The following is a 144,179-nucleotide window of genomic DNA, read 5'->3' as shown; positions in this document are numbered from 1 at the left end:
CAGTAAGTCCTAGTCTCCTGTGAGCCATGGCAGCACAAGGCGAATTACAGGAAAGGTAGACTGAGAAGAAGCTGATCTTTGGGTCTGATCAGTGCTCCTCTGGGCAGCAAAGAGGAAAGCCCCCAGTTTACCACACCTTTTATTCAGTACTCAGTACATCGGGAGAAACAAATGTAACAAATGACTTGCAGAGAGTTCAGTACATCATCTGTAAATAAGATGTAACAATCCAAGAACAAGGAGGGACTGAGTAGATGTTTGTTCCTTCCAGGATGTTCTCAGCTCCCAGGATGTTTCTTGTCCTGGAGAATAACAGACAGCATCACCGGATCATTGAGGTCTCAGTTGTGATCGGAGGCCAAAATGCAATGATGTCTCAGAATTCCATAGCTGGGTTTTAGGCAGGAGACCTAGGCTAACCAAATGATTTTACCCTAAAATTATGTAGCATTCCCCCCAACACAACCTGATGCTGAAACTCAAGCTTCCAGAAAAAGAAGAGCAGGGAAAACACAAAGCCCATAGAAGGGAGGAAATTATAAAGATCAGGGCAGAAATCAATGCAATGGAAACTAAGAGAATAATACAAAAACTCAATGAAGCCAAGATTTGGTTCTTTGAAAGAATAAACAAAATTGGCAAAACCTTAGCCAATCTTATCAGAAAATGGAAAGAAAAGCCCCAAATCCATAAAAGTAGGAATGAAAAGGGTGAAATCACAATGGACCCATCAGAAATCCAGAGGATCATCAATACTTACTTGGTGAATCTACACGTTAATAAGTTGGAAAATACAGAAGAAATGGACAGATTCCTAGATACGTGTGAATTCCCGAAGTTGAATGAAGATGACCTAAAAATTCTAAATGACTTAATATCAATCAATGAAATTGAAAATGTAATCAAAAACTTACCAACTAAGAAAAGCCTGGGTCCTGATGTCTTCACTGCTGAATTCTACAAGACATTTAGAAAAGAACTACTGTGAATACTATTTAAAGTCTTCAATGAAATTGAAAGGGAAGAAATATTCCCGAATTCATTCCTGGAAGCAAGAATCACCTTGATCCCCAAAGGAGAGAAAGACTCAAGTGAAAAAGAGAACTATAGCCAATATCACTAGTGAACATAAATGCAAAAATCCTTAATAAGATAATGGCAAATACAATGCAGAAGATCATCAAGAAGATCATACGCCCTGACAAATTGGGATTTATCCCAGGGATGCAAGGATGGATCAACATATGCAAATCAATAAATGTAATACACTTTATCAATAGAGCCAAGAACACATACCATATGATCATCTCAATAGATGCAGAAAAAGCATTCAACAAAATTCAACACACATTTATGATAAAAAAAATACCCTACAATAATTAGAATAGATGGTCTCTACCTCAAACTGATAGAAGCCATCTAGGAAAAACCAACAGTCAATATCATACTAAATGGTCAAAAAATGAAATCCTTCACACTAAAATTGGGAACAATACAAAGATGTTCACTATCACCACTCTTGTTCAATATAGTTTTGAAAACATTAGCCATGGTAATCAGAGAAGAGAAAGAAACAAAATGAATAAAGATGGGAAATGAAGAAGTCAAATTGTCGTTGTTTGCAGATGATATGATATTCTATACAGAAGATCCCAAGAACTCCACCAAAAGCCTTCCAGGCTCAATAACCAAATTCAATAATGTACCTGGGTCAACACACAAAAATCAATAGCTTTTCACTACATGAACAACAGACTCACTGAGACAGAAATAGGGAAAACAATTACTTTCACAATTGCATCCAAAAACATGAAATACCTAGAAATCAACCTAACAAAAGATAGCAAAGATCTTTTCTCTGAAAACTATAGCACTCTGAAAAGAGAGATTGAAGATGATATCAGAAAACGGAAAGACATCCCTTTCCTCTAGGTAGGAAGAATCAAAATAGTGAAAATGGCCATACTTCCAAAATTGCTATGTAGATTTAATGCAATCCCAATTGAAATCCCACCAGCATACTACATGGACCTTGAGAAAAAAAATCCAAAAATTCATTTGGAACAAGAAGAGACCCAGAATAGCAATAGCAATTTTAGGTAACAGAGACATGGCAGGGGGTATTACATTCCCCAACTTGAAACTGTACTACAAAGCTACTGTGATAAAAACAGCATGGTCATGGGAAAAAACTAACCTGGGGACCAGTGGAACAGATTAGAAGAGGCAGAAACAACTCCAGACACACTCAGCCACCTCATCTTTGTAAAAGGAGCCAAAAATCCTGAGGAAAGATAGCCACTTTAATAATTGGTGCTGGAAAAATTGGGTTTCAACTTGCCTAAGATTAAAACTGAAGTAGATGCCAAATCAGCCCACTTCAGACAAGCAGGTCTGTCCACTCCCTACCGAGGTCCTGAGTGGCATAGAACATGTGGACTAAGCCTGCTGCAGACAAGCAGGTCTGTGCACACACTACGAAGGTCCGGAGTCACATGGAAGATGATGAATAACCCCACTGCAGACAGGCAGGTCTGCCCACGCACTACTGAGGTCCTGAGTCACATGAAACACACCAAATCAACCTGCTGCAGACAGGCAGGTCTGCCCATGCCCTAACGAGGCCCCAAGCCACACAGAAGATGCTGAATCACCCCACTGCAAACAGGCAGCCACCTGGTTCCACACTACAAAGACACAGAGGACACCAGACAAACAGAAAAAGGTACTGAGTCCAACTGCTCCCAATCCAGAGGTAGGGGCTTCTAAGCTGCCATCGCACTGCTCCTGGTCCAGAGGAAGGGGCTTCCTGGCCACGATCTCTCCCGCTGCTCCCGGCCCACAAGAAAGGGCTTTTGGGTCATCATCCCTACCGCTGCTCCCAGGCACGGTCCTACCTCTCCCAGCTCAGAGGAGGTAATCTGTGCAGGTGCTAACAACACCTCGCCCCAGTCGAAATGAGAAAACATGTAAACAAGTCTCAAAACCAGACTTCTAGATCACCTAAAACAACCCCAAAGGGAAATGAGATGGAACACTCTGATACTCAACCACCTGGACCCACTGAACTGGCAACAAAAGGGGATCTGGAAAAAATGAAATCAGAAATAATTTCTCAGATAACAGGAGAAATTGTGCCCCTACTGCAAGACATGATTAATAAATCTAGAGAGGAGCTCAGGAACATGATGGAATCCCAACATAAGAGACAAATGGAATCCATAAAACAGATGGAAATAGATTTCCAGGACATGAAAAACTCCATTGAAAGTCTACACAGCAGAATGAGCCAATGTGAGGACAGAATTTCAGACATAGAAGATAAGATTGCAATTAGTGACCAGGAAAAGAAAAATGGCTTCAAAATTAGAAGAAAATATGAGAAATCAATCCAGCAGCTGCTAGATGATGCAAAGAAGAACAACATAAGTCTGAATGGGCTCAATGAAGAAACAGGAGAGAGTGGAGATGACATAAAAAATCTCTTCACAGAAATAATGGCAGAAAACTTTCCAAGCAGGAGAAAAGAGCTTGACATACAGATAAGTGAGGCATATAGGACTCCAAATAGCCTTGGTCAAAAAAAATCTACACATGGGCATATAATTGTTACGATTCCAGAAACACAACAGAAGAACAAATTTCCCCAAGCAGTGAGAGAAAAGAAACAAATCACATACAAAGGAAAGCCCATCAGAATCACAGCAGACTTCTCAACACAAACCATCAAGCAAGAAGACCTTGGACTGACATATTCCAAGCCCTAAAAGAAAACAGCCTCCAACCCAGATTGATGTACTCTGCAAAACTATCTTTCAAAATTGGATGGAGAAATCAGATACTTTCATGACAAAGAGCACTTTAGGAACTTCGTGAATACCAAACCAGCACTCCAAAGAATTTTACCCAATATCCTAGGAACAGACATTGAGGATCACAACCCCAGGAAGCAAAGCAGAATGAAGCCATCTGGCATGACAAGAAAATAATGTAAAGAGGGAGAACCGAACAAAAAGAAAAAAGTCATAGCAATGACAAGTCAATATGTTTCAGTTATAACTATCAATGTTAATGGTCTCAATTCACCAATCAAAGGAAATAGACTGGCAGAATGGGTCAAGAAGCAAAATCCAACACTGTGCTGCATACAAGAAACACACCTAATTCAAAAGGAAACTCACTGACTGAAAGTTAAAGGGTGGAAAACAATACTCCATGTGACAGGAAGCTGAATAAAAGCAGGAGTAGCTATCTTCTTGGCAGATCAAGTAGATTTCAAACCAACACTGATGAAGAGAGATGAAGAAGGACACTACATCCTTGTAAAGGGAAGAATCCAAGAGGAAGAGATGACAATCATAAATATCTATGCACCAAACACTAGTGCACCCAACTACATAAAACGAATACTAACGGACATGAAAAGTCATATATGCACTAATACAATTGTAGTGGGGGACCTCAACACCCCACTGTCACAAATAGATCAACTAGACTAAAAATAAGTACTGAAATACTAGAACTCAATCAAACTCTTGAACAAATGAACTTAACAGATGTTTACAGAGTCTTCTACCCCACAAAATCAGGATACACATTCTTCTCAGCTGCACATGGGTCATTCTCCAAAATAGACCACATACTCACACATACAACATGTTTAAGTAAGTGCAAAGGAATTGAAGTTATCCCCTGTATATTATCAGACCATAGTGCATTGAAATTGGAGATCCATAGCAAAAGAAACTCAAAAAATTTCATAAACACGTGGAAATTGAACAACACACTTCTGAATAACCAATGGGTCACAGAGAAAATTAAAGAAGAAATCAGACAGTTCCTTCAATGAAATGACAATGACAATACAACATATCAGAATGTATGGGACACAATGAAAGCAGTCTTATGAGGGAAATTCATAGCAGTGAATACGCATATTAGGAAAACAGAATGAGCCCAATTAAACAACCTGATGCTGAACCTCAAGCTTCTAGAAAAAGAAGAGCAGGACAACCCCAAAGCTCATACAAGGGAGGAAATTATAAAGATCAGAGGAGAAATCAATGCAATGGAGACTAAGAGAATGATAGAAAAAATTAATGAAGCCAAGAGTTGGTCCTTTGAAAGAATCAACAAAATTGACAAAACTTTAGCCAACCTTGTCGGAAAAAGGAAAGAAAAGGCCTAAATCCATGCAATGAGGAATGAAAAGGATGTAATTACAACAGACCCAGCAGAAATCCAGAGAATCATCAATACCTACTTCCAGAACCTATACACCAATAAGATGGACAACACAGAAGAAATGGACAGATTCCTAGATACATATGAATTACCAAAGTTGAACGAAGAAGACCTAAAAATTCTGAACAACCCAATATCAAACAATGAAATTGAAAATGTAATTAAAAACTTATCAACTAAGAAAAGGCCGGGTCCTTATGGCTTCACTGCTGAATTCTACAAGGCATTTAGAGAGGAACTGCTGCCACTACTGTTTAAACTCTTCAATGAAATTGAAAGGGAAGTAATACTCCCAAATTCATTCCTGGAAGCAAGCATCACCTTGATCCCCAAAGCAGAGAAGACGCAACTGAAAAAGAGAACTATAGTCCAATCTCCATAATGAACATAGATGCAAAAATCCTGAATAAGATACTGGCAAACAGAATGCAGAAGATCATCAAGAAGATCATACTCTCTGAACAAGTGGGTTTCATCCCAGGGATGCAGGGATGGTTCAATATACGAAAATCAATCAATGTAAAACACTATATCAATAGAGCCAAGGACATATCCATATGATTATCTCCATAGATGCAGAAAAAGCATTTGACAAAACCCAACATGCGTTTATGATAAAAACCCTACAAAAAATTAGAATAGATGATCTCTACCTCAAACTGATAGAAGCCATCTAGGAAAAACCAACAGCCAATATCATACTAAATGGTCAAAAACAGAATTCCTTCACACTCAAATCAGGAACAAGACAAGGATGTCCACTATCACCACTCTTGTTCAATATAGTTTTGGAAACATTAGCCACAGCAATTAGACAAGAGAAAGAAAAAAAAGGAATAAATATAGGTAATGAAGAAGTCAAATTGTCCTTATTTGCAGATGACATGATACTCTATATAGAAGACACCAAGAGCTCCACCAAAAGTCTTCTAGACTTAATAACCAAATTCAGTCACGTAGCTGATTAGAAGGTAAACACACCAAAATCAATAGCTTTCCTTTACACCAATGACAGACTCACTGAGAGAGAAATAGGACAAATAATTCCTTTCACAATAAAAGTTTTCACAAAAAACTGAAATACCTAGGAATCATCCTAATGAAAGAAATCACAGAACTCTTCTCTGACAACTATGGCACTCTGAAAAGAGAGATTGAAGATGATATCAGAAAATGGACAGACATGCCCTGCTCCTGGGTAGGAAGCATTAATATAGTGAAAATGGCCATACTTCCAAAACTGCTATATAGAGTTAATGCAATTCTAATTGAGATCCCAGCAGCATACTTCATGGACCTTGAGAAAACAATCCAAAAATTCATTTGGAACAAGAAGAGACCCAGAATACCTAAAGCAATTCTAGGTAACAGAGACATGGCAGGGGGTATCACAATCCCCAACCTGCAACTCTACTACAAAGCTACTGTGATAAAAACAGCATGGTACTGGCAAAGAAACAGACCTGAGGACCATTGGAGCAGATGAGAAGATGCAGAAACAACTCCAGACACACTCAGCCATCTCATCTTTGATAAAGGAGCTAAACACCCTCACTGGAGGAAAGATACCCTCTTTAATATATGGTGCTGGAAAAATTGGGCTTCAACTTGCCAAAGATTAAAACTAGACCTATATCTCTCACCATGCACTAAACTAAAATCAAAATGGATTAAAGATCTAAATATTAAAATAGAAACTCTGAACCAGTTGGAACAGAGGTTAGGTAGAACCCTTCAAGACATCGGTGTAGGAAAAGATTTTATGAACAAAACCTCAGTTGCCCGTGAACTAGCACAAACAATCAATAAGTGGGATCTTTTCTTGTTAAAAGACTTCTGCACAGCAAGAGAAACCACCAGCAGTGTGAAGAGACAACACACAATGTGAGAAAAAATCTTCACTTGCTATTCCTCAGACAAAGGTCTACTATCTCGAATCTATAAAGAACTTCAAATGATCCGACCTCCCAAATTTAAAGACCCCATCCGAAAATGGACATCTGAAATGAACAGATATTTCTCAGACAAAGAAGTTGAAATAACAAATAAATACATGCAAAAATGTTCAACATTACTGGTCATTCGAGCGATGCAAATGAAAACAATGCTGAGATTCCACTTCACTCCAGAAAGAATAACTGCTATCATGAAATCAACCAATAACAAATGCTGGAGGGGCTGTGGGAAAAGAGGAACCCTGTTCCACTGCTGGTGGGAATGTAGACCGGTGCAACCATTGTGGAAATCAGTATTGAGATACCTCAAAAAACTAGGACTGGAAGTGCCATTTGACCCCACTATTCCACTGCTGGGGATCTTCCCCAAAGAATTAAAAGAATCATATTGCAATGATATATGTGCACCCATGTTCATAGCAGCACAGTTTGTAATAGCTAAAACTTGGAAACAGCCCAAATGCCCATCAACTGAAGGCTGGATAAAGAAAATGTGGTCTTTTTATAAAATGGAACACTACTCAGCCATAAAAAATGAGAAATTAGAGACATTTATAGCTTAGTGGATGCACATTTTGGTGATACTCTTAAGTGAAATAAATAGGACACACATGTATACATACTGAATAGTTTCTCTGGTGTGAGAAATTAAAAGTATAAATAAGGACTAAATGTATAATAGGTACTGTGAAATAGGAAGAGAAAGAATAGATGGGTAAGGATAGAAGGGAATAGGATTAATATGAGAAAATGGAAAAATAGGAACAAAATCTTTGTAAATAGGGAGGAAAGGAGGTGTTGAAGGGAGGGCTGGGCAAGGGTGAAAAATAAGAACCAAGAGAGACTATGTAAAGGTGCAAATTTCCAATGATGAATGTCATTATATTGTATACCTAAAATGTACAAAGATTAAAATGAAAAATCAATAATGTAAAATAGGAAGAAATGGTCCAAGGGATACAGGTAGTGGGAGGGGGAGTGGAAAGGAAAGAAGGGAAAGGAAAAATGATGAGAAATGGATAAATGGAAATAAAGCCTTTGTAAATAGGGAAAGGTGGAGGGTGTGAAGGGAGGGCTAGAAGTGGGGAAAAATAAGAACCAAGATGCATTATGTAAAGGTACAATTCCCAATGAGAAATGTAACTGTGCTGTATACCTACTATGTACCAATAAAAAAATTAGTACAAAAAAAGAAATAGTCTAACTCATAATTATAGATTCATTGTCAATGCACAAGCAGATATATCAATATGGAATCAGATAAAAAGATAAAATGAGGAACTAGGTTGAAATAATTTAAAAATTATCCCTGAAAATTAGAAATCAAGCTACCTGTTCATTCAAATATGTGGATGAAAGTATGTGGAGAAAGTCTGTTTGTCAATTTTGACAGATACAGAGATAGAGCAAAAGAAATCCATTCAAAAGATTTCAGAAATGTTAGCATCCTACCTTTGTAAATTTTATCTGAATCTAAATTACTGTGTATTTTTACCTTAAAAACTGCTACAAAAATGACTTGGATAGAGATTTTTTTTTAAAATATGGATATGTTAGTTGCCTTGATTGGAGCAAATATTTCACAAGTTACAGAGATCAAATCAAGTTTTGTGTCTTAAATTCACACAAATTTTAACTTTCAAGGGATGTACCTCCCCAGTGATGAAATATTGAAAGTTGAAATATCTCAGGCATCAGAGAAGGGTAAGTCACATCCAGACATTCACCAGGACATGATCTCTGGATGACAGGATGTCCATGGGGGCCAAACACCACTTGCTTCTGTGAGGAGCAATAAATAGGGAAACTCAGGGAGCCTGATGCACCTGATATTTCAGGACTGGACTGTAGCTAAATGGTCACTAGAGCCTCCATGCTGAGGTTTTCCCAGACAGTGCAGCTTGATGAAACAAACAGATGGAGAATTTGGCATTAAGTTCTCAGATACAATATTTCCAATATGTATATTAGCCACCAGTTTGCAGAGTTAGCTGTTGAAAGTCAGAGAAACAAAACTTTGTTGATTTTGAGTGAATCCAATTTTGTGTGCTATTGGATGAAAAAGGTGCACTACCCAGTTAACCATTGTCCACAGTTCTACAGAGAAATAATAGGAGATGTTAACAATCCATCTCTCTCCATGCTACACTCTCATTTATTTTCCTCAATTCTAACCAAGTTTGAATGGATCAAGGATGGGCTGCATATTTTCATCAGGATTATAGGCAGGAAAAAAAACCACACTTCCAAATTACAGTTTTTTGGAGGGTCATTTATCTGTGTGTCTTTATTTTGCATTGAGTGAGCAAAAAGTTTTTAGGAGATGCAGCAGAAGGGGTGAGGGAAGGTCTCAGTTTCCAAAGCCCCACTTTGTACTTAGTTCTTAGTTGTCCCCTTTTAATCACCATGTGACCCATCATAGCCTGCGTGGAACAGCAAGTACAAAGAGCACAGTGCAAACAGCAGAGTCTTCTCACAGGACCACTCAGTGCACTTCTCCAGGTTGGTCACATCCAGCACCTGAGTTTCTTTCAATAGCATAGGTATCTGTTAAGTTGGAGTACATAACTCATGCCCTGTGCCTTATGATGCCTGTCTTGTTTCTAGGTCAATATCATCCAAATATTTTCAAAATATTCATGCAATGTAAACCAAACTTTCAGTTTTGGGAACCAGGCATAAAATATACAACATATACAATAAGCCTAGCAGGAAAATGAAGATGTAGATTTGTACTTCAAAACAGGTCCACACAAAAAGACAATGCATAAGCCACTGGAAATAGATGATGCACAAGTGTTCATTCCAACATAATGTATATTGAATATAAATTAAACTTTTTTCATTTGAGGTATTGATATTTAAGGTTTAGTTTTATAAATCTTTGACTGGAACTCAGATAATCTGTTGAATATTCTTTGAAGGGCAGCATTGTTCTCCCTGTTGTGTAGACAGTAGATGATCAGGTTTACAAATAGAGGCATCATGCCATAAAACATGGCAGTCAGAAGATTCTCAAGGGATAGTTTGTTTGGAATAGGATAAAAGGCAGCCACTGACCCAGAAATGAGAAACAAAAAGAGAATGGCCAGCTCTGGGATACAGGTGGATATGGCTTTCTTACAGGCTTCCCCTGAATGAATCTTAAAAATTTGATAATATATTAACCTATGAAAAAACATAAAGGCAAAACATACCAAGACAAAGCAAACTCATACAGCAAGGAGAAGAAATTCAGAAAACTGGACATCTGAAGATAAAATACTCAGAATTTGAGGAACATCACAGAAATATTTCTGGATTACATTGGTCTTGGTGAAGGGAAGCCTAAACAGAGCATCTGTGTGGATAGCAGAGAAGACCAGACCAGAGGTCCAAGAGCCAGCTGTGGCCTGGGAGCACAGACTCTGGGTGAAGATGATCCTGTAGTGTAGAGGATGGCAAATGCCCACATAGTGGTCATAGGACAAGACCACCAGGGGGGCAATCTCTGCTGCATCTAACATTGCATATAGGAAAATCTATGCAGCACCCTCTATCAGGGATATAGACTTATTTCCTGTCATGGAATTCACTACAGCTTTGGGAACAATAACTGAGAGGCTCGCATGGTCTAGGAGGGCCACATTGCTTATGAAAAAGTACATGCGAGAGTGCAGATGTGTGTCTGCCAAATTAAAGTGACAGTCACAAGATTCCCTGATAGTGTTCCCATATAAATCACTAAGAACAGCACACCTTGCAGAACCTGGAGCTCCAGGGAGTTTGCGACACCCTTGAGGAGGAATTCTGTGAAGACAGTGAGGTTGTCGATGTCTTCCCACCTGCCATAGTCTCTACAGAGTCAGAGGTTAAAGTGAGCAGAGGATGCTATGAGCAGAATATAGAGAACCTGGTAAAACTACAGAGTGGCTTCTAATCGGTTACTTAGGATAGAATAAATGGATAAAATCAACTATGTTGAACATACTTATTTCTATTTTCCTTTCTTTCCCTACACTGCTGATATCCTTTTACTTTTTACTTCATAGGATGACTGAATTAAGGCATACAGTATTTAAAGTGAAATCAGTTCCTGCAATCTTCCATTTATTGTCTACCTTTAAAAATGCCTTTTCTAGTTCTACTTGGACACCTAAGTGTTTTCCTTATTTGCTTCAATTTTCTTATTTTTGATTTTGTTTTCTATGTTGATGCTTGTGAATTTCTTATGATTGATAGCTTTATTACTATTAGGAAGCCTTCTCTAGGAAATGTCTATTTCTCAGAGAGATCATTTGGGCACTTGTGATTCTTGGGCTTTGTGTCTGTCCCAAGCTCCTACCTTCCCAATTTATTAAGGATCAGAAGTTGGTATTTATTTGGCTCAGTACTCAGTCCTTATATACTGGACTATGGTGGTGGTTATGGCTCCAGACATTCACAGTGTTGTCATACAGGGGAGCACAACTGATTACAACAGATAGGACACCCTGCTGAAAGTAGTACAATTAGCAGCATCAATAGCCTTAAGCACAGCCTAGAAACTGACAAATTGTGGTAAATATTAATTTGGTACCTTTAAGCATGGGATCATGATCTACAGTTATATAACACAATGTAGCATAAACCACAGGCATGTATGCAATAAGTTTCCTCTTAGTGGGGTGAGTTTATTCCCTATGGGGGAAATTTAAGAGGGATATGGGGCAAAAGAGAGATACATGAAGTGAGATGTAGCAGAGGCAAGACTGGAGGACAGCAGATTATCAGCCAAGGTTCGGGAAACTGGAGAAGAGCGCAAGAGAGAAAGTGTGAAGGATAAAGCAAAAGAATATCAGCATGAACTAGAAAGACAGAAAAGGATTTCCACTCATGAAAATACCATAACCTCAAAATAGATAATAGAGAAAATAAAGAGGATGAGTAGGAAAGCTCAACATAATGGTAGAAACTGAAACTAAAAGACAGAAAGAGGAAACAAAACCAAAAAGAAAGGAAATTAAATAAAATTACAAACTTTTCTTCCTCTTTCACATTATTATACCTTTTAGGACTTATTTACACTTTCAGTTTCTCACACTAGAGAATCAATTCTGTATTTACATGTGTCCTATTTATTTCACTTAAGATTATTGCCTCAATGTCCATCAATTTAGCTATAAATATCTCTAAGTTTTCATTTTTATGGCTGAGTAGTACTCTATTTAATTAATAAAATATTTTCTTGATCCATTCTCCAGCTGATGGGCCATTGGGGTGTTTCTAAGTTTTAGCTATTACTGTGCTGCTATGAACATGGGTGCACATATATCATTGCAATATGATTCTTTTAATTCTTTGGGGAAGATCCCCAGCAGTGGAATAGTGGGGTCAAATGGCACTTCCAGTCTTAGTTCTTTGAGGTATCTCCATACTGATTTCCACAATGGTTGCACCGGTCTACATTCCCACCAGCAGTGGAACAGGGTTCCTCTTTTCCCACAGCCCCTCCAGCATTTGTTATTGGTTGATTTCATGATAGCAGTTATTCTTTCTGGAGTGAAGTGGAATCTCAGCATTGTTTTCATTTGCATCGCTCGAATGACCAGTAATGTTGAACATTTTTGCATGTATTTATTTGTTATTTCAACTTCTTTGAGAAATATCTGTTCATTTCAGATGTCCATTTTCGGATGGGGTCTTTAAATTTGGGAGGTCGGATCATTTGAAGTTCTTTATAGATTCGAGATAGTAGACCTTTGTCTGAGGAATAGCAAGTGAAGATTTTTTTCTCACATTGTGTGTTGTCTCTTCACACTGCTGGTGGTTTCTCTTGCTGTGCAGAAGTCTTTTAACAAGAAAAGATCCCACTTATTGATTGTTTGTGCTAGTTCACGGGCAACTGAGGTTTTGTTCATAAAATCTTTTCCTACACCGATGTCTTGAAGGGTTCTACCTAACCTCTGTCCCTACTGGTTCAGAGTTTCTATTTTAATATTTAGATCTTTAATCCATTTTGATTTTAGTTTAGTGCATGGTGAGAGATATAGGTCTAGTTTTAATCTTTGGCAAGTTGAAGCCCAATTTTTCCAGCACCATATATTAAAGAGGGTATCTTTCCTCCAGTGAGGGTGTTTAGCTCCTTTATCAAAGATGAGATGGCTGAGTGTGTCTGGAGTTGTTTCTGCATCTTCTCATCTGCTCCAATGGTCCTCAGGTCTGTTTCTTTGCCAGTACCATGCTGTTTTTATCACAGTAGCTTTGTAGTAGAGTTGCAGGTTGGGGATTGTGATACCCCCTGCCATGTCTCTGTTACCTAGAATTGCTTTAGGTATTCTGGGTCTCTTCTTGTTCCAAATGAATTTTTGGATTGTTTTCTCAAGGTCCATGAAGTATGCTGCTGGGATCTCAATTAGAATTGCATTAACTCTATATAGCAGTTTTGGAAGTATGGCCATTTTCACTATATTAATGCTTCCTACCCAGGAGCAGGGCATGTCTGTCCATTTTCTGATATCATCTTCAATCTCTCTTTTCAGAGTGCCATAGTTGTCAGAGAAGAGTTCTGTGATTTCTTTCATTAGGATGATTCCTAGGTATTTCAGTTTTTTGTGAAAACTTTTATTGTGAAAGGAATTATTTGTCCTATTTCTCTCTCAGTGAGTCTGTCATTGGTGTAAAGGAAAGCTATTGATTTTGGTGTGTTTACCTTCTAATCAGCTACGTGACTGAATTTGGTTATTAAGTCTAGAAGACTTTTGGTGGAGCTCTTGGTGTCTTCTATATAGAGTATCATGTCATCTGCAAATAAGGACAATTTGACTTCTTCATTACCTATATTTATTCCTTTTTTTTCTTTCTCTTGTCTAATTGCTGTGGCTAATGTTTCCAAAACTATATTGAACAAGAGTGGTGATAGTGGACATCCTTGTCTTGTTCCTGATTTGAGTGTGAAGGAATTCTGTTTTTGACCATTTAGTATGATATTGGCTGTTGGTTTTTCCTAGATGGCTTCTATCAGTTTGAGGTAGAGATCATCTATTCTAATTTTTTGTAGGGTTTTTATCATAAACGCATGTTGGGTTTTGTCAAATGCTTTTTCTGCATCTATGGAGATAATCATATGGATATGTCCTTGGCTCTATTGATATAGTGTTTTACATTGATTGATTTTCGTATATTGAACCATCCCTGCATCCCTGGGATGAAACCCACTTGTTCAGAGAGTATGATCTTCTTGATGATCTTCTGCATTCTGTTTGCCAGTATCTTATTCAGGATTTTTGCATCTATGTTCATTATGGAGATTGGACTATAGTTCTCTTTTTCAGTTGCGTCTTCTCTGCTTTGGGGATCAAGGTGATGCTTGCTTCCAGGAATGAATTTGGGAGTATTACTTCCCTTTCAATTTCATTGAAGAGTTTAAACAGTAGTGGCAGCAGTTCCTCTCTAAATGCCTTGTAGAATTCAGCAGTGAAGCCATAAGGACCCGGCCTTTTCTTAGTTGATAAGTTTTTAATTACATTTTCAATTTCATTGTTTGATATTGGGTTGTTCAGAATTTTTAGGTCTTCTTCGTTCAACTTTGGTAATTCATATGTATCTAGGAATCTGTCCATTTCTTCTGTGTTGTCCATCTTATTGGTGTATAGGTTCTGGAAGTAGGTATTGATGATTCTCTGGATTTCTGCTGGGTCTGTTGTAATTACATCCTTTTCATTCCTCATTGCATGGATTTAGGCCTTTTCTTTCCTTTTTCCGACAAGGTTGGCTAAAGTTTTGTCAATTTTGTTGATTCTTTCAAAGGACCAACTCTTGGCTTCATTAATTTTTTCTATCATTCTCTTAGTCTCCATTGCATTGATTTCTCCTCTGATCTTTATAATTTCCTCCCTTGTATGAGCTTTGGGGTTGTCCTGCTCTTCTTTTTCTAGAAGCTTGAGGTTCAGCATCAGGTTGTTTAATTGGGCTCATTCTGTTTTCCTAATATGCGTATTCACTGCTATGAATTTCCCTCATAAGACTGCTTTCATTGTGTCCCATACATTCTGATATGTTGTATTGTCATTGTCATTTCATTGAAGGAACTGTCTGATTTCTTCTTTAATTTTCTCTGTGACCCATTGGTTATTCAGAAGTGTGTTGTTCAATTTCCACGTGTTTATGAAATTTTTTGAGTTTCTTTTGCTATGGATCTCCAATTTCAATGCACTATGGTCTGATAATATACAGGGGATAACTTCAATTCCTTTGCACTTACTTAAACATGTTGTATGTGTGAGTATGTGGTCTATTTTGGAGAATGACCCATGTGCAGCTGAGAAGAATGTGTATCCTGATTTTGTGGGGTAGAAGACTCTGTAAACATCTGTTAAGTTCATTTGTTCAAGAGTTTGATTGAGTTCTAGTATTTCAGTACTTATTTTTAGTCTAGTTGATCTATTTGTGACAGTGGGGTGTTGAGGTCCCCCACTACAATTGTATTAGTGCATATATGACTTTTCATGTCCGTTAGTATTCGTTTTATGTAGTTGGGTGCACTAGTGTTTGGTGCATAGATATTTATGATTGTCATCTCTTCCTCTTGGATTCTTCCCTTTACAAGGATGTAGTGTCCTTCTTCATCTCTCTTCATCAGTGTTGGTTTGAAATCTACTTGATCTGCCAAGAAGATAGCTACTCCTGCTTTTATTCAGCTTCCTGTCACATGGAGTATTGTTTTCCACCCTTTAACTTTCAGTCAGTGAGTTTCCTTTTGAATTAGGTGTGTTTCTTGTATGCAGCACAGTGTTGGATTTTGCTTCTTGACCCATTCTGCCAGTCTATTTCCTTTGATTGGTGAATTGAGACCATTAACATTGATAGTTATAACTGAAACATATTGACTTGTCATTGCTATGACTTTTTTCTTTTTGTTCGGTTCTCCCTCTTTACATTATTTTCTTGTCATGCCAGATGGCTTCATTCTGCTTTGCTTCCTGGGGTTGTGATCCTCAATGTCTGTTCCTAGGATATTGGGTAAAATTCTTTGGAGTGCTGGTTTGGTATTCACGAAGTTCCTAAAGTGCTCTTTGTCATGAAAGTATCTGATTTCTCCATCCAATTTTGAAAGATAGTTTTGCAGAGTACATCAATCTGGGTTGGAGGCTGTTTTCTTTTAGGGCTTGGAATATGTCAGTCCAAGGTCTTCTTGCTTGATGGTTTGTGTTGAGAAGTCTGCTGTGATTCTGATGGGCTTTCCTTTGTATGTGATTTGTTTCTTTTCTCTCACTGCTTGGGGAAATTTGTTCTTCTGTTGTGTTTCTGGAATCGTAACAATTATATGCCCATGTGTAGATTTTTTTTGACCAAGGCTATTTGGAGTCCTATATGCCTCACTTATCTGTATGTCAAGCTCTTTTCTCCTGCTTGGAAAGTTTTCTGCCATTATTTCTGTGAAGAGATTTTTTATGTCATCTCCACTCTCTCCTGTTTCTTCATTGAGCCCATTCAGACTTATGTTGTTCTTCTTTGCATCATCTAGCAGCTGCTGGATTGATTTCTCATATTTTCTTCTAATTTTGAAGCCATTTTTCTTTTCCTGGTCACTAATTGCAATCTTATCTTCTATGTCTGAAATTCTGTCCTCACATTGGCTCATTCTGCTGTGTAGACTTTCAATGGAGTTTTTCATGTCCTGGAAATCTATTTCCATCTGTTTTATGGATTCCATTTGTCTCTTATGTTGGGATTCCATCATGTTCCTGAGCTCCTCTCTAGATTTATTAATCATGTCTTGCAGTAGGGGCACAATTTCTCCTGTTATCTGAGAAATTATTTCTGATTTCATTTTTTCCAGATCCCCTTTTGTTGCCAGTTCAGTGGGTCCAGGTGGTTGAGTATCAGAGTGTTCCATCTCATTTCCCTTTGGGGTTGTTTTAGGTGATCTAGAAGTCTGGTTTTGAGACTTGTTTACATGTTTTCTCATTTCGACTGGGGCGAGGTGTTGTTAGCACCTGCACAGATTACCTCCTCTGAGCTGGGAGAGATGGGATGGGGCCAGGATCAGCGGTATGTATGGTGGCCCAAATTCCCTTTCCTGTGCGCTGGGATCAGCAGGAGGGATGGTGACTGGGAAGCCCCTTCCCCTGGACCAGAAGCAGGGGGATGGTGGCTCAGAAACCCCTACCCCTGGGCCGGGAGCAGTGGGAGGGCTGGTGACTCAGATGCCCCTTCCTCTGGGCCAGGAGTAGCTGGACAGAATGTTGCCCAAAAGCCCTTTCCTGTGGGCTGGGAGCAGCGGGAGCGATGGTGACTGGGAAGCCCCTTCCTCTGGACCAGAAGCAGTGGAACGGCGGCTCAGTAGCCCCTAGCTCTGGGCTGGGAGCAGCAGGACTCAGTACCTTGGTCTGGTGGTCTGGTGTCCTCTGCATCTTTGTATTATGGAACCAAGTGACTGCCTATCTGTAGTGGTGTCATTCGGCATCTTCCACAGGACTCGGCACCTCAGTAGGGCCTGCACAGACCTGCCTGTCTGCAGTGGGCTGATTCAGTGTGTTCCACATGACTGAGGACCTCGGTAGGGCATGGGTAGACCTGCCTGTCTGCAGCAGGGTGATTCAGCATCTTCTGAGTTAGACTTTTTCAATAATGAAGTCAGGGATTCTCCCCTTGGAAATTTTTTACTTTTACAGTTTTTCCTTTGGAAATTATATTTTTTCATTCACTGAAAACTAATCATTGCAAATATCTGTGGGACAAAGCATGATATGTATACAAAATGTAATTTTTCAATGAAGCTAATTAACTAATCTGTCCCCAGTACATTTACCACTTCTGGGTGTGAAACATTGAAAATATTCTTTTATCAGCTATTGAAAAATATTCCATGGAACACTATTATAGTAACTATTCAGCTCAACTGATCTGTAAACCTTGACCTTTCTGTTTAATTAAAATTTTGTGCATTTTGATCAATATTTGCACAGCACCCATCAAACATCTTCTGCCAGGATCTGGTAACATTCACTTTGCTCTATAGATCTGAATTCAACTTTGATGGGTTCCACATGTAAGTTAGATCATGGGTATCTGTCTTTCTGTGCCTCATTTACAGCAAAATGTTGTCCAGATGCAGCTATTCTGGTGCAAATGAAACTACTTTCCCAATTTTTCAGACTGTATAATATTCCACTGTGTCCATATGCCACAGTTTCTCTCTCTTCTTATCTGATGAGGGAACCTAGGTTGCTGCTGTATGTTGGCTATGTGAACAATATTTCAATAAAGGGGAGAGAGCAGACATTCCTTCAGTATATTGATTTCAGGTCCTTGTGTTCATACCCAGGGATGGGATTCCTCTATTATATGCTATCACTGATTTTTGGAGACACCACCATGCTGTTTTCCATGATGGCTGTGCTCATGTGCAAACCCACCAAAGGGCACCAAATGGAGATTTTACTCTACATTCTCTCACAAGCACTCACTAGTCATCTTTTTTTTTGCAATGGCATTAGAGCAATTGTGAGGTAATGTCTCTTTTTAGTGTGCATTTCCATTCCTGATGACTGACGATGATTAGTTTTTCATGCATCTATTGATTACTTTTTGTCTTCTTTTGAGAAATGTCAATGTAGGTATTTGGCCTATGCATTTATTCAGTTATTTCTTTACTTCATATTGAGTAATTTCAGTTCTTTATATAGTTTAGGTATTAGTCACATAGTACATGGCTTGCAAATATTTTCTTCCAGTGTATAAGTTGTCTCATTCTCTATTAAATTTTTTTCTTTTCTATGAAAGACTTTTAGATTAATGCAATGTCATATGAAATGGCTTTTGTTTGTTTTATTTGCTTTTGTTGCCTGTACTTTCACAGTCATACCTAGCAGATTTCTGGCCATTTCAACATTGGGAAAAAGTTCCCCTATCATTTCTTCTACGACTTACACAGCACAAAATCTTTTCTTTGTGCTTTAATAATTTATTCTCACTGGATGTGGTGGTGTACACATGTAAACCCAGCACTCGGGAGGCTGAAGCAGGTTTGCTGGGAGTTCAAGGCCAGCCTGAACTACACTCCAAGACCTTATCTAAAGCACAAAAACAAATTATATTCTCTTTACCAACAATTGTTTCAAGAATTGGGACCCAATTTAGGACTTGAGACACAAAGACAAACTAGTTGAAGACTCTAGGAAAGGGCTTCCCAAAAAGGTAAGTTCTAGTCTTCTTTATTGTCCTCTGGGTGCTGATGTAGCTTGAGAATGTGGCAGACACTGACTTACAAGGGGAGCCAGCTGCATGAAGATTCCCTCAAAATCCAATATGCTCTGGCTGGAGTAAACCTTGCTGGAAATCCCATACATACAGCCATTCTCCTGTTTCCCTGCAAAGATGGGGAAGGGACTAGGTCATGGCCTCTATCATTAATGTGCCTGTGACAAGGTCTGTATTCTGAAAAATGACTAGCATCTGAGCATGAGGGGCTTATCTCCTAGGTCTGAGGGCAGTGCTAAGCCAAAGCTCCAGAACTCATATCTCTAGAACAACAGAATGAACACTGGACAAAAGCTGAGTATGTGGCTAATCCAACCTGCTCATCCTTCACAACCTACTAAAAGCTCTGGTTCATCTCATTTGAAGACAGAATCAAACTTAGTTTTCCTACAAATCTGTTCACTTTTCTGATTTTCTCAGGGACTACTCCATCATCCTTGTAGTCCATACTCAATCTTTTGACTTCTTTCAGAAAACATATCTATCAGTTCATCAGTTAGCAAGTTTTAATTGCTCCTCCATATCTATGTGCCTATACCTACCCTCTATCTATCATCTCAGTAACCTACAACATCAAGATTAGTGCCAACTGGCTTCACAGCACAAAATCTTAAATGAAGTTCTTAACTTGATTTTTGTATGTGGGATGAGATAAGGTTCCTGTCTCATTCTTCTAATTGTGAACATCAACTTCCCCCATATCATTTCTTGAAAAAATTTTCCTTGCCGTTTGTCACTTTGTCAAAGGTCAACCCATTTTAAGTGAGGTTCATCAAAAAATGATGGTGTGTCCTCACCCACCTTATTCACAGAATCTGGCATGGAGTGAGCTTTGGGCCTCCCCCAAAGAAAAAACACTGTAAAAGAGAAAGTTTTTTTGTGTGGATTCTAGCTTTCCAGGCTGACACAACAGAGCAACTAGACACCCGCAAAAGTCTACTTTCAGAAGCCCTGTAAAAAGTTCCAAGAACAATGGGATAAGTGTGTATATATGGAGGGAAACACTTTGAAAAGCATTTATGGCAATTTGTCTTTTATTGCATCTTTGTGTAATTTCAATACTCACTGTACTTTTGATCACACCTCCTAGTGTTTCACAATATGTGGAGAAGTGTGTACTCAGTTGGGGAGAATGTCAGAAAATATAAGTAATATATGAAAGAAGTGAACTTTCTAAAAAATTAATACCCAATTCTTTAAGGATTTTGCAATCTTGCTGCTGGATATATATAATTAAAGGGAGGAAAGGAGGATCTTGAAATAGTATCTGCACCCCTAAGGTTACTACAGTGCCATTCCTAACATTAGATACAGGTGAATTATTTCAGTGTCCAGTGGCACAGAAATGGATTGATAAAATGTGGTTCACACACACAGGACTCTTATTTGTTCTAAAAAAGGAAGAAATCCTTCTACATATAAGAAGATGAATGAACACTTGTCACCTTATGTTCAGTAGAAGAAGAGGATTCAGAGAGGCAATTACATACTGCATGACCCCACTCATCTGAGAGACCTGAAGTCTTGGAGTCCTGCAGAGAAGGAGCCCAGTGGTCATGCAGCACAGCCACAGGGAAGAGGAGGTGGAGATGCACTTTTCCATTCTGCAAGATGAATATATTCTGGTGACCTAATGTGCAACTCAATGAGTATAATAGCCTTTTTATTTGTGCTTGAGGCCTGCAAAGAAAGCAGAGTGAAAATGTTCTCACTACCAAAATAAATAAATCAATAGAGTGATAGGTATCTGTGATGATCAATAAAGAATGAAGCAAAAATGCCCAATTCAAGACATCATGATTTCTGTTACAAATCTGCTAAAGAAAGAAAATGACTTGAAATTAATAAACAATATGATAAAGAACACACAATAGAATATCAAAATCTAAAAATGTATCATATTTCTATATATCAGCAAAGAAAATCTTGAAAGAAAAATCAGTAACTGGTAAACCTTCAATAATACCAACAAAAACAATGTAATAATTAAATATACTCTTAAATGCAATATATACTTTATTTGTTTCACATGTACCATAAAAATCTGATAAAAGATATTAAATATGTAAGTGGGAACACATACCATACTAAGAGACTGCAAGTGATAACCCAATAAAATTTCTCTTTCTTAGACTACTGATGCTGTATATTCAGCATAATTTTATGCAGACCACCAGTGCCATTCTGTACATCTATACAAACTGTCCAGGAAACTCAAATGCACAATATAATGTGCTGAATAACAAACCAATAATGTTTTAGAAGCTTCACTTTGGATGAATCATTCTTTTTGTAAAATTTTAATTAGATTAAATAGATTCAATATTAATGAAAGTTCCAGTGCATAATATTGCTTAGCATTAGTATTTTTAAATCTTGTGACATAAATCCATTCTTTTGGTTATCTAGGGATTGTGGTGAGAAATAAATGTAGCACACTTACAGAATAAGGAAGCAATGCTAGCTTACTGAGAAAGATGTGTCCCATCTCCTAGTCCTGGGCTTGTGACTCAGTGGTCCACTGCAGAAGTTTCTCTTTCCCAGATCTTCAGACTTTACTCCTACATCACTCTGCACTTTTCCATTATTGCCATTGAACATGCAGGTGATGGCACAAGCAAACTGAAATGTCTGATTCACTCCAGCTACTATGAAAAGGAAGGCACAAAACAACCTCTTTCATTTTTATGAAGACACACCAGAGTAATAACATCAAAACTGCTGTTATCTCATTAATCTGACTGCACTATCTGGTCCTGCCAGATACTGCCAGGCTGGTGATAGTAGCAACAGACTGAAAGGCATGTTTGAAGATGACACTTAGGTGATGAGCATTTTCTGAAGGCTACTAATCCTATCAAAGAATAAATAAGAAAAAAGATAATAAATGTTATTGATAAATAAAAATCACAAAAAAATGAGTAAAAATAGAGATACAAAAGAGTGGAATGTGTTCTATATGACCAATGGTTTTCAAATAGTTTAGTCTGATATTCAACACACACAGTTTAAAAATTCATCTTATGTACATGGATCAAATCCCTGAGATGAATGCTACTATGTATGGCGAATCTGTACTAATAAAAATAAGAATTAAAATATTTTAATGAGTTATATATGTGGATATTCTATATAGAGAGAATAACAACATATGTGCAGTATCTAATAGTAATCCCTGTTTTTTTGAAAGCCATTTTATATAAAATGCATTATATCCAGAATCACACCCTTGCATCTGATGAGCATCTGGTAACATAGTCACATACACAGTAACTGGGCAGGGGGGGTAGATTTAGTTTTTATTACTGCATGTCTGCAATACATAACAGTCACATTTATTAGGGGGATTTGCACATGCACAAAACACATCTAATTCCTTTTTCTTTTCTTTCTCTCTCTCCTCTTCCCTCTCCTCCACTTTCCCTGTCCATGTTCAGCAGTTCTGCTGGAACTGCCCTGATAAGCCTTCTCCAGGGCCTCCCCATGCTGACCGCTCCTGCTCCTTGTGATGTGGTGCTGGTGCAGCTGGAGGATGACTGTGCTGAGCAGAGCTCACATGGGTGTGTCCCAGAGGGCAGGTGTGGGCAGTGTGGTCACCAGGATGGACAGAGGGGCTGTGGAGCCTGAGGAGACTTTCAGCTCCCCTTTCCTGGGCTGTCCTAAGCAGACCCTGCTAGCCAGGCCTGCTGCCCAATGCTCATGATGTCTCCTGCAGGCCTCCTTGCCCAGGTCCACCATGGTATCTGGACCTCCAAGACTGCAGAGAGCCAGGCTGAACTGCTTTAGACCCAGCCTCCCAGAGAAAGGGTCTGAGCAGCCCTGTCCTGTGTGAAGTGTCCCCTGGCCTATGCACAGTTATAGGAATGGGAGCCAGGTGGGCATACCGCAGATCTCTGATGCCCTGGGTGAGGAGGACCTGGGAGCCAGGGCACTCTCTCTGCTGTTTCTAGACTTGAGAGCAAGAGGACCAAGCATGAGTGGGTGCTGGGCTGGTCAGGTCTGTGGGTTCAGATGGGAAAGAGACAAGACCCTGAATGTGGAGAGCACCAGTGCTGAGAGAAGATTTTGAAGTAAAGGTATTGGGATCTTCAAAACACAATATTTAACTGAATTCCAAGAAAAAGAGGAGGATTTGAGAGGAAATACATAATGAATACTTAATATTTTAATAGAGTACCAATATCCTTTCTCCAAAGGCCCAAACAGTTAAAATCATACATCAAGGATAAAGTCAATTTTGTAAAGTACAAAGAGTAAAATATGAAACATACAGTGAGATTATGAAATTCAGATTCATCAAGCAAGGACAGTTTTCCTGTTGTGCTGCTCAATTTGAACTTGGGTCCTCGTGGTGCTGAGCAGTAATGCACATCTGAGCCCAGGGCTCTTTATCAGGCTAACATGAACACACACAGCTCACATAGCCACAGACTCATCACAAAGTCAGAATAAAATACACCCAATTAGAAGTGCTGAGAAGCTGAGATGCTGTTGCTCTTTCTACAGCAGCAGAAAGATGAGTGAGTCTGTGCATTTGAGGGAGAGGTGTGAGATACATTCATCTCTGTGTCATTTTATGTTCCTGCTTGAACTTGTCCATTTTGTGCTGAAACATTGTGGGCCTGTACACACAAAGGAACAGCATTGTGACAGCAAGAGTCACAGGTATGTGGCTGCACCAACAGCAAAGAGCCAAGCAATGACTTTAAAAGGATGAAAGTAATTTTATTATAAAATATGGCAGATATGAGCACAGTGGAATAACCTTACCACAGGATGAAGCAGGGGACAGCACCAAAGATGAAAGGGAAACCCTCTAGGGAGGACCTCTTGTAAGGTGGAGCCTTCACCTTTGGTAGGGAGAGAGAATGTGCTGTACCAGACCCAGTTTCTCAGTTCCTTAAGTACAGAGCTCAGACAAAGGTGACTTGGTGTCAAGCCCTGTGTGGCTGGAGGGAGCAGTTCTTGGGCATGGCTGGGATTTGGGAGTGATGAGTCCCTCCCCTGTGTGAATGGTTGTTGGGTATACTCTGGAAGGCCTCCCTGCAGAGAGTCACAAAGCTAAGGCCACTTCAGGGAGCATCTACATTCCAGACAACTCTTCTAACTTAATCCTTTTTGGGACAGCTAGTCTGCTGAAAGAAGGATAAATTTGAATCATTTGTAGGAAAATGAATGTACCTTAAAAGCCTGTTAAATGAAATAATTCAGATGCACAAGTTAAAATACTGTATGGTTTTTCCCATGTGGTAATACAAAGTATAAATAAAGAGTAAAATAAGAGATAAGTAAGAGGAAAAAGGAAGACAGACCCTTTGCTAATAGGAAGAAGACCAAGAAATAGAGTGAAAGTGGAAGGGTGGGAGGTGGAGGGGATGTGAAAAAGACCTAGGATGTGCCAGGCACATGTATCAAGCCCACACAAGGAAAGCAGGCATATCTATTACAAACCTGTACTAGTAGATTAAAAAATGTAAACAGGATAGCACTGACATATATTACCTCACCTCGATGCTATGACTACAAGTATGTAGCTAGCTATCAACAAAGATTATTTTATCATTTAATCCATTTATCAATAGAAGCTCAGTTATAGGTGACAGATTCAATGGGTTCACTTTTCCACCCACTCTTAGTCTAAACTGTTCTCAGTTTGGTTCTTCATGTGGATGGCACATAGCTACACAAACTAAAAGTATGTAATCAGGAATGACACTGCATTAAGATTTGTTAATCTGCCGTGGAAATGAAAGTTTATAAAAGTTTGATATAGCTGTATGTTGAAAGACTGATTACTGTGATTACAGAAAATTTAGCATATATAAATTTATCCTTTACCTTTTCTGGTCATGCAATTACTACAAAAATCTTTCTTTTCACTTCCAGTAGGCCATTACAGGAAACAAAAATGCCACTCCTGTGATTTAACACTATATTTGAATTTACATTACATTTATATTTATATTCATATTTATTCCCATTAATATGTTGGAAGTAATTTGGGTTTTTGAACAAGAGGAATATTCCCTCTAGATGCTTCACTATAATGTTTCCTTAGGGAAAGCAGGTCTGATATAAATGATAGACTCGCCCCTAACATGGGTTCTAAATTTAAGTGATGAGTTTACTTTTGTTGACTGCTCCCATTGGTTGGCCTGATCATCCTGTGTTCTTGCTGAATAATTTTCTTGGTAAAATAATCTCTCTTATTCATAGTAATATGTTGTTGATATTGAAATAGTAAATGTAACAAAACTTTAATTTTGTTCAAGTTTAAGGACCATGTGTGATATTTTTGCTTCTTTGGATGGTGTTATTTTCTTTATATAGCAAAAACTTGAAGTAACTATTTACTGAAAAGAAAAAAAATCCTGTATGATACATTTAGAACTGACTACGCAAAAATGAGTAAATTATAAATAGTACAAAAGTTTGATTTCTGGACAATTTCCAGTGGAAAGATAATGTTAGATGCACATCCCTTATGCTGGTTTTCATTATATTTGAGTGCTTATAATTCCACATTTATACCAAATAGTCACAAAAATCATGTTCAGGGATTACATTTGATAGGACCTTCTCTGAATCCCTAGTAAATGAACTACTGCTCCTTTAGAGTAATGAGAAATGCTGTAAAACTTTTCCTTATAAACATGATTGACTAAACTTCACTTTTATTTTTCTAATTAAATTGGAATATATATGATATAGTATTTTGTAATTGGAGTAGTTTGTTGATATAAGTTCCCTCACCATATGAACAGATTCTTCATTTTAAGGATAAAGATAATAAATACTATGGGACAAATATGAACAATCAAGTGCAAAATTTAGGAGAAATATGATACAATATTTGATTGATTATTAATATTTGATTGTTGATTATCCAAATTATGAAAAAACTATCCTTATTATAATGTTATTAGATATAATGTCTGATATAAAACATCAAGTTTATAAGAATGAGCAGAGAAAAATAATTATTTGTAAATTAATATTAAGACAAGACATTACTTGTAATATTTACATATATTTACTATTGTATTTTCTAACTAGTAATATGCATAGATGCAGACAAAAAATAGCTCTGTTTAATCATGAGCATTTAAAAACCTAACAACTGACATTACAACTGCTATTTGGTTGAATCATTTTCAGACTGAATATCCTGCATCAACTGCAGGACATAGAAGCATTTTGAAATTACTATAATTTGCTTTCTAGTATTTCATGATTTGAAGAAATTGCCAATAAAAGATTATTTTCTGTACAGTATGGCACAAAGCAAGTGCTGCTGTGGGAAATAAATGTAACATATCCTCAGGACTGTGGCAATTCTCATTTATATCCTAAAAAATAGTAGCAGAAAGCAACATCATATCCTCTGTATTAATAAATCATTATGTATCATTTGTATTAACTTTTGATTAAAAAAAGAAAACACTGAAAGTTTTCTCCAGGAAGAATGTACTAGAAAGCATGCATGGAAATTAAATTTTCACTTTATTTTCTAACTTTTATCTATGAATTTACTATGACATACATTGGATATTAAAGGGAAATTGTTTTTAAAGTGATGGAAAAATTCCTCAGGGTACTTGTGCACAGACTTTCAATTTAGCTTATTAAACACTGTGGTTGTGTGGACAGCTATGGTATATGCTAATGTTTTCACTTAGTAATATGATTTTGAGCTCCCAAAGGATTTCCTTGCTGTGTCTTCCCAGTAGAGGTATTTTGAAAAGATAAGCACCATGTATGCAACCCTTCAGCCAGTACTTACTTAGGTTTTCCTATTTGTCTAGTTCCTAGCTTTTAAAAACATTTTTATAAAAACATACACACATAATCTATAATAAAAATCAGTAAAATATACAAATATATGATATATAACAAATGTGTAAAACATACAACACAATTCAATAGACTCTACTTCAAATATTTTAGAAATGGGATGGAATATAAAACTTCACACATTGAGATAAGATAAGAAATGATTGGTTCTGATGTCTGTTTCACAAGCACAAGGTCCCAAGTTCTATCTCTGGTACCAAAAAAAAAAAAAGATAAGAAATGATGCAGCAAGATCACATATCATATTTTACTGAATTATAAAATGAAAATGTGGAAGATTCAAAGTGAAGACAAAGGAGAGGAACTATCAGGAGTCTAAAGAGTACTCACAGGGCTTCCTCCTGATGAAGATGCAAGGATAAGTATGTCAAGAAATATCATGAATATAGTACTTCAAAAAACTGAAATATCTTACTAAATTAGAACTGACATAGTTCATCACTAACCACACATCAACTGTTTTCTAAGAATTTCTCAGCACTAAGCTCTTTGGTTGTCAACTTCATCTGTGTTTGTTGATTTCTCCCCTCCAGAGAGACACACTTGGAGAGGAGATGGACATTTACAATGTCACTAGTGTGACTCAGTTCATCCTTATTGGTCTCTCTGACCTCCCCAAGGTGCGCTACCCTCTCTTTGTGGCCTTTGCCATCATCTACCAGGTCACCTTGGTGGGGAATGGGGCCATCCTCTTGGCCATTGGGACTGAGAAAAAGCTGCACACTCCCATGTACTTCTTCCTGGGAAACTTGTCCCTCTTAGACATATTCTGCCCATCAACAACTGTCCCCAAGATGCTGTACAACCTTTTGACTGAGGACCACAGCATTTCCTTTGTTGGGTGTGCTCTGCAGCTGTATTTCCTGGTGGCCCTAGCTGGAACTGAAGTCTTCCTGCTGGCTGTCATGGCTTATGACCGGTATGTGGCCATCTGCTTCCCTCTTCACTACCCAGTCATCATAACCAAGGCTCGCTGTGCTCAGCTGGTCTCTGGGACCTGGGCAGCTGGATTCCTCAATTCCACCATCCACACAATGTCCACCTTCAGCCTGTCCTTCTGCAAGTCCAATCTGGTCAACCAGTATTATTGTGATATCCCACCAGTGGTAGCCCTGTCTTGCTCATCCACTTATGTGGCTGAAATGCTTGTTTTAGTAGTAGCGGGTATCAGTGGGTTCATTTCCTTCCTGACCACATTGATCTCCTATGTTTACATCATCTCTACCATCCTGAAGATCCAGTCTGCAGAAGGGAAGCACAAAGCCTTCTCCACTTGTGCCTCCCACCTCGTGGTGGTCTGTCTGTTCTATGGCACAGCCATCTTCACCTACATCCGGCCCTCCTCCAGCAGACACTCCCCTGCCAGGGACAGACTCATCTCTATGCTCTATGGGGTCATCACCCCGATGCTCAACCCTGTGATCTACAGCCTGAGGAACATGGAGGTGAAAAAGGCACTCAGGAGGGCTATGTGTGGTGGAATTTGCTCACTGTAAGTGCAATATTAAAATGGAATTGCTTAATACTCTGTTTGGAATAAATTCTTAGGGAAAAAAAAACCTTTTTCTTGACACACAATAAGTACCTGGTCATGTCAGAAATGTGTAGACACAAGGAGATATTATGTTTGACCTAAGTATGTGTCTCTAACTCTATCCTTTGGAACCTTTAATTTTGTTATACAAAATAATTATCTCTCTGATTTATCAAATGTAATAGCTTGTCTTAACCAAGCTTGTGTTTTAGTATCTTACCAATATCCATGTCTATATCATACCTGTTCCTATACTTCATAGAAAAATACATATATATGTGTGTCATCTATATTTATGTACTTTTACAACTATTTCTCACTGTACATTTAACCATCTATCTATAAATTACTTTATACTGAATTTTTATTTTAGGTGTAACTTAACAAATTATAGATGTAAATAATTCTAGGGTACAATACGATATCATGGTTTATAAATATAATGTGTAATCATTAAATCGATATGATTATCATACCCCCTCCTCCACCACCTATCATTTTGGGTATGCATTGGAAACAACTGAGGTTTATTGGTTTTACAAGTTTGAAATGTAAATTATGTTATGTAATACGTTCATTGTTCTGTGCAATTCATCTTGTAGGAAGGGAAAAAAACTCACTTGTCCCAGTTCAAGCTTTGGACTTTGATCATCATCTCCCCATTGCCTCCACCCACCTGGCTCTGGTACCAACAGTCAGTTCTGTCTCTCAGCTCAATTCCTTCACCATGCTAATACAAATGAGGAAAGGCAGCCACTCATCTTTCTGTGCTCAGCTTGTTTCACTTAGCATAATGGTTCTCAATTCCATACATTTTGTTAGAAATGACAAAATTTCATTTTCACAGCTAAATATATTCAGTTCTGTATTCATAGCAAATTACTTCACTCATTCATTTGTTGAAGACTATGTAGTTTGATTCCATTAATTTACTTTTATGTACAGTGCACAAATGAGTATGGGGGAGCAGATAATTTTAACATGTTGACTTCAGATACTTTAATTAATACCTAGAAGTGGGATTCAGGATCACATTATATTTCAATTTTTAGAAGTGGAAGAAACTCCATACATATTTGGATAAAGGTTATTCCAGTCTCACCAATAATGTACAAATATTTATTTTTCTTCATTTCCTTGACCAGAGTTGCTTTTTAATTTTTATTTATGCATACTTATTTCTAGTTGACAAATAATTGTTGTATACTTATATTCTCCTTTGGATAACTGCTAGTATAGAATGTGAGGGGATTCCTCATTGTGGTTTTAATTTCATTTCCCTAATGGTTAGTCATGTTGAGCATTTTTCAAATCTGTTTGCTAGAACTATGGGGTCTTTAGAATATTTAAGAAGTATGTTTACAAAATAGTTTTATTCTAATCTGCAGATTGTCTCTTGACACTTTGGTAGGAATCATTTAGAATCTGTAGTCTGTTCTGGTATCATGAATAATTTATTTTAATTTTTCCAAAACATGAACACAGGATACCTTCCCATTCATTTGTGTGTTTTTCACATTTGTTCATTGCCTTTTGTAACTTGCCACATACAAATATTTTTGTTTCATGATGTAGTACATTCCTTTTTTTGTAGTTACTGTACATGAGATTGCTGTCTTATTTCCTTTACAATTTTTTGGCTGCTAAAAATCATATCTTGTATCTTTTGTAATTACAATAAAATGAAATTAGAAGTGCACAGCGAGAGCAATGTTAGAAATTACATAAATAGATATACATTGATCAATAGACTTGAATAAACAGTGGGATATTTAGGAATTCATAGAAAAATTACAAAGTTATTGAAGTAAATGAAAATAGAAACACGACATACTAAAACTTGTGAGTTATAGCAAAAGCAGTACTAAAAAAGAAAATTATAGCAATGGTTGTCTACAGAAAAAAAATTGAGAGGTTTAAAATAAACAACCTAATGATGTATTTCAAGGTCTTGGAAAAGCAAAAACCAACTATACTCAAATTGAGGAGAAAGTAAAAAAAAAATGAAAAAAAATAGGAAAAATAATTTAAATAGATTATAGAATAAAAATATAAAGAATCTATAGAAAAGATTGGCTTCTTTGAAAAGTTGAAATTGGTGAAACTTTAGTTTGAGGTGAAATGCAGAGAGAGAGAGAGAGGAGATAGAGAAGAGACAGAGAACCTAAATAAGTAAAAGTAGAAGTGCAAAAGGAAATATAAATGATAATAGAGAATTTAAAGTATAATTAGTAATAATGAGAAAAGCATAAATTTATCAAACCATAAAATAGTAAATAAATTGATAATTTCCTGGACATATATCACAACAAAATTAAGCCAAGAGGATATGGAAAATCTAAATAGACCAATAAGAATTAATGAGATTGAATCAATAATAAAATGTCACCAATGATTCAATTCTATATTTTACCAAATAGTTAAAGAATTAACCCCAATGTTTCATAAACTGTTCTATAGAATGAAAAATGTAGGGAACACTTCCAAACTCTTTTTATGGGGTCAGCATTACCGTGCTGCCAAATGTGAAAAGGAAACAACAAAAATAAATCTATATAGACCAACTGCCCTGATGAATGTTGATGAAAAATCCTCAAAAAATTACTTACAAATCCAGGTCACCAAGACATTAAAAAGATCATGCAACATGATCAAACAGTTTAATTGCAGGGATGCAGGGATTTTCTCACTATAAGAAAAGCAATAAATTCTATCATATGCATTAAATACACCTAAATATATTACTTTATAGATTTTAAGAAACTAAGAATACTTGAAATTATACTTAGCATATGTTGTAAAAATTTTAATTTAATTAGAAACAATCTAGATATTTTACTTTTATCACATAATCTATTTATAACTATCTCATTCTTATGCATGCAATTTATTTCTAATAATTATCCACAAATTCTGAGACACCAGTTTAATACAAGTCAATGTCTGAATGCAATTCTTTTGCAAAGAGAAAAAAATCTAAAAATTGCTACAATTGAGCTATGAATAGAATCTCAAACATCTAACATATAATCTTGATTGACTAGCAACTAATGCAAATGTGTGAGAGTTTGGATGATATGTTTAGTTTACTTTATAAACAAATGTAAAGTAAATTATTTGTTGAGGATTTGCCTTGTTATTATGCAGGTAGTTAGCCATTAGTGGGCCTGAGGCATAATAAGATACCATAACAGTGGTCCTGTCCAATACAATACTCAGTTCAGAATAAACCAGAGACTCAGCCAATATTAAAGGAGGGAAAAGCCATAACAGATCATCAGCATCCACCACAAGTAGGGTGTGTGGCTGTGAGGTAGGCAATTGGGGCTGGGCAAAGTCATCAAAAACAATGGGGTGGAATGTGTCAAAGTCATAACAACCCAGAAAACATGTGCAGAACATAAGATCCAAGTGAGTCTATTGCTCCTGAGCACAGTACACAAAGCCAATCTGAAAAGTGCTACTTTCAAATCTTCATTTACACCTGGAAGGAACCCTAGTGAGCCTTTCCACAGGGCAGTTTAAAGCTGGTTCCAGGGCAAGTGAGCTTTGGATAGAACAGCTGTTCTTATCTGCAAAGGAGAAAGCAGTCCAGGAATTTCACACACCAATGACCCCTTTCTTTTATCCTAGGGGATGCTGTGAGTCCAGCATCAGCCTGCTATCACTCTTCTGCCTCCAGTAAATGTGCACCTTTGCTACCTTTTCTTTGTGTCTTCCTGATTTGCACTCAGCACCAAGGATCTGGAAAGGATCCCCCAGGGCCCACCATATAGTAACATTTCCTGTGACAGAGTAGCCTGCACTGGAACGCGGCACTGATCTGGGCCCTTCCTGGGCAAAGGTGGAGTCTTCAAGTAGCAGAAAAAAATATGTATTATTTAACCATGCAGAACTACAAACTGAATTCCCACACAGGGGAGAGGATGAGTTCAAAAAGGCAAAAATAAAGCAGCTGTGGATATCACCACAACGATATTTACTCCAAACAGTCTCACACACAGTTGCATTAATTCAGTGTGCATTTTCAGTTACATGGCTCAAATCATACCATAATAAAACACTTCTCCTAACTTAAAGAAGCACAAACTTCCTTAAGGTACACTGAAATGCTTCAGATTCCCAAACAAAGCACAACAAAGATTTCTATACCCGATGTGTTTTCCTTTACTGTCTCTTCTGAAGAAACTGACCTCAAACAAAAATCTCAGCCTTCTAGCCAAACAGTTCAAGAAACTTGGACTGCAAACTGGCTCATGAAAAGCCCTAAATTTGTCTCAAGAGATCCAAGTTGGTTCACAAGAAGCACTGAAGACAAGGAGAAGGACAAAACTAAGTGATCATGGTCGGTGAGCATGTACCAGGGCTCTTCAAATATTGGGACCACAGGTTTCTAAAATGTTGTCTTTCCATTTTACTAAAACTGCCGCAGGGCAGTTGATTCTGGCTTGATGTTTTATTCCTTTCCTCCAGGGCATAGTAGACAGGCAAAGCCACTGCAAGCATCATGTCCAAGTGACTCCATCAGGGTACACTCTTCCCCTTGGGGCTCCATTTTGTTACCACTAGGGCCAGGCAGAAACTTGAATATGGGCCTAGATCATTGGGATTCATTTACCAGCACATCATCCAGAGTAGCAGAAAAGCCTGTATAAGTGGAAAAATAATTTATTCACAATTTGGTCAAATTGGGAAGGCGGCTCAGCTGTTCCACCCTCAAAGGCACCGAAGCGCTGCAGTGTGGAGAAGCAGAAGGACAGCAGGCCAGATCAGGTGCAGAAGTGGGTTTAGCCAGGGTTTGGCCACTAAGGGGTGCAGAAAGAAATGTTGAATATCAGTTTTACTCGGTGTCAGGGCTGGCAATGGATGTTTCCCTCTTAATATGAGGAAGATCGAGAAATGACTTCAGCATTCCTAATTTTCGAAGGTCCATTTTAACCTCTCAGTATTAAAACAGTATGGGAGCAAAAAGGAAAATAAAAACTCAGAAAAGGCTTTAAGTCATGAAATAAGATTACAGAAACAATTCCAAATATTTTATAAAATCATTCTGAATGAATAGAAGACTCTGAGAATCCAATTTGAACCACAAATTTAAAAGAAAAACATCAAAAGAGAACATGCCAAGTTTGGAGGTAGATGAGAAAGGACCGATCAAATGTAGCCACCAGGTTCCCTCCACAGAACTGGGTCCTAGAGAGCACAGAAAGTAGAAATTATGGGATTCAGTTCTGTGGCAGATATTTAATATCCATCTTTCAATGATAAATCAGGAAGTGATTTCTGACAGACAGATTTTCCAATATGTGCTTCTCAGTCAGTGCTATGGCAACCTTCCATGTCCCCACCTTACTTCTGGTTCAATAAGACTAGAGTTAGGTTAAGAGTTTTCCTGTAAGAGTAGCAGAAAATGAAAGGGAGATAAAAAAGGAAGCACCTTGTCTTCCAGTTTTCTTGAAACTAGAAACATATTGATATGGCAATAAAATTCCCAGAAATGTCCACAACTCATTCATTTTTGAGAACCACATATCTAAGAATAACCAGCCCACATTTCCTGGACCTGAATGTCTCACCCTAGAAACTTTCCTTAAGGTATAATATTTAGCATTCTCCCTGGAGATAACTGCATTTTTAAAATTATCTGTTCATTTTATTAAATTAAATTTTTACAGTAATAAGTGTCATTTAGGAATTATTTTAACATAACAACATTCACTTTTATTCATTCATGTTAAGTCTTAGAAAGTAATATCCATTGCATTTAAGTGCATGTTAATATAAATGACTAAATGAATCCATTTCAGTGCATACTGAATATTCTGGAGTGTTTAAGCATGTCAACACAGCCTCCTGATAATTTTAATAGAATACTTTGTAAATTTTGACCCATTACTATTCCAGTGTCATGCTTTTACTTTTAGCTGTCAACTGTGAAAGATGAAGAGGAATTTTAGACAGGGACTGAAATGGGAAGAGAAATATAATAGATATACACTGCAAATCTACTGAGTTCTGAGTTGGCCATGACCTCCAAGGCTATCATCATGTGTGGGATATTAAACTGCATTATAACAATAAATAGCTCATTAATTCTGCATCAGTTGGGTCATGCAGTGTGTCAGCCTGTAAGAGACTTTACACTTTAACTGAACTTGGCAAAATAATATGGATAGTACAGTTGGGGCCACAGGGTTGTTCCTCTCCACTTGCTGCTGGATCACTCTCCTCTACTCCTCTCAGACAGGGCAATGCCCCAGGAAAACCACCCAGCCTTTGTCCTAAGGCTAACTACCAGGAGGCAGAGATTAGTAAAACAAGGAGCCCTGAGCCTGCCGTAGAAAATTCCAAAATCTCAAACCAGGATGCAGGTGTACCAAATCCTCCTGCATAACATGCGGTAACCTTTCTTCAATTGAAGCTCATTGAAGGTTCATGAGTATGGGCTGAATGTCACACACACAGCTGATGTAACTCAGCACCCTTTCAATCACATTGTCAATCATGGTGTGGAAGACACAATAGGAGAGGCCCTAGATGTGGTGCAACCTTTAAATTCCTAAACCCAGGGTCCTTGGTACTCATGCCATTTTCCTTTTCCTGACATGAGCTGGCTCACACTGAGCATACTGTCACCTAATTAAACTTTGCTGTTTTCCTTACTATCACATGCAACATCCAGGTCTTTGTTGTGCACAATAAACTAGGAACAGACCTGGGACACCATTACCCTTGGTAACATCTTGGTGAGCCAGGAAGTGAGATCCCTTTTGGGGAGATTTTGTATTTATTCTCTTCTCTTTCCTACTTTTAGGCTCTGCTACAGGCAAAATGCCTTGCATATATCACTCAGGTTTATGTTTCTGCAACCACTTTTCTGCTACAAACCCCTGAAGCTTGGGGATTTCTTTTCCTTAGCTATAGTCTCCTAAGCTGCTAGAACAAGTGAGTGCCTGAGCAACGTTTCTGACACAACCAGCATGGGAAACCCTGGACCTGGAACACAGTGGAGAGAAGCCAGTCTCCAGATCACACCAGAGAAAGCAATCTCCAACTTCCACATACACCTGTGGATCCTAAACACTTTAGCCTGAGGGGCGTCCTCTACTCTGCTCTTTTGATCTCTCTCCTCTCTCTCTCTCTCCCTCCCTCCCTCCTTCCCTTTCTCCATCTCTCAAAACTGAAAGACATAAACTAGGAATGGTGGCACACACCTATAATCCCAGCACTTGGGAGGTTGAGGCAGGAGGATCACTGCAAGCTTGAGGCTAGCTTGGGCTACATAGTGAGTCCAGTGCCAGTCTGAGCTACAAAGGGAGACCCTGACAAAAAAAAATACCTGAAGGGCACAAGCTCAGTTTTCCTGATGCCATATTTGCCCTTTTTGGGTGGGTGGATGTCTTAGCCTTTGCAGACTCAGTGGTCATTCAGGTGATAACTGACCTTATCCATGGGACCTGTTGAAATCTATGGCCTCAAACTGAGAAGAAGTCCTTGGATTTACTTTTCTCCTTCCTCTCTCCCCTAAGAAAGGCCTAATCCCTTTCTTTTCCATTCTCTCTTAGTCTTCCATCACTCAGAAACCTCAAATCCTTTATTTTTTTTTAATTTTAGCTATCAGGGAGATGCATGGAGCTGGAAGGTGGGAGCTGAGGACTCAGGGAGTTTTCTTAGGGACTCAGGGAGTTTTCTTATGAACCCATGAATTTTTCCTCGTGTGTCCCACCATGTGGGAGGGAGGATGAAAAGCACATGGCCTCTGTTTTCAGCTGGTAGGAGAGACCTGCAGGCTTATGGGAGGAGAAGTTCTTTTCACCTGTCTGCCATGACTTTCTTTGGTCCTATGGTCACCTGTCAAACCCTGAAGATATTGTTTTTCTAGAGTCTATTGTGGTTGCTTCTCTAATGCTAGCTGTATTATTTCCTCCATCTTATTTGGTTCTAGTGTTCTTATGATAATTTTGGCATCAAGTGTATCTCCATATGTAAACTGGAATATTGTGAACCCCTGCAGAGAATCCCAATCTTCTGTACAGTGCTATGATGTGTGCCAATAAGAAAGAAACAGAATTAAAGAGAGAGAGGGGAGACTGGGAAGGCCAGTGCTTGAGCAAGCAAATGCCCTGAAAAAACATAACTGCTGTAATTTATTGGTGACACAATCATTGTTAGGTTGGGGTAAAGGGACTACACATAGTTACTATGGATAAATTGCTGATGCAGGCAAAGTTTATAAGAGAAGAGACAAAGCATTATTGTGTTCAGAACAGGTAAGATATAGGTGGCAGTTAAAAATTAATCTTGTCCTTTCAGTTAAGAAGGTTTTAATTTTAGGAATTGAATTTTGGTGCAAGTCACCCTGACCTCAGCTACCATTTGAAGTCAAAGCTTCATGGGGCATTTCTCTGGCCTCTGCTGTGGCCCTTGATGGTGTAAGGGGTTGGTACTTATGCTTGCACTATCCACAATGCTCCTATTAGTCACATAAGCTTTGGGCAGACTCACTTTTTAAAACAAGGCATTGTGGGGTTAACTCTTTACAGCTTGAACTGTTCTCACCATGCTTTGGGCATAATCAATAGAGTGGCCTCCTACACTGGAGTGGAATCTGTAGCTGCTAATTGAGACCTCACTGTGAAGTTTCATCTGCCAGAAAACTCCTACCCTTTTGTGATGTGGGTTAGCAGGGATGCAGGGTAGTTGAGGATGGAGAAAGGAGCTATGGCAGGAAGAGTCTGAACAGGAGCTCAAGTGCTAAAGCTGTGTCTTGTCTTGGCTACTGATGGTAACAGGATCCAGAGACCCACCTCCCCCAGGCTAATATCAGATCAGGTGGCCTCCCCAGTTTCTTTGGCTTATGTTTATTTCTTTTCCTAATTCCAGTTTTTAGATTGCCACCAACTGTTCCCCTCTTCCATTAGACTGTCTTCACCTCTTTGCAAGCAAGGAAACTCCACCTGCCCTGTTTTCAATGGTTAGTGGAAAAGCCTTATCAGCACCCAATTAGTGGGACATGATTGAAGACCACTTGTCAAATTACTCATATCTGTCACCCAAAGTCCCAGGAGGCACCTATTAAGAAAAATTTATTTGGGTTTATTGATGTCTCACAGGGGCAAGCTCCTACTCCTCCTTAGACAGGTACCCTGTGATGTTACATGAGTCTATCATTGGCTAGAAGTGTCATTCAGTTCAAGAGTCATAACCTATACCCTCAAAGAAGCTGAGATGGGGATAAAACATGTCATTGATTCGATTTGTGCTACAAGGTTGCTGGTCCCATAGAAGTCCCCATGCAACATGCTCATTTTCAAAAGAATATCATGTAGTTCAAGATGTGAAATCATTAGCAAGGCTGTGGTGCCTATTTGTCTCCTAGTAGCAAATTCATGCAACCTCCTTGCACAGATGCTGGGAGATACTAATTCACTCTCTGTCTTTGCTCTCTGGGAACCCTGTTTTCTAATCCTATGGACCCTAGCTCTCAATTCTTGTTTGCCTCTGAATATGAGGATCCCCAAACTGGGTTCCACCAAAAGTGTACTTGCACTTTCATGCCTCAGGGGTGTAGAGATAGTCCACACCTGTTTGCATGGGATTGCCCTCAAGACATTAGAGACCTGAAATTTAAGAAGACAGACCACAAACATCATACACCTGTGAACCAATGGATGGCTCCAAGTTTCTTTAAAAAAAAAAAAAGAAAACACTAACCAAGCTTCTGAGTCAGATAAGTAAAACGTTTCTTCTAAATAAAAGGGAAGATAATTCCTACTTTGAAAATAGGGTCTACTCCTTGCCTGTCTGGTGTGCCTAGTTTTGCTCCATGAATCACTCTTGAAATCCTCATCCCAAATTAAAAAAATTACCTCAGATATGGCTTGAGTCTAGATGTTCCCCCAAGGCCCCATGTGGTTATAGGTGGACTTTTCAGAGCTGTCTGGATCTAAAGTATGGAATGCTGGGATTGAGTGTGTGATGCTGGAGTCAAGAGTGTGTGATTGCTAAATTAATCCATGGATTGGTTTGGCATAGTTCTGGGTGTTCATAATGAGAAGGCCGAACCTGGCTGTGAGTGCTCCCCACCCTAAGTGTGGGTAGCCTGGATAGAATATAAGGGACAGAAAGAGGACTGCTGTTGTTGCTTGCTGCTTCATTGCTTTTATGCCTTCTGGCTGCCATGGATTGTTTCTTGTCTGTGATGCAACTCTGCCATGCTGCCTTGCCCTGGAGCCAGCCAACTATGAACTGAAACTGTGAGCCAAATAAACCTTTTCTTCTTTAACCTTGAGTGTTCGGTATTTTGTGTCAGCAATGAGAAAAGTAACTGAGACAATCTCCTTTGGCTTATTTGTCTTGTGATATTCTTGTGGTGCAAACATTGCCTCCAAGTGTGATAATGAGCAGTGATATTTACACAGAACAGCAAATCTAATCCATTTAGTACTAAATTCTACTAACACCAAGATAGCCAGGGACCATTGGCTATGTTTTTTCCCCATTCTCCAGAAAATACACTGCAGTGGCCATCCCAGCTTGACTCTGGACTACCAGAAAAATGACATACTGCCCTCAAAATCAAGGGGGCCATCCCTTTCAGTCAATGTTATAAAATAGTCTATATGATATTCAGGCCAATGAAATTTCCAATAAGTTCAACAGGGATAACTTCTTCCCTCATCAGATCCTGTCAAAGTTTTATTCAGGTTTGTTCCACAAAACCACCCATTTGGGGCCTAGTCTCCATTCCCATGTTGCTTATCTTCCAGGCTCTCTGTATAAAGAAGACTCAAGACTAGGGCTGGAAGCAATACATGGGCCATTAAAATACTCCCTTTACAAACATATCCTAAAGATAAAGCCCTCAGTGGACCATGCTAGTGTCTAGATAAATCAAGCTGTGTCCTTTACAGACCTGATACAGTTCTCATGGAAGCTGTCACTGGACACACAAGGGCAAGGAAACAGAATGTCAGTATATTGCCAAGAGAGACTTTCTAATTGTGATTCTATATTCCCATGGGAAGGTTGCTGTCAGCCCACAGCCAGTAACTGTTTGCTGGTTTCGACAGTTATGGAAACTCAATTAAATGAATGTAAGAAAATAGCAAAAGAAATTTTATACATTGGTTAAATACTCCCAGAACAGATGCAGATACTTTTTTTTTGTTTTTCATTAATTTTATTGGTACATATTAGGTATACAATATGCTAACATTCATGACTGGGAATTTGTTCCTTTACATAATCTCTCTTGGTTCTTATTTTTCTCCAATCCCATTACCTCCCTTCAACATCTCCACCCCTCCATATTTACAAAGACTTTATTTCCTTTTTTTTCTTTTTTTCATATTTATTGCTTTCCCTTCTTTAACTTCTCCTACCTGCCCCACTTACCCTTGCCCTCTGGACCTGTTTTTCCTATTTCACATTATCTATTATACCTTTTAGTCATTATTTACACTTTCAGTTTCTCAGACTAGAGAAACTATTCTCTATTTACACATGTGTGTCTATATATTTCACTTGAGTATCACCTCAATGTGCATCCATTTGGTAAAAAATGTCTCTAGTTTCTCATTTGCTATGGTTGAATAGTACTCCATTTTATAAAATAAACCCCACATTTTCTTTGTCCAGTCTCCAGATAATGGGCAATTGGGCTGTTTCCAAGATTTAGCTATTACAAAATATGCAGCTATAAACATGGGTGCACATATATCACTGTGATATGATTCTTTTAATTCTTTAGGGAAGATACCTAGTAGGGGAACTGTTGGGTCAAATGGCATCTCTAATCCTAGATATTTTCAGTATCTCCATACTGATTTCCAAAGTAGTTTCACCAGTCTGCACTCCTGCCAGAGGTGGAGCAGGGTTCCACTACCCACAGCCCCACCAGCATTTGTTATTGGTTGATTTCATGACAGCGGTCATTCTTCTTGGGGTGAGGTGAAATCTCAGTGCTGTTATCATTTGCATCTCTCAAATGACGAGTGATGTTGAACATTTTGTCATATGTATATTTGATACTTCTACTTTTTGTCTGAGAAGTGTCTATTCATTTCAGATGCCTATTTTTGAATTGGTTCTTTAAATTTGGGAGGTCTGATTTTTTTAGGTTATTTATATATAATAGATAGTAGAACCTTGTCTGAGGAACAGCTGGTAAATTTTTTCCCCACTTTGTGAGTTGTCTCTTCATGTTATTTGTGGTTTCTCTTGCTCTGCAGATTTTTTATAAGAAGAGATCCCACTTGTTCATTGTTTGTGGTACTTGAAGTGCAAATGAGTTTTTCTTCATACAATTTTTTCCTATGCCTATGTCTTCAAGAGTTATACCTAACCATTCTTCCAGGTAATTTAGTATTTCTGTTTTAGTATTTAGAACTTTAATCCATGTTAATTTTAGTTTGGTGAGAGATATAGGTCTGGTTTTAATCTTTGGCAAGTTGAAACCCAGTTTTTCCAGCACCATTTATTAAAGAGGCTATCTTTTTTCCAGTGAGAATGTTTGGCACCTTTGTCAAGGATATGGTATCAGAGTGTGTCTTGAGTTTTTCTGCATCTTCTAATCTGTTTCACTGGTCCTCACATCCATTTCTTTGCCTGTGCCATGCTGTTTTTAATCATAGTAGCTTTGTAGTATCATTTCAAGTTGAGGATTGTGGTACCTCCTACCTTATCTTTATTGCTTGGAATTGCTTTTGCTATTCTAGGTCTCTTCTGGTTCCAAATTAATTGTTGGATTGTTTTCTCAAGGTCTGTGAAGTATGCTGCTGGGATTTCAATTGGGGTTGCATTGAAACTATAGAGCACTTTTGGAAGTATGTCCATTTTCACGATATTGTTTCTTCCTATCCAGGAGCAAGGGAAATCTTTCCATTTTCTTATATCCTCTTCAATCTCTTTTTTCAGAGTGCTGTAGTTTTCAGAGTAGAGGACTTTAATTTCTTTCATTAGGTTGCTTCCTATTTCATTTTTTTGGATGCTATTTTGAAGGGACTTGTTTCTCCAGTTCCTCTTTCAGTGAGTCGGCTGTAATTAAAAGCTGTTGATTTTTGTGTTTTGACCTTGTATACAGCTACTCTATTGAATTTGGTTATTAAGTCTAGAAGACTTTTGGTGGAGTTCTTGCAGTCTTCTATATACAGTATCATATGGGTTCTTTCAGCCTCTGACTGGAGCTAAATTTGGAAGTAACTTTTTTCTGGGAAGTGAAAACAATCTATTCACTCATATGTGTACTATTGGAAATAATTTCTGTCTTGTGACTTGGACTTTTTCCTATGTGGCACTAATTCCTACTTGTGTCTTCCAGCAAACTAGGCTGGAACATGCATCCTGGTTTAACTCATCTTGGAGACCACTATAGCACATAATAACTAATCCCTTCCAGTTCCTTTCACCACTAGGATTTCCCTTCATTAATGCTTCTCATAATTTTACTATTAGGACCTGCATACTTAATCTCAGTCAAGTTAGTTAATTCTCATTTAAGTCATAAAACTACACATGCTGGCTGGAGCCAAGAAATAAAGCCTTCCTTCACATCTAAAACTCATCAGTAAATCCTCAGAAGAGGAATGTATCTCCTGTGACTCGCAAGATCAGGCATGGTGGGAGCTCCATGGCCTCCACATAGGTGAGGTAAGGTTAATGACTCTGCTCAGCAGGAATCAGCTACAGAAGAGAGATGTTCCAGTTTCAGTATGTCCTGCAGACTTTTGGCCACCAGGTCTCTCAAGAAGGAATAATGTCAACAGTGCATAAGGCCCCAAGTTTCACTTAAAGCACTGAAAAAAGGATAGGATGCACCTCGGTGGGAGACCAGGTGCTCAGCACCCACAGTGCCTTGGGCTCAACCCCCAGGGGCACAGAAGAGCAAGTGTTAGGCACAATTACAGCACATAATGTAGTGTACAAGATTAATTAGTACATAATTAACATACAACATGGAAACACTGCTCTCTAGAGGCTTTCAAATATGAGACATTCTCACATTTGATCATATGCAATATTATTTCTTATCCTAAAATATAGAATAGTTTCACTTTTGATTACATGTGTCTATCTGCACCATGAAAACATAGACATTAAATCACATCACATGCTCAAAACAGCCATGTGAGGCCCCACAGAGATGGGAGCTATTTAGGAAGTGAGGATGAGAACCCCTGGGCAAAGGCTGCAGGAAGCAGTGCCTGACCCTGGCCGGGCTCCATGGGTCCTTCCTTCCTGTCCTCTGGGCCCTGTGGGACAAGCTGTGTCCCTGACCTGAGATGTCAGAGTCTATGTTCACTAAATGTCACTGTCTGATCGGCCAGGATGAGGGAGCAGGTCAGAGGGACTGGCTTGGGTCTCTGGTTTAGGTTACTAAATCAGAACTGTGTGCTGGAGATGATGGGCTGGACATAAGCTAGCATCTTCCCCTGAGGTTGTCTACCCACAGAGGACTCTGCTGGGCTCTGTCTGTGAGTTAGTAACTTTGGCAACAGTATTTCCCAGTAATTGGGATACAAAGAATGCTGCTATGTTCTGGCACACACCCTTCTCAGGACATTTCCCAAGGACTTGTTTTCTCCACATGCTGTGACTCGCCAAGCACCTGGCATCCCAGTGAGACTTTTTATTAATACCACAGCATGGGCAAAGGGTCTGTCACAAAGGTAGAAGATATGACAACAGCTGTATGTTCTTTATGAAGCAGCTTCCTGGAAGCCAGATACCTGTGGGTTAAGCCTTCACTCTGGATGCCCTAGAGACTTGTTAGTGATAATGACATTACAATTAAAAGCTTGTCATTAGATAAAGTCAATTACAATAACTCCTCTTCAGCTGGGCCCTCAGGAGGAGGAGAACTTGTGAAATCCCTGGTGCTTCTAACTCATTTCTCCTGGGGAACGTGGACTGTCATGAAAGCCCAGGTGCTTCAATGGCAAATTGGCAACAGTGAGATAAAGGAGAAACTTTGGCAAAATGTTTCAGTTTTCTCCTGAGACCACAGGCAACTCTCCCACACAATGCTGGAATTCTGTGCTTATTATTGAGCAGTTTTTGTCTGTGTCTGGGGAGCTGGGAGACAATGCTCATTATTCTGAAGTAGAAAAGCATAATGAGCCCTTGTGGATGTGAATGAGTTCCTTTAACGCTCACCTTTCAGCTCAGTTGCACAGGTGCACTGACTGCTAGGGTAGGTGTCGATCATCTCAGAGTGGTTTATTCCCCTGATGTGAATGCTGGCTCTGGTGCCTGAAAGACATAGCTCCTGAAGCACAATCTACTCCCCAGTATTTTCATTATATTACAGCACTTATAGCAAAATTATCACTGCACTAAAAAATAATTGAGTATTTTATTGGGTATGAAAACACATGCAATTCAATTTAATTCACAAGAATTTATGTAATTACTTAAAATTTGTAATAAGCTATGTTTGTTTATAAAGCCTGAGAACTAAAATCAGAATATCCTATTCACAAAAATCAATACACATCAACAATTTGGTAAAACACTAAGTAGATTCCATGAAAAACACGGAAATCTCTGCATTGATGCAAGTGATTCCTTTCAGTTAAAGCATTCATATGACAGCTCTCATGTAAGGAAAATATTGATAGAATTTCTAGCATAAGACAAGTTTTATCAGCCATCTTTCTTTCCTGATGCTTCAACAAATGTACTCTGGACCTGAATATTTTACTAGTTTTTATTTAATACCCCACATTTCCAACTGCTTGAACATATTTTTTGTTATTTTTACACTGATATGTAAAATTGTTTCAAACAACAGAGGATAAAGAGGAAAGAGTCCCTGAAGATTAAGTTAATTTGAGAGTAGGGAAGCTCTGAAATGGGAATATGTGTGCAAGAAGGCTGAAGTTTGTATGCAAGGAGGTTGAAACAGGGGACTGTTGTTACCCCAAAGGGGAGAATCTTCACTGAAGCCCCTGGGCACCAGGCTCACTGTGTTGAAGCCCCAGGCAGGGCTGCCCTCAGCTGCCTGGTGAGGTTCCCTCAGTGGCTCAAGGCACCTCAGCTCAATTGTCCCTGCCTTAAGCAATGTCACAGATGGACTTTGTGGTGGATATGGCACAACTGTACGGGGAAGGCAAACCACAGGGTGCAAGAACAAGAAGAAACTCCCTGTGGGTCTCATGCCCTGCAAAGTTAGTTTTTGAGAAGTACCAGCTTCAGTGCCAGGGCATAAATTACTCTCCTTGATTTGTCATGGTCCTGAGAATAAAATCAAAAGCCTTTCTCAGAACTCCATGCCCAGCACTTTTTCATTCTTTAAAATTTTGAGACAAGGTCTCACTAAGCTGCTCAGTTGTTCAGATTGGACTCAAGCTTGAAATTTTCTGTCTCAGCCTCCCAGTTAGAAGTGTGCACTACCATATCTGCCTGATTTCCCCCTTCTTAACCTCCCAGCTATAATTTTTTCTGGGATGAAAAAGAAAGATTTTTATTTCAACATTGGCCTCTTTCACAACTGTATTACTTTATTATGTATGACAAAATATTTTAAGCATAAATCTATTGTATACATCTTCAACCAATGAAAATCTCTTAAATTATTTTACACAGAAAATAATGGACATTGCATGTATAATTTTTAAAGGTAAATATAGATTGGCCAAATAACCTGTCAACAACTTTAAAGACAGCTTACTTTTATCTTAACAACAAACTGAAATTAATTCACTGTTAAGCAATGTGAATTAAAAAAAAATATTGGGGCTAATAACATGAGTGTCCATTTATCTATAAACCAACTGAAATAGAACTTTTAGAGGAAAACATATACCTAAAAGTTAACACACAGAATCAAACATAATAATGTAAATTATACACACATTTGTGCTACCAAACTATAAGGTTTATTTTACAAGTTTTATGTAAGCACTGAGCCTGGTGATTTTTACCATCCAGTGCTTCAAGTTTGGTTACCTTTGAGTATTTGTACAACTGCTTTTTAAACTGAAAGCCCACATAGAACCAGAAGTCTATAAGAACAAAAACAAAAAAATTAAAAATGAAATTGATGTGAGCTAATTTTCAAAAATTAAGGAGCTATAGGTACTTGAACCCATTGTGAAAATAGACCAACAGTCAGAAAGACAAGAAAATATAAAGAATCCATAAAACAATTACATTAAATCAGAGTGCAATTTTAGATGAATTGGGGATGTTGAATCACAATCCTTATTTTTAGGTTTATAACTATAGACTGCTCCCTTAGAATTTTCCCTAGAGGTATCAATTAGCCCTCTTTTTCCATAAGTCATAACAGTATTTCCTCTAATACTTTAAGGTACTCTGAGTATTTTGTTGGTGGTGGTGGTGGTTAACACTATGGACAATCAATCAGTATCAGAAGAGGGAAAGAGCAAAGGACTGTAGAATACTAGATGGGGCATTTCTTCACTATCCTCCCTTAATATGAAAAGAAGTCTGAGGCCATGTCCCTTTACTCTATACATTATACTTGAAGAAAAATCAACCTTTTAAAATCCTCCATTTAAATTGTCCCAAGTGCATAAATTATAACCTGAAGGTGATGTTTTAGGGACATTGAGTTATTCATAATCATTTAGGATGTACTGCATGTCATTAAGATCTCTCTTGTGTACTTTTGGAAAAAACAAGGAAAGAAGAAAATGAAAAACAGACACCAAAGATGAGATTCTATTTAGATTCCAAAGGCCGGCTGCCTGAGCTGCCCACCTGGTCCTGGGGTTTCACCTCATGTGCAGCCTGCTCTGCTTCCCTGAGCCAGAACTGCCTGGGTTTAGGGAGCAGCTCTTCCCTGTCACCCCAGGGTCCAAGCCACCTGCACTGGATAGCTCTGCCCTGATTTCTGTCAGGGCACCTTTCTAGTCATGCAGAAATCTGTTGCTCATGTTCAGGGTGAGTGTCCATGTTGATCAACAGACAAGAAAAGCAGGAGAAGGGGCTGCACAAACAGCTGGGCTTTACTCAAAAAGGTACCCCACAAATCTTTATATCCCGGGACCTGGAATATACATGAGGAACTAACTCATAGAGAGTTTAGAAAGTCTGGAGATATCACTTAGAAACTACAAATCACATGCCATCTTAGAGAGGTGTGGTTCTCGCTTACCAAGAGGAAAATAACAAGCCTTGCTTCCCCTACCCTCTCCCTGATGAATAATGTCAGGAAACATTAAAGAGTTTGAGTTTTCTGACAAATACCAGCCTCAAACTGGGTGAGAAGGGACAAGAAAGGGATCGGGGCTTTTCTAGAGGAGAGAGTAGGAATAACAAATAGTGGATTCCTTGGTTTGAGTCCATAGGTTTACTATGTCTTGAGGATGTCAGTTATCAACTGATAACTCAAATATTCACTACTTTGGAAAAGATTCAAGCCACCAAAAAGGGAGTGATGGCACCAGACAGACTGAGGTCATGCCCTCTGACTTGGACAGAGAGACAGAGAGACAGAGAGAGAGAGAGAGAGGAACAGAGACAGAGACAGAGACAGACAGAAGCAGGGCATTTCTAGTCTATTAAAAATATGTTTATTTATGTGGCTTAATATTAATTAATATTAATAGTTTTAACAGAAGATAAGACTTGCTTGGTGACACTAGGTAAATGACTTCTGTTTTCATACGCACATTTTGCTTAACTAGATACTTGATATATAGTTTTTCTAAATAATTTGGTCTTTATATAACAAGCACAGAAAAATCAGGGACTTTTCCCATACAAAATTGTTTTTGAGATAAAGATACAGTGTTGTCATCTATACATGGCCTTTATAATTATCTGGGACAGAAATACTGGTGTCAGTTTGTTAAGAAACCTTTAAAATATAAATGAGACCACATTCTAAATACAGACAGACTAAACTCCAGAGGTTTGTTATTGAATGTTACTTAAAACATGTTGGCATAATATTTCTGTTCAAAAACTTTAATTTTAGTTATATTTGGTTTTTTATCTCCACCCTAAAGTAGATTTTTAGAAATTAGCAGCATTTTTTAAAGTAATGGTAACCTATGTGTGGATTTAAACTTATGAGATGTCATCATTTTATAATGATGCAAGACCTACTCTTTTTTCAAATTAACCATATATCATATATTTTTGAAAAAAAATTTAAATATATTCAAGGTGTACTACAAAGAGGGCTTGGGATTTAGCTCAGTGGTTCCCAGCCTGTCTCACAAGGGCAAGATCCTGAGTTTGATCCTGGTACGGAGAAAAAAAGATGTAATACAAAGAGATAAAGTAAAAATCTCTAGTTCTGTATGTTTAAAACGTTTCCTTAAAGCATTGCTTTTCTTTTGGTAAAATTTACAAAAACCACCACAAAGAATAAAGATTTTTACTTCCATCAAAGTGTAGTTTCTTGTGTGCTCTACTGTCTTTTGTTAGTATTTGTTTGCCTAAGAAAATCAAGTGTTATGAGTGAAAATTTACTTAGCTATTGAAAGTCTTTTTAAAGGTAAACTTTGGTTTATACTTCTGGTTGACTAAACTAATGTTTAAAATGACATGTAATGTGTTTTACTTCATTTCAAAGTCTTATTATCCTGAGTCCATCTCTATTGTTGCCTTAATGTGCTGTAAATGTAAGTCCTGTTGCTGAGTTATCACCTTGTATATTGTTTATAGCCAGTTGACAAGAGCTATGTTCCTTTCACCACTGAGGGGAAAACTTGCTTTATTTATTCTCATCTCAGAAGGTATTTACAGTTCAAGACTTCAATAAAAGATGTGTTAAAGATGGACTATATTGAAATCTTTTCTCAGCCATACTATATAGACACTTAAAAACTAAGTCAAATACAAAGTACATTTAAAATGTGATAAAAAGGGGACAGGGATTTAGCTCAGTGATTCCACCACCTGCCTCACAAGTGAAAGGTCCCGAGTTTGATTCGCTCATACAAATAAACAAACAAATAAATAAATAAATAAATTCCAATAAAATGTGTTCTTAGTTGGAGAAATTTATCTGGTTTCCCAATTTAGCCAAATTGTGAATGAATTCCTTTTCCATTTTCATGGGCTCTTCTTCGATTCTTGCTGAGAGGTGGATGCATGTATCCATGTAATCAGGACCCACATCTGGGTTTTTGGTGGTTAGTAATAATGACCATTTTTCATGTACTAATTGGTCATTTATTCAGATGTTTTGCTTTGACAAATGCCTATTCACATCTTTGGCTTATATATTTTTTTTCAATTTTAAGTATACTTTATATACAATGGGGCAAAAAACACATGCATAGTCCAAGCACAATGTTGAAAACAGCATTTTCATAATGAAAAAAACCCTGAACACTAAATGTTAATACCACGTACATGAATTCAAGAAGGACCACCCTTTTTCTCTGTTCTACACAGTTTAACAATATGATATAAGAAGTAAATTGGTATTTTACCATTCTATACAGTGGTTGAATCTTCTTGAATTTTCTTTTTTATAGTAATTGTAGTGCTTGCGTGATTTACACTAGAACTGCTTTTCCTCATTTCAAGTTTTACTTGTTGGGCTTCACACTCAATCTGCCAGGGTGCTTCCACTGCTTTCAGTGGAGACTGGGCAGGGGATGGAGAGGCCTGCACCTGGTTGGTGGGCTTTCCAGTGTACACTGTCATGGGGGGCTGACTCCTGGTCACACTGGGAAGCTAGCTAATGACATGCTCATGGGTGAGGGCTGGGGCTGGGCAGGGGGCTGTGGTGTCTATGGTGTGCTGGGCTGATGTGTGGGTGTCCAGGGCAGTACTGAGGTAGGCAAAGGCAAACTCTGCTAAGGCGCATTGCGGGTGTTCATGGGAGCCATATGCTGGCACATGAGATGGGCCTGCTGCAGGTGGTGCTGTATCTGCTGCTGGTGGAGCTTATGTTTGATGTTGAGGCAGAAGGGCACTGGGCATTTGTTTTCTTGGCAGTGTTTGGCATGATAGCAGCAAAGAGCAATAAGCTGCTTGCACACTGGGCAGCCTCCATTGGTTTTGCATTTGCAGCCCTTGGTGTGCTGCACAACTCCGTTTCATCTTCTGGCAGGATGGCAGTGAACAATTGGCATTGCCACACTGGCAAGCATGTACCAAGGACTGGATGCACCAATGGATGCTTAAATGTCCGGGCCTCCTGGGGTCTCTTGGGCTATGGCTCATCCTGGCTACTCCCCGTATCATCCAGCCCCAGGCCCCATTTCATCATTTTATGGGTGTGGCTCTTTGTGTTGTAGCAGTTGATGCAAAGGTCCTGTTCCTCACACACAGTGCAGTGCCAGCATGTCTCCACATGTTACTTGCATTGATTACAGCTATAGACAATGTGATCCTGGCCCTGGATATGCAGTTCCACCAGCATGCACAGTGCAGACAACCTGGAGTGGCACAAGAAAGAAAACTCCCAGTGCTTATCTCTGGCCGGGGTGAGAAAAGCACCACACCTGTACATGAAGTCACAGCTCAACAGTGGGTCAGCATTCACAATTGGGGACAGAGTGTTGATAACAGGCCCAGCATGCAAGTGATTCATGAAAAAGGCCTCTTTGTGTTTCTCCATGGTGGCATAAATCTTCTGGGACAGGTTGTTGGACACACTGGGTGTGGCACTGTGTGATTCAAAAATTAATTACTCCCCTAGGTTCTGTTGTAAATTTGATGGTTGGAGTGTGTTTACCTTGAGACAATGGACAATCAGTAATAGGACTAGATTACTCAACCATCTGTTTGCCCTAAATCCAAATGTCCCGGGGCCCAGTATCTATAGGACAATCTGTAAACAGGGTGGTCGTAACTATTAGTCAGGATGTCTGCTGACCATCAGCATGTGACAGTGAGCCACTAACCTTTGCTCTTTTTTTCTGTGAATCCACATGTTAAACCCCCCTCAACCCCCTATAAAACAGCCTCAGACTGTGAACCAGTTGCCTCTCTGAGCTATTTTGCTTCGGGAGTGCCATCTGGCCAGACTAATAAAGGTCTGTTTTCCCAACATGGCCGGTGTGTTCCTTCCCGGGTGGTCCTCGCTGTAGTAAGCTCCTTGGAGCGTTTGGTAAGGCCCTTGGTCTTACATGGGCATGCTGAGCTTCTTCTTATTGGTGCGGCTAATGCTGCTGTTATTCTTGTTGCTCTTTTTTGTTGTTGTTAAATTCTTTTATTGGTACATTTTAGGTATACAACACAATAACATTTCTCATTGGGAATTGTACCTTTACATAATGCATCTTGGTTCTTATTTTTCCCCATTCCTAGCCCTCCCTTCACCCCCTCCACCCTTCCCTATTTACAAAGACTTTATTTCCATTTTTTCCATTTCTCAGCATTTTTCCTTTCCCTTCTTTCCTTTCCCCTGTCCCTCCCACTACCCCTACCCCTTTGGACCTTTTCTTCCTATTTTGCATTATCGATTATACATTCTAACCATTGGTACATTTTAGGTATACAATATAATGACATTCATCAAGTTAAGGAATATGCAAAATGACTACAGGCAATAGCACCATCCCTAGATAAGGAAATGCCTGCAGCATTTCTTAACCTCAACCCCCCACTTGAATAGGGCCAGGTGTCCAAACAATAAAACAATTACCATGCCTTGCTAGCAAAAGTACACATAGACCTGAAGCTTCCAGCAAATCACATTGATAGAAAAAGTTTTAAGTAGCTTAGTAGATTGACTATGAAGGTAATTGTAGAAGCAAAATAAGTAGTGTATTCTTTTAAGATTTGCTTTTTTCTGTTGCTCTTGATGTTTAAGGTGTTAACCAGTAATTTAATTATAGATAACATTTTAACCTAACAAAGTTGCAAATGCCTAAGTGAATTTACAATGTATATGTGCCTATCTTGTGTCTCTGGTTTGTAGGTAGGAACCAGAATTGTATTTATACATCAAACAACACAAGCAAGGAGATATTGACTAACAACAGTATTAAAGAGAAGAGACTAACAAAAGAGGGAGCTGACTTTGACCAGACCAGTTTCTGGTGATCTCACCAGCTTGCAAGTAAATCTTATTTGTTTTCCCTGACGTGTGTGTCATTGAGCATTTCTTTTCAAGATTCCTGTAACAATCATTGGAAATTTGCAACTTTACATAATCTCTCTTGGATCTTATTTTTCACCCTTGCCCAGCCCTCCCTTCAATCCCTCAATTCCTCCCTATTTACAAAGATTTTGTTCCTATTTTTCCATTTTCTCATATTAATCCCATTCCCTTCTATCCTTTTCTCTAGCCCTCCCACTTCCTTCCCCTTTGCCCCTTTTCTTCCAATTTCACATTACCTATTATATATTTAGTCCTTATTTACACTTTCAATTTCTCATACCAGAGAAACTATTTGGTATTTATACATGTGTGTCCTATTTATTTCACTTAAGAGTATCACCTCAATGTGCATCCACTTTGCTATAAATGTCTCTAATTTCTCATTTTTATGGCTGAGTAGTACTCCATTTTATTAAAAAAACCACACATTTTCTTGATCCCGTCCCAATTGATGGGCATTTGGGCTGTTTGCAAATTTTAGCTATCACACACTGTGCTGCTATGAGCATGGGCACACATATATCACTGTGGTGTGATTCTCTTAATTCTTTGGGGAAGATCCCCAGCAGTGGAATAGTGGGGTCAAATGGGACTTCCAGTCCTAGTTCTTTGAGGTATCTCCATACTGATTTCCACAGTGCTGGTACCAGTCTACACTCCCACAAGCAGTGGAGGAGGGTTCCTCTTACCCTGCAGCCCAGCCAGCACTTGTTATTGGTTAATTTCATGATAGCAGCCATTCTTTCTGGAGTGAGGTGGAATCTCATCTTTGTTTTCATTTGCATCTCTCGAAGGACATGTGATGTTGAATTTTTTTTCATGCATTTATTTTCTACTTCTACTTCTTTGTCTGAGAAATGCCTGTTCATTTCAGATGCCCATTTTCAGATGTGGTCTTTAAATTTGGGAGGTCTGATGTTTTTAAGTTCTTTATAGATAAGAGATAGCAGACCTTTGTCTGAGGAAGAGCAGGTGAAGATTTTTTTCCCACATTGTGGGTTGTCTTTCACACTGCTGGTGGTTTCTCTTGCTGTGCAGAAGCTTTTTAATAAGAAGAGATCTCACTTGTTGATTGTTTGTGCTAGTTCACAGGCAACTGAGGTTTTGTTCATAAAATCTTTTCCTACACAGATGTCTTCAAGGGTTCTACCTAACCTCTGTTCCAACTGGTTCAGAGTTTCTATTTTAATATTTAGATTTTTAATCCATTTTGATTTTAGTTTAGTGCATGGTGAGTGATATAGGTCTAGTTTTAATCTTTGGCAAGTTGAAACCCAATTTTTCCAGCACCATTTATTAAATAGGCTATCTTTCCTCCAGTGAGGGTGTTTGGCTCCTTTATTCGAGATGAGATGGCCGAGTGTGTCTGGCATTTCTGTATCTTCCAATCTGTTGCACTGGTCCTCAGGTCTGTTTCTTTGCCAGTACTATGCTGTTTTTATCACAGTAGCTTTGTAGTAGAGTTGCAGGTTGGGGATTGTGATACCCCCTGCCATGTCTGTTACCTAGAATTGCTTTTGCTATTCTGGGTCTCTCCTTGTTCCAAATGAATTTTTGCATTGTTTTCTCAAGGTCCATGAAGTATGCTGCTGGGATCTCAATTGAATTGCATTAAATCTATATAGCAGTTTTGGAAGTATGGCCATTTTCACTATATTAATCCTTCCTACCCAGGAGCAGGGGATGTCTGTCCATTTTCTGATATCATCTTCAATCTCTCTTTTCAGAGTGCCATAGTTTTCAGAGAAGAGGTCTTTGATTTCTTTCATCAGGTTGATTCCTAGTTATTTCAGTTTTCTCTATGCTATTTTGAAAGGAATTATTTGCCCTATTTCTCTCTCAGTGAGTCTGTCATTCGTGTAGAGGAAAGCTATTGATTTTTGTGTGTTGACTTTCTTTGAAAGAATCAACAAAATTGACAAACCCTTAGCCAACCTTATCAGAAAAGTAAAGAAAAGGCCCAAATCCATGCAATTAGGAATGAAAAGGGTGAAATTACAACACACACAGCAGAAATCCAGAGGATCATCAATACCTACTTCCAGAACCTATTTGCCAATTAGATGGACAACACAGAAGAAATGGACAGATTCCTAGATACATATGAATTACCAAAGTTGAATGAAGAAGACCTAAAAATTCTGAACAACCCAATATCAACCAATGAAATTGAAAATGTAATTAAAAACTTATCAATTAAGAAATCCCCCGGCCCTGATGGCTTCACTGCTGAATTCCACAAGACATTTAGAGAGGAACTGCTGCCTCTACTGTTTAAACTCCTCAATGAAATTCTACTGTTTAAACTCTTCAATGAAACTGAAAGGGAAATAATACTCCCAAATTCATTCCTGGAAGCAAGCATCACCTTGATCCCCAAAGCAGAGAAAGACCCAACCAAAAAGGAGAACTATAGGCCAATCTCACTAATGAACATAGATGCAAAAAATCCTTAATAAGATAATGATAAACAGAATGCAGAAGATCATTAAGAAGATCATACACCCTGATCAAGTGGGATTCATCCCAGGGATGCAGGGATGGTTCAATATACGAAAATCAATCTATGTAATACACTATATCAATAGAGCCAAGGACAAAAACCATATGATTATCTCTATAGATGCAGAAAAAGCATTTGACAAAATCCAACATGCATTTATGATAAAAACCCTACCAAAAATTGGAATAATAGATGGTCTCTACCTCAAGCTGGTAGAAGCCATCTAGGAAAAACCAACAGCCAATATCATACTAAATGGTCAAAAACAGAATTCCTTCACACTAAAATCAGGAACAAGACAAGGATGTCCACTATCACCACTCTTGTTCAATATAGTTTTGGAAACATTAGCCACAGCAATTAGACAAGAGAAAGAAATAAAAGAATAAAAATAAGAAATGAAGAAGTCAAATTGTCATTATTTGCAGATGACATTATACTGCATATAGAAGATCCCAAGAACTCCACCAAAAGTCTTCTAGACTTGATAACCCAATTCAGTCAAGTAGCTGGTTACAAGGTCAACACCCAAAAATCTTGTTGGTCTTCTTATTGTTCTTTTTCTTGGCATTCTTGCTGTCACTCTGACTGCTCTCAGGTGTCTTGCTAGCTGCGATGCTCTCTTCTTTCTTCCTCTCTTCTTGTTCTAGTTCCTTAATGCTCTCTTCCAAGACATTGGGCCAGAACTCTCCTTCAAAATAGGGCAACTCCTTGGCACTTGTGAGCCTGTCTTCAGTTGCTTGTTTGAAGATGTCCTTGTAATTGTGAATGATCTGCGCTGCAAATGTTTTGTTCAGCATCTGCCTGTAACACTCTTGTAGTGGATTTGGTTTGGGGATCTTTTGATCTGCAGGGTGGCAATGAAATATATATAGTCATCTCCTTCTCTTGGGGGACAGGCCCAGATTTGCCCTGTTACATACCCTAATTTCTTTGCATATGTGAGGTAACCAATAAGGATCCCATGGTAAACACCTGTCTGGGGGCAATGGGCCAGAAGAAATGAATACTGTCCAGATAAGATATATACATAGGTCTTGTGTTTGGGGGGTAACAATCAGAGCTGTATTCTTGGACATGCATTCCAAAGAAACACACATCTACTCCATCAATTTCCCTGAAAACAAAGAGGGCTTTATTCAGTATGGGAAAGACTCAGACATTTCCCCAGAATCCACAAATCATGACGTCATCCCAGGCTTGACCTCCACAGTCTTGTTGGAGCTGGCCAAGACTGTGACAAAAACTCCCCAGGTTCAGGGTGATTCTGGAGTTTTAAAAACTTGTGCACTCAGTCTTCCAAGTGGTTTCCCAATGTAGAGGCCTGCAGTCTCTTAGCACTGAATTTGTTTTCTTTTCCAGTTCTGTCAATTTTCTTCAAGCAGTTGTCACACACAAAGCCTGAAGGCCAGATGATGTCATAGTGCAGAACACAAATCTGCTGCATCTTCCAGCCACACTCCTTGAAATCAATAAAAGGTTCAGGATCTAAAGTATCATTTTTCTTGTTTTCAAACTGATTCTTGGAAATTGCTGTGTAGGGTCATCACCCAGGGTCACATTCTCACCCTGGATCTCTGTGAAACACTTCTCATAGAAATGATACCTGATAGCTGTAGTAAGCTGCATCTTGAGGAACTTTGTACAGCTGCTTCCCATAGCAGCGCAAAATTTGTGGGGAAAACTCATACTTGCGTCCACAGCAATATCCAAGGGACTGCATAACGGGGTCAATTCCTTGCTCAAAGACCTCTGTGAGTTTACTGTGAAACTTATAGACCCGAAATGTCTTATGATCATAGAGCCAGGCATTGTTGAACATAAGCAAGACATCATCTACATATTGCCAGGGTTCTTGATACTGCCCTGTATCCATCCAGCTTCTGTTTGATGGTAGAAAGGTCCATGGGATTCTTCACAATGTCAAAATAATCTGGAATTCTCAGGAGCTGAGGATCTACAGGCTGCTGAAAAGGTAAGGATTCTGGGTCCTCTCGGTAGAAAGCTTCTACCTGGTATAAGTGCCTTGCGTAGATCCTCGGGTCTAAAGATTTTTTTGCATGGCTGCAAAGGGGATGTTGACTGAGAAGCTGTACCATTAGCAGTACTCTCTTCTTCCTCTTTAGCTTCCACTTGTATATCAGATTTCTTCTCATCCACTCCCACTGGTTCTCACTTCTGCTCTATGTGTGTCTCTTTCTTCTTTACCTTGGAAAGATCCTTGTAAATCTTCCTCCATCATCTCAGATTGAGACTCCTTCTTGGATTCACCAGGATCAGGCTCAGTGTCCTCAGTCTGCACCTCTGGTGCTTCATTTCCAGCACAGGTATATCAGGTACTGGCTGTTGGGAATTGGTTTTGGCACTAGCCACTGAGGAGGGTGTGGGGACCCTGTTATCAATGCTGGCTGCTGCCTGGGAAAGCAGTGTGCCAGGAGGCTGAGTGTGTACAGGTATCTGTTGCTGCTACTGTGATGACTGAAGGGTGGCCACAGATGGCAGCTGGACTGGGGTTTGAGGCTGCGGGGTCACCTGGGCTGCTACCTGCACTGTAGGGGTTCTTTGGGCTTAGGTAGCACTGGGCACTGAGCAAGGAGTTGGGGTAGGAGTCTGCCCAGAAGATGAAATGGGAATGGAAGGCTGAGTGGGAGCTACTGGCTGGGGAGGCATCATCCTAGGTGGCATCAGGTTCTGGAGAGATGGCATGCCAGCAGCTGTGGAACTAGGAGGTGGCATCATGTGCAAGGTTGACTGGGTCACTGTTGGGCAAGGAAGCTGGCTGGCTTGGGGCCCCAGCATGTTCATAGGATTAGGAAGAGCAACACGAGGTACCTGGCCCTGTGACATGCCTTTCTGGGCTGCTGGCTGCCCCATTCCCACACTGTTCACCCTCTACCCCACTGGATGATGGGTACTGACTCTGTGTCAGAAACTGGTTCTGAGCAGGTACCTGGGCCATTATGTTGTTGGCATGTGTGCCTATCATGTTTGGAGGCTGAGGCATTTGGGAAAGAGAAATGGCCATCCCTGGAATGGAGGCCATGCTGTTTATCTGGATAGAGTGGTTCACTGGGGAGGCTGCACGTGGTCCCATGGGTGCTTGTGGTAACTGCACATTCTCCAAGGACATTGGATTAAATGAATTCATCCCTTGAGAAACCTGCATGCAGTTCACTGGCAGTGGCAGGGGCCTATTTGGAGGTCTCACAGACTGCCCAGGTGGGATCTCAGGGCCCTGTGCCCCAGGGGCTGTTAAAGTTGGCTGCTTACCCAGGATGCTTGCTTATGTAAACATGACCTCCAGTTTTCTCCTAGTTCTCTTTGTATCTTATAGATTTTCTCTGCTAATAAGTGATAGTATTCATCCTTGCTGTTAGCAGGCTCATACCTGTCTCCCTCAATTTTCTTAGCATAGGCAACCAAGTTTTCCATGGGGCAATCCTTCAGAGCAGCAGGGTCTGGGGTTGGGAAGATGGCTTGAATGAGTTTATGTACTAAATGGCTCCACAGATCCTGAGTAACATGTTCATGCCAGCCTTCCCAAACACCAGTGCTAGAAGGAGGTGCTGCTGTAGGTGTTGTGCTGAGGTTTTCAGTGTTATGAGAGTTTGAGCCATCATTCATCAGTGGATTGGTGGCCCCCAAGGAAGTTGGAAAAGCTGATTCTGAAATCAAGTTTGGTGGTTGTTGATCTGCTGTTATTCCTCCTGTTGGAATGTTCATCGGGTTATTTCCCAGAGGGTTGAGTGACCTCATCTGCTGGTGAGCTGGAGGCTGTGATGGTTTCTGGCCAGGAACCTGAGGCTGCAGCTGCATTGGGGGCTGGTTCCTATAGGGCAGTCCAAGAGGAGCATAGGCCCACTGCATGGAGCTCAGGTCTATGGGATGTGGGTTACTTAAAGAAGTGGCATTCTGATGCCCTGTGCCAACAGAACCAATTGTGTTTTGAATTCCCCTAGCTGGAGACCCCAAGATGGTTTGTTGGTTTTGCTTGTCATGGGCATTTTTCAAAGGGAGGCAAACAGGACAGTCATGTTATGTGCACTTCTTCCAATGAGAGATGATTTGTCCTGAAGATGCACAATGGGCAACTTGGCAGGCTTTCCCAGCCTGACAATGCGTCATGTGATTCAAAACATTTTTCATGGTTCCACAATGTGGTAGGGAGCAGGCCCAAACCTCTCCATTGGCTTGTTCTTGTCACTGACATTTATGAGCATGAAGCAGTAGAACCAGCTGCTGCTGTATTGGTGTTTTTCAGGATCTGCGGTGGGACCTGTTGCAATTGCTTGTGTGGGAACAATTCCCACCGATGTTTGCATTTGTGACGTATTTGGCACATTGGTGAGTGACATATTCTTGATGTCATTAGGGAAGATAGGCAAACTCTTGACCATGCTCTGTTTGCTGGATAAGTGCGGGTTTACCCCATTGGCTCCCATTTGCTGCCCTCCAGTTTGATTAAAGTGGAGCTGTCCAAATGGACTCATGTTAACAGTCATTCCCATATTGGTCATGCCTCCTGCCTGTGCCATGTTCAGTCCCATGTGGCCAGCCATTTGCGGGGAAACCTGGGTTAAGATCTCGGTCAGGACGTTGCTTATGGCTCCCTGCATGGCAGGAGCAGGGTACTGCATTCCAGCTCCCCTTCCTCTACCAGCAGCCCCAAGACATCCATTCATGACTTGAGCTTGCCCTTGTTGAGCCTGATTCATTAAACTATGGCCAGAGTTACTGTTGAAGAGGCCAGGGTGGGTCTGGTTAAAGGTGGCATTCATGCAGATCCCAGGTCCAGTCTCAGATGTGGCAGGGCTGCTGGTTACCAGCCCTACTTGCTTTTGTGTTTGTGGATTCAGTGCTTGGGAAGCAGGGGTTGTGGGTCCAGAGGTGTTGGCTGCCTGTTTTGGGAAGGCTGGCAGCTGATGAATCTCCCTGGTTCAAGGGGCTTTTGCCCATGACACCTAGGCTGGCCATGTTCCTGTTTGGCTGCCCTTGGGCATGGCCCCCAAGGCCCTGCTGCACAGGGCTGCTGGTGCTTGCATTTCCTATTCCTGGGTTGATAATTGAGTCAGTGCCTCCTTGAAGAAGCTCGGACAATTGTTTATGTTTGGAAGCAGCATCTGGAACAAGGTTCCCATTGTTTAATAGGACTAATTCTCCATTGGGGATCAGGTCTTCAGGAAGATCATTTTCCAAGACAAAGATGCAAAATCTGTGCTGTCATTCGGGGAGAAGCCGGGCCACCTGAGTTTGCCTCCTTTGCTGTTGGGTGGTCTGTCCAGCAAGTTCTCAGCCATCTTCAACTACTCCAGAAAATAGCTCCAGGCATGGCAGGGGGCTTGGCTAGCAGCATGGAGCAAAGAAGCCAGGTCAGGACGAGCAGGGGCAGGGGCCCAGCCTAGGTGCAGGCCAGGTGGGGGAGGCAGTGGCCAAATCTCAGCCTCAGCAACAGCACCCCACAGTGCTCACTGCCAGCCCCTGGCCCCTGCCACCACTGGCCTCGACCCCCTCATCCCCTCCCTGCCTCCCCAATGGGACACTCTGCGGCGGGGGCACCAGGCAGCCCGGCCGCCCCCAGGGACCCGCTGGCAATGGCAACGCCCTGCCTGGCAACTCAGGCAGCTCCCAGGAACCTGGAGCCAGGTTGCAGTCGCCTCACCCCACCTCCCCACTTAATGAATTCGCCCATGGCCAGAAGACCAGGGGTTCTGGGCTCCACTGAATGACCCTGGCCCAAGGCTACCTTAAGGAAAAACAATGCGCCAAGCAGAACCACCACTGTGGCGCCCTCCCCGCCTCCACTCCCCCTATCCCGGGTGGGTGGCACCAGGCTCCAGGAGGTCAAGCCAAGAAGCCAGTGGGGCTTCCGGGGTGGGTGCCGACCCCAGGGCAGAGTGGGGTGCTTGGGCTGTTGTGGGGCCAAGGACCTGCGGGGCCTAGTTTTGGCTTATATTTTAATCAGGTTTTTTTTTAAACTATTGTCTTACATTTTATAGGTATTAATCCCTTTTCAGGTTTTACAGCTTGCAAATGTTGTCTCCCATTGTGCAGGTTTCTCTTCACTCTTTTTCCCATTGCCTCCACCGTGCAGAACCATGTCAGTCTTACGAAATTCCATCCATCTGTCTTTCTTTAATCTTGCGGCCATGCTTTGGAGGTCCTGTCCAAAATGCTCTCAGATTAAAGCTACGGAGTTTGCTCTTGTGCCTTCTAGTACTTTTGAATTGTTTTGATTTTATAAATTGACACCTATCATCCGTTTTGAGTTGGTATTTGTGTGTCCTAAGAGACAGGGGCCTCTCTTCATTCTTCTGTGTGGAGATGTCAGTTTCCCTAGTACCATTTATTAAAGAGACTTCTCTTTCTAAATTTGTGTTCTTGGCTCCTTTATAAAAATCAGTTGGCTGTAAATGTGATTTATTCCTGGGTTCTCTAATCTGTTTTGCTGGTGTTCATGTGTGACTGTATGCCAATATGATGCTCTCTTATTTATTATATCTTTGTAATTTTGGAAGTCAGATATTATGTTTCCATGAACACGGGATGACATCTCTTACTCTATTTTGTGTTTTTAAATGTGTCATAGTTTTTATTGTAGAAAGCTTCAATAGAGGCAACAATTTTTTTGTAATTACTATAAAGGAAATTGTTTTCTAGACTTCTTTTTTAAGAAGTTCACAATCTTTATATAGAAAAAGTACTATTTTTTGTAAGAGTTTTTATTCTGTGTTTTTACTGAATTCAAGGCCACCTTTTTTTTTTCTTTTTTTTTTGCTGCAGTTTTTAGAATTATTTTAAACATCAGGTAATCGTATCTGAAAGTAGGGAAAATGTGAAATTTTTCTTCATTTAAAAGCATTGTATTTGTCATCCTGCCATATTTGTCTGGACAGGACATCCAATGGTATGTTGAATAGAACTGGTGGACACAAACATCTTTGTCTCTTTCCAGATATTATAGAACAAACTTTCCAGTATTCCCTGTAATATGTTACCTGTGCTGTGGTCATAGAATACCTTTATTACATTAAGATATATTCCTTTTATACTAACTTTTTTGAGAATTTTTACAAGAAAATGATGTGGAAGTTTGTCAAATACATCTGTATCTGTTGAAGTGAGGGCTTTAAAGAAATTCTGTCAATGTGCTGTGTCATGTTTGCTGAAGTTCTTCTGTTGAGGAATCCTGGCCACCTTCTCATCTTTTTTTTTGCAGTGTTTTATTGTAAACCTGGTTTATTAAATCTGGTATATGAATTGGTATTCTGGGTTCCTTTTGGTGTTCATGTCCATGGAATCCACTTTTTCCTTCCTTCACTTGAAGTCTGTGTGAATCTTTATACATAAAAGGAGTATTTTGTGAGCAATGTAAAACTGAGTCTTTTTTGGAAAATACATTTAGCAATCTATGCCTTTTTATCAGAGGATTTAATATACTTATATTAAAGATGTTTATTGATAAGAAATTACTATGGACATTTTATTCTCTAGTTGTTTTGTAGATATGTCCTCTCATTGAAATCTTTTCTGGCTATTATTTTCTCTAACAGAATGACTTGCTTTTTTGCTTTTTAATTTTTGTGCATTTAATGTATATTTTGCTTTGTTGATTCATTCATATTATAAATATATCTTATAACAAGTTATTTTAAACTAGTAGTAACTTAGTTTTATTACCAAAAAGTCTACTGTTAAAACTTTTCACCCACATTTTCACTTTATAATACAATTTATATTTTTGTATTAAATATTCATTGATAAGCTTTTTAATTATTATTTTGATAATTTTGTCTTTCAACCCTTCTACTAAACATATAACTAATTTACATAGCACCACTCTAAAATCTGAATATTCTTTATTTAAATGTGTCCTTGCATTTACTGGTATGCTTTATATTTTCAAATGTCTCTGGATTTTGAGAACTTTCTACTGGTTTTCTTTAGCTATGCCTTGTTCCTCCTTTTTCATAGCTTTCTTTCTTTTCATTATAATGACTCAAAAGTTTTCCCTTTCATATTGTTCTACAAATCCTATAAGACTTTTTCCTTTTATCTCTTTAAAAAAATTTTCCTGTTTATTTTGCTTTACATGCAGAGTAACTTTATTTTGGGATCAATTGTTGGTGATGTATTTCATTGCATTTTAATTTTGTTAAACAGTTTCAAGATTTTTTGTTTTATTTTTGCAACATTTCAAACTTTCTGTTTAATTACTTATACATCCAATGTTTGCTGCTTTTCCACAATTGTTCTTCTGTGATATTTTGAAATGTGCTGAGCTTCCTCACCAGTCACTTTGCATTTTTATGTGTTGTAGCCATGCAACTCCATCTCGGTAGCATCATTGCACTTTGCACTGTCCATTTGCTGAAGCCTTGTTTCCCTAGCAATCCTTGGTCCTTATGGTGGTGTATACCTGGTGTGTACATGGTGTTGTGTACACAGTTGTATACATGGAAGAAGACAACTTATTGCAGTCTTTGTAGTCAAGCTTTATCAGACAATGTCTGTGAACAGTAAACCTGCTGCTGATAATGGGCAGAACTTGTGAGGAGGTCTCTAAACTTGTATCTGCAGCCACATAGTGACAGGGGTCACCTCAGCTATGGAGCACCATGCCCAGTGCAGCACAAAGCCAGCATTCCTTGTCTGCCAAGGCTCATGTGTCGCTAGGGTGATCCAAGTCCACCATCATTGAGACTAGTACAATGATAGGTAGGGCATGCATGCTGTCTGTGGAGTTTAAGGCCAGCCTTCCAGGGAGTTTGTCTCTAACCCAAGGCCACTGTAGTCAGACACAGGTGATTCAGACTGTCCTTTTACAAAGATGTTGAGGATTTTGTCTCAGGAGTGGGAAAGCTGACTAATATGCCATCAGAGAGTGACACCAAGGAGAGGTTGAAATAGCAGTACCAGCTCCACTCCCCCAGATGGAAGAGTCACATGCAAAAATACCTTTGTAAAACCTGTTAAGTGTGGAAATAATCTGAATCACCTGTATTTTACATGGAATTGGCTAATAATCTGCATTCAAAGTGTAGGAAAAATGGCATAAGTTTAACTGTGCTGCTCCTCTTTTAAGATGGCAAACTGCAACAGAGCCAGGACTCCACCTAGAAATGGAAAGCTGCTATCTAGCTTCCATAGCAGCACAAGTACACTTCCCAGGAAGCCAAATTGTTTTGGTACCGGGGATCCAATTTGGGTCCTTGCACTTGTGCAGCAGGCAGCAAAACCACTGAGCTAAATCCCCAGCCTCCAGGAAGCCAATCTTGTTTTCATCTGATAGGGAAGAGGCAGAGGGAAGAGGAGCTGGAGTGCTAGATCAGCTGGTATCTGGTACAAAATAAGAAGGCAGTTCCAACCAGGGAATCTATAAAACATGCAGGGATGTGCTCTTCCACACCTGGGAGTTTCATGAGAATTCTCTAGAGCCTCAAAGACCCCAAATATCAACTATTTATTCATACAGAGCATGGCAATTCATCAATCCAGATCTGCAGACATCAGGGCACTTACTGCATTCTTGTCTAACTGTTGAACTCAAATAGCTGCACCTTCTCTCCAGAGAATCCACCCTGTGGATAAGCTAAACCCTAGGTGACTTTAGGACCAGCCCAGCAGCTCAGCTTGTTCCCCTGCTGATGAGCAGAGCCTCAAAGGCATCATCAGCTTAGCCATCTCAAGAAACTGAAACAAGGGCTGCTTGCCCTTGGCAGTTACCAGTGGACCCTTCCAGAGTCACTGTTTGGTCACACAGCAGAGATCTATTATGGCAAGAAATGACTAGGAAATCAAGAAAGGTAGCTGCTGCTGTAAGTGCATAGTGCCATGGCATACAGGTTACAAAGAAATCATGTGCCCCCAAAGAAAGCTACAACAATGGGCTTTAAAGAAAGGGAGGCCTATAAAATGGGAAGATGATCAAAAAAGTCCTGTTACAAATTTTCAAGGGGGCCCATGTTTACTTCTTATCAATAGAGTCAATTTTTCAGGAAAGACAACACACAATTCATTCATTCTTTCCATTATCACCTATACTTTGGTTCATGAAATTAATTCTTTCCACAATTCTGTTTGCAAACTGAATTGGATGAGAACTGAATCAAATTTCTCCATAAGGTCAACATTGAATCTAACAACTGAATTTGATTCATCTCTCATCTAATTTGGTTTGTGACCAGAAATGTGGAAAAAGTTTGTGAACCAAGGTACCACTTTACTAAATGTACATATCAGTAAATAACAGACAGCTTCTACCTTCAAGGTATTTTGCATTGAGGTAGTGCATGAAACTTCCCACCCTGTGATAATACAAGGAAGAAGAAAGGAAGCACCCAGAGAGGTTTGAGAAATTCACCACCATTGCACACTGAAATGTGAAGTCCCAAACACTACTCTTGGCTTAAGCATATGTTCAGGTAAGTGTCCCCCACGGCCCATGTGTTAAAGGACACCTACCTATGGTGCTATGGGGGTACATTTAGGACTTGGGGCCTCAAGGAAGGAAGCTGAGCTCTTGGAAGGCACAGTGGGAACCTGAAGTGTCCTCATTTCTTTTGCTTCCTGGATGCCATGAATGAGCAGCCTTCTATGTCCCATGCTCCCTGCATGATGGACAGCCTTAACATGGGTCTGAAAGCAACAGAGACAACTGTGATGAAAACCCAGGGTCTCAATAGCCCAACTCATCTAAATGTATCGCCTCAAGTATTCTGCCACAGTGACAAAAATTGGCACCTCCAAGGGGGTCATTGCTATGATTCTACTTGATGATGGGGAAGGCCATGGAATTGAATTTGGGGAGAGATTTGAAAAGGTTTGGAGGACTAGACTAGAAAAAGCATGGAGGGTGCATACTAAGTGTGGTGGATGATTCTGGTGAGAAGATCAGAATGCTGATGAAATGTGGACAGTAAAGGTTAAGCTCATGAAGTGTCCAATGGAAAGTGGATCCTATTGGGTCTGGACTACAGGTCACCTAGGTTACATCAAATCAAAGCATTTGGCTTCCTTTGCTCCATGACCTGAGACTTGGAGGGAGGCAAAGATTAGCAAGTTAGACTAGTTTCTTAGATGGAAGAAATTCAAGGCAGTACAGCTTTCAGGCAGTGGCATGCATGTTACTAGCTATCTTTAACTCACTTTACTGTGACAGTGAGAAGCAAAGGGGAACAGAGAGGAAAACTTAGAAAGTGCAGTTTCCCTGGGAAAGGAGCATGGCTAAAGGTATTGGCAAATAAGGTACAGTTGCTCAAGAGATTAGCTCCATTAAAATGAAATGTACATACTTTGCACTAGGACAATATGAAAAAAGCCTTGAGGGCATCTCAGAAACTCAGCATCATCTCCAAGATGTAAAGATGTAACCATCCTTCATCATCCTTTGAGAAGAGAGCTGGAGGGACCCTGGTCACATAGAGCCACCTAGAGGAATTTTACCTTGGGATTCATTTTCCTGTGTCCATCCACAAATTAGCACTACAGCCATGGTTCAAGTGGGTTCAGGTAGGGTCAGTAGCAGCAGTGGACCTTGGCCTTGTGCACATGTTGCTGGTTTTGAAGGCACACAAAATGCAGCAGTTAAGGAGTCATGAAAGCTTTCACCAAAATTTCAAAGAAAAACCTGAGACCAGGCGGTGTGGTAGGGTTTGGTCTATGAAAATAGCTCTGAAAGAGTGATTTTTGAAGCTGTGAGAGTAACAGTAAAGGTCCTGGAAAGTTGGAGATGCCAGGAATGTGGAACAAAAGGCAGTGAGCACAACCAGCCCCAAGGAGAGGCCATGTAGGCTGCAACAGGCAAGGCTACAGCATAGGAGCACCCACAGCCTTGGGGGCTCACATCCAGCTATTCTGTGCCATGAGTGTAAGACAGAGCTACAGGATTTATTGTTTTCTCTGCTGGCTCCAGCCTTTCTTTGGTCTGATTCCCCCTTGCCATTTTCCTAGTCTTCTTTTTTGGAATGGGAATACACTCTGTGGAATTTATTGTGCACATGTTATCTACAAATAATCTTTTTATTATGACAGGGTCTCTCAGCTGAAAGTTATTCTCATGTCTCAGAAGAAAGTGTATACTTAGACTTTTGAGAAATATGGGAACAATTAGCATCTTGGGGAATACTAGAGATAGACAGCCTGAATGCATTTGCACAATAAGATGTACATGGATCTTCAGGAGCTAAAGTTGGCGTGCTATGTTAGATAAGTGCTCCTGAAAGACCCCTCTGGTGCATCTGGATTTCTAGCCTGTGGTGCCACTGTGAAGTGGTAAAAAATTTAGGAGGTGGATGGCGCTTAGTGAAAGAAAGATGGGTCAATTGGATTATGCCCTTGAAGGACACATTAGGACAACAACTCTCCCCAATTTCTCCTTTACTTCCTGACCACCATGAGGTGGCCTTTATGTTCCCTCTCTTGTGTCTTGTCCACATGATGCCAGTTTGTAGGCATCAGCATGCTGCATCATGTCCTCCCTACCATAATGCACCACCATGCTGAAGGACCCTATAATCATGCCAGCTCACTATGGACTGAGCCTCTGAACCTGGGAGCTATGACAAAACCTTTCTCTTTTAGGATTTTTTAACTCAGGTATTTTGTCACAGTAATCAAAAGCTGACTAACACAATCAATAAAGGTTCTACTGAGAAAATGACTCCGAGGTTTTCTCCTTGATATGGAACTAAGAGTGATATTTCAAGAAATGTCATGGATATGAATGATTTTAAAAATTGTCATATCAATGGAGATATCTAATCCAAATAATGCTAACACAATTTGTCATCAACCAGATGCCAACTACTAAGAAAAATTCTTAGCATTAATCTCCTTGATTTTGTAACACAACCTATGTTTATTGGATTCAATATTTATATAAATACCACTGCAAAGAGAAGAAAAGTGATCTGAAATCTCAGCATAGTGACTCAGTTCATAGTTAGAGGTCTCTACCATTTCTCCAAAGAGCTGTGCATTTTTAAAAGAGATGTGTTATTTATTTATTTGTTCATTGATTCATTTATATGACTTTTGAGACAGCATCTTGCTATGTAGTTAAGACTGGTCTTGAACCCACTATATAGCCTGGCCTGGCCTTGAACTTCCAGGGATCCTTTTGTCCCAGCCTCCTGAATGGTGGGATTAGGGGTGTGTGTGTGCCACCACATCCAGGAAAATGTAGCTTTTAGATACCACAGTCTCTGGGTTGGAAGTGCTTTATGTTATGGTATTGATCATTATTTCTAACCTTTACTGTATTTGGAACATGTGCATGTTTTGGTGGTGAAATAGATCAAGAGTCCTTGTATTTCTGTTACTTTTATACATTTGTTATTTTTAAAGTAAGTGAATGGTTTGTGTGAAAGATTTCATTTATTTTAACATATTTACATACATCTTGTTACAGAAATCAGATTAAGTTTTTGAAGTGCTTTGTATTTAGATTTTATAACTTTAATAAAAAACACATTATTTCAAAGTCATTTGGAATAGTTCTAATATAAGTCAATTTTCTTTAATAAAAATCCCCAAATAAGACCTTCTTAGTGATATTTACTTAACTCAAAGTAAAGTTCTTTTAAAAATTTTATTTTAATAAAATTAATATGTGCATGTATTTGTGTTCTGCCATGAGATCATGATTTAATAATGTTTCCAATGTGAAATCATTAAATCAGACCAATTTTGAAAAATCTATCATATCACATACTTGTATTTTAACAATGAATTTATTTAAAATCAACTCTTTAGAAATTTTGAATCATGTAATACATTGGTTTTTATTACAGTCACCATTTTGTGCAAACCATTATTAACCCTGCTCCTCTTGATACAGTGTAGCAGATCCAATAGATAGAATACAGTTCCTGGGAACAATAAGCAAAGAATTGCAAGTGTACATCCAGTTGTACAAGAAAAAAGCAGTGCATTTATTGCAGGTGACAGGAAGGCATGCTGAGGGCAGCCAGTGCCAGCAGAAACAAATAAGAGTGGTAAGAACACAAAAGTGATGTCATGACGGCAGGGAAATATAGAGCACACAGGTAAATCAGGGTTTCTGGTTTTAAAAGATGTACACTCCAGCCCAGGTGCCTCTCATTGGGTTTCTACACATGACTGACAGGGTGCTGAGCCATCTCGGGGGGATTCAGCACCAGGTCTGTTCTAGAGGTCACTCTGACTAAAGCTCACACATGCAACTCAGCCCACGTGTGTGAACCTTTCGTGAGCTCTGGGTGAGAAAAAGATCAGGCTCTGAGGTCCAACATGCCAGTGTTATGGCATGGAGCTTTAGAGACTTCCTGGGTCATAATTATCTTATTTCTGCTTCTCTCAGAACAATGGAAGAGGATTAGTACTCGGGTGTTGCCCAAATTCAAGGGGGTAGAAGGAGTGACTCCCAGCCCCAATTGTGGTACCTGTCCTAATCCTGTCTAAAAGGAACTGTATCTTTTGAGGAAAATCCCTTTTCCCATCACCCCCTAGCCATGAGTATCCAACTTTCTATTCTCTACTTCTCTGAGTTGTACTTTATTAGGTTCCATATAGAAATGAGAACACACAACATTTGCATTTCTATGCCTAGGTTTTTTCACTTATCATAATTTATTCTTCCAGGTGAATCTATCTTGTCACACATGAGAGCCGCTCCCATTTTCATGACAGAATAGTATTCTACTATGCATGTATTCCAAATGCCAAAGTTGTTTATTGATTCATCTGATTATAGATGCCTTGCAGGCTTCTGATCCTAGCTATTGTGTATAATCCTGCAATGGACACAAGAGGGTGATATCATGGTTAAATTTCCTTTGTTGAATACACAGATGTGGAATTAGAGGACCATATATTTCTATATTTGATTATCTGAGTAATTTCCACACTTTTGAACATAATGGCTTTTAAAAAAAATAATTGTGAGGGGCCGGGAATTTACCTCCATGGTGCTGTGCCTGACTTGCAAGCATAAGGTCCTGAGTTATATCCCTGGTATGAAAAATTTAAAAATGTGAAAGTTAACTTCTTTTTGAAAGAAACTAATAATATAGGAAAAATTATGAATATGTATTTGAAAGAAACAAAAAATAATTTATATTTGAAGATATAGCTACTGTTCTGTTATTTTGCTGGTAAAATTGATCTGAACATGACAATTAAAAATTCATGTATGCATACTTCTATTTAGAATATTCTAATCTTTAATTACTAGAAGAAGCCTGAATATATTAATTATCCGTTCCAAATAAAACAACTGCTTCAGATTTACTGGTAAGAATAAATTCTCACAACACATTTGCATAATTATGGAAATACATTATAAAATAGTATGATCAAATAAAAATAACAAATACTGTATTTGTTCCATTTTGGCATATCAGGTGTTAGAGATTTACAGTAAGTCACTGTCTTATGAATGTGTTCCAATCTGGGTGAGTTGTTTGTAAGTTGGATTTGTTCATAAGCTGACACAGTGTCTTATACAATGTTTCTGTGAAAGTTCACAACTCCAGTGTTTGTAAGTTGGGGACTTACTGTATATTATGGTTGTCTCTATTTCAAACCAGTTTTATCCCATCATGTCATTTATGGTCAAATCTGCCTTCATGCTGTGTTTGTTGATACACATCATTAGAGGCTGGCATCATACGAACACCCTCCTCTCTTCAGATGTGCACCAACTCCCCCAGCATTGTATACAACCCCTCTGGCCTACCTGTGCAGTGTGTTAACTTCATGCTTCTTTAGTGTTGCCAAAAGCCTAGAGGGAAAATCTGTTCTTCTAAGCAGTGCTTACACCTTGCTGTGACCTAAAATCACAGCCAGTGTGTTGTGGGTTACACTTACTAATCAGATGATGCTTATCAAACAAAAGAACAAATTCATGCAGCCTTGGCTTGCACAAGATTTAGCTGGCATTCTTCTTGTGCTGTGGACCTAACAATGCCTGGTAAGACAGAATCTGCTCCTGATGCTGGGGAAATTTGTGGTGAATGGCAGGGCAAGGGGACTGGGGGGCCTGGTCCCTTGATAACTTGTAGGACTGCCTAGGCCAGCAGTAGGTGTTAATCTCAGACTCCTGACGCAGGAGGTGTCAGTGCCCCCTCTTGTTCACAAGGGCTGAAGTAAAGTCAAAAGGAGAAACAACATGGTGCACACAAGGTAGCAAGAGTAACAAGGGACCTTAACAGAACTTTCTGCTCCTTTTATTTTATTCAGACTACTTAGCATGGGTAGCAACAAACCATAAATCCTAGTACCCTCAGGTCTAGCCTCACCATGAATCAATCACACAATCTAGATTCAGCTACTGAAAGTAAAGATGTGAGGCTTTGAGGGGTACACCTAAACACAAACCATAATGTGTGCATTTATTTCTGAGCTGTCTGCCCTGGTCCATTTTTCTGTGTGTCTGTTTTCATGACAAAGCTAAGCTGTATTAATTAACATGGATCTACAGTATAATTTGAAGTAGATGGTGTTTTATATTAAATCTCACTCTTTTTGATCCTGATTGGTTTGGCTATTTGAGATCTTTTGTAGACCTTCATGTATTTCTGCCCTGTACTATGTTCTGTGAAGAGTAACATTAGAATGTTTAAGGGACTGCATTGAATCTGTAGTTGCATGGCATGCACATTTTAACACTATTGATTTTGCCAATTTACTCTACTGTCTGGTCCCAGACACCTGCATGGAGCCCAGATGACCCTCAGGATGGGGAGTGGAGGGAGTCTGAGCACTGGTGCACTTTCCAAATCTGGATAAGCACAGCAAAGTACTCTGCCCCTGAGATCTTAGAGCACAGCACAGTAACCCAGTACAGTGAGTCTAAGCAAAAAAGGAGATATGAGGGATTTAGAGTTTTGTTTTTTCAGCAAATGTGTTATTTTTTGAAGAATGAGGTCTGCATTTTCTTGTCTCTAATCCAATTATTTAATCTCCTTTGTGTAACTTATTTTACTGAGTAAAACCTCTAATACCACATTAACTAATAATGGTGATGGTGTTAGAGAAAATTATGTTATGTATTATGTTTTTTGTCTGAGATATTTGTCATATGCAAAGTAGCGTAAAAATAGTTCTAGAAAAAATACTTGTAACATTGTAAATATTAGCTATGCATAAAATACATATCCACATACATGTCTATTAGTATCATATGAGTATATGTAAAGCATAGAGCATGAATATATAAACTGACATATATTTCTTCAAATAAATGAACACTAAATAGAAGAATTAAGATGTAATGATTTTAAAAACAACATTTAGTCACATTTAATCATATATTTTGTTGGCTTTTGCCAGCTCTAAACTGCATCATTGTTTGTTTGCTTGTTTGTTTTTGGACAGGGTCTCCCTATGTAGTTCAGGCTGGACTTGAATTAACTATTTGGCCCAAGCTGGCCTCAAACTAACAGTGGTCCTGCTGCCTCAGCCTCCCAAGTGTTGAGATTACAGAAACAACCCCAGCTTGAACCTTTTTAAAACAAGTTTTTCTTTTTGTCCCCTCTACAAAGAAGCACTAGGCTAGTACTATACTTTTTAACTCTGTCTTTTTTAGTTGATGCACTAAAAAGCTAAACAATTTGGGTTCTCCAATAGAAAAAACATTGACAGGGGTGGGGATAAGTACAGGACCAGAGCTCACTCCTTCAAGGGCATGAAGGGGATGGAAAACAAGCGTCAGGAAGGCACCCTCTCAGTGTGAGCCTACAGACTGCACCAGCTCCCTCAAATGTCTCTAGCCATTACCCAAGTGACCATTCAAATCTGCGCTGTCCAGCACATGCTGTCCACTGTACCCTGCAAGGAAAACCAGCTGGATCAGGTGGACCATGCCCTGTACAAAAGAACAAGGAACCTGCCCGAAAGTCTCTATCCAGAAAAAAAGTATTCCAATCCCAGTGGGGGTCACCAAGGCTGCTCATTGTTCACAGCTTTGCCAAAGCTGTGGCACTGGCTCATGGCTGCCTTCCATTTTGCTCTGCTCAGTTTCATTCCCCAAGGATTTAGGAAACCATGGCTACTGGAAGGGCTTTCCATATTGAATAGATCAACAGCAAAATATAACCCAAACCAATTGGCAGGAGCCCTCCTGCTCCCTGCAAAGTTGGAGCCTTTTATCTCCACAGCCTGGTCATCTCTTACCTGTGTCTACAACAACCACCCTTGGTTGTTATAAAAATGAGGAGAAAGGGCCTTCCCATAAGGAGAGGGACTTACCTTTTGGGTCAGGCTGATGTCTACTGATGTCTTCTGATGTCTCCCAGCTGGGCTCTCAAAATGATCCTGTGTGTTGCATCTAATACGTAGGTTCCAGGCTACTGTGTATGGTGAGTGAAGAATTGCAAGTGTACACCTGAAGGTAGAAGAAAAAGCAGCCACAGTATTGAAGATATTGGGATCATGTGCTCAGGACAGGCAAGAACAGAAATGTAGTATCTGGCAACAGGGAAATGAAAAGCACAGAACAGCATACAGATGAATCAGGCTTTTGAATTTTTAAACAACATGCACTGTAGTCTGGGTGCTGCTTATTGGGTCTCTAGGTAAGGCTGACAGAAAAGAATGACAGTTTATTGAGTCATCTCACATACTTTCAATCAGCATGCATGTCCCAGAATTGATTCTGATTAAATTACATGTATGAGACACAGTCCATATTTATGAACCTTTAATAAGATTTGTGTGGGAATAATATTACTGAAGATAAGTGTTCAAAGAGAAAGGAAATGAACCAGGGGTACAAGCTCAACAGGACAGACTTATTTCATTACACACCTGACAGGGACCATGTTGGCACTAGAGACAAGACCAGCAACTTTCATACAGGCTAGGAGGTCTTTATAGGGTCATGGGCATGAAAAAATGGGGGCTGTGGAAGGGAAACATCACAATGGGGTTTTCAGAGGAGATAGTTCAGTACAAAGGAGTTGTGGCTATCCACTTAAAGACATACAAGGAGTGGTGTGTTGTCTGTCAAGAACAGGGCTGAACAATGACTGGGGATTATAGGGTGCAGCTGCTCTTACTGGCTCTTATCAGCCCATGAGGATACATCTGCAGCAGATGTACAAGTACAGCAAGGGAAGCCATTTAAAGTGGTCTCTGCTGAGCCCAGGATGGCTGTGTTCAGATAACTTCATTCCAAACTCTATGTTTAGATATGGAAAATGGGTGTTACATTTCTTTCTTAACTGCTTCCTGCTGATTAGAGGTGATAGTGATCATGAAGGTTTTGTTTGGACTGAAGAAAGGGGATCACACTGATGTGGTCTTTAGCAAATGTCCATGAAATGGCTGCCATCCTATTAGTGGAAAATCTTTGCAATAAATTGATTAGGAATGGCATTAATAAACAGTCACAAAGAGCAGAATAGGCACTACAAAAGAAAGGAGGGTGGACTTCTATGAATTCCATGAACATTGTAGGCATCCTAAGACATTTTCTGTACTGTGCTTTGACATCCATGTCTATCTCCTTCAGAGCTATGGTTGCATTAGTATGATGATCTAGAGTAAAACTAAAGTATGTTGTATGAAGCATAGACAAGTGTCCCCTTGAACAGACTGGATGGGGGCAATAGATCCCGAGCACTTTTATTATTGGTTTCATTGATTTATAACTGTGAGATTGGCAGTCTCTAGGCAAGAATAAACAAACTTTACTGAGAGATTAAAGCACATATGACCAAAGCATGAGCATCAGAATGAAAGGGAAGATTGGGGAAGGAGTCACATCCACACACTGTTCTTGAGGGATCAGAATAGCAATTGTAACCAGCTGGCTTCTAGATCTGTCTGTAGCCAGAAACTGTCAGTGGGGTCAGTGACTGGAATTTACTTTTCATGTTGAGCCTATATTATTATAATTATTTTAATATGGTTTTGGTTGTACTTTTGTAGGTGTTCAAGACCATGTGAAAATGAGACCTGTGTTAATCAAAATTATCCTCTCACTGTCTGTCATGGTCTCTCAAGGTGCCTTTGGCATCAGTCTTGTAACTATGTGAAGAGCCTCTCAGCTCCTCTGTCAGTATCACCTGCCAGGATGGGTTACCATCTTGCTTGACCATGTGGCTTCCTGTGTAAGCATGGGTGGTGATCCTCCCTTTAGCCCACTGCACACTGGTTGACTCTATTCTCTGAGGTCCAATAATCTCCCTATTCAAGAAGCAGTGAGACTTATAAAAGTTATAAGATCTTATAGAAAAGGACCTGGGTCCTTGTAGATCTTAGAAGGTCAGGTCCAATATATTGGTTGTCCTCCTAGTCTAAGTGCTTTACTAGTTCTGTTCTTCAAACTTTAGTTGTTGAATATCCAGGATATTAGTTAAATCAGTATTGCAGTGGGAGCAATAGGTTTAATCTTATGATCTTCATATCAACCACCTTGAAATATATTAAAATGACCTGTTAATAGTTATCTCATGATCTCTGAACTATTACTTCCTTACCAATTATGGATGTCTTAGAAATTGAATCCCTGCATAATATTAACATAATATTAACAGTTGACAATTATACAGATTCATTGAGTAATTTCATTATGACATCATTAAATGAGATGAAGAAATTTTTAATTAAATTTGTCATTTTCAATAGAGTGCCATCTAAGAAGAATGTATCCTATATGACTTTGCCTGGACTGCCCAGTGTTTTGATCATCATTGTGTTGAACCACATACACAACATACACATATCAATGTGGGTTGTTTCTCATGCTAGATTGGCATGCACATCTTATCACAAATAGGTGGAAGATAAGTAAGGGCAAGCCTGATGCTTGAGCCTAAAAATTTACCACCAGAAATAACTGGTGGAAATCAGGAAATCACTTATTTTTTAGTTTTGCATTTTGAAGACCTGTACACTAAGGAAATAATTATATTTAATTCACCATGAAGTCAGCAATAAGGAATATCACAGAGCCGGTCAGAACTGACCAAGGAGACAGCTCTGTCCTGGTTCTTGTCACTGATCAGTCTATGTGTCCCAGTTAGTTATGCAGAAAAATCTCATGTTCACTATCAATTCTTAAAATGAGAGTTAAAGCCTTTGGATGGAAGCACCAATTAGACCAGAGAGGAGAGACAGGACCTAGGGAGAGTATTCCTGAATTGTCACAGGGTTAAATTTGGCTGGCTGGGAAATAACCCTCCAAGTTACCTTGAATGGCAAAAGTATATTACTACCAGCAGAAAGCAGAAAGAAGAGCAAGTAAATGCTGCAATTGTAGTCTGAGAATTTACAATGAACTAGAAATGTCTTAAGTATATCAATTAAACAAAAATATCCACTCAAATTGAAATCCAAAAGGAAATTTATAAATTTTTGTTTCCCTAGGCCTAAAATTTTTATTTCTCCTTTTCAGCTGGTTCCTGTCAATGAGTTTTTAGTTCTTAGAAGTAAATTTGCTTGTTTAGACTTAAATGGGTTTAAAGAGGCACTGAAAGGATGACTAATATGTTTGGTCATTCTGAAAACTTATATAAACAGCTTTGTGTGAAAATCTCAAAAAGTGAAAAAAAAATACAGTTGGGCTTAAACAAAGCAGTTCCTTTCACCCTTGAAAAAATACTCATGAAAGTTTTTTTTTCCTGATTAATTTGTCCCAGTATGGCATAATTTACTGGCTTGATTTTTGTTGCCTTTAGCCATTCATTTTTATGAAATAGACTCAAATGTTACATAGTATTGTAATTTAGAACTGCCTCATAGGGCCTTATCTCTGGGGTGGTATCCCTATTTATTTATTTGGAATGATTTGACTTTAACTATGTTAAATGAATCAGATTCAAGATGCTATTGAAAGAGAGAGAGAGAAAGGAGAGAGAAGCAAAGAGATCAGAGCAAAGAAATCTTGAGCATATATCATGAAATTAACCAATAACAAATGCTGGTGGGGCTGTGGGGTAAGAGGAACCCTGCTCCACTGCTGGTGGGAGTGTAGACTGGTGTAACCACTGTGGAAATCAGTATGGAGATACCTCAAAGAACTAGGACTGGAAGTCCCATTTGACCTTGCTATTCCACTGCTGGGGATCTTCCCCAAAGAATTAAAAGAATCATACCACAGTGATATATGTGCACCCATGTTCATTGCAGCACATTTTGTGATAGCTAAAACTTGGAAGCAGCCCAAATCCCCATTAACTGGAGACTGGATCAAGAAAATGTGGGGTTTTTTTAATAAAATGGAGTACTACTCAGCCATAAAAAATGAGAAATTAGAGACATTTATAGATAACTGGATGCACATTGAGGCGATACTCTTAAGTGAAATAAATAGGACACACATGTATAAATACCAAATAGTTTCTCTGGTGTGAGAAACTGAAAGTATAAATAAGGACTAAAATGTATAATAGGTAAAGTGAAATAGGAAGAAAAGGGGCAAAGGGGAAGGAAATGGGAGGGCTAGGGAAAAGGATAGAAGGGAATGGGATTAATATGAGAAAATGGAAAAACAGGAACAAAATCTTTGTAAATAGGGTGGACTGGAGGGGTTGAAGGGAGGGCTGGGCAAGGGTGAAAAATAAGAACCAAGAGAGATTTTGTAAAGGTGCAAATTTCCAATGATGAATGTCATCATATTGTGTACCTAAAATGTACCAATGGTTAGAAGGAATAATCAATAATGCAAAATAGGAAGAAAAGGTCCAAAGGGGTAGGGGTAGTGGGAGGGGCAGGGGAAAGGAAAGAAGGGAAAGGAAAAAATGCTGAGAAATGGAAAAAATGGAAATAAAGTCTTTGTAAATAGGGAAGGGTGGAGGGGGTGAAGGGAGGGCTAGGAATGGGGAAAAAATAAGAACCAAGATGCATTATGTAAAGATACAATTCCCAATGAGAAATGTAATTGTGTTGTGTACCTAAAATTTACCAATAAAAGAATTTAACATAAAAAAGGAAAAATCATATGGTAAAAAAAAAATCTTGAGCATAAGGTACCTCCTGTTACTTCCCACTTCCCTGAAGGTAGTTAGCAATATTATAAAGGGCCGGGGATTAAGCTCAGTGGTTCCACTGCCTGCTGCACAAGTGCAAAAACTCTAGTTCCATCCCCAGTACCAAAAAAACAAACAAACATCTATCAAAAAATATTATTAAAATATTTTGAAGTGAAAAGTGCCAAGTTTAGGCCATTGGCTGCATAAGATATGAGTTATTTTGGCAGAATATCCCCTATTAAAACAAGGGGTGAAAGAATTTTTAGACCACAACTTAAAGGAGTATCTGTGTAATATGAGAAATTTGGGCACCCATAGTAACTGATATGAGAGTGTTCAGGAGTCCTAGCCTTGTGTTGGGGTGTCCCCCCAAAAGGATGTGTGTCCCAGAGATTCTCTTGTGGACATGGCCTGGCCATGTCTCAGAAGTTATTTCTGAGAGTTTGGGCAGGTGATTATGCTCAAAATATCTGCAGAAGTCCACAATAGAATGAAGCCCTGTGGGACAGACCCACAGGGGTCTGGGATGAACCCACACTTCCCAGGGGCACCTAGGGTAAGGTAGGGGTGAATCTTAGCAGTGCTGTGTTGGATAATGAAGTGTCCAGTGTTGAGTAAAGGGTTACCAAGGAATGACATATAACCTTATGTGATCGTAAGGAAGAGGGGGAGAAAGAGAGGGAAGAAAGGGGGTGAGTAGTTCATAAAAGGAAGAGGTGAGGGATATTGAGGTCATCCTCTTGAACTCTGCCCTGCATTAGGCACCAGATTTTAGGACAAAAAGGAAAAGAAGCAAGGGTACAAGCTCAACAGGACAGGCTTATTTCATTACAAACCTGAGAGGGACTGCTCTGGCTCTCAAGACCAGACCAACAACTCTCATATTGTTTATAAGGTCTCTATAGGGTCATGAGCAAAAAAATGGGCTCTGTTAAAGGGCATTTCAAGCCAGGGAAAACATTTTCCCCAGTGGTTCATCAGAAAAAAGACTAACATCTAGAGGACATAAAGAATTAAAAAAAAAAAAAATCAGCCCAACGAAATTTAAAGACCTAATCCAAAAATGGCCACATGAGATGACACACACTTCTCAGATGAAGTATAAACTGCAAAGAAAGGCATGAAAAAATGTTCAACATCACTGGTCATTTAAGAGATGCAAATTTAAAAAACTGTGAGATTACACCTCGGTCCAGAAAGAATGGCCCTTATCAAGAAATCAACCAATAACAAATACGTGTGGGTCTGTGGATAAAAAGGAACCCTTCTACAATGTTGGTGGAAGGGTAGACTGGTGCAAGCACTATGGAAATCAGTGAGGAGATACTGAACAAAACTAGGATTAGCGATCCCATTGTACCTACCTATTCCACTTCTAGGGATATTCTCAAAAGAGTTAAAAGCACCAAACCACAGCAATATATGCACACCCCTGTTTATGACAGGGGTGACAGTTTGTAATAGCTAAATCCTGGGGAAAAAACACAAATGCCCATCAACTGATCAATGCATACAAAGGATTTTTTATATAATGGACTACTATTCAGGTATAAATAAGAATAACCTTGAGGCATTTCCTAGGTAGATGGATGCATACTCTTAAATGAAATAAATTGAACACATATGTGTATCACATTTTCTGTCTGCTGTGAAAAACTGAAAAAGTAAATAAGGACTAAAAAGAATCACATTGGGAAATTGAAAGAAACTGTTCAAAATTATACCAACTTTGAGATATTTTACTAATTAACAAAAGGTTTAAGTATAGTATTATTAGAAAATAAGCTAGAGATGGATTAGCAATTAAAAATATATTCTCTTAACATCATGATGCAAAAGGTATTTACCATTTTTCTCTAATAATTCCTGTTATGTAGAATTAATTTTCATAGAATAACTTTTTTATTAATACCTACTATTAAATTAAAATAAAAAGAATTAAAATAAAATCTAATTGGTCACAAAGGGGGAAAATAGAAAGAGGAAGGCTACATTTGACATAAAAACCCCAAAGTTTAAAGAATGATAAAAAGACAGTGGAGACAAGATCAAAACAAATGGAATATAAAACAGGTTAAAAACTCTTTGGGAATTCTGGGTTTTGAGTTTGTCACATGGAAGGAAAAGCCTTGCAGTTGAGACCTCTTTGAATCTGGACTTCAGCCTGACCACCATCATGGCTGCCTCTGGACCTTGCAGTTCTCAGGCCTCTCAGGGCTGTTCTAACCTCCAGCAGAAGTAAGTCATTAGCATAGATAGCAGGAACCTTTGAACCCAAGTAATGAGATCTATGTAACTGCACTGTAACTACAGATACTTTGATATGAAATGTATTTCCCACATTGAGAATAAAATATGTTGTCATTCTGACTGCCAAAAAATATTGTGAGTTCTCATTATATTTTCAAATGTTGTTGGAGAACATAAATCATCCAGAATTTGATGTAAATTCCCATGATACAAAGTCAATAGTGAAAAGAGAGCCACTGAATTGAAAATTTCCAACAGGGAAGATTAAACATTGACCTAGTCCTTCATTATACACTGAACGAGAAAAATTTTTGGAGTAGCAAAAGGGAATAGAACTGTTATGAGCAACCAAATGACTACCATAGTTAAATTTTACATCTATATATTAAAATGAAAATCTTAGACATTTCCCCAGTTATCACATTCCTCAAGGCAGCCTGAAGCTCCTGGTTTCTCAGGCTGTAGATAACAGGGTTCACCACAGGGGGAAGCACTGTGTAAAGCAGTGATGTCAATGATTTCAGTGAAGCCGGTAAAATAATAAAACTTTCAGCTGCATATGTAACAGAGCCAGAACAGAGGAAAAATGTCACTACAGTGACGTGAGCCAGGCAGGTAGAAAGAGTTTTCACTCTGCCCTTTGAAGATGGGATTTTCAGTACAGCAAAAAAAATGTGAACATAAGACACAAGCATCGAAATAAAACACATGAAAACAGCCACACAGCTAGCAATGATCAACCCATGCTCCAGCAAAGGCTCTCCATTACAGGCGAGTTTGAGAAGTGTTGGGATCTCACAGAAGAACTGGCTCACCTTGTTGGCCTCACAGAAACCAACAGAGAATGTACCTGCCATGTGCAGGACCCCATAGATGCATCCCCCAAGCCAGGAGGCTGTCACCATCTGCACACAAGTGTCCCTGTTCATGAGAGCCTCATAGTGCAGTGGGTAGCAAATGGCAGCATAGTGGTCATAGGACATCACTAAAAGGAGCACAATCTCTGTGCCTGCAAGGACAAACAGAAAGAAAACCTGCAAGGCACAGCCCAGGAAGGAGATAGAATAGATGTCGGTTAGAGAGTTCATGAGGGACTTAGGGACAGTGACCGAGATGTAGCAGATATCAATGAAGGACAGGTTCTTCAGGAAGAAGTACAAAGGAGACTGGAGATGATGGTCAGCAGTGGTGAGGACCATGATGAGGAGGTTTTCCATCAGGGCTGCCAGGTAAATCAGGGAGAAGAGCATGGCATACACCTTCTGGAGCATTGAGTTATCAGAGAATCCTGTCAGCAAGAACTCTGTAAAATTCCTTATGTTGGATAATTTCTTAGCCCTGCTGCTTCTTCTCAGTAGGAATAGATAGCACTGGTTTCTCATTCACAGAAAGTATCCTAATTATATTTTCTAGTCATACTGATTTAACTCAGCTTGGTTCTGTTAAAGTTAGAGGTCATCAGAATACTATTGAAAAATCACAACATAGCTCTCCATCTTATGATTCTTACACAGAACAACGAGAACTATGCTTGATGTGAAAGACAAGAGGAGTGGACAAAAATGAAATGAAATGAAGTGTGTTGGTTTCTCAGGAATAGAACATGTTCTGGCATCCTTCTTGCCTTAGATCATCTAGCTGGTAACTGTAATGTTGAGGATGGAACTTATAACTTAGCTAACATATTTCATAGGAGTAGAAGGTACATATAGCAAAAATATGTCTATTTTGTCAGACCTTTGTAGGAGTCATTAAAAAAATATTTTGAAAAATAACAATGGGTAGTGTGGTTTTGTCGAGTGAAGTTGAAAATATGAAGCCACAGGCGGAAAGTTTGAGGAGGTGCAAGAACAAAGTTCTCATGGGGATGATAAAGGTCTTGGCTGACATTAGATGGAAATATTTGAGCAGGATGTAATAGGGTGTCCAGATTGTGCTTTCCTGGGTAGTTCACTGGAGGTGTGGGGCACACCTACTCTTCTAGCAGCATGACAGCTCGCATCTTCTATAAATAAAATTATCACTCAATAATGATTGCAGGCTCCTGCCTCAATTTCACATTTTTAGTTTTTTGTCTAATCCCTGTGCTCTACCTCTAATTTTAAAATAACCATGGGTGATTTAGACTCACAGTAATACCCAGGAGCACCAGAACATCCTCTAGTCCTCTTTCCTCTTGCAACATATTAATTGCAGCAAATATCACCAGCTCTCTCAGCTGATGGATAGGACATCACTAGCATTCCTTCTTTCTGAGGTATCAGAGCAAAGACCTTTAAATAATTTACCCATTTAAGTCATCCAATTTTGCAGGGAATTTTTCCTCACAATTTATTAAACATGGTAGTCAGGACAAAATGATATTGTAATATCCTAATAAGCGTACAGGGTCAGACACTCCTCTTATGTCCCTCAACTACCTGTTTCCATAGAAATGGGTAAGAAAAAGCTCTTCAGAATCTATCCTCAAAGGTCAAGATCATCCCAGAATAGCTTTGTATTCCACAGTCAATGCTACTTTATTCCTTGTACAATTCCTGTGTGATTTAAATTGCAGACTTCCTTAGCAATTTTGGCACTGGTCCAATGCTAATGTATATTTATCATTGCATAGGTGAAGTGGCAATTAAGTGGGAGAAATGGTAAAGGGTACTGCTGAAACCATGTCCTCTGAGAATCCAGGAGACAACCTTAAACGTCTAGATGCAAGATGACTCAGAAGGGTGATATATATATTAAAATTTTTGGAATATTTAAAATTTTAAAATATACATTGCTGGGGGTTTTACAATAGCTTTTTAAATAGTAGGTAAAATATTTGCATTCAAATAGAATTCAGTGACACACATTAAACCACACATGTTGTATTTTTTATATTCCATTACTTCTGCTATTTTTAAATTTTTTGTCAGTAGTATCTATAGAAATGTTATCCAAAGAAAATACCAAAATATACAGGACACCTAACTTTAAGAGAATCTTACCTGTACAAACTTACGCAAATTTTTCTTCTCAGATGTATAATACATTTTGGTATTCTTTAAAAATATTTTATTTATTCCTTCACATATTGATGGAAATTTAGAATGAGTACACATTTTAGTTATTGTGAACAGTGCTGCATTTGAAAAATCAACCCAAATATCTCATTGTGTCCTTGCATTCTGCACCTTTATATACAGACTCAGGAGTTTGGAGGCAGGAAGTAGATTGGAGAAATTTTTGAAGGAGGGATCCTAAATACTAGAGGGAAAAGGAGGAAGCTGGGTCTCCAAAAGCCACAAAGTGCCAGCTTTTGACAACTGACCACTGCTGAGAAAAATAAGAGAGGACATGTGCTCTAGGCTTCCAGTTGGCCCATGATAAGTTCTTCAGAAAGCACAGAGTACCCACTTCTGAAGCCTAAGCCATGCCAAGGAGTGATGAGCTATTGAATACAGTGGCACCTCAGTTCATAAACTTAATTTGGTCTACAATTCTTATTGCTTACTGAATTGGTCATGAACTGAAGCAAATTTTCCCATAAGGTTAAATGTAAATAGTTAATCCATTCTGAATCATATGTATTTTTAACCATAAAAATACAAAACACATTACAACACAGTATAAAGAGAGGGAACACTCTCCTTGTTTGTGGCAGCTTCTGGCATGGAGGGCCAGAAGATGGTTGGGAAGGAGGGTATTGTTTGGAGAGAGAGTTCCCCTCCATAAGGGCATTGGGGAGATGTCCTTCAGGGGTTTACTTTCTTCTTTGTCTCTTAGCTGCAGGGTCAAATTTGAAGATAAATCTTTCTAATGTCACTTGTTTTTTTCTGTGCTGAATAATCTTCCTGAAATAAGATACTATATTATCATTTATCAGATTCAATACTGTTTATTATAGTTATGTTGTTCTGGTGCTTCTTAAAGAAACCTTGGGACACTTTCCATTTTTCCATAATGGATTTTATCAAATAGCTGCAAACCTCCTCCCTGTCTTCCTTATTCTTACTGGAATGCTGCTCAACAAAGGCCTCCTGTGGCTCATTCTGGAGTTCAGCAGGTTTTTGCATCATCAGCTCCTCCTTATGGTCTGCTACAAGCTCCTCCATATCTACACAATTGACATCCAGACCCAAACTCCTGCCCAGGGTCACAATCTCCTCCACTACCTCTGCTTCAGACCCTTCAAAGTCACCTTTGGTGACACATTCTGACCACAGTTTCCTTCCAGTCTCAGTTTAAGGTCCAGTAAGTGACATCTTCTCAGACTTTGTCAATGAAGTTCATGCAGTGGAGGACATTGAAGTGCTTCTTCCAGAACCCTTTCAGAGTCAAGGATGTCTCTTCAGTGATATTAAGACACCTGGTGAAGAGAACCTTCATGTACAGCTCCTTGAAGTTGCTGATGACTTGCTGGTCCATGGGCTACAGAAGAAGTGTTGTGTTGGGAGTGAAGAACCTGAACTTAATGAAGTCATACTCAGCACCCATGTCACTCACCAAGGCTGGAGGTGTTCTGGCACATTGTCCATCAGAAGAAGGAACTTGCAGGTAGTTGCCAGAAAGGTATTTCTTAATGGTTGGTGTGAACACCTCCTGCAACCATTCCATGAACAACAGCCTTGTGCTCCAAGCTTTCCAGTTGCCCTGTACCAGACAGGCAGTCTGGGCTTGTACACATACCGTTCCTTGAATACTGAGGGATCTGGGACTGGGACATTAGCAATGGCTTAATCTCCAGATCATTGCTTGTGATCACACAAAGCAAAAGGCTCAATCTGTCCTTTGTGGAGTGGGCTTGTGCCAGGCAAGGCCTCACCGTGCTGTATGATATAGGTTCTGTTTAGCATCCTCTTTCAGAAGAGCCCTGTTACATTGCACTTGAGCACTTGTTAAGTGACATATCCTTCTGTCTTCATGAATTCTGTGAATCCTTACTTGTAGGCTTCTGCAGTGGGCTTGTCAGAACTGGAAGCCTCACTTTCAGGCTGCTGTACCACTTAACGCAGCACAGAGGAGGAGGCTTCCAGGCCACTATACAACCAGCCCAAGAAAAGAGGAGGTGAGCTACATTCAATATAGATGAGGAGGCTTATGGGATGCTGTACCACTGGCCCTACTGCAGAGGAGGTGAGCTTCCCCCAGCACTAAGGAGGTGAAGCTGTGCAGGTGCCAGCAGCATACACTCCTTACCACTGTCAAAATGAGAAGACACAAAAATAAGTCTCAAAACCAGACTTCCAGATGACCTAAAACAACCCCAAAGGGAAATGAGAAGGAACACTCTGAATACTCTACCACCTGGACACCCTGAAGTGGCAACAAAAGAGGATCTGGAAAAAATGAAATCAGAAATAATTTCTCATATAATAGCAGAGACTGGGCTCATAGTGCAAGACATGATGAATAAATTTAGACAGAACACACATAAAAAAACTAGAGAAGTTGAGAAACATGATGGAATCCCAACATAGGAAACAAATGGAATCCAAAAAACAGATGCAAATTGACTTCCAGGAGATTAGGAACTTCATTGAAAATTTATGCAGCAGAAAGAGCCAATGTGAGGATATAATTTCAGATATAGAAGATAAGATTGCAATTAGTGACCAGGGAAAGAAAAATTTCTTTAAAATTATAAGCAGTCATGAGAAATAAATCAAGCACCTGTTAGACAATGCAAAGAAGAATAACATAAGACTGATCAGAGTCAATGAAGAAACAGGAGAGAGTAAAGATGATATAAAAAATTGTTCAGAGAAGAGATGACAGAAAACGTTCCAAGCAGGGCAAAAGAACTTAGCATACAGATAAATGAGGCATACAGGACTCCAACTAGCCTTGATAAAAAAATTCTACACATAGACATATAATAGTTAAGATTCCATAAACCCAAGAGAAGAACAGAATTCTATAAGCAGTTAGAGAAAAGAAAAATCACATACAAAGGAAAGCCCATCAGTGTCACAACGGACTTCTCAATGCAAACCCTTAAGGCAAGAAGAGCATGGAGTGATATATTTCAAGCCCTAAAGAAAAAGTCTCCAACCCAGATTGATGTACCCTACAAAACTACCTTTCAAAATTGATGGAGAAATAAGATACTTTCATGACAAAGAGCTCCTGAGAAAGTTCATGAATACAAAACTAGTACTACAAAAATTTTAGACAATATCCTAGGAAAAGAAAATGAGGATCATAAACCCAGGAAGCCCAGCTAAATGAATCCATCAGGTATAACAAGCAATTAAATGCAAAGGGGGAGAATCCAACAAAGAGAAAAGGTCATGAAAATAAGTTAATACATATCAGTTATAATCGTCAATGATAATGATCTCAATTCACCAATTAAAATAAATAAACTGGCAGAATGGGTCAAGAAGCTTGATTCAACAATATGCTGCATACAAGAAACACACCTAATTCCAAAAGAAAGTCATAAATTGAAAGTTAAAGGGTGGAAAACCCTATGTGAAAGGAACCACAAGAAATCAGGAGTAGCTATCCTGTTGCAGATCAAGTGAATTTCAAACCCACACTGATTAAGAGAGACAATGAAGGACACCACATCCTTGTAAAGGGAACAATACAAGAGGAAATGATGACAATTGTAAATATATATGTACCAAACTCTAGTGCACCCAACTATATAAAACAAATGCTAATGGACAAGAAAAATCATATAAGCACTAATATACAATAGTAGTGGGGGACCTCAATACCCCACTGTCACAAATAGATCAACTAGAAAAAAAATAAGCAACAAAATACTAGAACTCAGTCAAACTCTTGAAAACATGAACTTACCAGATGTTTACAGAGTGTTCCACCCCACAAAATCAGAATACACATTTTTTTCAGCTGAGCACGGGTCATTCTCCAAAATAGACTGCATCCTCACTCAGAGAACATGTTTAAGTAGGTGCAAAGGAACTGAACTTATCCCCTATATATTATCAGACCTTAGTATGATGAAATTGGAGATCAATAGCAAAAGAAACCATAAAAATTTCATAAGCACATGGAAATTGAACATACTTCTGAATAACCAATGGGTCACAGAGGAAAGTAAAGAAGCAATCTCACAGTTCCTACAAATAAATGAAAATGTCAATACAACATATCAAACTCTATGGGAAACAATGAAAGCAGTCTCATGAGGTAAATTCATAGCAGTGAATACCAATATTAGGAAAACAGAGTGAGCCCAAATAACCTGATGCTGAACTTCAAGCTTCTAGAAAAAGCAGACCAAGACAAATGCAAAGCTCATACAAGGGAGGAAATTATAAAGATCAAAGCAGAAATCAATGCAATGGAGACTAAGAGAATGATACAAAAATTCAATGAAGCCAAGAGTCTGTTCTTTGAAAGAACAAGCAAAACTGACAACCCTTATCCAAAAAAAAAGGCCCAAATCCATACAATTAGGAATGAAAAGGATGAAATTACAACAGACTCAGCAGAAATCCAGAGAATTATCAATAACTAATTCATGAAGTTATAAGTCAATAAGATGGAAACCACAGAAGAAATGGAGTGACTCCTAGATATGTATGAATTACAAAAGCTTAACAAAAAAGACCTAAAACTTCTAAACAACCAAATATCATCAATGAAATTGAAAATATAATTAAAAACTTAGGAAGTAAGAAAAATCTGGGTCCTGATGTCTTCACTACTGAATTCTACAAGACGTTTAGAGAGAAATCAGTGCCACAACTGTTTAAAATCTTCAATGAAATTGAAAGGGAAGTAATACTCCCAAATTAATTAATGGAAGCAAGCATCACCTTGATCCCCAAATCAGAGAGAGACCCAAATGTAAAAGAGAACTATAGGCTAACCTCACTAATGAACATAAATGCAAATATCATTAAGAAGATAGTGGGAAATAGAATGCAGAAAATAATCAAGGAGATCATATTCCCTGACCAAGTGGGATTCATGCAAGGGATGCAGGGATGGTTCAACTTATGCAAATCAGTAAATGTAAACACTATATTAATAGAGCCAAGGACAAAATCCATATGATCATCTCAATATATACAGAAAAAGCATTTGACAAAATCCAACATACATTTATGATTAAAAACCTTACAAAACATTGGAATAGACAGGCTCTACCTGAATATGATAAAAACCATTTATGAAAAACCAACAACCAGTATCATACTAAATGGTCAAAAAATGAAATCCTTCACACTAAAATCAGGAAAAAGACAAGAATTTCCACTATCACCACACCTGTTCAATATAGTTTTGGAAACATTAGCCACAGCAATTAGACAGGATAAAGAAATAAAAGGAATAAAGATAGGAAATAAAGAAGTCAAATTTTCATTATTTGCAGATGACATGATACTCTTTATAGAAGAACCCAAGAACTCCACCAAAAGTCTTCTAGACTTAATAACCAAATTCGGTAGAGTAGCTGGATACAAGGTCAACACAGAAAAATCAATAGCTTTCCTCTACACAAACAACAGAATCACTGAAAGAGAAATAAGGCAAACAATTCCTTTCACAATAGCATCCAAATAACTGAAATACACAGGGATCAACCTATCAAAAGAAATAAAAAATCTCTTCTCTGAAAACTATAGCACTCTTAAAAGGAGATTGAAGAGGATATCAGAAAATGGAAAGACATCCTTTGCTCCTAGGTAGGAAGAATCAACATAGTGAAAATGGCCATTCTTCCAAAACTCCTTTATAGATTTAATGCAGTCCCAATTGAAATCACAGCAGCATACTTCTCAAACCTTGAGAAAACAATGCAAAAATTCATCTGGAACAAGAGACCTAGAATAGCAAAACCAATTCTAGGCAACAGAGACATGGCAGGAGGTATTACAGCCCCCAACTTGAAACTATACTACAAAGCTACTGTGATAAAAACAGCATGGTACTGGCAAAGAAACATTTGAGGACCAGTGAAACACATTAGAAGGTGCAGAAACAACTCCAGACACACTTAGCCACCTCATCTTTGACAAAGAGCCAAACACCCTCACTGGAGGAAAGATAGTCTCTTTATTAAATGGTGCTGGAAAAATTGAGTTTCAATTGGCCAAAGATTAAAACTAGAACTATATCTCTCACCTTGCACTAAACTAAAGTTGAAATGGATTAAAGATTAAAGATAAATATTAAATCAGACACGCTGAACAGGCTGGATCAGACATTAGGTAGAACTCTTGAAGACATTGTTGGAGCAAAAGATTTTATGAACAAAATCTCAGTTGCACTTCAGCTAGAACAAACAATCAAAAAGTAGAATATCTTCTTATTAAAAAGCTTCTGCATAGCAAGAGAAACCATCAACAATATGAAGAGACAAACTACAATTTGGGAAAAATTTTTCCTCAAAGTCTACTATCTAGAATCTATAAAAAACTTTAAAAAATCAGACCTCTGAAATTTAAAGACTCAATCCAAAAATGGGCATCTGAAATTAACAGATATTTCTCAGGCAAAGAAGTAGAAATAGCAAAAAAAATACGATAAGATGTATAATGTCACTGGTCATTCGAGGGATGTGAATGAAAACAATGCTGAGATTCCACATTGGCCCAGAAAGAATGCCTGCTATCCTAAAATCAGCCAATAACAAATGTTGGTGGGGCTGTGGGGAAAGAGGAACACGGCTCCACTGCTGGTGGGAGTGTAGACTGGTGCAACCACTGTGGAAATCCATATGGAGACACCTCAAAAACTAGGAAGGGAAGTCCCATTTGACCCAGATAGTCCCCTGCTGAGTATCTTCCCCAAAGAATTAAAACACTCATACCACAATGATATATGTATATCCATGTTTGTAGAAGCACAATTTGTAATAGGGAAAACCTAGAGGCAGCCCAGTTGCCCATCACCTGGAAACTGGATCATGAGAATGTGGTTTTTGTAAATAAAAGGGAATACTATTGGGCTATAAAAAATAAGAAATTATAGCCATTTATAGCTAAATGTATGCACATTGAGGTGATACTCTTAAGTGAAATAAATACGACATATGTAAATACCAAATAGTTTATCTTGTGTGAGAAACTGAAAGTGTAAATAAGGACTAAAAGGTATAATAGACAATGTGAAATAGGAAAACAAGTGGCAAAGGGGAAGGGGAAGTGGTAGGGGTAAGGGAAAGGAAAGAAGTGAATCAAATTAGTATGAGAAAATGGAAAAATGGAAATAAAGTCTTTGTAAATAATAAGGGATGGAGGGGTTGAAGGGAAGGCAGGGGATTGGGGAAAAAATAAGAACCAAGATATATTATGTAAAGGTAGAAATTTACAATGGTGTATAGCATTATATTATATACCTGAAATGTACCAATAAAATTTAATTTAAATAAAAAGACCTGGAAGCCTCACCATGTCTTATCACACCCTGGATGCCACTTCTCTTGTGGAATGTATTAAACCACCCTCTACTTGCTTAAATTCATCACTTGTTGCTCTGGTAGAGGATTTTCTTGCAGTAAATCACTGTGCATTCTCCTGGCTTTTTCACAGATAACAGGTCCATTAATGCTATCACCTGCAAGCAATTTTTCATTCATCCATGCTAACAAAAGTTTTTCCACCTCTTCCAGCATTTGTGTCCTCTGCTTGGTTGACATCTTTACACCTTTTGCCACATCAGCTCCTTTGGTGGCATCTTTATTCTTCAAAATAGTAAAGATGCTGATTTTGCCATCTTGTACTCTAAGGCCATACTAGTCACAGGATACCATTCTCACAATTTCCTACAATTTCCTTCTTTGATTCTATGGTTATTTTCTTCAAAACCTTCAAACCTTTCTTTGTGCATTCTTGTCACCTTCATTACTGCTCTACACTTTCTTTTTATCATCAATTTCTCTGCAATTTCTTTGGAGCCATGCTGGATTGAATAATACTGTACAATATTCTACATGCTAAAAAGTGCACAAAAATCTTTGCACCAAGTGTTCACAGGTCTGGTTGTGACCACAGTCTTGAATAGAGGAAGCCACAACCACGTGTCTGTGAGAAGAAAGATGGTGGAACAAAATTTTTCATGCATAGAAATGTTTATGAACCAAGGTGTTACTGTATCCCAAAGAGCCAAAAGTGACTACTTGATTGAATTATAATTAATCCTAATCTCATTCACATTGTGGTTTTGACGCCCTGGTAGGCTTTGGGCACCATGACAGTTCTCCAAAGTGCCATATAGTAACAAAAACTCCCACTTCAACAAAAAGGAAAGTTCTCCTTGATTGGAGTGAATTGCCACTCCATTTCAAAAAGATTCTCCCTCCACTTACCAACCGTACATCACCCCTGGCACTTGAATTCTTCCGGGCTGTGTGTCCCTCTTAGATCATAGATCTAGACAGTCACACTGCCCAACAATAGTGGAATTGCTGGACCATGTGGTAGATCAATGTTTAGCTATGTATTTCAGTAAATGAACACTGCTCTCTACCATGGCTACACCATTTACGTCCCAACCAACAATACAAAAGGAATAGTTTTTCATACCTCACAAGAATTTGGTCTTTTTTCATTATTTTTATTTTTTAATGAGAAATTTCCAATCTAATATATGTAGGACATATCTCATGTCTTTTTGTAGTGAATAAAGATATAAGTATCCTTCCATGTACTTTATTTCCAGTGGTATATTTCCTGTAGAGAAATACCCATGCATGTCCTTTGCCTGTTTTTAATCAGGTATCTATGTTCTTTTTTATTGTATCTTATAACCCAGTAAATCAAAACATTATACAAGTGACTTGTTATTCTTATCTCTAATTCCATGAGTTGCATTTTCACTAGGTTCATAGCATCTTGATATATATATATATATATATATATATATATATATATACACATACATATATATTTGTATATATATGTATGTATATATATACACAGGGTATAGAGGCAGAAGTTTCTTGCCCTTCACAATTCGCTGTGTTATATTGGAAGTAGTCCAGTCAGCTAAGTTCACTTCCAGCCAATGTCAATTTGGCTCAACTAAATTCTTCCCTTCTGAATTAAATATGTGTTCTCTTTATCAAAGACTTTCTTATGCTTTCATTTTCATTCCACAGTCTGGCCTGCTAGACACTAGTTATCAGCAGGTGTTCCAAGGACTGCTGAGCTTAACCCCTTCCCATGATTGTAACAAATAAAGAGTGGATATTCTGGGAGACCTTTGTCTTTGCTGCCCAGAGTAACTTAGATAAGCCCAAGACTCAGTTTCTCTCAACACTCTGTCTCTGTGTCTTTATTTTCCACTTTCTAATCTCATGGACATCATACTGGCTCACAGCAGCCCAGGACCAACTGCAAAGGTCTCTGGTAATGTCCCCCTTTCCATTCCCTACATTCATCAGTCATGGTGTTTTTCCACTCTTTTCTTCAAAGGGATTTATAGTTTCTGGTCTTTCATTTTGGCCTTTGGTTCATATTGAATAATTATTGTGCATGGTGTAAGACTAGGACTGAATCACTTTCTTTTGCAATACACTTTGCAGATCTGGCTAACCAAAGATGTTACCCTTTGCCTTCTGGCAGCTAGTATCTCATAATTAGATGGTACATGTCTAAATTACATACATGACATGGATTGTATGCACTCCATTAAAATATGCACCTACTGCTTTTATTATTTTCTATTTACATTTCATTTTTACTTGCTACATAATATCTATACTTATTCAGGGAGGGTAACATTAAATATTGTACAAGAATACATTTTATAATGACATTCTTAATGATTATTATATTCATTAAGTTAAACTTTTCTTTTGTATTGACACCTTCCCAAATCTCTACTGTAGATATTTGGAAATATGCAATGCATTATTTTAACTACACTAACCCTGCTGAGCAATAAAACACAAGCACTTGTTACTATCTCTATGCAACACGTTTCCACTGAGCAACACCACCCTACTGACCCTACTGACCCTACTGCCTAACCCAGCCTTGGTCTCTACTCTCAACTTCTGTGAGTTTGAATTTTTTAGGTTTCCTATATACCTTAGTTACTTTTCTCATTACTGAGACAAAATACACAATCTCTAAAGTTAAAGGAGGAAAGGTTTATTTTGTCTCACACTTTGTAGAGGTATCAATCCATAATTGGCTGGCTCCAAGGCAGGGTGCCATGGCAGACAGGCAGAGTGAGGAGAAGAAACTGGCCATGATATGACAGCCAGAAAGCAACAGAAGCAGCAAGCAGGAAGCTTACTTTTCCCTTTTATTCCATACAGGTTACAAACCTGTTGGGTGGTACCACCCACATCAAGGTTGTGGGTTCTATTTTCAGTAAATCCATTCAGCCACACCCAGAACTATGATAATTCCAATCAGTGAAATAACAGTACCACACACCCTCAATCCCAGTATCACGCCCTTAATCCACATTCACACATCTTTGTTCCAGCCACATCTGAAAAGCCCCAACCATCATCACATCAGACTTAAAACACAAGAATGAGATCATTAAATATTTGTTTTTCTGTGAATAGTGTTCTGATGGTGAAAGATGCAGTCAATATTTAAATTAACTAAGAAACATTACAGTAAAAGACATATTACTAAGAATAATGAAATAAGTGTGCTCAAAGCAAGAGTGAGTAGTAGTGACTTTTTGTAGTTTGAGGTGTGATTCATGGCAATGTGTATTTTACTGTAATAAAATTATAAAATTTAAATGTTTACCATATTTTATGATTACCCTGTCATTGATCAAAGGCCAATGGAAATTTCTGTCAAGTGAAAACTTTCCAGTGTGTTGTAAACCTCCCTATTCACTAACTCTGGCATGATGAGACTTTTCTGTCTCCCAAAGTCAAAATGATCACGAAAGGTAAATATTTTATTTGACTTGGGATAATAAGGAAGCCATGACAGCATAATTAAAGACACTCAGGAAAGAGCACTTCCAGAACTGCTACTGGAAGAGGCAAGAATGCTGGGATAATTGTCCAAAGTAAGAGGGAGTATTTTGAAGGGGATCCATGGCAATGTATCTTTCCTATAATTTTTTAATTTAAACACTTACTGCATTTTGTTATCACATCTCATATATCACATCACTTTGTCTTTTTCTATTTCTCAATTGATGAACATCTAGGTTAATTCTGTCTTTCTATTGTGAATAGTACAGTAGTAAAAATGGGAATGTAGACATATTTTGACATGTTAATTTTATTTACATTAATACTCAGTAACACAATTGCTAGATCACAGAATATTTCTACATTTTTAAGAAACTTATATACTCTTTTCCATAATTCCTATAGAAATTTACATTTACACCTGGATTGCCTAAGAGCTCTACTGTCTCTACAGCCTCATCAGCATTTAGTTGTGCCTTTTTTGTAATAGCTGTTACATCTGAAGTGAGGTGATAGTTCATTGTGATTTTTACTAGCATTTCTTTGATAATTATTTTGAACAATTTTTCATACTTTTTAGACATTTTGCTTATTTTTAGAAATTTATACTCACTTGTTTAGCCTCTGTTATGATTATTTGTCCTTTTGCCTTTGAATTATTTGAGTCCCTTCAAAATTTTAGATATTACTGTCTCTTCAAACTTATAGTTCACAAATAATTTCTTCCAAACTGTAAACTCTCTTGAATGTGTGAATTTTCATCATTGTTGCTTTTTTTTGTCTGGTTTTTGATGTTATATCTAAAAACTCATTGGTCAGACCAATAGCATAAAGCATTTGCCCTATTTTCTTCAAGTAGTTACATGTTTTTGAGTCTTGAACATAAATATTTAGTACAATTTGTTGATTTTTGTGTATGGTGAGCAGCAAAGCCTTACTTTTCCTCTTCTGAATGTGAACACACAGGTTTCTTATTTCTTTTTCAAGAAATGTTTTCTCTCTATGGTTCTTGGCATTTCTGTTATAATCAGCTGTTTATGGTGCATTGGTTGCTTTGCTGTCATTGCTGAGACAAAATACATGATACAAAAAGTTAAAGGGGAAAAGGTTCAGTTGCTCACAGTTTGTAGAGGTTTTAGTCCATAATAGACTGGCTCCAAGGCAGTGATGGCAAACAGGCATCGCAGAGGAGAAACAACATGGTGCACACAAGGTAGCAAAAGTAAAAAGGGACCTTAACAGCATCTTTCTACTACTTTTATATTATTCAAACTACTTAGAGTGGGTAACACTCACACTCTTAATCCTAGTTTCCTTAGGAACTAATGAATCAATCACACACTCTAGATTTAGCTACCTAGGGAAAGTATGAGACTTTGGGGCAACACCTAAATATAAGCCATAACATGTGGATTTATTTCCAAGTCATCTATCCTGTTCCACTTTTTCTGTCTGTTTTCATGCCAATACTATGCTGTATTAATTAACATGGACTTGGTGTATAATCTGAAGTCAGATGGTCTTTTGTATTAAATCTCACTCTTTTTGCTCCATATCGCTTTGTCTATTTAGAATCTTTTATAGACATTCATGTATTTCTGCCCTGTACTATGTGTTTCTTTGAAGACTAACATTGGAATGTTTAAGGGACTGCATTGAATCTGTAGTTCCATGGCATGCATGTTTTAACACTATTGATTTTACTGATTTACTCTACTGTCAGGTCTTAGACACCCACATGGAGTCTAGATGACCCTCAGGGTAGGGAGTTGAGAGAGGAAGAGGGGTGCTACAGTTTCCACATCTGGATAAGAAAAGCAAAGTATTCTGGCCCTGAAATTTTAGAGCACAGCACAGTAACCCAGTACAATGAGTCTAAGGAAAAGAAAGGAGATATGAGGGATTTAGAGTTTCACTTTTTCCGCAAATGTGTCATTTTTTAAAGAATGAAGTCCGCATTTTCTTGTCTCTAATCCAATTATTTAATCTCTGTAATTCATTTCACTGATTAAATAGTCTAATACCATATTAACTAATAATAATGATGGTGTTAGAGAAAATTATCAATTATCTATTATGTGTGAAAGATTTGTATCATATACAAACTAGCATAAAATGTCAGTTCTAGAAAAATTATTTGTAACATTGTGAATATTAACTATGCATACAATACATACCAATATAAATGTCTATTTGTATCATATATGTAAAGCATAGAATATGAACATATGAGCTTATGCATATATTTCTACAAATTAATGAGAATAAATTAATATTAAAGAGAATAATTAACATGAAATAATTTTTAAAAGAACATTTAATCACATGCAATCATATATTTTATTGGCTTTTGCCAGCTCTATATGATATTTTGTTTGTTTGCTTGTTTGTTTTTAGACAGGTCTCACTATGTAGTTCAGGATGGACTTGAACTCACTATGTATCCCGGCCTTTCCTCAAACTCACAGTGGTCCTGTTGCCAGCCTCCCAAGGGCTGGGATTATAACAACACACCCATGTTGTTCTTTTTTAAAACAAGTTTTTCTTTCTGTTCCCCCCACAAGGAAGCACTATGCTAGTACTCTACTATTTAGCTCTCTATTTCACTTGATGAGCACTAAAAATCCAAAGAACTTGGGCCCTCTGAAAGACTTACAGGGGTGTGGATAGGTAGAGGCTCAAAGCTCACTCCTTCAACAGCAAGGGGGAGACAGAATCCTCAGGAGGGCAAACTTTCAGTGTGAGCCTATGAGCTCCACTGGCTCCCACAAAGGTCTCTGGCCATTATCCAAGTGACAAAACCTGAATGGTCCAGCACATGCTTCCCACGGCACCCTCCAGGGAAAATCAGCAGCCTCAGGAAGACCAGGCCCATGTGAATCAACAAGGAACCTGCCTGGAAGACTCTGTCCAGAAAAAAAGTGTTCCAATTCCAGTGTAGGCCACCAGAGCTGCTCATTGTCAACAGCTTTACCAAAGCTGTGGCACTCAGCCATGGCAGCCTAACTTTCTGCTCTGCTCAGTTTCATTCTCTTAATGGTTTAGGAAACCATGGGTACTACAGGGGCTTTCCATATTGAAAAGATCAACAGCAAAATACAGCCCAAACCAATTGGTAGAATCCTTTGTGTTCCCTGCAAACTTGGAACCTTTTATCTCCACAGCCTGGTCATCTCCTACCCCTGTGTCCAGAACAAGCACCCTTGGTTGTTGTAAAAATGAGGAGAGAGGGTCTTCCCATGAGGAGAAGGACCTTCCTTTGTGGCTGGGTTGATGTCTGCCAATGTCATCCAACATCTCCCAGCTGGCCTCTCCAAATGATGCTGTGTGTTGGATCTGATGGGTAGATTCCAGGCTCTTGTATATGATGAGTAAAGAATTTCTAATGTACAGCTGAAGGTAAAAGAAAAATTAGCCACATTATTGAAAGATAATGGGAAGATGTGCCCAAGGCAGGTGTGAACAGGAATGTAGTATCAGGCAACAGGGAAATGAAAAGCACAGCACAGCATACAGATGAATCAGGTTTTTGAAATTTTAAAGAACACACATGCTAATTTGGGTGCTACTCTTTGTCTCTCTAGATAAGATTGATAGGAATGAATGACAGGTTATCACAAGTGCTTTCAATCAGCATACATGTGCCAGAATTCACTCTGCTTAAATTACATGTATGAGATGCAGTCCATATCTAAGAACCTTTAGTAAGGTTTGTGTGGGGGAAATTATACTGATGGTCAGTGTTAGAAGAAAAATGAAAAGAAGTAGTGGTACAAGTTCAACAGGACAGGCTTATTTCATCACAAACTTGAGAGGGATCACTCTGGCACTAGAGACCAGACCAGCAACTCTAATACAGTCTAGGAGGTATCCATAGGGTCATGGGAATAAAAAATGGGGCCTGTGGAAGGCAAACATCACAATGGGGCTTTCAGAGGAGATAGTTCAATACAAAGGAGTTGTGGCTATCCACTTAAGGACATACAAGGAGTTCCATGCTGTCTGTCAAGAGCAGGGCTGAACAATGTTTGGGAATTATAGGGTGCAGCTGTGCTTGCTGGCCCTTATCAGCCCATGATGATTCACCTGCAGCAGGTATACAAGTACAGCAAGGTAAAGGATTTGAAGTGGTCTCTGCTCAGACTTGTATGGCAGTGGTCTGATTCCTTCATTCTAGACTGTATAGTTAGATAAGGAAAATAGGTGGTGCATTTCTTTCTTAAGGATTTCTTGAGAAATCCTGCTGATTAGGGGTGATGGTGATCATGAGTGTTTTGTTTGAACTGAATAAATAGAACCATACTGATGTGGTCTTTAGCAAATATCCATGAAATGGCTGCCATCCTATTGGTGAGAAATCTTTGAGATAAATTGATTAGCAATGGCAATAATAAATAGGAAGAAAGAGAATAGAAACTACAAAATAAATAATCCAACATAGGGTAGTGGATTTCTATGAATCTGATGAACATTGCAGGGTGAGGGAAGACATTTCCTGTACTGCCAAACCTCTGTGTCTATCCCCTCCAGAGCTGTGGCTACATTAGTATGATGATCTGGAATAAAAACAATGTTGTGTTTAGCATGGCACAAGTGTCCTCTTGGGGAGAATGTGTGCAGGCAATGGATCACAGGCACTTTTATCATTAGTTTCACTGCATCATTACTGGGAGTTTGGCAGGCTCTAGGTAAGAATAAACAAACTTTACCAAGAGATTAAAGCACATATGACCAAAGCATTAACATCTGAATGAAAAAGAAGATTGGGGAAGGAGTCACATCCACACACTGCTCTTCAGGAATTGGAATAGCAATTGTAACCAGCTGGCTTCTAGACTTGTCTGTAGCTGAAGACTCAGCAGGGGTCAGTGACTGGCATCCCCTTTTATGTTGAGCCTATATTACACTTATTTTAATATGATTTTGGTTTTACTTTTGTAGATGTTCAAGACCAAGTTAAAGTGAAAACTGTGTAAATCAAAATTAACCTCTCACTATCTATCATAGTCAAGGCTCCTTGGACATTAATTTTATAACTATGTGCAGATCTATCCTGATCCTCTGCCACCTGCCAGGATGTGCCACAGTCTTGCATGACCATGTGGCTTTCTGTCTAAGCATGGGTAGTGATCCTCACTGTAGCACATTGTACATTGGTTGACTATTCTCTGGGGTCCAGTAATCTCCCCACTCAAGAAGTTGCAAGGCTTACACAGTTATAAGATCCTATAGAAAAGGACCTAGGTTCTTGTTAACCTTGGAAGGTCAGGGCCAAAATATTGGCTGTCCTCTTAGTCCAGTTACTTTTCTCGCATTGGTCTCCAAACCTTAGTTGTTGAACATCCAGGACATGAGTTAAACTAGCATTGCAGTGGGAGCAATAGGCATAATCTTACAATTTTTATATCAACCACCTTGAAATATACAACATGACCTGGGAACTGTTATTTTCTTACTAATCATGGTTGTTTTAGAAATTGAATCCCTCCATAATATTAACAGTTGAAAATTATAAGGCTTCAATGAGAACATTTTAGGTCACATTTCAGCATAACAATCCTGATGACATCATTAAGTGAGATGAAGAAATTTTTATTTAAATTTGTCATTTTCAATAGTATGCCATCTAAGAAGAACGTATCTTATATGACTTTGCCTAGGCTGCACAGCATTTGAGTATCATTAAGTGTTGGAGCACATACACAACATACACATAATAATGTGGGCTGTTTCTCATGCTGGATTGGCAAGCACATCTTATCACATGTAGCTGGAAGGTAAGTAAGGGCAAGCCTGATGCTTGAGCCTAAAAATTTACCACCAGAAATAACTTTATTCTGGAAATCACTGGTATTTAAATTTTGTATCTTTGAAGACCTGTGTACTTGAGTAACAAATATATTTAATTCATGATGAGGTCAGCAATAATGAGTGTCACAAACCAGGTCAGAACTGCCCAAGGAGGCAGCTCTGTCCTGCTTCTTGTCACTGACCAGTCTAGGTGTCCCAATTAGCTATGCAGAAAACTCATGTCCACTATCAATTTTAGAAATGAGAATTAGAGCCTTTGCCTGGAAGCACCAATTAGACCAGAGAGGAAAGACGGGGCCTAGGGAGGGGGTTCTTGAATTGTCACATAGTTAAATTTCACTGGTTGGGAAGTGAGACTCCAAGTAAACTTGAATGGCAAAAGTATATTACTACCAGCAGAAAGCATAAAGAAAAGCAAGATAATTCTCTAGTTGTAGTCTGAGAATTTACAATGTACAAGAAATGTCTTAAGTATATCAATTAAACAAAAATATCCACTCAAAGTGAAAGCCAAAAGGAAATTTATCAATTTTTGTTTCCCTAGGCCTAATATTTTTATTTCTCCTATTCGTCTTGTCCCTGTCAATGAATTTTTAATTGTTAGAAATGAATTTGCTTGTTTAGACTCAAATGGGATTCAAGAGGCAGTGAAAGGATGATGAATAGTTTTGGTCATTCTAAAAACATATAAATAGCTTGTCATGGAAATCTCAAAAAGAATAAAAAAATAAAGTTGGGCTCAAACAAAAAAACAGATCCTTGTACCTTTAAAAAAATATAATGAAGCAGGGTTTTCCTGAAAAATTTCTCCCAGTATGACATAATTTACTGGCTTGACTTTTGCTGCCTTTAGCCCTTCATTTTTATGAAATAGACTCAACTGGTATACAGTATTATAATTCAGATCTCCCCTGTAGGGCCTTATCTCTGGGGTGTCATCCCTATTTATTTGGAATGCTTTGACTTTTACTGTTATGTGTATCAGCTTTAAGGTGATATTGAAGGGGGGGAGAGAGAGAAAGGAAAGAGAAGCAAAGATATCAGAGAGCAAAGAAATCTTGAGCATAAGGGACCTCCTGTCACTTCCCACTTCCCTGAAGGTAGATATCAATAGTATAAAAATTTTGGAAGTCAAGTGTACCAACTCAGACCATAGCCTGCATAAGATATGTGTTATTTTGGCAGAATATCCCTTTTGAACCAAACAAAGGGTGAAAGAATTTTTAAAGCACTACCTAAATGATTATCTGCATAATTTGAGAAATTTAGGCACCCATAGTAACTGATAAGAGAGTGTCCTGGTGCTCCTAGCCTTGTGTTGTGATGTCCCCAAAAAAGGACTAGGGTCACAGAGATTCTCTTGTGGACATGGCCTCACCAGATCAGAGAAGTTGTTTCTGAGAGTTGGGGCAAGAGACTATGCTCCAAATGTCTGCAGAAGTCCACAACAGAACCCAGCCCTGTGGGACCCACCAGGGTCTGGGATGAACCTACACTTCCCAGGCTCACCTGGGGTAAGGTGGGGCAAATCTTAGCAGTGCTTTGCTGGGCAATTAGGTGTCCAGTGTTGAGGAAAGGGTTAGCAAGGAATGGCATATGACCTTATGAGCTCATAAGGAAGGGGGGTAAGAGTGGGAAGAAATGGGGTGTGTAGTTCACAAAAGGAAGACGTGAGGGTTACTGAGGTCATCCTCTTGAATTCTGACCCATGTTAGGCACCAGATTTTAGGAAAAAAAGGAAAAGAAGCAGGGGTACAAGCTCAACAGTACAGGCTTATTTCATTACAAACCTGAGAGGGACTTCTCTGGCTCTCAAGACCAGACCAACAACTCTCATATTGTTTATAAGGTCTCTACAGGGTCATGAGCAATAAAATGGGCACTGTTAAAAGGAATTTCAAGTCAGAGAAAACATTTTCCCCAGTGGTTCTTCAGAAAAAGAGGCTAACATCTAGAGCAGATAAAGAATTTTTAAAAATCACCCCAACAAAATTTAAAGACCTAATCCAAAAATGGCCATCTGAGCTGACACACACTTCTCAGATGAAGAAGTAGAAACTTCAAAGAAAGAAATGAAAAAATGCTCAATATCACTGGTCATTCAAGAGATACAAATTAAAACAACCCAGAGATTCCAACTTGGTCCAGAAAGAATAGCCATTATCAAGAAATCAGCCAATAACAAATACTGGTGGGGCTGTGGAGAAAAAGAAAGCCTTCTCCAATGTTGGTAGGAATGTACACTGATGCAACCACTGTGAAAATCAGTGTGGAGATACCACAAAAAACTAGGATTAGAGATCCCATTTTATCCAGCTATCCCACTTCTGGGGATATTCTCAAAATAATTAAAAACATCAAACCACAGCAATATATGCACACCCATGTTTATAGTGGTACAGATGTAAAAGCTAAAACATGGGGAAAAATGCAAATGCTCATCAATTGATCAATGGATACAAAAGGTTTTTTTTATATATAATGAACTACTATTCAGGTATAAATGAGGATAACCTTGAGGGATTTCTAGATAAGTGGATGCATATTCTTGAATGAAATAAATTGAACTCACATGTAAGTATCATAATTTCTGTCTGCTGTGAGAAACTCAAAATGTAAATAAGGACTAAAAAGAATAATATTAGGAAATAGAAAGAAATTGTTCAAAATTGTACCGTGAGATACTTTATTAATAATTAAAATACTTTATGACAAAAATATATTATTAGAAAAGCTAGAACCAGATTAGCAATTAAAAATATATCCTCACGATCATGATGCAAAGTGTATTTACTACTGTAATTCTCTAATAATTTTTATGTAGCATAATTTTCATAGAATGCCTTAACATCTACTTGTATTACATTAATATAAAATGTATTAAAGTAAAATCCAATTGTTCCCAAAGGGGGAAAAAGAGAAAGAGTAAGGCTAATTTAACATGAAAAAAAAAACCCTATATAGTTTTTGATACCAGGGATCAAACTCAGGTCCTTGTGCTTGCGCAGCAGGTGGCAAAACCACTGAGCTAAAGCCCCGGCCCCAAATACCCAATATTTAAGAGGGATAGAAAAACAATGGAGACAAGACCAAAACAAATGGAATATAAAACAGAGGTTAATTCTTTTAGAATTGTGGGTTTTGAGTTTGTCACATGGAAGGAAAAGCCTTGCAGTTGAGACCTCTTTGAATCTAGACTTCAGCCGGAGCACCATCATGGCTGCCTCTAGACCTTGCAGTTCTCAGGCCTCTGAGGGCTGTTCCAACCCCCAGCAGAAGTAAGTCATTAGCATGGATAGCAGGAAACTTTGAACCCAAGTAATGAGATCTATACAACAGCACTGTAACTACAGATGCTTTGAATATGAAGTGTATTTCCCACATTGAGAATAAAAATGTTGTTGTTGTGACTGCCCAAAAGTATTGTGAGTTCTCAGTATACTTTCAAATGTTGTTGGAGAAAATAAATCATCCAGAATTTGATGTAAATTCCCATGATACAAAGTCAATAGTGAAAAGAGAGCCACTGAATTGAAAATTTCCAACAGGGAAGATTAAATATTGACCTAGTCCTTCATTATACACAGAACGAGAGAAATTTTTGGAGTAGCAAAAGGGAATAGAACTGTTATGAGCAACCAAATGACTACTGTAATTAAATTTTACATCTTTATATTAAAATGAAAATCCTAGACATTTCCCCAGTTATCACATTCCTCAAGGCAGCCTGAAGCTCCTGGTTTCTCAGGCTGTAGATAACAGGGTTCACCACATGGGGAAGCACTGTGTAAAGCAGTGATGTCAATGATTTCAGTGAACATGAAGTTATAAAAGTTTCAGCTACATATGTAACAGACCCAGAACAGGGGAACAATGTCACTACAGTGACGTGAGGCAGGCAGGTGGAAAGAGGTTTCACTCTACCCTTTGTAGATGGAATTTTCAGTATAGTAAAAAAAATGTGAACATGAGATACAAGCATCGCAATAAAATACATGAAAACAGCCACACAGCTAGCAATGATCAGCCCACGCTCCAGCAGAGATTCTCCAGAACAGGCAAGTTTGAGAAGTGCTGGGACCTCACAGAAGAACTGGCTCACCTTGTTGGTCTCACAGAAACCGACAGAGAATGTACCTGCCATGTGCAGGGCTCCATAGATGCATCCCCCGAAGCCAGGAGGCCGTCACCATCTGCAAACAGGTGTCCCTGTTCATGAGAGCCTCATAATGCAGTGGGTGGGAGATGGCAGCATAGTGATCATAGGACATCACCAGAAGGAATGCATACTCTGTGTCACAAAGAACAATCAGAAAGAAAACCTCCAAGTCACAACCCAGGAAGGAGATAGAATAGATGTTGGTCAGAGAGTTCATGATGGATTTAGGGACAGTGACTGAGATGTAGCAGATATCGAAGAAAGACAAATTCTTCAGGAAAATGTACAAACGAGTTTGAAGATGCTGGTCAGCAGTGATGAGGGCCATGATGAGGAGGTTCCCTGTCAGGGCTGCCAGCTAAATCGGGAGAAGAGCATGGCCTACACCTTCTGGAGCATGGGATCATCAGAGAATCCCATCTGCAAAATCTCTGTGAAGTTCCTCATGTTGGCTAATTTCTCAACCCAGCTGCTTCTTCCTTTTGTTATTTAGATACTACTGATTCCTTGTTGACAGAAAGCCTCCAATTCCGGTTTTCTAGTCATATTTACTTTACTCAACTTGACTCTGTTTCAGTTGGAATTCATCGGAATACTGTTGAATAATCACAATGTTGCTCTCTGTCTTACAAGAAAAGGGAACCATGCATGCTGTGAAAGATAATTTAGAGTGGACAGAAATGAAGTGAAATGAAATGTGCTGGTTTCTTAGGAGCAGAAAGTGTTCTGGCATCTTTTTTGCCTTAGAATATCTAGCTGGCAGCTTGGGGAAGGCTTGGGGGATGGAACTGGTAAATTAGTTAACATATTTCATGGGAACAGCAGGTACATATAACAAAAATATTCCTATTTTGTTGGCTCTTTCTAGAAGTTATTGAACAAATATTTTGAAAAATAACAATGAGTAGTGTGGTTTGGACAAGTGAGGTTGTAGATGTGAAACCAAAAGCAGAAAGTCTAAGGAGTTACAAGAACAAGTGTCTCATGTGGATGCTAAATGTCTTTCTTGGCATTAGATGGAAATGTTTGAGCAGGATGTAATAGGGTGCCCAGATTGTGCTTTCCTGGCTAGTGCCCGGGAGGTGTGGTGCACACCTACTCTTCTAGCAGCATGACAGCTCGCACTTTCCCTAAATAAAATTATTACTCAATAATGATTGGAGGCTCCTGCCTCAATCTCAGATTTATCAATGTTCAAAGCATTTTTAGTTTTTAAAATCTTTCTCCTCTATCTCTAATTTTAAAATAAGCAGGGGTGTTCTAGACACACAGAAATCCCTAGGAGCACCATATCATCCTCTAGTCCTCTTACCTCTTGCAACAAAATAATTGCAAAATATGTCACCAGTTCTCTCAGCTGATTCATAGAACAACATTATAATTCCTTCTTCCTGAGGTATCAGAGCAAAGACATTTACATAATTGACCCATTAAAGTCACCCAAATTTGCAGAGAATTTTTCCTCACAATTTGTTAAACACGGTAGTCAGGACAAAATTAGATTGGAATATCCTGATAAGCATGCATGGTCAGACATATTTTCCTCTTATTTCCCTCAGCTGACTGTGTCCATAGAAATGGGTAAACATAAGCTCTTCAGAATCTGTCCTCAAAGGTCAAGATCATCCCAGAATAACTTTGTATTCCACAGCCAATGCTACTTTTTCTTGTACAATTTCTGTGTGATTTGACTTGCAGACTTCCTAAGTAGTCTTAGCACTGGTCCAAAGCTAATGTACATTTATCACTTCCTAACTGAGGAGGCAATTAAGTGGGTGAAATGGTCAAGGGTGTTGTTGAAACCATGTCCTCTGAGAGTCCAGGAGACAACCTTAAACCTCTAGATGCAGGATGACTCAGAAGGGTGATATATATCACAAAAATTTAGAAATAATTCAAATTTAAAGATATTCATTGCTGCGTTTTTATATTAGATTTTTAACTAGTAACTGAAATATTTGTATTCAAATAGAAATCAGTAGCACATATTAAGACACACATGTTATGCTGTTTTATATTCCATTACTTCAGCTGTGTTTTAAATTTTTCTCACTAGTATCTATAGAAATGTTACTCAAGGAAAATACCAAATTCTGCAAGACACTTAAATTTAAGTGAATCTTATCTGTAGAAACTTTCTCAAATATTTCTTATAAGGAGCATAATACATTTTGGTATTATATAAAATATGTTTATTTCTTCATGTATTGATGCACATTTAGAATGATTCCACATTTCAGTTATTGTGATCAGTGCTGCATTTGAAAAATCAACCCAATTATCTCATTGTGTCCTTGTATTCTCTGCCTTTGTGTACATGCTCAGGAGTGGGGAGGCAGGAAGTAGATTGGAGAAATTTTTGAAGGAGGGATCCTAAATGCCAGAGGGAAAAGGAGGAAGCTGGGTCTCCAAAAACACAGAGAGCCTGCTTTTGAAACCTGACCACAGCTGAGAAAGAAAAGAGAGCATATGTGCTATAGGCTTCCAGTCAGCCCAAGATAAATTCTTCAGAAAGCACAGAGCACCCACCTCTGAAGACTAAGCCATGCCAAGGACTGATGAGCTATTGAATACAATGGCACCTCCGTTCATGAACTTAATTCACTCCATGATTCTGGTGGCACACTGAACAGTTCACAAAGTGAAACACATCTTCCCATAAGGTTAAATGTGAATAACGTTAATCCATTCTGAACCATATGTATTTTTAACCATAAAAATATGAAACAAAGTACAATACAGTGTGAAGAGAGGGAACACTATCCTTGCTTAAGGTGACTTCTGGTGCAGAGGAGAGAAAGGTGGTTGGGAAGGTTATTGTTTGGAGGGAGAGTTCCCCTCCATAAGGACACTGGGGAGATTTCCTTCAGGTGTTTCCTTTCTTCTTTGTCTCTTAGCTGCAGGGTCAATTTTTGTGAATAATCTAATGTCATTTTTTTGTTTACTGCACTACATAAGCTTCCAGAAATGAGAAACCATGCTATCATTCAGAAGATTCAACACTGTTACAGTCATGTTGGGGTGGCTCTTAAGAAAATCCTGGTACTCATTCCGTTTTTCCATAATGGATTTTATCAAATAGCTGCAAACTTCCTCCTGTCTTCCTCTTCAGTGGAAGTTCCCCCAACAAGCATCTTTTGCTAATCACTCTGAAGTTCAGAAAGTTCTTCCACCCTCAGCTCCTCCTTATGGGCCTCAATAAGTTCCTCTATGTCTTTTCCATTGATGTCCAGACTCATACTCCTGACCTCCCACAGTTCCCTCAAATACATGTGCATCAGAGCCTTCAAAGTCACATTCAGTGACATCTTCCCAGTCTTTGCCAGTGAGCTTGATGTAATGGAGGACATAGAAGTGTTTCTTCCAGACCTCGTTCAGAGTCAAGAACATCTCTTCAGTGACATTAAAACACCTGGTGAAGAGCACCTTTGTGTACAGCTCCTTGAAGTTGCAGATGACTTGCTGGTCTGTGGGCTGCAGAAGAGCTGCTGTGTTGGGAGGAGGAATCTAGTCTTTATGAAGTCATATTCAGCATCCATGTCAACCACCAAGGCTGGACGGTGCGCTGGGGCATTGTCCATCAAAAGAAGGAATGTTTTAGGTAGTTGGTTGTTAGAAATATATTTCTTAATAGCGAGTGTGAACACCTCCTGCAATCATTCCATGAACAACTACCTAGTGATCAAAGCTTTCACATTGACCTCCAAGAGACAGGCAGTCCGGCCTTGTTCACATTCTGTACTTTGAATGCACCATGGGTCTGTGAATGGGACATTAGTAATGCCTTAATTTTGAGATCATCACTTGTGCTCACACAAAACAAAAGGCTCAATCTGTCCTTCATGGGCTTGTGCCTGGCAGTACCTTTTCCCTTCTGCATGATATAGGTTGTTCAGCATCTTCTTCCAGAAGAGCCCTCTTAAACACTTGTTAAGCAATGTATCCTAATGCCTTCATGAATTCTGTGAATCCTTTCTTGTAGGCTTCTGCAGTGGCCTTGTCAGAATTGGAATGCTTATCATGTCTTATCACATTGTGGATGCCACTTCTCTTGTATAATTTATCAAACCACCCTCTACTTGCTTAAATTCATCACTTGTTGCACTTGTAGAGGGTTTTCTTGCAGTAAATCACTGTGCATTTTCCTGGCTTTTTCATAGATCATTTTTTCACTAATGCTATCACTGTCCAGATATATTTCATTCATCCACACTACCACAAGTTTTTCCAGCTCTTCCGGCACTTGCATCCTCTGCTTGGTTAACATCATGACTCCTTTACCATATCAGCTCCCTTGGTGGGATCTTTATTTGATGATTTTTGATTGATATTTGAGATTGTCTACCTTGCCTTCTTGTACTCCAAGGCCAGACCAATCACAAGAATGCCACGCTCATGTTTTTCTACAATTTCCTTCTTAGAGTCTATAGTTAGTTCCTTCAAAACCTTCATACAATTCTTTCTTTGAACATTCTTGTCACCTTCATTACTGCTCTTCACTTTCTTTTTATCACCTAGTGGCTCTGTACTTTCTTTGGAGCCATGGTGGATTAAATAATACTACAAAGTACACTATGTGCAAAAAAGCACCAAAAAATGCTTCATAGAAAGTGTTCACAGTTCCGTTTTAATCAAAATCTCAACTAAAGGAAGCCCCAACCACATGTCCAAAAGGGGAAGATGGACAAAGCAATACCATTCACATCCCAATCTGACTCTCTGCATTGCTGATTTCTGCAGCACATCTCTATGAGGCCAGTAGAGTGAAAAGCACTTTTGCCTGGAAAGAACACTGAGGTTTTGCTGAAAGACAAGTCCTTGAAAGTCCTCTATGTTTTGCTAAAAAGAACATCATGTGTGAAACCAAACACAGTCCTCAGTATGGTCTGGCAGTTTACACTTCAGTTTTCCTTCAAGCATACGTCTAGTGCCAGCTCTCTCATGCAAGTCAATGGAAAGGTAGGATATAAAGTGCAGTTCCTTATTAGAGAAAGGAGCTAGAGCTTTGTCAGTTTGCCAGTGCACTCCACTCTTCACCTGATATTGAATACTCTTCACAACCCAAACTGGCTCTGTGCATTTATGATTTCTGGAGCACATTTCTATGAGGCCGGTAGAGTGAAAGGCACTTTTTCCTGGAAATTGCACTGAGGATCGGCTGAAAGTCAGGTCCCAGAAGACCTCTATATTGTCCTAAGAACATCATGTGTGAAACCAAACACAGTCCTCAGTATGGTCTGGCAGTTTACACTTCAGTTTTCCTTCAAGCATACGTCTAGCGCCAGCTCTCCCATGCAAGTCACTGGAAGGGTAGGATATAAAGTGCAGTTCCTTCTTAGAGAAAGGAGCTAGAGCTCTGTCATTTGCCAGTGAACTCCACTCTTCTGCTTATATCCAATACTTTTTCCATCCCAATCTGGCGCTCTGCTTTGCTGATTTCTGCAGCACATTTCTATGAGGCCGGTAGAGTGAAAGGCACTTTTTCCTGGAAATTGCACTGAGGTTCTCCTGAAAGACAGGTCCTAGAAAGTCTTCTACTTTGTCCTAAGAAGAACTTCATGGGAGAAGCCACAGTCAGTCTTCAGTATGGTCCAGCAGTTTGACCTACAGTGTTCCATCCATCACACTTCTAGCGTCAGCTTTGGCATGCAAGTCATTTGAAGATTAGGATATAAAGTGCATGTACTTCTTAGAAAATCACGTACAGCTCTGTCAGTTTACCAAGGCCCATCACTATTTGCCATCCAGGCAGGATCATTCACATCCCTATTTGGCCCTCTGCACTGCTGATTTCTGCAGCATATCTCTATGAGGCCTACATGCTGAATAGCACTTTGGCTTAGAAGTCCATTGAGGTTCTGCTGAAAGATAGGTTCTGGAAATTCCTCTATTTTCTCCAAAGAAGAACTTCATGTGAGAAGCCACTCGCAGTCCTCAGAATGCTCCGGCAGTTTACACTTCAGTTTTCCTCAAGCACAATTCTATCGCCGGCACTCCCATGCAAGTTAAGGGTAGGTTAGGATATAAAGTGCAGTTCCTTCTGAGAAAGCAGCTCGAGCTTTGTCTGTTTGCCAATGCACTCTACTCTTGTACGTACATCCAATACCTCTCACATCCCAATCTAGCTCTCTGCATTTTTGATGTCTGCAGCACATCGCTATGAGGCCTGCACAGTGAGTGAAAGGCACTTTGCCCTGGAATGTGCACTGAGGTTTTGTTGAAAGACAGGTCTTGGAAAGTCCTCCACATTTTCCTAAGAGGATCTTCATGTGAGAAGCATTTTGCAGTCTTCAGTAAGGTCTGGCAGTTTACACCTCAGTTTCACTTCAAGCATATTTCTAGTGCCAGCTGTCCCATGCAGGTCAGTGGAAGGTCAGAATATCAAGTGCTGTTCCTTCTCAGAGAAAGCAGCTAGAGCTTTTTCAGTTTGCCACTGCACTTTTTTCTTCTACTTATACCCTATGCCGTTCACATCCCAACCTGGCACTGTGCATTGCTGATTTCTGCAGCACATCTCTATGAGGCCTGTACTGTGAAAAGCACTTTGGCCTGGAAAGTACACTGAGGTTTTCTGAATGATAGGTCCTTGAAAGTCCTCTACATTCTCCTAAGAAGAACATCATGTGAGAAACCCAACTCAGTCTTCAGTATGGTCTGGCAGTTAACACTTCAGTTTTCCTTCAAGCATAGGTCTAGCGCCAGCTCTCCCATGCAAGTCATTGGAAGGGTAGGATATAAAGTGCAGTTCCTTCTTAGAGAAAGGAGCTAGAGCTTTGTCATTTGCCAGTGCACTCCACTCTTCACCTTATATCCAGTACTCTTCACATCCCAATCTGGCTCTCTGCATTGATGATTCTTGGAGCACATGTCTATGAGGCTGGTAGAGTTAAAGGCACTTTTTCCTGGAAATTGCCCTGAGGATCTGCTGAAAGTCAGGTCCTATAAAGTCCTCTACATTGTCCTAAGAACACCATGTGAGAAACCCAACACAGTCTTCAGTATGGTCCGGCAGTTTACACTTCAGTTTTCCTTCAAGCATACGTCTAGCACCAGCTCTCCCATCCAAGTCATTGGAAGTGTAGGATATAAAGTGCACTTACTTCTTAGTAAATCATGTACAGCTCCGTCAGTTTGCCAATTCCCATCATTATTCGCCCTCCATGCAGGATGCTTCACATCACTATTTTGCCATCTTCATTGTTGATTTCTGTAGCACATCTCTATGAGGCCTACATGCTGAATAGCACTTTGGCCTATAAAGTGCGTTGAGGTTCTGCTGAAAGATAGGTTCTGGAAATTCCATTTTGTCCAAAGAAGAACTTCATGTGTAAAGCCACTCGCAGTCTTCAGTATGGTCCAGCACTTTACACTTCAGTTTTCCTTCAAGTGCACTTGTAGCTCCATCTCTCCCATGCAAGTCAAAGAAAGGTTAGGATATAAAGTGCAGTTCTTTTTAAGAGAAAGCAGCTAGAGCTTTTTCTGTTTGCCAGTGCACTGAACTCTTCAACTTATATCCAATACCATTCTCATCCCAATCTGACTCTCTGCTTTGCTGATTTCTGTAGCACAACTCTATGAGGCCTGTACTGTGAAAGGCATTTTGACCTGGAAAGTGCACTGAGGTTTTGCTGAAAGACAGGTCCTTGAAAGTCCTCTACATTCTCCTAAGAAGAACATCATGTGAGAAACCTAACACAGTCTTCAGTATGGCCCGGCAGTTTACACTTCATTTTTCCTTCAAGCACAATTCTATCGCCAGCACTCCCATGCAAGTTAATGGAAGGTAAGGATATAATGTGCAGTTCCTTCTCAGAGAAAGCAGCTAGAGCTTTGTCAGATGGTCAGTGCACTCCACTGTTGGACTTATATCCAACACCGTTCACATCCCATCGTGCCTCTCTGCATTGCTGATTACTGCAGCACATCTCTATGAGGTCTGTACAATGAAAGGCACTTTCCTCTGGAAATTTCACTGAAGTTCTGCTGAAATACAGGTCGAGGATAGTTCTCTTTGTCCTAAGTAGAACTACATGTGAGAAGCCACATGCAATCTTAAGTATGGTCCGGTAGTTTACACTTCAGTTTTACTTAAAGCACACTTCTATGGCCTGTTCTCCCATTCAAGAAAAAGGGAGGTTAGGATATAAAGTGCAGTTCCTTCTTGGAGAAAGCAGGTAGAGCTCTGTCAGTTTGCCAGGGCACATCAGTCTTTGCCATCCATGCAGGATCATTCACATCACAATCTGGCCATTGGAATTGCTGATTCCTGCAGCACATCTCCTTGAGGCCTATATGCTGAATAGTACTTTGGCCTAGAAAGACCACTAAGGTTCTGCTGAAAGACAGGTCTTGGAAAGTCCTCCAATATCTCCTAAGTAGAACTACCCGTGAGAAGACCAACGCAGTCTTCAGTATGGTCTGGCAGTTTACACTTCAGTTTACCTTCAAGCACACTTTTACTTCCAGCTCTCCCATGCAAGTCAAAGGAAGGTTAGGATATAAAGTGCAGTTCCTTCTGAGAAAGCAGGTCGAGCTTTGTCTGTTTGACAGTGCACTCTACTCTTGGAGTTACATCCAATACCTCTCACATCCCAATCTGGCTCTCTGCATTGTTGATTCCTGCAGCACATCGCTATGAGGCCTGCACAGTGAAAGGCACTTTGCCTTGGAAAGTGCACTGAGGTTTTGCTGAAAGTCAGGTCCTGGAAAGTCCTCTGCTTTTTCCTAAGTAGAACTTCATGTGAGAAGCTTTTCACATTCTTCAGTATGGCCTGGCAGTTTACACCTCTGTTTCACTTCAAGCACATTTCTAGTGCCAGCTCTCCCATGCAATCAATGGAAGGTCAGAATATAAAGTGCTGTTCCTTCTCAGAGAAAGCAGCTAGAGCTTTTTCAGTTTGCCAGTGCACTTTTTTCTTCTACTTATATCTTATGCCGTTCACTTCCCAATCTGGCACTCTGCATTGCTGATTTCTGCAGCACACCTCTATGTGGTCTGTACTGTGAAAAGCACTTTGGTCTGGAAAGTACACTGAGGTTTTTCTGAAAGACAGGTCCTTGAAAGTCCTCTACATTCTCCTAAAAAGAACATCATGTGTGAAACCAAACACAGTCTTAGTCACAGTCTTTGTCATTTTGTTAGTGCACTCCACTCTTGGACTTATATCCAACACCGTTCACATCCCAACCTGCCCCTCTGCATTGCTGATTACTGCAGCACATCTCTATGAGGTCTGTATCATGAAAGGCACTTTGCCCTGGAAGTTGCACTGAGGTTCTGCTGAAATACAGGTCTAGGAAAGTCCTCCACCTTGTCCTAAGAAGAACTACACGTGAGAAGCCACATGCAATCGTAAGTATGGTCCGGTAGTTTACACTTCAGTTTTCCTTCAAGCACACTTCTAGGGCCTGTTCTCCCATGCAAGAAAAAGGAAGGTTATTATATAAAGTGCAGTTCCTTCTTAGAGAAAGCAGGTAGAGCTCTGTCAGCTTGCCAGTCCACTCCACTCCTGCAGGTATTTAATACCATTTACTTCCCATTCTGGCTGTCTACATTTCTGATTTCTGCAGCACATCTTTATGAGGCCTGTACAGTGAAAGTCACTTTGCCTTGGAAAGTGCACTGAGGTTCTGCTGAAATATAGGTCCTTGAAAGTTATTAAGGGAGGCTAAACTTATATATTACACAAAAATCAATTTTATATTTATATGCCAGATAATTATTATGTTCATTAAGTTAAACTTTTACCTTATTTTGTGTTGTCTCCCCCAAAATCTGTACTGTAGATATTTTGAAATACCAATGCATTATTTTAACTACACTAACCCTGCTGAGCAATAGAAGACAAGCACTTATTACTGTCTCAATGCAATAAGTTCCCACCAAGCTACACAACCCTACTGAGCCTACTGACTACCCCAGTCACTGGCTAAACTCTCAACTTCTGTGAGATTGTTTTAGGTTTCACATATACCTTAGTTACTTTTCTCATTATGCAGACAAAACACTCAATTCCTAAATTTAAAGGAAGAAAGGTTTATTTTTTCTTACACTTTGTAGAGGTTTCAGTCCATAATTGAGTGGCTCCAAGACAGGATTCCATGGCAAACTGGCAGAGTGAAAAGACACAGTTCATGGTGTGACATGCAGAAACCAACAGCAGCAGCAAGCAGCAAGCCTACCTATCCCTTTTGTCGCATCCAGGTTACAAGCCTTTTGAGTGGTTCCAACTTCATTAGGTTTGGGACGTTTATACTTAGTAAATCCATTTAGCCACACACAAAGCTATGCTAATTCCAATCAGTGGACTAATTTAACATCACACACCCTTAATCCTAGTATCACATCCTTAATCCACATTCTCACACTATACCTCCAGACCCCCTCAAAAGCCCCACCTATCATCACATTAGGCTTTGGGGGGATGTCTAGATACCAGCCAGAAAAACATGAATGAGATCATTAAATATTTGTTTTTCTGTGAATAGTGTTCTAGTGGTAAGAGATGGAAATAATATTTAAATTAACAAGGAAACATTACAGTAAAAGAAACATGGCTAAGAATAATGAGATAAGTATGTTCAAAGTGAAAGTGAGTAGGAGTAATTATTTTAGTATTTTGAAGTATGGTTCATGGCAATGTGTATTCTACTGTAATAAAAATTTTAAAATTTAAATGTTTCCTACTATTTTTGTATTGGGGATCTAAATCTGGACTTTGCACTTGAGAGGCAGGTGGCAGAACCAATGAGCTAAATCCCAGACCCCTAAAATTTAAATGTTTATCATATTTTATGATCACCCTCTCATTGATCAATGGTTGAGAGAAATTTCTGTCAAATGAAAACATACCAGTTTGGTTCCAAACTGACCTACTTACAAGCTCTGGCATGATGAGATTTTTGATTCTCTCCCAAAGTCAAAGTGATCATGAAAGGTAAACATTTTAATTGACTTGGGACAATGAAGCAGCCATGATAACAGAACTAAAGACATTCAGGAAAGAGCACTTCCAGAACTGCTACCAAAAGAGGCAAGAAAGTTGGAATAAGTGTTCAAAGCAAAAGGGAATATGTTGAGGGGGACCCTTGGAAATGAATCTTTCCTCTAAACTTTTTAGTTAAAATACTCACTGTATTTTGTTATCACAAGTCAAATATCACTCCACTTTTTCTTTTGCCATTTATCATTTGAAGAACATTTAGGTTAATTCTATGTCTTTCTATTGTGAATAGTACAGTAGTAAAAATGGGAATATAGATATATTTTGAAATGCTAATTTTACTTATAATAATACCCAGTAATACAATTGCTGCATCCTAGGATAGTTCTACTTTTATTTTTCAAGAAATTTACATACTGTTTTCCATAACTTTTATAGTAATTTGCATTTTCATCTGTATTGTCTAGGAGTTCTATTGTCTCCAGAGCCTCATTATTTAATTTTGCCTTTTTTATAATATTCATTATATCTGAAGTAAGTTGATACTCTACTGTGATTTTTACTAGTATTTCTTTGATTCTTATGGACTCTGAAATTTTTTTTACATGTTTTTGACCATTTTATTGTTTCAATTAATTTTATTGGTACATTTTTGGTATACAATACAATGACATTCATCATTGGAGATTTGTACCTTTACATAATGTAAACCATTCTTACTGTTTTTGCATTTCCCTGCCCTCCCTTCAACCCCTCCACCCCTGTCTATTTACAAAGACTTTGTTTCTATTTTTTTCTCATATAATTTCCATTTCCTTCTTTCCCTTCCTCTATCCCTGTGACTTCCCCTTCTCCTTTGCAACTTTTCTTCCTATGACACATTACCTATAATACATTTTGATCCTTATTTGCACTTTTGGTTTCTCACACAAGAGAAACTATTCAGTATTTATGCATATGTGTCCTATTTCTTTCACTTAAGTGTATCATCTCAATGTTCATTCATTTAGTTACAAATGTCTCTAATTTAGCATTGTTAATGGCTAAGCAGTACACCATTTTATTTTTAAAAAACACATTTTATTCATCCAGTCTCCAGTTTATGGGCAACTGGACATTTTCAAGTTTTAGCTATTACAAACTGTGCTGCTATAAACAAGTGTTGTACATATATCACTGTGGTATGATTCTTTTAATTCTTTTGGGAATATATCCAACAGCTGAATAGCTGGGTCAAATGGGACCTCTACTCCCAGTTCTTTGAGGTATCTCCATACTGATTTTCACAGTGGTTGTACCAGTCTACACTCCCACCAAAAGTGGAGAAGTGTTCCTTTTCCCCCCACAGTCCTGCCAGCATTTGTTTTTGGTTGATTTCATGATAGTAGCCATTCTTTCAGGGGTGAGGTGGAATCACAGCATTGTTTTCATTTTCATCTCTGGAATGGCCAATGATTTTGAACATTTTTTCCTGTGCTTATTTGCTATTACTGCTTTTTTGTCTGTGAGGTGTCAGTTCAATTCAGATGTCCATTTATGGATTGGGTATTTAAATTGGGGAGGTATGATTTTTTAAAGATCTTTATATATTCTAGATAGTAGACCTTTGTCTGAGAAACAGATGGTAAAAATTCTCTACTGCATTTTGGGTTGTCTCTTCACATTGTTGATGCTTTCTCTTCCAGTGCAGAAGCTTTTTAATAAGATGATATCCCACCTGTTGATACTTTGGGCTAGTTCATGTACAACTGAGGTTTTGTTCATGAAAACTTTTCCTATGCCAATATTTTCAAGAGATATACCTACCCACTCTTCCAGCCAGTTTAGTGTTTCTGTTTTAATATTCAGATCTTTAATCCATTTTGATTTTAGTTTAGTGCATTGTGAGAGGTATAGGTCTAGTTTTAATCTTTGGCAAGTTAAAATCCTGTTTTTATAGAACTATTTATTCGAGGCTATCTTTCCTCCAGTGACAAAAGATGTTTGGCTCCTTCATGAAAGATGTGGTGTCTGTGTGCCTGGTGTAGTTTCTTTGTCTTCTACTGTGTTCCAACCAGTCCTCAGGTATGTTTCTTAGCCAGTACTGCACTGTTTTTCTCACAATAGCTTTGCAGTGTAGTTTCCAGAAAAATATTTGTAGGTATGATAGCCAAAAATTTCCCAAATTTAAAGGCATTCAAATTTTGTAAGAATAAGATACTAAAAAAAATCAAAGAAGAAAACATACATGCAAATATACAAAAATAAGTATCAGTAACACTATTAAAAGGGAAGTATAAACAACAGTCTTGAAAGCAGCAAGATACAACACATATAAAGTGGAAAAAAAGACAAGTGTTTGTTAAAAATACTGATGGCCATCAGGAGGGGACAGGAATGTATTAGACACTGAAAATGAAACTTACAAAACAAAACAAAAGCTACTGTCTACTGAAATTTCTATGTTCAGCAAAAACATGATTGAAGAAGGAAACAAAGATAAAAATTTTAGTACATAACAGAAGACTATATAAACTTGTTAGTGGCAGACCTGAGGTACAAAAAAGACCAAAGGAATTGAGACAATGCAATTATACAAAATATTAAACTTCCACATTTCTCTCATACTAAAAACTCAAGAAAAAAATATTAGGAATAGTCAAAAATGTGTTGTTGTGGTTAATTTTATATACCAACCAGATCAGGAGATGTGCCGTGTACCTGGTGAGACACTGTGTCTGTGTGTGTGTCTTTGAAAGTGCTTCCAAGAGCAGCTCATGGGCAGGAGGCCAAGTGAAGAAAGTGTCTCTCCCCAGTGTGTGCGGAATCAGCCAGTGCACCAGGGCTGACACAGAACCAAAGATGGAGGAAGAGCAAATGTCCTCTCTCCTTCAGTGGGAATACACATTTCTTTAGCCCTGTCAGCCAAGGGCCAGGGTCTGAGATTGTAAGACAGATTTAAATGTCACCCTAATAATTTTTGGTTTGTCTAATATATCCATAAAGGCCAAAGAGTATTCATATGTGTGTGTTTGGACCATTCTGTTTCCTTTATAAACGAAAAATTTATTTAAAAACTAAGGTTATAATATTCATGATGGGTTTATTACAATGAGTATACAAGCAGCATATATGACAAATGTAACATAATAAGAACATAAATTGGGATTATCTTATTTTATAGACTATAAGATTACATTTTACAAGTAGTATATTACTAACTGAAAATAGAGTAAGAAAATTTAAGTATTTATATTTTAATTGGTAGCATTTTGGATCATGAACTTAATTCTTTACACTATTCATATTGCAAACTGAACTGGATTAGAACTGAATCAAATTCAGTGATTAGGTTCAATGTTGGCCTTATGGGGAAATTGATTCAGTTCTTGTGCAATTCAGTCTTTGACCAGAATTGCAGAGAGAATTGAGTTCATGAAGAAGGCACGACTGTACTAGGAGGACTAAACACACACACAGAAAGATTAACAACCAGTTCTATAAAATTATAAAACATATTCAGATGACCTCTAAAGCTGACAGAAAATAAGACAGGAACAAAAAGAGACGAAACCAAAAGGAAAATATTAACTAGCAGAATCAGTGGATTGGAGTATTTTCTGTAATTCCAATGTTTGTCTTATATATAGATAACAGATGTGAGGTGTAGTTTTGTAGAGCCACCAGGCTCTAAATGGCTTTAAAATGTTCCTTTTTAGCTGTGTAAAAATCAACTGGATGTGTAAATGTTGTTTGATGATAGCTGTTTTCGGGAAACAGACCCAGCCTACTGTGAAGAAATAACAGTGTAAGGCCAATAACAAACAGGACCAGTGTGGCTGATTTATGGAATGTCCTGTGATGCAATAATACATCATTACAAGGTTTTTTACTTGCATCTTTATTTTTAATTGAAAATTTTTGAAAGTTCCATTTGAAGAAACTATTGCATATATACACATTGAGTATCCTTCAGCCAGGTGAAAGAAAACCTCCCCTAGGAGGTGACTGAGAGCTACTGACTTACAACACTTATTAAGTTAGAGATGAAATGCCAGACAATACAAGTAGTATATGACACAATAAGAAAACAGATGTGAGTTTCCTCTTGATAAGTGAAACACAGAAAATCTTGAACACTGTTTTCTGTATGGGCTGAGCAAAAGAGTGGAAAGGATAGGAAGAAAGTGACACTTCTTCCGGAATAGTATATTTGTTTTAAGTCCTTTTAGTTTTGATAATTTTCATCATATTTAAAGTGTATCATCAAAGATTTGGAACAAAAAATAAAGAATTAAAACTTAAATGTAAACTAAGTCAAATGAAATGGTTGTACTTCAAATAAAACCTATAACCATAGTTGAAAACAACAAGACACAATTCCATGTATGTTGTGGCATAGAACATAGATATACACCCTCATCTAAAGGTTGACAAGTACCACAAACATGTCTTAAACATTTTATGCAGGCTCTTTTGGGAATGGTGTCACTGTAGCCACGTGAAACTCTTGCTCTGCATATTATGGGAATGTGCAAGTGACTATTGTTTTGATATTGCTGGGGTCTCAGGCTTCTAGTGTAGAAAGATGGAAAATTCAGGAACACAGAGAGCCCAGGGAGGGTGTGATTGATGTCAGAAATCACACAAAGAGCTCATGGTATAAATTCTGCTCCAATTATAGAGAACTGATGAAACTTTAGCACCAGGGCCCAGAACTGAGTGTTTCAGGGGGGTTAGGTGTAGAATGTTTCTCAACAGCCTCCTGTATTCAGAGGGGAGACTTTTGGAGGGTGATTGGACAATGGGGTACTAGACTTGATTTGCTCTTAGAATTTGAGGTAAGGTTGGAAGAGACATGTTACTGGAATTGCAACTGTAGATGTGACCTATGAAGAACTCTCTCTCTCTCTCTCCCCCTCAGCTCTCCCTGGGCTCTCTGCTTCCTGGCCACCTTGACATGAGCAGCTTTTCTCCATGCAAGCTCTTACCCCAAGCCCTTCATGCCTCAGAGCCGAACAACTGAAAACAGAGCTGAAATAAACCTCTCCTCCTAAGCTGTGGGTGTTGTATATCTCATCCCAGCAATGAGGAGATGAGTGAGGGCCTGAGATTCACATATTTGTTTTTAAACACTAATTCTGATTTCTTCTTCTTGCTACTAGCAAGTGTTATTCACCAATAAAGCTTTAAATGTACAATTCCATCTAACCATCTGTTCTTATATACTATGGTGACACAAAAACTAAGAAATGTATTTCAGACAAAGAAGTAAAAGCAGCAAATAAACATATGAAACAATGTTCAACATCACTAGTCATTCCAGAGATGCAGATGAAAGTAACACTGAGATTCCACCTCACCCCAGAAAGAATGGCTGCTATCATGAAATCAACCAATAACAAATGCTGGCAGAGTTCAGGATGAAAGGAACCCTTCTCCATTGTTGGTGGGAGTGCAGACTGGTGCAACTATTGTGGAAGTCAATATGGAGATACCTCAAAAAACTAGGATTAGAGGTTCCATTTGACCCAGCTATTCCCCTGCTGGATATCTTCTCAAAAGAATTAAAAGAATCATGCCACACCATTATATGCATACCCATGTTCATAGTGGCAGTTTGTAATAACTAAAACTTGGAAACATCCAAATTGTTCATCAATTGTAGACTGGATAAAGATGATGTTTTTTTTTTTTTTTTTTATAAAATGGAGTACTACTCAGCCATAAAGCATGAGATACTAGAGACATTTATAACTAAGTGGATGCACATTGAGGCCATAGTCTTAAATGAAATAAATAGGACACACATATGTAAATACCAAATATATTCTGTGGTGGGAAAAACTAAAAATGTATATGAGGATCAAAATGTATGATTGATAATTTGAAATAGAAATGGTCTAAAAGAGTAGGGGAAGAAGAAGGAGTAGGGGAAAGGAAAGAAGGGAAAACAAAAAAATATGAGAAAAGGAAAAAATGTAAACAAAGGCTTTTTAAATAGGGAAAGGTGGAAGGGTTGAAGGGAGGGCAGAGGAAGAGGAAAAAATAAGAACCAAGATACATCATGTAAAGATACAAGATCCCAATGATGAATGTAACTGTATTGTACAGCTAAAATGTACCAATAATCTTAATAAAAAAAAAACCCCAAAAAGTACAAAGAAAAACTAACAAATGCATCAACGATTCCTCACACTCTGAGCAAAATAAGGACAGGCACAAAGTGGGCCTTTTTGTTTGAGGGTCATACTAAAAGTATAGCTCACAAACTAAGGAAACTAAGCTAAGAGCAATTATAAGGGAAGAGGACACAGTCCCAGATGAGGACATATTTTCTTAGATAATTATCTTATAGTTTTTAAAATGTCAAATTCAAGAATGTAAAAAAATAATGAAGCACTGTTTTAGTATACCTAAGATGCAAGGAACACAGTAAATATGCACCATGGATGATCCTAGACTGCAACATTTTCTGGAAGGAGAGAATGTTGTAAATAAATGACATTAGTGGTACAAATGAACCAAGAAAAGAATCAAAACTAGATAAAATTATTACATCAATATTCAATTTTCCCCTTTCTGATTCTGGCATTCATTCCATTAGACCAATATCTTTATGGTCAAACTCCTACATTAATGCAAATTCAGAGTGTTTGCTGTTCTTCTTCTTCCTTTTGCATCTGAGTCTTGAGAAGTGTCCCCATTCACTACCCTGACCTTCCCAGCAAGTTGTGTTGTCACACCAGAATGGAGTATGTGCAGAATGTGCCCTGTTTGAACTACAGCCTTTCCAGGGTGCTCTCCCCGGAAAGCCCCTACTACTGTCCCATAAGGAGAGGCTCATTGTGTAGGTCATTGGGATACTTACCTCATGAAGGTAACCGATCTTTCTCAGTTCTTTCATCTTATGGTTGTGCTCATTAGCTTCACACTCACTGGAAGGGAAAACATTTATTAGGTTTCACATCTGAACTGGTGCAAGCTTTTTAAAGATCAGACGTCTTCATAAAGGTTCTTTGAGAGTTCAGTAAAATATGCCTGCAAGTATTTTAAAGTTTGAAATACTTCCATGTTTAAGAAACTACAATGTGTTATATAGAAAAAGTCGTATTTAAAGTCATATTTCATATTATTGTGATTCTCATAATTTAATGAAATGAACAATATTTTAATTCAAATGTTGGGGACTTTATTGATCCTACATGCCAGAGGTGTGCAACTCCTTACTCAAAGTACAATACTGACTTTTCTTTCACTTTATAATTTGCTTCTCTCTTTGGAAAAATTCCAGTTGGTGCATGTTCATGAAAAATAGACTATATTCAAGAATATAACTAGGTAATCTTAGTAATGCAAACTGGAAATGAGTATTAAAAGTATAATTAACTTCTCTATATACCCAGGTGTACCACTAATTCTCCATGGTGGAGAAATCAAGTTTTCTAAATTTTAAATTTTTTTCTGGAAATATGTACAAAATAAATGGCATTTTGCTAACTATATTTCCTATAGCCAAAATTATTTTGGAAGAACATGGTTAAAAGATTTTAGCTAATTTATTTAAAATATATTTCAGAGGGCAACACAGAAACACAAAGATAATTTTAAAATTCTTCTGGCTCTATCTTTAAAAGTCATTTCATTTTCACTGCTCCATAGTGGGGGATTTTAAAAGATGACCATTATAATTTATTACACTTTTCATGTCATTGAACTTTGGTTTTGCATAACAAAGTTTTTCGAAGTTTCTATGAGCATTATCTGCCCTTGGGCCCACCAAGCTGATTGGCCAAATGCACATAGTAAACTTCTCTTGGGATCTTCTGAGTCAAATTCATTAAGAAAAGAAAGTTATTAGGAATATTTGACAGGGAGAAATATTCATATCTCCATTATAAATGAACTGCCCACATTATAAACTTTTGCTTACAACTATTCTAGATTGTGTAATTCTATGATAAATGGAACTAAGGGAGTATTTAATCAGTTTACAATAGTACTGGTGAATATCACAGCCATGCCCTTCATGATATTGTTTCAAAATGATTTCTGTGGCCAGCAAATCTGTGTATAGAAAACAATAGTGGTTATAATGCTAATGGTCTTGAGAAGTAACCACTTAATAAGGCTATTCAGACCTTTTCCTTGGGGGATACTTGGTATGAGTGAATTGTCTTTACAAAGATCTTCTAGGTACCTTGTACCTGCCGAGGTTTTCAAGTGATGCAAGACTTGAAATTTACAAAAGACAAAGGACTTTCTTGTTTGCTTTACTTTGCATCCTTCCCTGTGAAATCTTCATATCTTAACAGGAATCTTTGTGTTGCACCAGCAGCCTGGAGGTGTGCCTGTATGCCATGAAGACAGTCTCCAAAGCTTGATGTTCAAACTCACTTTCAAGTCAAAATATTTGCATTCCAGTACACCTATTGGAATCATTTCCTAAAAATACATTTGAAAAGTAAACCTTTGGGTGATTGAAGAACTGGAATTATTTTAAGGTATATATTTCAGATTTCTTTGGATAAAATGTTAAAATGCTCCATTTCAAAGAGATTTTTAAATTTTTTGTAGAGTAAGGAACTTTAGGAAAGAGCCAAAATGTAATTTTAACAGCTTATTTATCTGGTTTTGTTCTCCTGTCTGCACCATGTTTATTTGCCCAGACCTGCCTTTGGAATGGGCTGACCCACAAGGTTTTCTCCTCCCTCACCCAACCCTGATCTACAGAGTCACCACAGCCTGCTTCTCCCCAGATGACCCAGATGCCCAAAACTTGCACTGATTTTGAGCTGTTTCCTAAGTCGTCCTCCACACAGCTCCTGTCCATGAGCTCATTCTCTGCATTTTAGTGTCAGCACCTGGGTCACCCAGGTGAAAACTCTTCCCCAAACTTAATCTCCAAAATAACACCTTTTCCTATCTTAACACCTGTCACTACCTCAGATATTTTCATATTTATTTTTTCATTTGTTCTTCTTTTATGTCTCCTCTAATGTAGAGCAAGCTCCCAGAAAAAAAAATTATCTCTATCATTTAGCTCATGTCTGATGCAAATGGGACACCTTTTTGTGCTGTCAGTAAAGAATCAATTAACAACTCTATTAGTAACCAATAATCTATGGAAATATTCTGAACATAGAAAGATTCTATTTAATACCATTAAAAAGTAAATGACAGAAACCATGACATCATGGGAAAATAATCAGACAAAATGAGAAATATATTCTGTCATGGTCACCTTTGATAAATCAAACACCACAAAGCCTCATACCGAGGCTGTAGTACACATGTGTGACCCAAAGGACATGAACTGTGTGGAATAACTCACTTTTCTTCTCCTGGTCCTGTTCAATGTATTAGGATCACATGAGCTGAAGATAATATAGACATTGATCAATAAAGCTTCACTTACATCCTGTTGCTCACGTCATTGAGGATGGAGCAAGTTATTTGCCTGTGTTGCATTGTTTAATATAAAAGTATGCGTGAGTTCTTGATCATAGCAACATACGAGAACATATGTTTTGCTTTAGTACACAGTATCGAGGATAGTAACAAACTCTAAAGACATGGGACTTTATACATTTTCTGGTAGAAAAATGTTTGCCTTGAAATACAGTTTAGTAATAATTGATCATAAACCCCCAGTGAGTTGGGAGATATTCCTTGTTTAGAGAAGTTGTATTCATCTCAAAACAAGGTTAAGTTGAGGTTACCCCATGGGTTGAGCTCTTATAATGACTAGTTGGTGTCACTTTGTCTTTACATTGTGTCTATTTCTTATTAATTGCAATGTTACTGAGGATAGTGTTCTGTTTCATGCCTGTACACATCATTTAAAGATCTTATCAAAGTAATTAACACAGGGATCAAATGAACAATTTTTCCTCTCTTTGTTGTGAGTACATTCACAATCTTGCCTTCTAGCTATCTGAAATATTCTAAGTAATCAGGAAAGAATTATTTACATCTTGAGGGGAAATAAGTCAACCCCCAAAGCCAGATAACTTCTTCCCAAACCTCTGAGTGTCAAAACTCTAAAACCAAAACCAAGGCCAGCTCACCATATGTATTATCTTATTAATTCCATATAAAAAATAGTAGCCATTTGGCATGTAGCTTTGTGATAGATCATTTATTGTTAGCATTGACGCATGTAGTTCAATCCTTAGCTAGAAAAGGAAGGCATGGGAGAGGGAGGCATAAGAGAGGGGAGGGGGGTGGACCAAAGAGGATGGTAAGAAAAAAACTGAAGGAGGTGGGGAGGAAGGAAAGAGAATTTTTAAGAAAATGCAGAAAAGTTTTTAAGATGCTTCCTTTACAACTGAATGGTTCTGAATTTAATATCACTGTTTGGGGGCTGATTATTACTTTTTCTCTTTTTTGTATGTCCTCAACTTGACAGGAAGTGAGGAGGCTCTAGTATGTTCAATGCCAACTTGATGACCATTTTCCTTCTCTTGGGGTTCTGAGGGACCGGAGCTGCAGACTCTCTGTGGCCTGCTCTTCCTGCTGATGTACCTGGTGGCCCTGATAAGTAACCCTCTCATTGTCACTGTCCTGACCCTGGACCCACAGCCCCAAGCACCATGTTCTTCTTCTTGAAGAACTTGTCCTTGCTGGATGTCTCCCTGGTGTCTGTCCCAATCCCAAAGTTCATCCTCAACAATCTGCTTCACAACAATTCCATTTTCATTCCAGGCTGTGCCTTCCAGCTCCTTTTAATGACCTCCTTCTCAGTGAGACATGTATCCTCACTGTCATGTCCTGTGACCACTATGTGGCCATCTGCTGTCCCCTGCACTGTGAGGCTACTGTGAATGGCAATGCCTTTGTGCTGAGGGCAGGATTTTCCTGGGCAATGGTGGGGCTCTCTGGAGCCATGTACACTGCTGGCACATTTTCTGGGCCCTTCTGTGGATGCAGTGTGATCCCAGAGTTTTTCTGCAATGTTCCCTCCTTATTCAGAATTTCCTGCTCTGACATGCTCCTGGTGGTCTATTCCAGCATGGGGATCCGGGTTTGTCTGAGCCCCTCCTGTTGTGTTTTCATTGTGTTCTCTTATGTTCACATTCTCCCCATTGTGCTGAGGATTCCATCCAGGAAAGGTCAGTCAAAATCTTTCTCCACCTGCCTCCCACATCTTGTTGTCTTCTCTGTTTTTATGATAAGTGCATTCATGGTTTACCTGAGGCCACCTTCAGATGCACCCCCAGTTATTGGCAGGCTGCTTCCTGTGATCTATGTTGTGCTTCCTCCAATCCTGAATCCTGTCATCTACACTCTGAGGAATGGGGACATGAAACAGGGTCTGAGGAGGCTCCTGCCAGCCCTGCCTGATCATTGTGTGCACTTCATCTAACACTACCTTGCATTTATGCAGGACAGAGTCCCTCCACAGTGGCACAAAGTCTTCTCAGCTCTCACTTTGGGAAGGCCTGGGGTGCACATATCCATGTGTGGCTCTAGGAAGAAAACACCTAAGAGATATCTGAGCTCAGAACCTGCAGCCTACAAAGCTAACATGTAGGTCATGGAGTCACCTGGTGTTCTCCTAAATCAAAGCATCTCTCCCTTGGTGGCTTAGCTTAAAAAAGATTGGTTGTTCTTTTGTGATCAGATTTCATTTTGGATCATTTATTAACCAATTTTTGTGTTTCATTTATTGAATACAAATGCAAATGTTGAGGGCCAGGGATGTAAACTCAGTGGTGCTGTGCCTACCTGGCAAGTAAAAGGTCCTGAGTTTGATTCCCAGTACAAAAAAAGCCAGCCACCCACTAAACAAAATAACAATAATGAGACAGCACAGTGAGTCCTGTACATGGAAACCATGTGAACTACTGATGTGAAACATGTTCATGTCTTTCTCAAAAACCAGACTGGCTTTTGCTGAGGCAGAACATCTAACTGCAAAACCACCAGGAGGTGACAGCTGAGTTGCATCCTCTCAGAGGGACCCTGTTCACCCAAGTGTACAGTGTGCAGCAAGGCCCAAGGCCCTGCCAATGCAGCAGACTCAGGTGTGTCTTTGTGCCTCAATGTCAGTAATTCAGAAAGTACAGAATTTCTGAATTTAACTTAAGTCAGGACTGTGATTTTAATCTGAGTCTGAAAGAAACAATGCAGTCTATTCAAATTATAGCATAACTCACTGGCCAAAGACAGATTTCTTTTGGCTTATTCACTAATAGTCACAATGCAAAACACTTATCCTGGCCTTCTCTGTAATGTACATAGAGATCCTAGATTTTATCAGAATAACTTTTGAGCTTCACCTTTAATTATCTAGGGAAATAAAAGGAAGTTTTTCAATAATATTATATGATTTATGCACTTTTTCAGTCATATTGACAACATTTTACCGCCATCAATGAAATGATCATTGCTAAATTTCTATGCATTTAAGATGTATTTTATAAAATGTTTTCTTTTGATTTTTCTGATAGAATTAGCCCAATTCAGTACAAAGGCACGTGACAAAACAGATTTGCAAGTTTTGGAGGAGGTCAAAAGTGAATCATCAGATTATTCATGCATGGACGATGAAGATGATAATGCCTTTGACTTTGGCCATCTGAGTCAACAATCCTGTGCCAGTGAAATGGAGCAATACACAGGGAATGCAGACCTACTTGATTCACATTATGAACAAAGGAGTAATATAAGTATACACTTGACTGGTTGAAATGGTGCAACATGGTCATGCAAACAAATGGAATGATCCAATGATAGAAATAGGTCCAAAAATATACTGAGGATCTTAGTATCTTGGTAGGGGTGAAATCTATTGGATAGAATCCCAGCACTGCCATTCAATTTTGGAAACCATTTGTAAGAAATGAAATACTACAAGATGTTGTGAAATGTAAGTGAAATTTTCTGTATGTATCAGTAGCCATACTCAAAAATGTGTTTATTATGACACCTCATTAGCTGAACTGAAAACATTCATAGATCTTCTGTACCTAGCATGGCTTTCTTATAGTAATCACCGTAATGTAAAAGAGTGATGGAAAAATGAAGGGTATGGGCTTGAGGTTTGTAGAATAATGACGACACTGAGGAGATTTGGTTTCCTTCAAAATTGCCTTAGGTTTGATGAAAAAAACCATCTGCCAAGAAAGGAAAGGAACTGATAATATGGCTGCTGTCCACCTACAGTTTGAGATATTTGTGGGTAATTGGCAAACAATTTACACACCACTGTAATACATGACTTTTCTTCAACAATTTTCAGTGTGTCATAGTTGTTGTGGCTTCAGACTATGTGTAAAAAAACCCCAATTTTATCTACAATTTCATTTTTATGTTACCATTAATGTAACCTCTGATTTCCTTCATATTTTTAGTCCATTTGCATTTTAAATCTATTTTTTTTGGAAATTTTCCTTTCACCTATCACAAATGATATATTTCCTCCTTAAATTATGTATGCTAACCAAGATATATTTATACTATATATATATATTATAAGTGTATTATATAATATGTGTATATATTTACATTAAGACACCAGCTCCTTTCAATTTGCAATTTACTTTCATGATAGGAAAATATGGATATAAAAATGTTTATTCCTTTGAAAATACTCACCTGAAGTATTAAGATGCCCTATGTGCCTCTATACATCAGGGTTCATATGTGGCAATTTTAAAAACATTTAACATACTTTTAAATATTTATAATCTGAAGTCTCTTTGAAAAATAAATACTCCCTTGATATTTCTTTTCATGAAATATTAATATGTTGAATTACAGTAAAATTAACATACATTAGATTTCTGTTGAACCACATGATCAAGATTTATTTCTTAATAAAATTTGAAAGAAAATTACAATACTGAAACCTTACTTTCCACCACATTTGTGCATTTGCATTGACTCATCCTTTGAAGTCCTTTAATCTTTGCCACTGAGCTCATTAAAGAACTCCTGCTTATCTTTATTTAAATGCAGGGCTTTAGAACTGTGGTACAATCCTACTTTAACACTTCTAAATATTGACCCATGTGTCATTTGCAGATGTTGAGATAGACATCTCCTAAGTTCATTATTTGTATCTACCCTATGAAGCAGAGAACTGATTTCCAGTGAAAATGCAATGCAGACCAAATTATGTTGGTAAAATTCACACAGCAATGAACAGTCAGGAAATACCTCCATTTACTCTCTTTCTAGAATTAGAGGAGTTAGCATCAGTAGCAATCAAGATAAAGAACTTCCTTAAAATTAGTTCTTGAATCCTTCTTAACACAGTTTTTTATGAATGCTCCAGCACAAGTTAAAGAGTGCATGAAAGATTAATATTGAATAATTCCACCAAAATGTGGACTCCACAGATATAGACCTAGCAGTGTAGAAAGTGGAATGAGTTCCTAGAGGCCCAGTTAAGTTTCACTGTCTGAGGAAAGCAACTGTCCCAAGACACTCACAGCTCTTTTCAGTTAAGGTGGATATGGTATTTCCAGGGTTCCTGTGAATCATCAGTATGCTTGTAAGGCTTTGGAGAAATATGTGGGAAGGCAACAAAGAAGCAACCACTACATTGAGGGTTCTCCGCCCTTCACTGTGTCATAGCCTCAGCTGAGAAATGTCAGGAAGTTGTGAAGAAAATCCCATACACAAGGTGGAAGGTGGGCAAGATGAGAAGGAAGGATTCTCCACACAGCCCAGCAGAGGTAACATAGCCCATCTACAACTCTGTAGGGCCTAAGGATCCCAGCTCAGTCACCCTTCTCTTGACCTGGAATTTAATTGCATTATTTTCCCACTTAAAATATTACTCGTATTTGTGACTGATTTGTACATGTGATATTTATCAGTCATCATGCCTGGTTGTAAAGATTTAGTCATTCCCCAATGCCTTCATTCCCAAATGCACATTGTTTTCATATTTCCATTCAATGTTTCTATAAAAAAGGAGTCAACTAAAGATTGATAAGTTCATTCAGTACAGTATCTTTTTTTTCAAAGACATGATTACTTTTATGGCTCATTTGAAGTAAGCTGAATTAGAATCAAGACTTGTTAAAGTGGAAGTAATAACAAAACTGACTTATGCTCAGAATTATGAATTTCATAGTAGGATAAATTAATGAGTTCATGCTTTACTTCCCCATGTGGGCATACATACCTCAGTTCTTGTGTGATATCGACTTGATTAGTAAAATAGATATTTACTTTACTTTAATCATTGTATCCATCTTTCATTAGAAGAGATATTCAATTATTATCTGACTTTCATATGTAAGTGTTTATAGATTGAAAAGATGAAACAAAGTGCTTTATAGTCTTCAGAGTCACATTCTATTTAAATTACACTTTGAAATTTGAGTAGAATTTGTACAACTAGGAGAGTCCATGAGACAGGTTCTAGGAGCAAACTTCAAAGGTATTCAGTGAGCATACAGTGTCTGAAGGCCTTGCCAGTGGCCACAGCCTTTTCTTTTTCTACATCCTATGTTATGGGCTCCATACAGAAGGACATGCCACACCTCCCTGTGCCTCAGTTACTCCACCTACTCCATGTGAGGCTCCTCCTGGCCTGGGGGAGAACTGGTGGTGTCAAAGTGTGTGCTGTCAACATGGTGGTCAACAAACATGAATTCCCTCTCCTGAAGGCAGCAGTGAGTAGACTGACAGGGAGACAAAACTGTGCCCTGAAGAGCAGGACACGATTGTACTGACTGAGGATACAGGAAATGCAATATGATAGTGAGAGTCTGGAGGACTCCTTCACTATGACACATTCGTAGATTCCATGTATAATGAGAAAATATCAGGAATGTGCATATTAGATACAAACAACTTCAAGTAAAGAGAAAGATGCCTGCATCCAGATACACAATTTATTTCAGAAAAAAACAAAGTTATGAAAGAAAAATGTTTTATTATATAGAATACATCAAACAAGTATTCAACAAGTAAAACTTGTGATAAAATTAAGGACATTTAAAAATTGCACAATTATATTTAAATCATAAATTTAATTAAAAATAATTTTCATTGAAGAATGATCATTTGAAGTTATAATAAAGTCTCATTAAAAAACTTAGGAAGAACAATGAAAAATCTAGAAAAATAAAACTTTGACAAAATAGAGTGAAAGCCAGGAAAGAGGAATGCTTAGGAGGAAGGAGAAAGTCATACATTTCTTTTGTATGGGGAATGTCAGGACATGAATGGTACTTATCCAAGGCACATTAGAAAAACCTTCATAATTTCAGGAACAAAAATGCTTTAAAGCTCAGGAGTGTAGGTAACAATTTACTTTCTATTGAAACTGACAGCCTGAAATCACCAAAGGAGGATTCCAGGATCTACTAACCTCTAGAGAGAAATCACCCCAAATAAATAGAGAAAGAATCTTGGCAGGAATGGTGCTGCCTCCTTCAACTTTAATATCTTTCTATTTGTCCCCTTCTCACCTTCCTCAGGACTTTACTTAGAGCTGAGTGAATGTCCCTGTTCTTTATACAGTAGATAATGGGTTTCAAGGCTGGGGATGCCACAGTGTAGAACACAGAGCACAGCAAGTCCAGGAGAAGAGGTGCACTGGAGTTCAGCTTTAAATAAGAAGCAGTACCTGTTAGGAGAAAGGTGGCTAAAACCACCAGGTGAGCATGCAGGTGGAGAAGGCTTTGGATCAGCTCTGCCTGTATGGGATCTTCAACATGGCAGAGAAAATAAACACGCAGGAGACCACGATGCAAACCAAACATGAGAACCCATAGAGGATGCCAAGGGCCACACTGACACTGATAGCAGCATGCTTCTCAGAACAAGTGAGCTCTAGAAGGGCAGGGACATCACAGAAAAACTGAAGAATCCTTTGGAGCCACAGAATTCCAGGGAGAACATGCTGCTGAGTACAAGTTTCCCAGGGCCCCTCCAGGACACAGCCATCAACCAAACACCGCATCCTTTCCTCATGACAGTTTCATAGTATAGATGGTGGCAGATGACAACATAGCTCTCATAGGACATGGCAAAGAGGATTCCAACCTCTGACCTGCCAACAGGACCACTAAGAAGAGCTGATACACCCAAGAAAGAGATGGAGTCACTGGGGGTGAGAGAGTTGAGAATGGATTTAGGGACTGTGGTGGAAATGAGCCACAGGTCCAATACAGACAAATGCCTGAGGAAGAAGTATATGGGGGTGTGGAGGTGGTGGGCCAGAACTGTCAGGAGAGAAAGGTCAGATTCTTGAGAATGGCCACCAGGTAGACAAGGGAGAAGAGGGCAGCCTGCAGCCCAGCAGCATTGTACTGTTCATCAGTCTTATGGGGAAGAACCTCCTCAGAAGTGTCTGATTCTACATATTGTAGAGTCATGATGTACCTGCTGAGTCTAAAAGAAAAATGGTGAGTTTAAACATCATATTACATGGATGAAAGCACACCCATGTTTGTAGCATCACAGTTCTTTATAGCTCAATCTTGGCAATGCTTCTACATCAGTGGACAAATAAATGGATGAAGAAAATGTGGTTTATAGACATAATGGAGCACTACTTTACTATCCTCAAAGAAAGATAAGCTTCAGGCCTTCAGTAGGAGAGTGGGTGCACCTGGAGACTATGGTACAAAATGAAGTAAATCAGAGACATGAGCTCAAAAATCACGTAGTTTCTCTTTCATGAGGAACTCAAAGTATAAATAAAGATCAAATAAAAGAGGTAGTAGGAAAGGAGAGATCTTTTGTAAAAGGGAAGGGGATCAAGAGATGCAGGGAGGGGAGGGGAAAGGGGTATAGATAGAATTGAGATGTGTTATGTATATGTACCAACCCCTTACTTTGAATGTAGTCATTATGCACTGCAAATGTCTACGAAGACAAATAAACATTAAAGCTCAACCAGCACATCACCTGTTATGTGTCTCTCCATTCTTGAGCCATGCTTAGATTAGCATCATAAGTTAGATAGAAAGTTTAACGCACCAAAATATTCATCTTTGTACTCAAATGAGGTATAAAGCAATGATGGACATAAAACTCTAATGTGATTCAGTTTAAATTTGTTTTGCAAAATGAAAGAAATTTGACACATCTCCAAAATAGTGTGAAATTAATTTTTCTATGTTTTTCCCATTAAGACTTAGGGGACTGGCTGTGTGAGAATAACTGAAATAGGGTATAGGGTGGACCTTTTCACAGATTAATATTATCATCCTTGGTGTGATTTGTGTGTGGATTACAAGTCACGGGTGAAACATCTGCTGGCAGCATATTCAATATGTAAACCAAGCATTAATTTGGCCATCAGTGGGCTGAGCTGTTTGAAGTGGAACTTAAGAAATTTTTCTCTGTGACAGAATATTTGATGACTTTGGCAATGTAGTAGTCCATTCCTTAGAAAGAAATGTAGGAGTAGAAAAAGATAAAAATAAAAAAGGAAACATTTATCATTAGGAAGTGATATTACAATTAATTGTTCACTTCCCTTTCATAAGACATTAAGATCGTTCCCCATATTTTCATAGAATATTTAATTCCTTGGTGAAGATGTTAGTATAGCATTTATTATTTTTACATTAGCGCAATTATGTAGCATTACAGAGCACTGAAAATTTCTCAAGCAATTTTGACAAATTGAATTTTGAATATACAGTGGCTTTGTATATAAAAGAGCAAAACTTGAGACTAAAACATACAACTGGGGCCATGTTCTGGGAGGATTCTGTCCACACTGAGAACCAGCCCATGCCCTAGATGAGGATACCCAGCAGAAAGGCTGTATGTCCCCCACACCCAGCTCCCCTGGGATCCCCTAGGGGAGGGTCTCACCCTTGCGCTTCCTTGGGTCCCCAGTTCTTAGAACCTCTTTGTCCTTTCCCCCACTGCAGTGACCCAGTTTCCTTCTCCCAGCAGCTCTTCTCCTCCTCAAGGTTAGGGGTGCTTCTGGGAATATCCAAAGGTATCTCCAATCCAGGCCATGCAGGCCATCCTGTGATGCAGGCCGTCCTCTTGGCTGAGTGTGCAGTAGGGAGTGTGAGATGCATCTCTCTGGGTCCCAGCTCATGCTGCTCTGCAGAGACCATGATGCCAAAGACTAGGGGACTTCGCACTCCTTCCTAGGTAGATGGATCTGCCTGAGGAGATTCTGTTCCCTTTAAAATGAGCATTGTAATTCCCTAGTCTCTAAGTCTAACTGGTTTGTGCCCTCATAGGAGGGCAGAATCTGCTCAACCTGATGGTTCAGCATGGTAGCAATCAGATTGGAAGGGTCCTCTGTCCCTACCTAGTGAACAGGCTCAGCCCTTCCTTCTATATCATGCAGAGAAGCCTGTCTCATCCCCTGCCTCATGCTGATTTCTCAGCTTCTACAAGCTCTGTTCTCTCTCACTATCCCAAGAGTGGAGCTGGGATATGGAGGTGAGATCTGACCAGAGCAGTTTGTCTCTCAGAACTGAGACATAATTACTATTAATAAAAAATATATATATATATTAACATCTGAACACCAACCCTACTACTTTCACCAATAAAATTATTTGTGAAATACAAAAACTTTTATACAAATTCTCCCACATTTGAATGTTATGATTTGATTTGGAAGACCTAACATTTATCAAATTTCAGAAAAAATACTAATACTTTCTATTTATATTATATAGAAAAAATGACTCAGTAGTAGGTGACACTAAGTAATAGTGGTAGTAGTAGTAGTCAGTACTAGGTGACACTAAAACAAAATACTGTCTCAATGGAAATATAGCCATATTTTAATGTTGAACATAGGTTTCAAATAACTCAATATTTAAAAAAAACAATGAAAATTTTCTTCCAGGTCCTTTAGACAAAATCTCTCTCAAGATTACTGATAAAATTTAAATTCTATTTTATACTCAAATTTCAGATTTAGTTTCAAAGATAAAGCTCTAATGACAAAAAATCAAAATTAAATAGATGGTAAAAGGAAAGGAATAAAAGATTTGCTTTATGTTCACTTTATTTTTTAATGAAATCAGAGGAGAATAACATAAAATAGAGAAGCCTAAAGGGAAAGGGAAATTGAACTTGAAAAGTGGCTTTTGAAAGATGAAAACGAAGATCAAATTCCTGGAATATATGGGACTTGAGTCAGTCAGTCTACACATGCACACACACAAGTACATGCACACACAAACACACACACACACAAACTCCCCATACTGTTCCCCAGACTTATGCTTTGGAAGCTGGCTTAACAGTTTGCAGTTTTCAATATTCCAACAACAGTGGATTTGAGCATAAAATTTTGTAATAGCTACTGATTTTCTGAGGATAGTTCCACTTCAAACATGCTATAAAGATGCATATGTTTAGGGCACATGGCTTTCCTGAAGAAGTTCTGCCCAATCTTTTAGCAAAATAGTAGTGATATGAAGAGGAAATAAGGGTGGTTAAAATGTTGAAAGATATGGAAGGAGTTTTGATGATTGAAAATCATGTGTCACGTTAATTATAGAGTTCAGAAAATAGAGAGTTTCACATAAAAAGGACACAGCATCATGTGCTTCAGCTCTTATCTTGAAGCAATCATATCATTTATTACAATGCAGGGTGAGTGGTAAGGGGATAAATTGAATACAGCACAGGGTCAGCAGCTGTGTCAGATGAGAGCAAGGAATGCTGAGCATTAAAGATGCTCTTTCCTTGTCCTTCCTTAAAGCCAGAGAAACAGCACTAGTTTGTGGGGCATATGGCATCCTAGCATGTTTCTGCAGCAGTGAGCTGACCACTTAATAAATCAAAGAGACTGGGCAGGTGTGAGAATGCTGAGGGAGTGGGGAGAAAGACAGGGTAGGAGCAGAAGGGGAAGAGAGGGAAACAAAAGAAGAGAGAACTATGAATTAGTTTGAGAGAATGAGGGAGTTGGGAAGCAAAATACTGTAGAAGGGAAAAAACTTGGTAGGAAAAGATACACTGTTTCATTTGGAACAGAATATAAGGAGAATATTTTCATTTTCTCTGCCACCCCCACCACACACACCCAAGAGAGTGAGCAAGAATGGACAGAGCATGTCCAGAAAAAGAACATTCATACCTGACTGTGGAAGGCGGTGTTAGCTATGAAGATTCCATTTTAACTTTGCCCTCCACCATAAAGGACAAGATATCAGCTCTGGGAATACTCTGTCCCTGCCAAGCCAAATGCTTATCTTTAAAGATTGTCCTGTGCCATGATGAATGTTCTTTTACCCAGAGATATAAAGAACTAAAAGAACAGGGAAATTCTAGAGAATGGGGAAATTCCTAAGAAAAGAGAAGTGGGCGTTTCTGTATCAAGGCCAGGACTGAAAATAGCCACAGCCTGTTCAGTGTATAAAAGATCCGGAAAAAATGAACTTGCACTCTCAGTCTCTCTGGGAGCCCTCCCGAGTCTATCTCTGTGTCTTTCTTTTTCTTCATCCTCACTCCCCCATTCAGGTGCTGTTTGACAAGTGATGGCGGGCTCCGTCATGGGTGGTGCCCGAACAGGGACCTGAATACGGGGGACCAAAGTGAAGGACACCGTGGACTGTGAGCTCAGATAAGTAATTCAAGGGCGGTGAGTACACTAGGGAGTAATAAGATGGGCAAAGGTAATAGCCGAATGCTTTTTGTACATATGCTTAAAAATATGCTCCATGCTCGTGGAACAAAGGTAGGGCACCAGCAGTTATGTAACTTTTTAGAGTTTGTAGAAAAAGTTTGTCCTTGGTTTCCTGAAGAAGGCACAGTAGATTGAGAAGTATGGAATAAGGTGGGAAAGCAACTTCAGGACTATTATGATGGTCATGGACCCACTAAAGTCCCTATAGATACTTTTAGCTTATGGGCTTTAATTAGAGATAGTTTAGACCCTCAGCATGAGAGAGAGAGGGTTAAAGGGCCCTCCTCAAGTCCTTCCTTGGAGGAATCTGATAAGGCTGATGTTCCAGAGGCTGTCCCTCCTCCTCCAGCAGAAAGTGAAACTAAGCCATCACCCCCCCTCCTCCAGCCGGCCTGTGCTGAGGTGGAGCCCGCATTAAAAGGAAGCCCTTCCCCAGATGAGGGTCCCTTGGACCCGGGAGATGCTGATGATTTGGAAGAAGAGGCTGCTAGGTATAACAATGAGGATCCCCCCCCCCCCGTCGTAGCCGTGGCCAGAAAACCCAAAAAATTCAAAAGGTCAACAAATGAAGATATGACTGAAAAGATTTCTAGGTTGGAAAAGACATTGGAGTCTCTTTGCCAGCAGTGACAGACAGGCTTAAAGGTGGAAGAGAAAGACCAACAGACCCAGGGAGAGGGAGAAATGATTCCTAGTGTAGTTGCTGGTCTTGATCCCCCACCAGATTCAGGTCCAAAATTAAAATTAAAAACAACACCCCTGATATCCATGGTCAAACATCCCCCGGGACTCAGGCCCTTGTCTGTCAACTCCCAAACTCTGTTGCCATTGCAAGCTGCCTTGTTGCATGTGGCAGACCAGGGGGAAGACCCTCAGGGTTTTCATCTGGCTTGCCCTGTGTTCGAGGAAACCGATGCTCAGGGTAATATGGTCAGGGTGCATCAGCCTATCCCCTTCAAACAGTTAAAAGAATTAAAAATGGCATGTGCACAGTATGGTCCTACTGCACCTTTTCCTCAGGCCATGTTAGAATCGCTGAGTACAGATGCACTGCCTCCAGGCGATTGGAAACAGCTTGCTAAGGCATGCTTGTCTGGGGGAGATTTTCTTCTTTGGAAGTCTGAATTTTCTGAACAATGCCAAAAGACAGCTGAGATAAATCGAGCCAACAGAAATAATATTGATTATGATATGTTGGCAGGAGAGGGACAATACATAGATCTTGCCAATCAATTGATGTTCCCTGCCAGGGTCTATGCCCAAGTTAATACTGCTGTCAAACGAGCTTGGCATAAACTGCCTTCTACAGGAAGGCAAACAGAAGATTTGTCAAAAATTAGACAAGGATCTGACTAAACTTTTCAAGATTTTGTGGCTAGGCTAATGCAAAAGGCAGGTAGATTATTGGGGAATTCCGCTGCAGGGTTATTGCTGGTCAAACAACTAGCTTCTGAAAATGCCAATACCGCCTGTCAGGCCACCCTAAGACCATTTAGAAAAAAGCGCACCATTTCAGACTATATTAGAATGTGTGCTGACATTGGGCCTGCTTATACTCAGGGCCTTGCCATGGCAGCGGCTTTGCAAGGAAAAACCGTTAAAGAAGTGTTGTTCCAACAACAAAAGAAGAATCCCAAAGGCAGGGTTCTGGGTCTGCCAGGGAGCTGTTTTGGATGTGGTCAAATAGGCCATCAGGTGCAACAATGTCCCAATAAGACCCCTCCAGTTAATTCAAACAATGCAGAAAAAGGAAATGGGCCTGGATTGTGTCCCAGATGCAAAAGAGGCAATCATTGGGCTAATAAATGTAAATCCAAAAAAGATGCCATGGGAAATATTCTCCAGCAGGGAAACGGGAGAAGGGGCCTGCCCCAGGCCCGGTGACAATGTTATGGGGCACTTCAGACATTCGTTCCCCAGCAAGAAAATCTGTTCAGGATCACTTCAGAGCAACCGCAGGCAGTGCCAGACTGGACCTCAGTCCCTCCACCTTCACAGTATGAACCCCAGAGATGGGAATGCAAGCCCTTCCAACTGGGATATATGGGCCCCTGCCATCTGGGGCTGTAGGGCTACTGTTGGGATGAAGTAGTGCTACTATGAAGAGTATTCTGATTGCTCCAGGGCTAATAGATGGGGATTTTAGTGGAGAAATCAAAATCATGACCCACTTGCCTACCGGGATTTCTGTGATACAAGCAGGGCAACGTATAGCACAGTTGCTGCTGCTTCCGCAGATACCAACAAAAAATCCAGCAATAAGGAAAAAAAGAGGAGATGCTGGATTCAGCTCTTCCGATGCTTATTGGGTACAGCCCATAGGAGCCCATTGGCCTGAGCTCACCTTGACCATTAATGGAAAAAATTTTCAGGGCTTGTTAGATACTGGAGCTGATGTTTCCATTCTAACTGCCGATCAATGGCCCATGGCATGGCCTAAACAATCAACCATGACCCAGTTACAGGGAATAGGTCAAAGCCAAAGTGCTGAACAGAGTAGTGATGTGTTGTTTTGGAAAGATGCTGAAGGTCATCAGGGTAGATTCCAACCGTACATTGTGCCGGGGCTGCCAGTTAATCTGTGGGGCCGAGATGTTATGAAAGAAATGGGGGCATATTTGTATAGTCCTAGTGAACAGGTCAACCACCAAATGTTTGAGCAAGGACTCTTACCTAATCAAGGCTTGGGAATTACAGGTCAAGGAATACAAAAACCTTTAATGCTGAGCCAACGGCCTTCAAAAACAGGTTTAGGGTATTTTTAAAAGAGGCCACCGGTCAGCCTGTACTCCATGCGGATCTCATCACTTGGGAAAGTGAGGAAACCGTGTGGGTGAATCAGTGGCCTCTCTCTGGAGAAAAAATTATAGCTGCTGAGCAGTTAGTACAGGAACAGCTTGATAGCAGACATATAGCTCCTTCTAATTCTCCTTGGAACTCTCCTATCTTCGTAATTAAGAAAAAATCAGGAAAATGGAGATTATTACAAGATCTCAGAAAAGTCAATCAAACTATGGAAGTGATGGGAGCCTTGCAACCAGGGCTGCCTATACCTTCAGCTATACCTAGAAATACCTATAAAATCATTGTAGATTTAAAAGATTGTTTTTATACTATACTGCTTGCCCCTGAAGATTGTAAAAGATTTGCTTTTAGTGTACCTTCAACAAATTTTAGAGAGCCTATGAAAAGATACCATTGGAAGGTACTGCCTCAGGGTATGGCTAATAGTCCTACTTTATCCCAAAAATTTGTAGCTCGAGCAATAAATATGGTTAGGCAAACATATCCCCAAATCTATATTGTTCATTATATGGATGATATACTTTTAGCCCATAAACAAGAAAGCTTCTTATTAATAGCCTATGCTCATTTACAACAAGCTTTGAAGGACCACGGATTGATGATTGCACCGGAAAAGGTTCAGACTGAGCCACCATATTCCTATTTAGGACATAAGTTATATCCCAAATCTATATTACCTCAAAAAGTTTGAATTAGAAAAGACAATTTACATACATTAAATGCTTTTCAAAAATTGCTAGGAGATATTAATTTGCTTAGACCATATTTACATGTTCCCACTGGAGAATTGAAGGCTCTATTTTATATTCTTAAGGGGGATTCTGATCCCACATCAGTTAGACAATTGCCCAATGAGGGCCTAATGGCCTTGTCAAAAATAGAACAAGCAATAGAATGACAACAAGTCCAATATATAGATTATACACGAGGGTGGGCTGCATATGTTTTGGCAACAACACATACCCCCACTGCCGTCTTATGGCAAGATGGTCCCTTGCTTTGCTTACATTCGCCTGTTTCTCCAGCCAGAGTGTTGACTCCCTATCATGAATCTGTGGCATGCCTAGTTCATATGGCACGGGAAGAATCTCAAAAATATTTTGGAGCGGAGCCTTCCTTAATTGGAGTCCCGTTTACCAAACAGCAGCTAGATTGGCTATTCCAAAATGTAGATATGTGGGCCATTGTTTTTGTACATTACCCTGGTTGTATAGATAATCATATCCCCATGGATAAATTATTGCAATTTGTCAATGTTCATGCTTTAGTGTTTCCCCAAATTATAAAACAAAAACCCATAAAAAATGCTCAGTTAGTTTTCACTGATGGGTCTTCCAATGGTGTTGCGTCATATGTTATTCAAGGAAAGCCAGAAAGTGTTTATACCACCCCTGCCTCCGCTCAGATTGCTGAGCTTCGTACCGTCGCTATGGTATTTAAACTTTTGGCCCATTATTCTTTCAATTTTGATACAGACAGTCATTATATTGTTAAAGCTTTACAGGTGCTTGAAACAGTTGCTTATATTTATGCTGCCAATAATCAAATACAGGAGCTCTTTGCTCAGATACAACGGTGCATACATGCCCGGACCTGTCCTTGTTATGTGGGTCACATTAGGGCTCATTCTGGGCTTCCTGGACCCCTGGCAAAGGGAAATGATCTTGCAGATCAGGCTACACGGCTGATAGCTTTCAGTCAATTGGAATTAGCTCAGCAGTCTCATGCTCTACATCATCAAAATAGTCACAGCTTAAAAAAAACAACTCCATATAACTTGAGAAGCCGCTCAACAAATAGTTAAGCAATGTTCTGCCTGTCCTATACATCATTCTGTCCCTCATTATGGGGTAAATCCCCGAGGCCTTAAACCCAATCAGTTATGGCAAATGAATGTTACCCATATTGCCGAATTTGGAAAACAAAAGTATGTACATGTAAGTATTGACACCTTTTTGAGATTTATCATGGCCACTGCTCAAACTGGAGGAGCCACAAAACATGTAGTAGCCCATTGCTTAACATGCTTTGCCACAATTGGGGTCCCTATTGTTCTCAAAATTGATAATGGTACAGGATATACCAGTAAAGTTTTTCAAATCTTTTGTACGCAAATGGGTATCACCCATAAGACAGGTATTCCTTATAACCCACAAGGCCAAGGGATTGTAGAAAGAGCCCATGGTGCTCTAAAAAATCAATTACACAAAATAAAAAAGGGGGAGTTATACCCTTTATCCCCACAGAATTATTTACATCATGCTCTCTTCATCTTGAACTTTCTGATTGTGGATGCTCATGGAATGACCGCAGCAGAATGGCTGTGGCATCCTAAAACTAAATCATCATATGCTCAAGTGAGGTGGAAAGATCCCCTCACGGGTGTATGGAGTGGCCCTGACCCGGTATTGACATGGGGACAAGGGCATGTTTGTGTTTTCCTGCAGGACGCTGAAGGTGCCAGGTGGCTGCCTGAAAGATTGGTCCATTTTGTGGGAAATTCTCCTGCCCTCAGGATGATCCCGACAACTGTCCTGCTGATAAATATGATGATGATGCTTAATGGGGAAGTTTATTGGACTTATGTACCTGATCCACCTGTTGTGCATCCAATGAGCTGGAAAAGTGGAGAAGTAATGGTATGGGTGAACAATACCAGGCTGTTGGATGAGCCGGCGGCCCCTGACAAGAACAAGGCCTGATAGGTTAAACTATATGGGATCAGGAACTGGAACCCCCATATGTTTTTCCAAAAGCAACAAGACTGGTTGTATAAGACTGAGTGCTCACACCCTGACAGGAAAGCAGGTAGATCAATGCAAAGGCAGGATCACCGGAGTCCGTCTACATCTACCTGTGGGTATGGAGACCACTGGTGTAGTGCCTCAGACTTTTCCACCTTGTGGGAGGAGAGAATGCTCCAATAAGACTATTCCATGGAAGAGATGTGCGGCGGATGCCCCTGTGAGATATAATATTACTGGATTTGATACTTATGTTTTGGATTGGTCTGAATCTCGGGATCATGCCTCTACTCCAATGTATAATTCTCCCTGTCCTAGTCCCCCATCATTCAGTGAAATGGTGTTTTCTGCAGGGTTATGGTGGAGTGACAAAGGATATGCTCAAACATATATTTGGAAATTGGCTGCAGCTTTGGATGAGGTTAAGGCCCAACCCGAAAATTCTCATCATCCCAAAGGAAATGTCACTGCATGTGTTATGTGCTCTTATGTGTTGCTCAAAGGAAATGTTACTATTGTAAAGGGTAATGATTATTATAATGTTACTTGCATTAATTGTCAAATAAGAAATTGTATCACCCGGACAGAAAATCAGGTGATGGTTTTGCAGCAGCCAGCATTTGTTATGATGCCAGTTAATGTTATGGAGGCATGGTATGCAGATCAGGGATTACAGGTGTTTGAAGAAATTAATAAGGCTCTAAGTAGACAAAAAAAGAGTAGTAGGGTTAATTATTGCTGGAGTAATTGCACTTATATCCCTTATAGCCACTGCCGTTACCACCGCCATTGCCCTCTCTCAATCTATACTAAATGCACATTATGTTAATGAGCTGTCAAAAAATGTTACTATGGCATTAAAAACACAGGAGGATATAGATCTTAGAACAAAAGTTAGATGCCTTATATTCTATTGTTACTTATTTCGGGAATGAAATACAAGGACTTAAAATTAGAAGTAGGCTGAAATGTCATGCTGATTATCAATGGATTTGTGTTACTAGTAAAATATATAATGATACAGGTTATGAGTGGGATAGGATTAGGAAACATCTGCAAGGGGTCTGGCACAGTGCGAATGTGTCCTTGGATTTAATACAGCTTCATAAGGAAATTATGGATCTCCAAAATGTAGAGCCCCTAAAATTTGATGCAGCCCAGGCTGCACAGGATTTTATTGAACAAATTAGAAAAGTTCTGCCATCTGCATCTTCATTTACATGGCTACTCATTTCTGTAGTAATCATTGGAGGAGGGTTACTTCTTGGATGCATGATCCTTCCAGTGCTACTGCGGGTGTTTGTGCATTCTTTAATGAGGATGGCTGGAAGTATCCATGGTCTACAATTATATGCTGCACCGCCTAGGCCCATGGTGTAATCCCCTGCAGAGGCTGGTAGTCAATGACGGGTAAGAGAAGTACAGGAAATCACCAACCTAAGACAGAGAAAGAGTACTGTGACACTCTTGACTCCATGACGGGTAAGGGATTTCTTTGTATTCCTCGCCTAAGACATGCACAGTCTATCTGCATGATCAAGGGAACTTGACATATAAAAAAGGGGGAGATGTGGAAGGCAGTGTTAGCTATGAAGATTCCATTTTAACTTTGCCCTCCACCGTAAAGGACAAGATATACTCTGTCCCTGCCAAGCCAAATGCTTATCTTTAAAGATTGTCCTGTTCCATGATGAATGTTCTTTTACCCAGAGATATAAAGAACTAAAAGAACAGGGAAATTCTAGAGAATTGGTAAATTCCTAAGAAAAGAGAAGTGGGCGTTTCTGTGTCAAGGCCAGGACTAAAAATAGCCACAGCCTATTCAGTGTATAAAAGATCCAGAAAAAATAAACTTGTGCTCTCAGTCTCTCTGGGAGCCCTCCTGACTCTATCTCTGTGTCTTTCTTTTTCTTCATCCTCACTCCCCCATTCAGGTGCTGTTTGACAAGTGACGGCAGGCTCTGTCACCTGATGTTCATAGAAATCATGCATTGCAGTGCAGGTGATTTTCTGAGCAGTAAATTAATGACTTTGGGGGACAGCGAAGGGGAGTGTGGCTCCTGCCCTGTGTCTCTGGCAGCTCCTTTGTCCAGGAATGGCAGGCCCTTTAAGCACAAATAAGCCAAACATGCAGGACTATCCCCAGGAAGATTCACAGCAGCTGTGCAACTGGCTTCCTCTGATCCCAGGCCCTGGAGAGCAGATGGGCACTCAGGGTTGCAGGCTACTCCTACATTCTTTCTTCCAGTGAGACCCAGAGGAGAGCTCTGCGGTTCCTTAGAATAAACCTCAAGCAGCCCTCTCTCCCTATGCCCTGTGCCTGGGACTGGAATCCATGTGTTCACGATGCAGCACCTAAAAGGTTGCATCCACATGACCTTTGAGTGTAGCAATCTCAGCTCAATTTCAGCTGGGAGGGACCCTAAGAGACACATCACTGTGACTTAGGGTCTCCCAATGGATTTAGTTGAAGTCCTTGGACCGACACTTCCTAGGACATTGATTCTCCCCAGGATTTCAGTCAGCCTCGGTAAGCACAGCTTCCCTTCATGTTGGCACTGTGTCCCAGATGACTGTGTAGGTATTTCCCCTGAGAAATGCAGGCCCAACTTCCATGGTGCCCTTTTGGGTGTGAGAAACTCCCTCACTAGCTCCCCAAGAATCCTGGCTCCACTTGGGTGGAAGCTACATCCAATGGACACTCAGCATGGGCTTCTCCAGCTCTGGGAT

General features: G+C 39.1%; 2 protein-coding genes, 1 long non-coding RNA gene and 4 pseudogenes across 3 annotated transcripts; 3 read left to right on the top strand and 4 right to left on the bottom strand.

The window, feature by feature from the left end:
* The first annotated feature begins 27,829 nt into the window (after nt 1-27,829).
* On the top strand, nt 27,830-28,771 carry LOC101716662 (olfactory receptor 5V1-like). The gene has a single exon (XM_013069489.2). The coding sequence runs from the start codon at nt 27,830-27,832 to the stop codon at nt 28,769-28,771; it is 942 nt and encodes a 313-aa protein (XP_012924943.2).
* A 20,459-nt stretch (nt 28,772-49,230) lies between these two features.
* LOC101704632 (histone lysine acetyltransferase CREBBP pseudogene) lies at nt 49,231-59,650 on the bottom strand (annotated as a pseudogene).
* Nucleotides 59,651-79,923: 20,273 nt separating this feature from the next.
* LOC147822082 (olfactory receptor 14A16-like) lies at nt 79,924-80,940 on the bottom strand. The gene has a single exon (XM_087197922.1). It carries the CDS (start codon nt 80,938-80,940, stop codon nt 79,924-79,926), a length of 1,017 nt encoding a protein of 338 aa, XP_087054048.1.
* A 21,896-nt stretch (nt 80,941-102,836) lies between these two features.
* LOC147822081 (olfactory receptor 14L1-like) lies at nt 102,837-103,836 on the bottom strand (annotated as a pseudogene).
* A 20,905-nt stretch (nt 103,837-124,741) lies between these two features.
* Nucleotides 124,742-125,835, top strand: LOC101703544 (olfactory receptor 14A2-like; annotated as a pseudogene).
* Nucleotides 125,836-130,717: 4,882 nt separating this feature from the next.
* On the bottom strand, nt 130,718-131,598 carry LOC147822080 (olfactory receptor 14K1-like; annotated as a pseudogene).
* A 3,474-nt stretch (nt 131,599-135,072) lies between these two features.
* On the top strand, nt 135,073-143,340 carry LOC110348363 (uncharacterized). Its single transcript, XR_015445971.1, has 2 exons — nt 135,073-135,855; nt 141,153-143,340. It is a non-coding gene; the product is annotated as an uncharacterized LOC110348363 (long non-coding RNA).
* The last annotated feature ends 839 nt before the right edge of the window (nt 143,341-144,179 follow it).

This window comes from Heterocephalus glaber, unplaced genomic scaffold (assembly GCF_053883595.1).
Source record: "Heterocephalus glaber isolate CG9 unplaced genomic scaffold, H.glaber_assembly_v1.0 deba00001673, whole genome shotgun sequence".
NCBI lineage: Eukaryota > Metazoa > Chordata > Mammalia > Rodentia > Bathyergidae > Heterocephalus > Heterocephalus glaber.
The sequence above is the reverse complement of the archived record's forward strand: the minus strand, read 5'-3'. Positions and strand labels throughout refer to the sequence as shown.

What these genes read in the sequence shown, in the direction of transcription:
- LOC101716662 (XM_013069489.2), top strand. Translation starts at nt 27,830, where the DNA reads ATGGACATTTACAATGTCACTAGTGTGACTCAGTTCATCCTTATTGGT.
- LOC147822082 (XM_087197922.1), bottom strand. Translation starts at nt 80,940, where the DNA reads ATGAGAAACCAGTGCTATCTATTCCTACTGAGAAGAAGCAGCAGGGCT.